General features: G+C 38.6%; 2 protein-coding genes across 4 annotated transcripts; both read left to right on the top strand.

The window, feature by feature from the left end:
• The first annotated feature begins 32543 nt into the window (after window positions 1-32543).
• ERCC4 (ERCC excision repair 4, endonuclease catalytic subunit) lies at window positions 32544-43759 on the top strand. Its single transcript, XM_053471556.1, has 11 exons — window positions 32544-32736; window positions 34037-34217; window positions 35787-35982; window positions 37436-37643; window positions 37941-38121; window positions 38644-38763; window positions 39361-39471; window positions 40713-41301; window positions 41722-41814; window positions 42718-42830; window positions 42946-43759. Exons 1-11 carry the CDS (start codon window positions 32563-32565, stop codon window positions 43677-43679), a joined length of 2700 nt encoding a protein of 899 aa, XP_053327531.1. The 5' UTR covers window positions 32544-32562; the 3' UTR covers window positions 43680-43759.
• Window positions 43760-45948: 2189 nt separating this feature from the next.
• Window positions 45949-135442, top strand: MRTFB (myocardin related transcription factor B). Of its 3 annotated transcripts, XM_053471553.1 has the most exons (18): window positions 45949-46032; window positions 56467-56576; window positions 67023-67100; window positions 77793-77979; window positions 111791-111856; window positions 113224-113279; window positions 113535-113610; window positions 116324-116485; window positions 117063-117229; window positions 119981-120103; window positions 121839-122083; window positions 122999-123146; window positions 123874-124833; window positions 125637-125792; window positions 126904-127062; window positions 128241-128384; window positions 130778-130838; window positions 134145-135442. In XM_053471553.1, exons 4-18 carry the CDS (start codon window positions 77850-77852, stop codon window positions 134669-134671), a joined length of 3180 nt encoding a protein of 1059 aa, XP_053327528.1. In that variant the 5' UTR covers window positions 45949-46032; window positions 56467-56576; window positions 67023-67100; window positions 77793-77849; the 3' UTR covers window positions 134672-135442. The 3 variants fall into 3 exon arrangements, with proteins under 3 accessions (XP_053327528.1, XP_053327529.1, XP_053327530.1); XM_053471554.1 differs by lacking the exon at window positions 56467-56576; XM_053471555.1 differs by lacking the exons at window positions 45949-46032; window positions 56467-56576; window positions 67023-67100; window positions 77793-77979 and adding an exon at window positions 102846-103138.
• The last annotated feature ends 8737 nt before the right edge of the window (window positions 135443-144179 follow it).

Genomic DNA, 144179 nt, shown 5'->3' with positions numbered 1-144179 from the left:
CTACCATGGTAACCAAAGGGGGAAAAAAAAGAAAGTGCCAGGATGCCTTAGCCTTCCTACCATGCAGGGGTAGGGGATTGTAGTGTCAAAAATTATCCCCATTTTAAAACCACTACAATAATTTTTTTTTTAAATGAGGAAAATAAAGATACAGGTGCATAAATTAAAATAAACAATAATTACATTCAGTTATTAGCTTTTATTGGAAAACCCAAGAATTATAAACTAAAAGGGCTTTGCATTCAGGAAGTGAACCATGCCAGACTAGGGTCCCTCAAATGTCACAAATGTCCCATCACGAACAAACAGGAAATGGAATTCTGTAGTATGGACATTCGCAGATGAAAGGCATGTATCGCTAGGCCATCTTTGAATTTTTGTAACTTTATTCCTTCACAGCATGCATTAGCATACAGTTATATGTAACATAAACCAATCGTCGCTTAACCCCTTTGCAGCCGGGCTGTTATTCAAATTTTGTAGCCTTTGTGACAATGGTTGTTTTAACATTTCTGCAGTGTATGTGTATAGCTGTAAGTGTACCCACACAAGTTAGATCATATCATTTATTATTAAAAAAATTGAAGAAGAAAAAAAAAAAGCACTTTCTATTAAAAAAACAAAAGCTATTGAAAAAAACGGTAGATTGCTATTTTATAAGGGTGTAAAATGTGCTATTCTTATTTTGTACTTAGGGGGCATGAAAAGTTTTTTTAAAATGTGTATTTGTAGAAGGATGGGCACAAGGTGTTTGGGCACCTATTTTTAAATTTTTTTGTGGATCACCTACTAAGTTCCTTTATCCACATGACACGCCAGACATGTCAATTGTGGTTAACTACATGTTTTTTCGTGACATGCCTGGTACATCAATTGTCGTTAAGGGATTAATATCTCATCTCTATATATGAACTACAAGCTGCTAAAAACCAAGAAAAAAATAGCAATTGTTCTTTTATACAACAAATTTTTTTAACTGCCTCATGGTGTATTTTTCTTTTTCTTTTTCTCATATTACGATTTAATTTCTCTTTTTAATTGAACATAAGGGTCACCCCAAATTAGAATGTATATACTGTGTATCTCTCAGTCATCACTATATTTAACTTGGTAATGAGATGAAGTTTCCATGGTAGCTTTAAAATTTTAGACTATATATTCAAGTGGCTATGGATCTGTGTCTTTCAAATTCTTACTAAATTAACAGTTTTTATTGTGCCTTGGTGCTTTCCTTATAGAAAGAAGCGGCCATAAGAGAAGATGGTTTTGGAGAGTGTTATAAATTATTTACATGGTTGAAAAGGTTGAAATAACAATTATAAAAAAAATCATTGAGTTCAACATTTTCAATATATTATAATATAATCCAGATGAATGCAAATAAAACCCCTTTTTAAACACATGTTAATTTTACCTAGAAGGGGAACAAATAACATCTTAACTCCAAGGCGCAAGAGAATAATCCATGAATCAAACAGGTGGCAGAAGAGGGTGGCAGAAGCAGTAAAGGCTAATTCAAAAGGGAATTTAAGAATGCATGGGACACCCATGAGGCTATCCTGAAAGTAAGACAAGACTAGATGAGACAAATGGTTCTTATCTTATTCTGTTTCTTTCTTCCTTTGTGTGAAGAATGTCCTCCTTTTTAAGAAAACCACACATGGACCTCGTACCCATCTAAAATGTATTTGTACATTGTGATAAGGTAATCACGTAGATGTCTTTGTGTTTTTTAAATACATGATAAAAGTTTGGGATCCGTATTCCAAAATGTTTACAAAATGTTTCTCAAATGATTACTCCCCCAATCTGGTCCAGCTTAGTGTGTATGTTTTACTAACCAATTTTATTACTTTAAATGTATCATTAATAAATCTCATGTGATTTCTCTGACCAGTCTACCAATTAAATTAAATCAAGCACTGTAATAAAACACACTATGGGTTGAATTGATAGCCCAACACAATTTGGTGCAAAAATAGAGATTTTACTATCAACACCCACTTCTAATATACAAATTAAAAAGCATTGGACATAGAACAGAGCCCTTTTCTCCTCCATCAACAAAACAGTTTTTAGGCCTTGTCTTCTAATTTTTAATAGAACACATTGGCATCATTTATCCATGCAAGGGATCTCTTGTTTTTACTTTTTTAAGAATAGTGAAACCTCTTTAGAATTTTATTGTAGTCAAGTTGACTACAATAAAATATTTCTTAATTCCTTCTTATTTACATTTTCATGCCAATTCCATCTTATAAAGAGTATGCCAATACTGCTGCTCTAATGGACTTTCACACAGCTGTTCTATCAGTAATATTGTAAGCTAGAAAATGTCAGTTTTCATTGCCTTGTTAAGTGAAAAAAGCAATGTTAGATTTATAAAAAATAAATAAAAGAGTCAGATTTATACAATGTCTTTACCTCAGTGGCTTTCAGCATTAAATTGCAATTAAATGAGCCTGCAGAATTTTGTGTACTTGTGATTTAGTGAAACAACAGAAGACAAACGTCACTAAGAAAGACGCTAAGCGGGTGTTAGATATTATCAACACTTTGTAGTCTGCGATGATTACAACTTGTATTTTTAAGATAAACTCTGTTATTAAACTAAACATTAAAATAGCTTGTTAGCAGAGACGATTAGGTTTGCTAAAAGAGGGGAACTCTGAATATAGTTCTTTTTGTTCCTCTTGTAATTATGTTTAATTTTTAACCTCTAGATAGACTGTACATGGACATTGTGGAGGCGAGGCTTAACTTGCTGCCTAGTGCTGCGCTCTTTTCTTATTTATCTTAAATAAAGTGAAATAAGAGCAATAAGAGAAATAGAAGCTATGAGATAAATAAAAAAAGAAAAGTGATAATGAGAAAAGGGGGGGTCAAAGAAAAAAAGATTTAAGAGAAAAGGGAGAGGTAGGGAGAAAAGGAAAAGAGAAAAAAGGATGGGGGATATACAGAAAAGGGAGAGATGGGGGAAAAAGGTGAGTATCAATGCTACCTCAGCAAAGTGTGATACACCAGAGACTACCATAGCCCCTAGTATCACGTCTGGACTGGTAACAAAGATGCATGACCCTATTCCATCTCTGGGTAAGAAGGGGCCTTCCATCAATGCTTCCCATACTGAAATGCCCTCAGTGGTGCCCTGGGTACAGGGCAGCTATGTGACCCCTGGTACATGGAAAGAGAAAGCACTGAATCATACCTTCTCATCAACTTCTTCAGCATCCAGTCCTAATTTGACCTATGATTGCACCACAGATAACCTTTCCTTTGATTGTGTTATTACCTCTAATGGCAATATAATCAGAAAGGAAGACCTGAGGATCTGTGAACAAGCTTTACCGAAAAAGAAAATGAAGAAGAAGAAATCACGTTAAGTACACTCTTCTGCTCAGTTTATTAAAGTTGTACAGATTTTGTTCAGTCTGTTCGCGTTCAGTGACCGCTCCCTGGGGAGGGGGTACTGTCAGGAACCAAATTTTCGCTGCCTGAACCATGGCTTTTTTATACCTGTGGCGTTTACATCTGCGACCACTAGTGGCCGCCCTCTGGAGCACTCAGAACTCAGGTGTGCCTTGTTACCTGGGTTGAGCCCTAGTCTACATCCAGCTGGGCCTTGTTACCTGGATTACCCTGCCTTTATGAACCTGCCCTGCCCTTCAGTCAGGGCCTTTGTATTGAAGTCTATGGACCTTCCTGCTGTGGCTCTGCACCTGTACTGTTCCTGGTTCCCTGCTTTGTGTCCTTCCAAGTGGACTCCCTGCTTTGTGTCCTTCCAAGTGGACTCCCTACTTTGTGTCCTTCCAAGTGGACTCCCTGCGTTGTGCCCTTCCAAGCGGGCTCTCTGTCTTTCGTACCCTTCCAAGTGGGCTGTGTGCCTTTCGTACCCTTCCAAGCGGGCTGTGTGCCTTTCGTACCCTTCCAAGCGGGCTGTGTGCCTTTCGTACCCTTCCAAGCGGGCTGTGTGCCTTTCGTCCCCTTCCAAGCGGGCTGTGTGCCTTTCGTGCCCTTCCAAGTGGGCTCCCTGCCAAAAGACTTATTACCGGTATTTATTTTGCCATACGTCCGGTTTCTTGCTTTGACTGTATTACCCTTATTTGCGGGTCCTGTTATATACATAAAATACACTGCATTACCTGGATTCCTGCTTGTGGTGCCTTTGTTTACATAATCATGCACCGTGGGTTACAGACTGAACCCCAAGTATCCCCTGCGCATGGGCTCCTACCCGACCTGATCACCCGAGTCCTGACAGTGAGGTAAAGAGAAAAGGGAGAGAGAATGAGGAGGAAAGAAAGAAAAATGGTAGAGAGATAAAGAGAACAAAGAAAGCTAAAGGAAAGAAGGAGATGTAAAGGAAAAATAAAAAGGAGGCGAGAAAGTGAGGAGGTTGAAAGAGAAGGGTGAGAGATAAAGAGAAAGAAGAGAAAAAAATTAAAAAGAGGGATAATGAGACATGAAAAGAAATGAAAGAGAAAAAAATGGAAAGGGAAAGAGGAGGGGAGATAAAGTCAAGAGCATTTACTGAAATAAAGAGAATTAAGAGGGGAAATAGAAAGGAGTGGTAAAGAGGAGGATATAAAATGTGCCCTGAGATAACCTTTTGTGAACTTCCACCAAAATGGAAAAACTTCTGGTGATGGCTTTGAGGATGGCGGAGAGTATGTCACCGGAAACTTAAGATAACCTTGTGTGAAACTCCAGCAAAATATTATTATTATTATTATTAATTGTTTTATATAGCGCCATCAAATTCCGTAGCGCTGTACAATGGGTAGACAGGACATAACAAGTAGTATGTAACATAAATTGACTAACAGAGACATCAGGGCCCTGCTCAAACGAGCTTACAGTCTAGAGGATATATCTAAGCTTCTAGTGACGTCCTCTCTTTCAGGCAGGAAACGGAATTTGTCTGAATCATTACGGTTACTGTTTTGAGCTTAAAGGGTATATAATGAATAAACGGTGTGCATGAGCCTGACTGAGAGGAGACCATTGTGGGTGTAATCTGGGCTAACCGCCACACCACCTCTCATCTGGTCCTCTCAACCCTTTGGCCTTTTGTGATATTCCTTTCTCTTTCCTCCTTCCTCCCTTTATCCCCAAGTGTTATTCCTGCAGTATACAGGAATATATATATATGTATATACAGTATATATATATATATATAAACAACAGGAAAAGTACTTAAATATTAAATTATTTAAGTACAATACATTACTTTTCTTAGAAATACCATATAAACAACCAATAATAGGACACAGTGGTACTGTAAAACTCTTACTAATGCCCTGCCCATGTATGTAAGTGTGTGTCATTAAAGTATATGGTACCCGTATGCATGTGTAAGCATATAGTGTTAGCATTTGAGGGATGATGTTGTCAACAGGTGTGCGTGTATGCCACTGTATGATGTGTGGGTTAGTGTGTTTGCCAGCATATGGTGTCAGAGTGTGTGTATGCTAGTGTTGGTGTTAAGCATGTGTGCCTGGGTGTTAGAGTAGGGTTGTAGTGTTTGGCAGCATATGGTATAACAGGTGTCAGAGGTGACTCTAGGGTTAGTGGTGTGAGAGAGGAGAGATAGTGTATGTATGTGTTATTGTATCATGTTAGAGTGTGTTGCTCTATGCTTAGTTGCATTTACTCTTTTGAAATCTGCCCTGGTGTCTGGGTGTGAACTGTACTTAATTAACATGGGGTCCTTAGGGGGAAGGGGTGGGTGTGCTTTTCTAAAACACTTGTGACTCTGGAAATAATTATTATTAATTTATATGGAATAAGAGTGTTTTTAAGCAAGGGGCCCGGAACAATGTCCAATTGAAATCCACATTTATTAATGCCAATTAATGCCAACTCTTCATTTGGTTGCTCCTTTTCTAGAACAGTTGAGGGTATGCAGCATCACATGCAGGTCAGCCACCAAACCCCGACCTGAACTATGATGTTAGGAGGTGTCCTGTTCATAGAATGTCCCATCTTCCACTAACCACATGTGCAATTCTCAATTTTAGTATTACAAAATTGTCAGCAATGCAAAAGATCCGGATTTTTGCCAGGACAGGCGACCATTGGGACAAGGCTAGCTGTCAAAAATGTCTACACATATTTGGTGAATGCCATGCAAATGTGGTTGTTTACATATAATTTACAGTAGACTCTAGCCAAATGGCTGAGATAATATATTTTTTAAGACAAAAATAGAAATGTACCAACTACCCAAACAGCTTTCAGTGTCAAATGCAAATAAGTTACATAGAACATGAAAAAACTTAAATTGTTTTATCCATGTAACTTAATGTTGTAGGGCTTTTCATGGATTAAGTTTTTCACTTTTGATGAATGTGTTCAAATGGATGATGCCTTTCTCAATAGCAGTAATCGACGTTCTAATCTTGTTGACTTTTTCTCAGACTGCTATTTATCACGATTACCTGTCTTGCTCTAGACATTGAGTAGTAAAGGTTGCAACAGATAGATGTACATCAAAACCTGATGGCTGCTAACAGGAAATGTATGTTTGACAAGAGCCTTAGTCATTTATCAATGTGAAAAGATATAAAAAAAATTTCCAAAATAAATATAATCCAAGTGGCACAACAAAAGGAACAAATGAAGAAATGTCAACTAAAAAGTACCTATATCGTATACATTTAAAAGAAACAAATGGAATTCTATAAACCATTTAATCTTGATTAAAAAACTACTGTCTTATAACCTGTAAGAAATCATTGTTGTACTTTTATTCTGTTCTACACACTTTAGGCCTGAATGCAACTTGAGTCCTAGGAACATATGTTATCAATTATGTGATGTAGCTTAGAGGGTCTTCTGTGGAATCCCAGTTTATCATATGACTGCTCCAATAGGATTCCTTAAATTCATATAATGGCCATATATATAGTAAGAACTTATACCCTAACTGAGGGTAAAGGGGAATAAATACTCATGGCTCCAAGGGCAAGGTATCTTTCCCCTTCATCTCACCAAGAACACTGAGCCTACAGTACCTAAAACCACCACCTGTTCATCAATCAGTATTATTATTATTATTATTATCTTTTATTTATATAGCGCCAACAATCTACGCAACACTTAATTTAATACATATATTTAAGGGGTATGACAAGACGAGAATTGACAGCCTAACACAAAACAATTAGGTGGAGAGAGCACTGCTCGCAAGCTTACAATCTTGTGTACTGTATGTATACTACTTTGTTACTGAATAAACATACTTAAGAAGACTTAGAAGCTGTGGTCATGATTGCTGTTTGGTCACTGGAAAGGTTTAGATGTTTAAGACAAAGAATATCTAACATAACCTTAGATGGTTATTTCTAATGTAATATGTATATACTGTATATTTATATATACACATATCTCTATAATAAGACAGACTTGGGTAACTTCGTGAGTAGTGCAGTATGTCATTGCATTGTTTTCAAACAGAGGAGCTAAATTAACAGGAAAACGCCCACTTACCTTAAGTATACTGTTGAATATAAACAAATACACTTTTGAATATAATCGATTGATAACCAGTGTGTTACCTCCTCCGTTGTCCCGCGGGTAGGGGAGCTGAGACGCAGCCCGCGCGTCCAGCCCCCTGCTCGTTCCGTTGGCGGGAGCCGCCGCCAGGTCCGTTCGGCGGATAGACGCGCGTCCCCGCAGAGATCACTGGATCCTGACGGATCCTAACTCATAAATATTCATGTCGCTTCTTAAAGCGACATTTATCTTTTTCCCTCCTCCCCCTAATTAGGTGGGTAGGAGGATCCTGTGATTGAGAGGGATATTTAAACCCTCAGTATGCACTTCACCTTTGCCTGTGATAGTGCCTAATAGCCTTCACTAGCGTTCCTGAATTGCTTAGTTATTTATTGGTTCTGACTCCGGCTAGTTTTTGACCTTGCTGTTTGCTGCCTGCCCAGACCTTGGCTCGTGACCCCGACTACTCTTCTGCCTGACCCCTGAATTTATTATTTTTCATTTATTATTTTCGTTCCTGAATATTTGTACTTCGCTACGCTCCTGTGTCCGTTATTCACTTTGGTGTTTCGTTGCTGAGCCCTCCATCTCCGCCAGGAGGCGCCTTCCCAATTTCTGCAGCGAGGATCCTCTGCTGTATTGCAGACGTGACACAGTGTCCCGCCCTAGAGCCAATTTTGCTAGTTAGTCATATAGATAACCAAACACGGCTGTCTTTAAACATAAAGGGTACAAGGTAACCTCCCTTGTGAACTCCCAGCTCAATCATACCTTAAAGTAAGAGAGGTCTGTGCAGCTACTGGTATCAACCTGTTCTCTAATGATTCCTGCTTGTGACACCTGCTTCTGAATACTGGCATATGTCATGTCCTGGTGCTCTTCAACAGCAGATGAGAACTGGCCCAGAAGACTGGTGGCAGTCAAGTTCAACAGCAAGAGCTAATCGGTGAGATAGTTAAAGTGTTTCACACGTTAAGCCAGGTGCAAGAACTAGGTGCAAACTCCAGGGATTATATGGGATATGATCCCAATATTTCTATATTCTATATTGTCCTCTCAATAAAAATGTCCAGTGTAGTATGATATCACCAGTATCATAATACCCTGTTACATATGCAATAGGGTCTTAGAACGTTCCATCATAAATGTTCCATGGCATGTATGGTCTACTGAAATAATTACATCTTACTCTGCTGTAGCATACCACTGTTTTTGTTTAAAAACTCCTGGCTCTCAACTTGTTTGCTTTTCACACATACCGTGGCAGTAAATCAAACCTTAACGAGAGAATGGCTGCATAACATTGGCAACCCTGGGAGATTTTACCACCTAGTAATATGATAAACAATAAGAATTCTGCTGTACCTGTTCGGTTTCAAATGTGACCTGCTGGCTGGAAAAAGAAAACGCTACGTACTGTATATTTACAGCTTACTGTTTTCTAAATATCTTTTCTTTTCTTCATGCTAAATGACTGAAATCTGGAGCAAAACAGCAAGGCAGTTCATGTTCACTTTTGTTTAACTGTCTTATTGAAAGGCAGACAAGGCAAAGTGAGTATGTTGTGGTCTCTGGGACTAAATAAGACAATACCAATGTACAATGTTTACAATCCTTTATGAGTAAGAATTTTTTTGGGGCACTATTAGGAATCTAATGGTGTAAATACCGTATTTACCCGATTATAGCCCCCCCAAAAAAAATCGGGGTTTATCACAGGGATGCGCAATTTGTATTGCCCAATGACCGGGACATGCAGTTCCGGGCGCGGGGCAGGTGTTTTTTTTCTTTTCCAGGGCTAGGATCCAGATCCCCCGCAGCGCTGCAGGGGGGTCAACAACAGAAATAAAGTAGGTAATTGGTGATTTTTGACCATTAACATCTAAGGAAAAGGGATATTTAGAAGTGGCCTATTGAATCTAGAATAGAGATTAAATGGACTAATTGTTTACACATTTTTGTACCTGGATTCAGTCTAAATTAAATCGTGGTGGGAAAGGTCTAGTGGAATATACAACAATGTGCAGGCTCATTTCAATTACACATGATTACCTTTTTCCCTGTGCAACAGACTCATTCAATGATTAAATGAAATTAAATTACATGCAATGTAAGCAACAGTATAAGGGTAACCAATGTTTCAGTGAACAATGAAGAAAATCTGAAATATAAATATTTGAAATGTGTACAGAGAGATGGAATAGCTTATATTGTAATAATCATCAGACAAGCTGTTAATTGCAGTGCTTGTTTTATTTTCAGCGTTACGAAATAAACAATTCAAAAGGTTATAGTTTCTTCAATGGACAATATATTATAAGTATTTGTGTTATACTATACTTATATACTCAACCTATTCAGCAGTGCAGAAGGATTTATAGTCAAAAGTGTGGTTCTTATATTCCACTTTTTGGTAGAAGAAAAAAATGAAAATGTTCACAGGGTTTCTTAAATATGGAGTGTTGCATTCTCTTCTACTCAGTCATTGGGCCACTTTATTGATTAGCCTCATTTCTCAATTAATTGATTGTATTAACATTGAAGAACAAATCTCCACTTCTTCCAGAAGGTTATGGGGTGTGGGTTTCCATTGCAGAGAAACCCTTGCCCAAAAGGATATTCATATGGCTTTAAGAAATCACTTTCTGTTGGCAAACATTCTTTTTAGGAGTCAAGAGCAAGCATTAAAAGTCAGGATTTTTGCTTTTCAAGCAGAATTAAATACACATATGCCAATATGGACATGTGTAAAAGATTTGCTTTGAGGATATTCATTCCTAATTTATGTGTCATCTTAATTCCACATGGACCATTTACATGGAGAATTTGACTGCCTAAGAACATCTGGATTAATTAGTGGTTCAGTCAGTCCAATTAGCCAGATACTGCTCAGACAGAAATATCCATACAACGTGAGCTGTTTCATTGTTTGCTGCCAGTCATAAACTTAGTTTAAGAATAGCTAGATACCTACATTTTACAAAAAATTCCATGTTAATTAATTGTATATCTTTAACATTCTTTTATCTTAACGCTACATCATTACTATTGGTTTTATAACAAGAACCGAGAAAATTGCAGACCCCACTTGGCACCCATGTCAATGGTAGAGGAATTCAAACTGAACAGCTGTAGCACTTCTAAATTAAATAATCACGTTAGATAACCGTTCCTATTGACGTGAATTGGGTTTTGATCACTTAACGCAGGAATGATGCACAACAATGGAGAAATAATTGACAGTAAGAATCAGGGGTGGGGCCACCAAGGAGGCAATTGTCCTAATTCTTCAAACAAGGCTGGTCCTGCTAATGGAGGCAAGAGTTCAGTGGGGTCACCTGAGACCCACTTGTGTGTTAGAGTGTGTATGATAAAGTAAGTGTGTGTAAATGTGTCCAGACCCTGATTGACCTTGTGACACACTGGGCAGATAGGTGCTAGATATACCAGGTAACATTCTACATGAGCATAAAAACATTCTTGTCATCATGTGGCAGCTGGCCTTAAAATGCCAGGGCGCCCCTTCACCCCCAGTTTGGTCCTAAATGTGTTTGTGTTAGTAAGAGGGAGATTGTGTGTGTGTGTGAGTACCGTTACTTTGTATAGAATTTTAAAGTTCTCCCTTTATATATCTATCATTACATTGAAACTATTCTACCCTGCGTTTTTCAAACCAATATACCACATTCCATCCTTAAAATCACCACCGTGTAAATAATAATACTTTTTTATACAGCTCTGTATACTTTTAGTAGCTCAGTTTGAAACCTAAACCTTGCCCAATAAAAATATATCAACAAAGACAAGAGTGACCAGTACGGAAATAAAAGAAAATGTAAAATCAAAATATTGAAAGATGCAAGGAGGCAGCAATATATTTGGCTTGTTAAATTGTTGCATCCTGCACATGATGAGATGTAGCTTGCAAATAACTTAGACAATGAGTTTATGGAATCACATCTGGCAGAGAAAAATTCAATTACATGGATATCAAACACCTAATGAAAGGAAAGAAATCAATTTTATGTAACAAAGGGCAATTTTAAAATTGTGACTTAATGAAAAAAAGCTTATATAAGTAAAATTCCACTTTCATTTCTTTTCATGAAAAAGACAAATTCATACAGGCATGTTAGAGTAATGTATTTTACAAAGTATTTTTAATATGTTGCCAAGATGTAAAATCATCTATTGCTGTAGTCACTTAGCTCCATCTAGTGGTTATATGCCTTTTTTGTTAAAATTATTTTAATTTCTTTTTTCAAACTAAGTACAAAATATAATAGTGTGCCCTACAAATTAGTAGGGGTCTATGCTTGCGTTTCGTTTTTATTATTTCTGACTGCCCCATTGCGCCATGGGTGGGGAAGGGGGCAGTGGCTATCATCACCACCTCCAGTCCTGGGGACACACATTTTTTTTCAGTTCATTTAGTTTTTATTAGTTTAATTACTTTAAGTACTTGTAGTGGGCAAGATGTTTCTTTTACTACATTTAAATGTTTCAGGTGAGGACATCTCTCAGGTGAGGAAATCTTTATATAATTTGAATGCCCTTGTGTGCAACTGGCAAAATTTAAAGTTATGGACACTCAAAAACAACTCTAGTGAATATACACATTGTTCTGCAAGTTGCTTTTATCAGGATGCAATCTTAAACCAAGTCTCATCAGTAGAGTTTCCCCTTTACGCTATATACCACCCAGGGGCGTACCTAGAGTATTTGGCACCTGGGGCGGATCCTGAATGTGGCACCCCCACACACACACTTTAAAACTGCATAGCTTCTATCGTTATATACTGGCGCAGACATTGACGGTGGTACAGCATAACTGTTATCATTATATACTGAGGCAAACATTGACGGTGGTCAAGCATAACACCTATCACTATATACTGAGGCAAAGATTGACATTGAGCCAGACATTGACAAACAGCAGCAATCTTGGAAAATGATTAACAGCAACCAGACTCCTATCATGCCCAGGCATACTCATATTCCAGCATGTACTGGCTGACTTGGCATGATAAGAGTGTGATTGCTGTTATCAATCATATATATTAATATTGTTATTGATTTCTTTGGTCCAATTTTGGTGTGTTACTTACTTTTAATAAAAGTGTGGTTAACACACCAGAATTGGACAAAAAAAATCAATAACAATATATATAAATATATATAATTGCTAACAGCAATCACACTCCTATCATGCCCAGACAGCCAGCACATGCTGGAACCTGGGCATGATAGGAGTGTGATTACAGCTATCCCCCCACACACCTACATAACACCCATCACTCTCACACATTTACTAATCCACATTTACTGATCCATTGTAACTCTCACTGAATGTTTTCCTACCTTTCCTCTGTCACTTTTCCCGCTACAGCTCCTTTTCCTCCTCCTTTCCGTTCTTCCTCTTGGCTCTGTGTCCTTCCGGTGCAGTGAGTGCAGAAGGCGTGGCTTCAGTGTTGTGCGCCAGGATATGACATCAAATCCCCATGCACAGCATTGGTTGCCGCGCGCATCGCACGGGAGCAGGATCGGAGGTCTGCATTAACAGACCTCCCGTGCCCTTGATTGGCTTTAAGCCGGTTAGAGGGAGATCCTTGATCTCCCCAAACGAGCCTGCTCCTCTAGCGGCGGACAATACTGTCCGTCTCTGGAGGGGTGCCAGTGTGGTGGCATCCCCCTGATGAGCACCACCCGGGGCGGCCCGCCCCCCGCTAGGAACGCTACTGATACCACTCAGCTTCTTAGTTAATAGACCCCACTGGGTTGGGTTTTGAGTGATCTTGAATTCACTTATGTGAACCCTAGCTAAATGCAGGATGACTCTTTACAGAATACAGAGGTATACCATAAGGCCCGTGACACTGGAATCAAAAGATACAAAAGATTTTGTTCTTGACATAAACTTAGGCTTGCCAAACACCACAACATAGATCATAGAGGGGCAGTCCCTTTTGGAATTATATGGCTTATGAGCTGGTAGTTTGTGACAAATCTGCTAGACAAACACATCAAGTTTTTATAATACTGCTTGTGGTAAATAACAGAATGTCCTAGTCATCTTATCCATTTGAATCCTCTGATTAACTAATGTCAGATGTAAAAAGCACTTGATTGGCATTGGCATAAAGAATCAGTTCAATGTAATGTTTGAGTTTGGAACATAATCTAAACATACCATGACTGCCTACAATGGCATCTGCTTCTGCAGATGAACAATCTTCATTTGAACAAGGTAAAAACAAGTTATATCCAATGCTATACTACGTTCAGGGTTACAACAATGTATTTAAAATGCATGTGTTTTTTGAGATAATTCCCCTTTAATAGATAGACAGCACAGACATTGTGAAAAGATTACTACCCCCACTAAAAACATTCTAGATTAGGATAAAATTCTTTAAATTTAAATAAAGAAGTCAGTTGATGAAATCTGTTAAGCAGACATGTTATATGGGTGTTTTGCCTATCTTTCACATTGTATCAGCTGTTTTATTGTATTCTCAACACAGTACAACGTTCTAGATGAATGATGCTAAATTACTCCAGGACTTGGAAGGACACAGCAGGCATGAAAAGACTAGACGTTATTAAGGGAATAGATTTCAAACTTTGTCAAGATAAATACTTTCATATACAAATTTCAAAATAGCTGAAGGATTATTTATATCTTGTATGTTAATATAGTTAATGCTGAACAAAAAACTATGTAATTTATGTAGCTTACACTAGTCTGATTTATGAACATTATGTGCATATTCACATTACAAAACCACCAATGAATTCACACACATAATATTATCTGCCAAGCCTGCATGATAAATCATTCTTTATCTTCCCAAACAACCAACTTAATTTTACTTTTAAATTCTTATCAAAGACTTACAGGATATTTATCATAGTTTAGGCCAGGGTCCACCAACATCAACTAGACAGTTTTGACTTATTTCCTTCTGCTTATTATGTTATATAGACTCAACTATTGATTCAAGTAGCAGTTGGCAAACTAAACTTTTCAAGAAAAAACAGATCACACTCTCAAATTAGCAAGCTATTCAACTAGTAGTACACAATTCAACAAAATAATATTCTTTATCCATTTAAATACATGTAAGCATTTTACAGGAGCATCATCTAATCACGGCCCGAGTTATAATTCTTCACCATCAAAACCAATGCACTCGGATCAAAAAAACCATGAGATGAAAGAAAAATATCAAACAGTTTAACAATGTATTAATATGTCACATATCTGTTGTGGTTACATATATATATATGCACAACGTTCTTACAACTACATTATTTAACCAAAAGTATGTTTACACCCTCATAATTGTTAAGTTTAGGAGTTTCAGTTTATGAAATTTCTGCCCTGCTAGATCTGCCCCAGTCCACTGTAAGTTCAGATATTGTGAAGTGGAAGCGACTAGGAGTAATAGTGTATATGTCATATAGTCATATAGTGTATATGTTGTGGTCATATGTATGATCATCGCAGAGTTAGCTTTCTTATAACTATAATATGTTATGTTATATGTTATAACTGTATAGTTATATTTCTAGAGATTGCCATAAAAGTAAAGTCTTACATTTTCAAACAATAATTATGTTTTTTTATTCTAAAATATGTACCAGTATTAAAATACTATGTTTTAACCTCTCTCCTAGTTGTACCTGATGTGCCAACTTTTTGTGATACAAAGAAGATGTTTATCAAAATATTTGATGGTCAACATTAAAAATGTACTAATACTCTCCACATCCAATCGCTTAGAAGTAGTGGTCCTCAATGATCCTTCCCTAACTTCAGGTTTGCTAATTGCTACTTACCTTCAATGTGTCTTAACCAAATACTTTGATGACAGTCTATGATATATATTTTCATCTAGTTGACTTGAAAACTGAAACTATAACACCTGTATATAATGACTCATTATTAAACAGGGCAGGGATTTGTAAGTATAAAACTATGCTAAGGGTGACAGATAATGCACTGTTGGTGATCCAGTATTAGAGAACACACCACTCCAGTCATTAAAGCCACCCTGTAAAATGACAGATTGTGTCTGTTATTTATATATTGTGTCTGTATTTGGATGAATGGGTGTTAGTCTCCGAAGTTTATTAGACAATAGATGTAATAGTAATTGTCATATATTTAATGTTTATTTATCAATACATTTATTTTATATAGTCATATGTAGTTAAGTGCCACTTAAAGTGTACCTTATTTGTTTCATGCACTAATGGCAGTTGTTATTCATAAAGCATTTTGTAAGAAATGTTGACCAATAAACGGAGTAATAAAGATAATATGTAAATGTGTTTTATTCAGGCAAAAACACAACAAAGCTTTCAGAAATATAAATAATGCATGATTATTTGAGTTCAAAAGAAACGTTAATGATTGATAGGTGATCTTGTGTTCTATTGAGAAACTGCCTAAAAGAACTAGCATTTCAAGTAAAATGTACAAATGCAAATAATTGATTATCGGTAAGTCTACAATCAAATGTAAATGCTGCTGAGAATGTGATTCACTACTTTAAAATGGTTAAAAGGGAACTGTCAAGTCTGATGAAAGCATAATACACACCTATCACTTGTGTTTTTATTACTGTGTTTATTTAATGCTTATTTGTAACCCCTTCGTGAAGGGAGTTTTTTTGCCATTTTTGCATACTTTTGTACACCCATGATTCCCTCTTTCCATGTTTAGTGTACCTACACAAATTATGTATCTTTTTTTTTCACGGACAAATGGGGCTTTCTCTTAACATTACTTTTTTTGTATAGTCTGTCATTTAGTATGAATTGAATGTAAAACAGCAAAAAATTAGTACCCCCCACACACACACACATTTTCTCGCAATTTTACTTAGGGTTTTTTGCATTTAGGGGATTTTCGAACCTGCCCTGCCCTTCAGTCATGGCCGTTGTATTGAAGTCTGTGGACCTTTCTGTTGTGGCTCTGCACCTGTACCGTTCCTGGTTACCTGCTTTGTGTCCTGATCAACTGGATTCCCTGCCTTTCGTGCCCTTCCAAGCGGGCGGTGTGCCTTTCGTGCCCTTCTAAGCGGGCTCTGTGACTTTTCATGCCCTTCCAAGCGGGTTCAAAAAGACTTATTACGGGTATTTATTTATCCTGCCATATGTCCGGTTTCTTGCTTACAGACTGTATTACCCTTATATGCTTGTCCTGTTATATACATACAATACATTGCGTTATCTAGATTTCTGCTTGTGGTATCTTTGTTTGTATAATCCTGCATTGTGGGTTACAGACCGAACCCCAAGTATCCCCTGCACATGGGCTCCTACATGACCTGATCGCCCGAGTCCTGACGAAGTGTGTTTATATATGTGCCAGAGTTTATGTTGGAAGGGGGCAAGGGGCAAAGCACACATAGACAAGTTGTTTGGGGCAATGATGGCACAGACCAGCTGTTGAATTTGGGAGGCCTGGGGCAATTTTCTGCACCAGGGCCCTGTGGTTTCTTTATGTTTCTAATATGTTTCTTTGTCATATAAATCCAAATAGCATAGAAACCAACTTAGAAAACAACTCCCTTTTGTAATATTTGTGAACTTAAAAACTATAATTCTAAACCCAATAAAATAAATCACTGCGAGAAACAATACAATTACATAGACCTTTGAGACTTTAATCGAAGTGTTGAAGTTCTATATTATTGTTAGCCGAGCAGGGAATTACTTTCTAGCACTCAAGCAATTATGGACAATGTTTGGAGGAGTCAGGCGCACAGATTTAATCAATATTTCAGAAATTAAAGTGGGAATATAACCTGATTTCTATTAATGCAAACTACAAATACAAATCAGGAAATCATGTAACGTACAAAGTGTGAACAACCAAACCTTTACATGCCATAGGTTTGAAATAACATGGGGATTAATGGTGTGTGAAACTTTGAGCAAAGATTATGAAGGTAATTAAGACTAAAAAAAGTCAATACCAACTTTTTTCATAAAATTCATCTTATCTGCCTTTATTTTTCTTTGGATCTATGCTATGTATTGCACCATGTAGCAGGTTAAGCACTTTGGGTACCCTGATTACACGACATATTATTAGCACTGAAGCATACTTTACACATTCTGAATTTCTTACTTTATAATGGTTTTAGAATTGAGACTAAAAAGCAATACTGGTTATAGGTCTGGACAAACTTTATACCAAGATCCGTATTGATCATAGACAGGGCCGGCCCAAGGCAAAATGACGCCTGGGGCGAATTTTAAAATGCCGCCCCCCCCTTATCTACCCTTCCTCTCCCTCCGTCCCTGCCGCCCCCTTCCCCATTATCTACCCTTCCTCTCCCTCCCTCCCTATTATCTACCCTTACCCCCCCCCCTGTACTTACCTTTCAGCAGTCCTGCGGCGAGTCTCCCTGTTCGGTCTCGGTGCCTGCTTGTAATGCTGAGCGCCGGAAATGAGGTAATCTTCCGGCACTCAGCATTACAAGCCGGCACCGAGACCGAACAGGGAGACTCGCCGCAGAGGAGAGAGAGTGGGGTACTGATAGCTTGGTAAGCGAAAACCACTCGGCGCCCCTTTCTCTCTCTTTCGCTTAAAAAAAAAAAAGGGCTTGGGGCGGCAAAGTGCCGCCCCTTCAAAAGTGCCGCCTGGAGCGGTTGCCCCACTCGGCTCCATTGTCAGGCCGGCCCTGATCATAGAATGGATATACTGTTATATACTTTTACTTTTATACCTTCACATCTTCAGTTGCCTCTGGTTTGTCTACTATTGTGGAAATGGTACTAGAAGAGGAATTATATTCTACATAAACAAATTTGGAGGTTACCATCTCTGTGTGTTCCTCCAATAAATTAAGGCTGATACATTGCACAGCTGTTTGACCATGACTTCCCACAATTATACATAAAAAGAGAGATATTAAATAGCATACTATGCATTTGAGTACAATTACCCACCCAGTCCGGGGTGATAAGGAGGAGGGAGTCACAGTCATGCACTTACTCACTGAGAGGTGGTGCTATGTAAATACCACCCACAGTAGGCAAAAGCAGAGTGTGGAGAAGAAGGCGTAGGTGGAAACGCTGAGTCTGGAAGGGTTCGCATGAAAAGGTCAGATGAAGATGGGCACTGGGATGTTGCAGCCTGCCACAAGGGGACCCAAGGAAGAAGGCACTGACTTGCCAGGGTAGGAGATGGCCTGTCGCAGCCTAACCGTGGCAGTCCGCTACTGTATATTAAAATCAACATTTTCTATCCTCTCTTTCTCTGTGACATTTTTATAAAAAAAGAAAAAAATAGGTGACACAATGTAATTTATTGCCCACAATGCAGCCGTTTCTTGCAGAATACTCTACCCATATGCCAGCTGCGTATCAAAATGAGAAACGTTAAAAGAATACAAGAGGAAAATAAGAAATCTGCTTAATTTGTACGTTGTAGTCTAGAAAATTAAAAGCGCAGAAAATGAAATGGTTAAGTACACCAACTAAGTGTCAGTTGGCAGAGGTACATGGTGCAGTTATTCTCCTGACACATACTTCAATAAATCCAATTTGTATTTGGAGGATGCATTTACTGCTTATAGCATCCAGTTGCTAAATTAGAAAATCACATGAAAAAGTCAGAGGAGGGAATTCAGGAGAGCCTTCACTATGTTGTCGTTGCCATGGAAACCACTTCCATCTGTTCAGCTTCCCCGTCTCATTTTCTCTTTATCACAAAGCACTACCATGGTATAAGAAGATATAAGAAAATAGCTCAATTTAATGTTTTGAAGCTATAGAATAAGTTATATATCTCTATAGAGGAGTGACTTCAGTAAAGTACGTCATTTGTTTAGCATACATGCCTTCTCCTTGACCTCTACTATATGTGACTTGTAGCTTTTCTTTTCATCTTACTGAAATCGTAACAAAACCAACCAGAATTACTGAATTAAAACTTAACTTTTATGAAAAATACACTAAAAATGTATTAATAAAATAAAAACAAAAAATGTAGAGCGTTAAAATAAAGCTTTCTATAAATTAAACTGTTGCCTTTAAATACTAATGTTCTTTAAGCAGAGATTTAAGTTTGAGATTTTAAATTTATCCTACTGACTCTGATTGTAAAGCGCTACGGAATCTGCTGGCACTTTATAAATTGTGTTGTTTTTTGTGTGGTTTGGAGAGGTGCCATGGGCCCCGGACACCTGTCTCTGGGAGTGTGTTCAGGTTGACACTCCTAACTGAGGGATTGTTGGAGTGTGGCGGTGAGCAGCCTGAAAGATACACTTATTTTCCTAATGAATTGTCCTGTGTGTAGGTTAAATCAATGTCCAGTGTATTGTCATTCATAAAAAGTGCTCCATACCGGTAGAACCATCCAAGAGTCTCTCAAAAACGTATCTGTCAATTAGAACACATATTAGTGTTCAACATTCCAATTATAGTGTATGGCTTTCCTATTTACTTGCTGATTATACTGATTTATAAACTTTAGATATGTTCTAGAATGTTGTTGAAGAGTTTTTGCTTGCGTCGTAAAATCATCGAAGGTAAAACAATCATGTAAGAGCCCTAAATGTTGGCCTATTAGAATCCTACATTTGAGGGGTTCTGAATGGTAACTAAAAGCTTCTAATAAGCTATTGGAGGCAGTTTCTTTGCGAAATAGTGTGGTTCTAAACTAACCCGTAGGGCTTTTCATTGCTTTCAAATCTAAAAATAGCAGCTCATCCTGACTAATTACTGGTGTATTACTCCTATATTGTTGTTATTCATTTATACAACAAATGAACAAAAAACATCCAATGGGCCATTACAGATTAGTAAAATAGTATCTATGCATCTGGTTCATTTTCTGATATGCTGGGTATATTGTGTTATATGCGGAGTAAATACTTTAGTTGCCTTCCATCACCCTAAACACAAGTTACCATAACTCGGAGCACAATTTCCCATTGCTGAGCCCTAAGGTGGAAATAGCATTTTTCATTAAATAGAAAAAAATATATGCTAATACAAATAAATAAATAGGTTAGGAATATGTTGATGAAAATCATTTGGTTTTTGATGTAGAAAATAAGATACTCTCTCAATGCCCTGATCATGAGGGATATTACTAAATATCAACATCGCTAAAAATGGTTTTTCAATATTTTTATGAATTTTTGGAGGGCGATATAAAGTTGCAGTTCTAGAGGCAACTGGCCTGATGTATTTACCTTTATAATGTATTTATCTCTCTCTTTTCTCCTTATGAAATATGGGTATGCTTCATAAATAATTGTAATAGTAAAATGATTATATGCGGCTTAAAGAAAACCTCAGATGTTGTATTGGATAAAACCAAATACTGACTTTTTTAATGAAGGGAGATGTTTGGCACAATATCAGTCAAACAGTTGTGACTTTGTATGAATTTACCCACTTATCTCGTGTTAATTGCAGGAGGAAATGATATAGGCAAGGTGAAATCATCTGAATGAAATATTTTGATTAGGAACATTCTGTCCCAAATTGAACGGTTGTTTTTATTCTAATCGTAAATAGCACTGACAATTTTATGGTTGTCTATGAAGCTGAAGTCTTAGGGTAGCTTTTTTCTATATGTATTTATATGTATATATATATATATATATATATCATTATATATATCATTATATATATATATATATATATATATATCATTTTATTTTTTAAGTTTGTTTCCTAAAAAGATTGCATTTACAAACTGTTACCAACATGAACTCAATTGCTACTCTGTGTATATATATATATATAGTTTTAAAGAAAGGCCACCTTGTCCTGAAAAATAAATAAATATAATTTGTGCACATACACTTATTTAGAAACAGGAAAATTACAGCTGAACGGAGACATAGTAAAAACATGAAAAGTGCTCTGGTCCCTAGTCCTGAATGAGTTAAGGAAGAGATATCTATGAAGAAAGTAATAAAACAGACAATGTACAGTAACTGTATCCTTTATGCCAGATAAAGGCAGATTCTTCTTGCCAATGCTACTAATTGATGAACACAAGCAGCAAGCAATCAATTAACAATCAACAAAATAAAAACCACAAATCTGGCATTATAACATATAGTGTTGATAGGAGAGAGACAAAAAGCCACACAGAACAACAATCTGAAAACCACTTGCACACAGAGCACTCACGGTATATAATAACCTGATCGTGTTGGCAACATTTTTCATATTTGGCTCTCCTATAAATGTATTTGCTTCATACGAGGATAATCACATACTGTTGTCTTGTGTGATTTTATTTTCATGATAACCCCACGGCAGTTTCAGATGTTCCAATTACATATCAGTCCACAATTCTCATAAAAAACTTAGAATGGTCAATGAGATTTGGCTTCAACACGGATGATTTTTATTACACATAAGCTTGCTTCACAGGAATGCAACATCAAGGAGTCCCATAGGCATATCAGAGTATATAATATTACGCCCTTCTTTGCACTTTATATTTTTATCTCACCAGCCCAACATTTTGGTTGGAAGGTGGTGGATATATTTCTATAATGCCAACTGTGGGTTAGGGCTTTAATAGTATTTTACTCTAAAATGGTATTGAATTTCTTTATAACAAATGTGTTTATTCAATTATTCAATTGATATAGTTTGTGTACACATTGGAAATGTCACAGTGGAACTAGGTCCCCAACCTAGTCTCAAATTGTAGCTCCTTTATGGTATAAAAAATATTCCTTTGCATTTCTGTCTAACCTCACCCACAGGGCCGGACTAGAACAAAAAAAGGCACATTTCTTTTCCAAAAAGAAACCAAGAAAACCACCACATTCCAAGAAATAACATACATACAGAACACCTAAAAAAAGCCAGGGGTCTTCCTTTCCTGCCCCACAAAGCCCTCCTCTCAATGTTCACCGTTAGAAGAATCTCAAATTTAAGGTCACATGTAAGATTCATCAACAGCAAACCTTATCTGCGGAAGGGAATCAGCATCTCTTCGTGTAATGTTGCCCTTCATGAGCTTTGTCAATAAAAAGTATGTGCAAGGATGTCTACACCTAAACTGATCTTTACTATTGAGGAGAACTCTAGACCAACCTTGTCTTGCATTTCATTCTACATGGTTTTTCCCTTTGAGAGCCGCCAGAGGTTCTATCTAAAATGAAAATGTGATACATTTCACTCAAGGATAATAGACTTTAAAATTGGAGAAAAAAATATTTGAAGAAGAGAAAGTAAATAGGAAGAGTAATTTTAAGGGAGGTAAGCAATGGGGAAAGCATAATAGAGAAAGGTTTTGGGAAAGTTAAAGGATTTTTTTAGTTTCACTGATTATTGTTTTATTTTTTTATTAATAAATGTCAATTTACCATGAGAATGTTACTTAAAAGGCTATTCTTGAAAAATAATATTCTTTTTTTTCCCATTATCTTCCCAATATAATAAAAAAACAAATGTATAAATACCTGATCCCGTATAGGTTTTTTATACCAGCATCTAAAAGTTCTTTGATTTTATTTAGCTAGAATCTTAACATTTCTGTACCATACCTCTGAATTATCATAACAATAGAAAATCTTAGTTTTAATTTACACAATTTTGCAATACAAGAGATAATATGATACAGGGAGATGTCAAACAGCTTTCCATTAGTAACCGCTACTACAAGTTAGTAAGCACTCACAAAAGAGACAGATTGGTTAAGTTAACTGGTTAAGCATGTTAGCTAATCACTTGGTATAGTTATCTTCTTAGTGGGGTAACTATGCAATGTTCTTGTTAATTAAAGTAAAAGAACAGGAAAACCTACTAAGGTTTTTCATGGGTGTCCATGTTCACTCTATGTCAGTGTTGCCTTTCTCAGATGTCACGGGGCAACACCAGCCTGCGCTAATGTCAGGCACCCAATATGCAGGGCCGGATCGTCAACAATAAAGTCATGTTTTGCAGCTTTTTGATATTAAGTGACTTGCTTATGGGGCATCGGACAACATTTGTGGCACCCATATTGTATTCGTGCGATCAGTTAATTGCTCCAATATCCAGGAAGTTGAGTAGGTGGGTACTCTATGAAGTCAAAAGTGCTAAAATAATTACTTACAGAGGTTTAGTGAAAGCATTAAGCATTTATTACTTACAAACGCAATGCTGTATAATAAATTATAGACGCTTTCCTTTAAATAAAGAAGCATGTCATTTCAGATTCTTTAGATGGATTTATTCACAGTTTCATCTTAAAGTCCATCTGTCAATACCATTATATGGAATAAAAGCATCTTGACATGAAGCAGCATACCTGTCATTATACTGTCACACATAGAACAGATTTCAGTTTTTACCTTTCGGTTTCAATCATCTGATACCCTGTCATAACATCATGTTCCGTTTGGACCAACAAATGGATTTCTGAGGTGATAATATAACAATTCTAACCTTTCACTCGCAGTGTCTCGTTCTTTCTTTCCTTTTCACACAATTATACTTAGAAATAAGCATTTCCAAATTCAATAATACGCTATTATTTTTTCAGAGTAGCCTTGTTGAAAGAGAGATTTTACATTCGCTATAATGATGTGATAATTATTACGACAAGTGCCTACAAATCCATAAATGTTCTTTGTTTCTTCTTGTTATTGGATAGACATTTCATAAATTGACTCAAGGTAGATATAAGTACAGAGAGAACAAATGAATGGCCTAGCATATTATTAAATTATTAGTATTGAAAAGATTCAAGTCTGACAAAATAAAAAATCTATTTGAAAAATGAGTTTCCTTTGAAATATGTAGACGGGGAAAAGAAACATAAACACCCCATTTCCCTGCATCTATTTTTCTTTTGCATTACCCATGACTGATAAATTGCTAGCGATGCTGGTGGCTGTCGAGTCTCGATTTAGAAATATTCTCGATTCAAAATTTCCCAGAAAAATGAAATGTTATGCATTTTTAACATAGGAAAGAAAAGGAATCCCTGATCTTTCAGTTTCCTGCAGAAAAGGATACGTTGTTCCAGTAGCAATTATTTATCTTCCCGCTGCTTTGGATTCTTGGTGCCTAAGGCAAACTGCTGTTTTGGTGCCAACGTCCCAACTTTGTTTAACAAACAATGTTGTATTAGCACAGCGCTGAGGTTGGAAATCGGCCCTGGCACGTTTAGGACAGCGACCGATAAACATACCTGGGAACCCTCCTGGTTTCCATCGGAGACCCCAGGTGAAGCTCCGCTTCACTGAGCCTCAGGGTCACAGTCTGAAATGTCTGGGCCCCAGGAGGGCCATTTAGGCACGTCGCTCTCGCCACCCATTTTGTACCCCATACAAATGTAAAGCATTTGGGGCTCGCCCTGTACCATCGGTCCCATCCACCAACACCATTGGTCCCCCTGAAGAGGGAGGTCTCCAGGGATCCGGAAAACTCATTTTACATGAAACCAAAATGAATATAAAATGCAATATAACAGCGTGTACATTTCCATTATATATATATATATATTTGCCTATTCTGTGAGATCTTTTTAGAGCACATTTAAGTGTTAAATGCTTAGTAACAATTTACTTTTCAGGCAGAGAATGACAGCTTTCTCAGCATCTGACATATATTAAACAAAGCCACTGGTTAAGCCACAGATGAGATGCAGATTACTGTAATCAACGACGGAAAAGGGAAAAAAAAGATGATCCCAAACCGCAGGAATTGTGTCATCATGATTAAGTCAATGACTAATTTATTAGGCTGTGCTATAGATAACATGCAGATTGACTCCTGTAATAAAGTATTTACATACGGTATATACAGTATATATACAGCATATACATCTCAATTGTGTTAAAATGAGATACAATAAACCATCTGCGGATTTCAACAACAGAATGTACTTACCTGTCTACCATCATTGGGAGGTAACACGGATGATGATGGTCTGCTTCAGGTTAGGTATTAAAGCAAAACATTAAAGCAATATAAATTAACCCTTGAGGGTTTTTTACATTGATTTATATCACAGAGGATATTGTATTTTTTGCAACTGTTGGTATGCAAGGACATGCAAACTTAGCCTGGGGTCAGGGGGGCATTTAATCTTAAAAAGGGCCGGTCAAAATTGGACCGGCTCTCTTGCAGAGGCGGGAACACAGGGCGGTTACATAACACAATGTTTATTATCTACTGTGAAAGTGATTTATGCTCTTAAAAAACTATTTTTTTTCAGTAATTTATCTAAAATGGTCAGTTTGTTTTTTTGCATTGGTTTTCCACAGTGTCATAATGTGTTCTTAAAATATACCTTAAAAATGCATGGTTTTCCCTATTCTTAACAAAAAAATATTGGGGCTGGGACTCAAGCCAGGAGAGGGCTGGGATCTTGGCTCAGGGAGGAACAAGTGGCCCCATATAAATAGCACACATATGTACACACACTTATACAACGTTACACACACATGCTCACACATACTTACACCAATGTACACTTACTTAAACTCATTAGCATACACTTATGCAAACACCCACTCACAACACTTACACATACACACTCCCTCTAACATGCAAACACTTACACACCCACACTAACACAAAAACACTTACACATACACATCTATGCTAACACACAAACATTTACACATACACATCAATGCCTACACACATTTACACATCCATACCAACACACAACCACATCCATGCTAACACACAAACACGTACACATTCATGCTCACACACACAAACACATGAGAGACTCCATCAAAAACACTTTTCTCATATATACATATATATATATATCTTGACTGTTGGCAATCAATAGATATAAACTAGGTAATAACAATAGTCCTTTTACACATCACATATGAAATAGCATCATTGCTTTTTTTTACAAAAAAAACCCCAACATATTTTCATTGCAGTTTGAGCTCTTTGTAGAATTGTCTGGTCTGACATTTATTTTCCCGGCACGTAACTTCCAAACACGTCTCTTGTCTTGAGAAGGACTCAGCATTAATTGCAGCACACATTTTATAGTACCAATAAAATGGGTTTTATGATAGACAGGAGGCTCATATTATTCTTAACCTTGCTTTACTCAACTTCCAGCAGCAAGCAGAAGTATACATGCGTTAGATACACACAAAGTCATATAAGTCCACCAATCAGGACATGTCCATGTTAATAAATGCAGGGATTGCCACAGGAAATCCTTTTTTCTTTGCTGCTCCCAGGAAAAAGATAATTGATGTGAATATTACATCATAATATAAATATTTTATTATTTATTAAATATTTATTAATAGTTTATTAAATATATGCCTTTATTTCTTATTATGTGTCCTAATTGGTTAAATATGTTAATACTTTCCTTACTTTTGTCTATTTTTCCTATTATTTGATTTGCTAGCTTTTTACTTATTGTTCTATGGTATTTTTATTTGTTTTTTGCTGAGTATTTGCACTATATTCACACTTTCCCATTGTTTTTTTTCCTCTTCATCCCAAGGAACATCATGGAGGACTGCAGAAGCCAGAGTGAGAATCTGCTCCAGATCCTCGGCAGGAATGATTTTTTTTTCTTTCCCTTACATTTACCTAAATATAAGTGGTAGACTCCTTTTATTTCCATATAGATCCAATTCAGCTAAAGATTCCAAACACGTTATGTTTTCATTCTCTACAACACAAAATAGTAGAGGTTCAAGAATTGTCAATACAAAAATGCAATTTGGGAATTCTCAGGTTACTTGTTATAAACTGGGGGGAAAAATAGAATTGCCCAGGAATTTTGTCTGGTATTGGGAAAGAGTTGGCATTTTTGGAATTTCTGCCTCAAGAAAGGGATTACCATTCAAGCAGGATACATTCCAGGACTTTCAAATGCTGTTGAAGACTGGAATTCAAGCTATCCTAACAGATCACAGCAACCGAAAACTACACAAAGTGCTTTTCAGATGATTTTAAGAATTTGGGAAATGTTAGGTAGATAGATCTATTTAGGTCCTCTCTGAATTGCCAATTAACAAAAGAATTAAGTACAGATCAAATATGGATGCTGCTGCGGTTGACACATTTCTTCAAGATTGGTCAATGTTAAGAAATTATGTATTCCTCCAATTTACAATGATTTATGTTTTTTTATGTATGATCAGAGCCTAGAAGAAAACAACAGTTTTCATAATAGCTTCTGGGCTGATGCCATCCAGCAACATTCAATTCCAATTGGTCTGGCAATAATTAAACTGATTAACTGACTATGCCTCTGTGACTTATCTCTTGTGAAGGAATATTAGACCCCATAGTGTTACCTTTTCTTCTAGGATGTATCAAAGCTTTCACAAGATTTGACTTTTCCCCAAAGTTTAATAATTCTTAGTTACGTGTAGTCTTTTGTCTGCAAACATATGAGGCAAAAACTTTATCTCTTACGGAACTCTTCTAACCCTCAGTTACTCATTTATTTTCTTAAACCATTTGAACCTGTATCTTCTGCACCTGTTGGGTCTGCTGGATCATGACATTAGCAGACATTGGCACTAGTTGTTCTATTAATCACCTTTCTTCTACTGTTGTTAATTAGTTGTTTATATGTATTCCATTCTCCATTTCAGCATTATATGAGCCTCCTGTCTGTAATAAAATTGGGATGTAAAACATAGATTTTTATTAAAGACAGGAGGCAAATATTATCCCACAACTTGCCCTCCTTTATTGCTTTCTTTTGTTCATGTTTCCTTCAGGGTAGTTCATCTCTGTGGATGTATGGGTCTGCTATGAAGACATTGGATTGATGGTTTCATTTTTCCTATTTCTTCTAAAGGAAAGCCGGTTGCGTTTCTCAGTTTACAAGATGGATGTTTTGCATATTTTCTACTTTTCAATGAACCAAGAGGGATCCTCTGTGGCGACCATTGCATTTATTTATATAGAAATATATTTCCTGGCAATAAATATGTTTATTTAATTAAAATGGCACTTTGTAGGTTGTGAATATAAAAGTAATAAACCGTAACCATAGTCATTGACTGCTCTTGAATTAGTGCCCATTTTTATGTCAGTTATAAGAATGAAACGAATGAAAAGTCCAAATGGGAATCTCACTGTATTTAAGTTTGCTTTCACTGCCATTCCTAACAGAGAGAAGGTGCAATCATCATCTAGCAGAGACGTGACCATAGAAAGCACTGTCATCATCCTCACAATAGGGCTTTGCTCATCTCATCCCCTGAAAGTATAATTCCTATTCCCAAAAAAAGGAGGCACAAAAGAAACAAAAGGTATGTCAGCGTCATTTACACAAAAGAGCCATGATAATACTCGCCTAATTGCGATTTCTTCCAGTGGGTGGGACATCAACTGGATTCTCCCAATAGAACTCTGACAAAGGTTCTATGTGAAGAATATAATATACCTTATCCATTTTTAAGCCCCTGTCATTAGAATGATAAGTACGCTAGAGTCTTTTTATTATTTTGCATACATACTCATTATTCTCCAGTGGATGATTAATAACATGTCAAATTGGGAAAAAAAATGTAGAAACAATTAGAGGTGAATATAACAAAATCCTTACACGTGGCTTCAAAGGTATATTTTGTTTGATAATACTGGCGGTAATTAGCAATTCCTTTTAAATCTTCTCTGACAATTAATTTAGGTTTTTATAAAGATAATTAAGGTACGCATAAAAGACTTGAAGCTATATTAAATGAAGGAAAATTTAACAAACGAGACTGGTTCTAGGAACATAGGCAACAAGGAGCCTTCTTATATATATATATATATATATATATATATATATATACTGTATATAAAATCAATGAGACCAGAGAGCCCACATTATTTTAATAATCAATGTTTCATCTCACTAATTGAGGAATTTCTCACTAATTGAGGAATTCACTAAAAGTTATCTTTGCGTTTTTTTGGTTCTTTTGGTGGAAAAGATTAATATAGGGTACATTAGTGGAAAATTACCACACTTGTTTGAGAGAAGGTAGGGAAATTTTGTACTTAACACTGTTACTTTATATAGTAACCACACATAATCATACCTGGGAACTGTCCAGGTTTCGCCCGGAGACTCCGAATAATCCGGGTTGCAGAAGCTAGGTTCTGACACATTCCCTGCCCACTTTCTTCTTAACTGGGGGTGTGTCCTGGGACATCACCGGGAATGTCTTCTGACGTCGACAGAAACGCCCACCAACATCAGCAGGACCAAGTCCTGGCCACATCCGACAAGGGGGCTGCAACCTAAAAGTCCCACTATGTGTATACCTGGGAACGCCGCAGACGTCAGTGTGCAGTCCTGGCCGCGTCCCGCAAGGGAAGGCTCCGGGTAGCCGGAGCCCAGAAGTTCCCAGGTATGCATAGTGGTCATGGCTAAATGTCGTTCCCCTGCCTGAAGAAAGAGGACACTGACCTGGAAACCCATTAGCACTTCACCGAGAGACCCCAACATGGCCCTGGCACTTTAAAGCCAGTGGCCACTAAATGATGTAATTTTGGCAGAGAGATGGTTATGACAGACTGCATGTTATGTTTCTATGCTGGTGTAGTGTCCCGGGCATATCCAGCTGATGGCCGCACACTGCAACACCCAATCTTTCCCTGAAAAGACTGAACGCGTAAGTATGTTGTCAACCAGCACCCCCAACCCCTCCCCCAGGCATTTTGTCCAGTGTGCCCAGTCTGGCATATTTATGGGACTTATATGGAGTACCTAGAGAAAGTTTACAGTTATGGATATATCACAAATAAAAATTGTAATTTTTTAATTTCGATAACTTAATCTAGCCTAAAAAATACATATTTATTGCTACCACTTTTGTTTTGTTTGCTAGAAATATTCCTCCTGGAGATTTAGCAGCGCTAGACACATTGTGATTGGTTTGCAGCAATTTATTTTTCTCACTGTATTGCTGGGTAACTAATACGATGTATGGTCAAATACTGCCCCCTACTGATTAATGTTTACCGGCAGTAAAAACTAAAATTTGTTCTGGTTAACTATAAGATGTTTCCTGCACTATACCTGTTAATCAATGTGGAATTCACACACCCACATACATTATAATGTATATACCGTATTGGCTCGAATATAGGCCGCACTTTTTTCCCCCACTTTAAGTTTTTAAAGTGGGGGTGCGGCCTATATTCGGGGTCTAGCGCCCGACGCCCGGGACATGCAGTCCCGGGCGCCGGGCAGGCAGCGGGGTTAAGATACAGATCCCCCGCAGCGGTGCAGGGGACCTGCATCCTTCTCCCCGATACGCTCAGACAGCCTCCCCTGCCGGCACTTCCCACGGGGGGGGGTGCCGGCACGGGAGGTTATCTAAGCGTTTTACCTCTGCCCACCCCCGACTTACCGGAGCAGACTCCCGGGTGTCTTGCGGGGCCGGCGGGAGACATTTACGCAATACGCAAATGCAACTTCCGGTAACGGTACCGGAAGTTGCATACGCGTATTGCGTAGATGTCCCTCGCCGGCCCTGAAGACACCCGGGAGTCTGCTCCGGTAAGTCGAGGAGGGGGGGCAGAGGAGGACAGCGGCAGCGTATCGCGGGGAGGGAGGAAAGCGGCAGCGTATCGCGGGGAGGGAGGGCAGCGGATCTCGGGGAGGGAGGGCAGCGGATCTCGGGGAGGGCAGCGGATCTCGGGGAGGGAGGGCAGCGGATCTCGGGGAGGGAGGGCAGCGGATCGCGGGGAGGGAGGACAGCGGCAGCGTATCGCGGGGAGGGAGGACAGCGGCAGCGTATCGCGGGGAGGGAGGACAGTGGCAGCGTATCTCGGGGAGGGAGGACAGTGGCAGCATATCTCGGGGGGGAGGACAGTGGCAGCATGTTTTTTTTGGTGCTTTTTTAAAGAAAAAAAACTTTTTCTTTAAAAAAGCACCAAACTTTTAGGGTGCGGCCTATATACGGGGGCGGCCTATATCCGAGCCAATACGGTATATAGTGTGTGTATATATATATATATATATATATATATATATATATATATATATATATATATATACTCTATAATGTATTTTCTGAAGTCTCCTGGCCGTCTTAATCTGTTTTTTTTTAGGATTACCCATATTTTTATATGATTTTGTCTTTATGTATATATTAAAATGTATAAAACGGTTAAAATTTTATATTCCCATTATCCTGTCATCTCTCTCAATCTAGAGCCCCCACCACAATATCCTCATTATTGCTCTGTAACTTCTGTTAACACGCTTGTTGTCAGGGTGTTATTTGGAGCTGCTAAACTTTTCATTCTACTATCTTACTTGCTATTTCTCATTTTTTGGGCTCAGACTCACACGTAACGGTATATCAATCAAAACATACCGGTAGAAAAAGCACTAATTGGGAGTCGTAGATATAACGACAGCCCTGTAGAATAGTCAGTTCCAGACGGTGTGATGCTTACAATCCGCCCCTTCATCCTGAGATTGGGGCAAAAACCCTGACAGTTGCCAGGTATGGTTATATGGGTCCAGGAGAGAGATGTATGTTATTAAAACTATATATATACATTACTATATATTACTATATATTTCCTCAAGAGCAGGGCCCTTTCCACCTAATGTATCGGTTTGTCTTAGTCTGTCAATTCTCGTCTTGTCATACCCCTTTAATTTATGTATTGTATTAAGCGCTGCGTAAACTGTTGGCGCTATATAAATAAACGATAATAATAATCATATTATATCTTAGATACATAATATATACATATATATATATATACATATATACATAATACTGTTGAGCAGTACCAAAAGCACAGCAATGGCCTCCTCTAGCACTGCAGATAAAGTAAACTGAGATAAGACCAGAGTTTTGTCAATGCTTACCTGCATTACTGTATAAAGGAGGAAAATATATTTTTCTTTCAGGGGTCTTCCCCTTTGATGACACAAAGTGTAATTACGCCGCCTGCCACTGGGGTCGCTTTAGACTATCCAAACCTAGACTCCTGTTTCGCCAATTAGTCTCCATGATTTTTACCTCTGGGGATTTAGTCTCTATGATATGTTCCGCTAGTCGCTAAACTCGTTGGTTTTAGGATGCTGTTTCCGGGTTATAGGTTTTACAGATGGCTCCTCTCCTGGAGCATGAAAACCAGATATTTTTGGATTTGTTTCACGAGGATGGGCTGGTGATCACTGCCCGAGGTCTGGGCATCGATAGGATTCTGCAGAACTTCCTCAAGCTGTACTGTGACCCGGGAAACCTGGTGCTGGTACTGAACACGAACACAGCAGAGGAGGTAGTCAGAGCTGTCACTCTGTTCTTTGTAAACATTCAGCTGTGAAGTTACTGATTAATGCATTCATTTTTTATTTAAAGCTATACAATGATTTATAAATTTACTTTCATTTCTTTATAAACTATTTTAATTTATATATTCACAGTTGCACAGCAGTTTATGTTGCCTATAGATAGCATTAAAATCTGAATATTCTTTTTCTCCCCTGCATGCTGCAGCAGTTTCTAGGTAAGGATAGGCGGGGAGAATAAATTGTCTTCCTGTGCAGAGAGGAGGAGCTGGTATTTCCTTTTGATGTGTGTTGCTTAAGAGTATCAATTATAGGCAGGCAGGTAGATAATAAAAAAAGTTCCCAAAGTATTGTAGATCACTTTCCAGATGTGCTTTAACTGCTCAGCATGTTCCCTGGCATAGGTTAATGTTGGGTGTCAGGATTGCTAAGGCTAATAGGAGTAGTAATCCATCAACAACTTGATAATTACTCTTCAGCATACTTTATTACAGTGACATGTTTTATTAGATTAGAACACTTCCTGTGTGACAGAGCATATCATTAAAATGCTAATATTATCATGTTTGCTTATATCTCAGTCTTTTGGGCAACTTTCTACTTGCCGTTTAATCGCTATTTCAGCGTGGCTTTTAAAGGGACAGGCTTTTCCACGTTTTTGTATGCTTCCAGTTGTTCCACCCATACCGCAGGGTTCCCCAGTTAACAGTGATGCAACTTGTCTACGCCAGTATGATGCTACCCTGCTTTACCGGATAATAAGCTCTTTTGGTGTGATGGTAATGTTTACATTCTCTACAGGGTTTCATAGAAACCTTTTGCCTATTCGAAAGACCAGCGCTGTCCAATTAACATAATTTAACTTTTAATAATGAAGTTTAAGCTTTACCCATATATTGTATGTTTTTTTGATTTTCAGTTTTCATCTCCTATGTTTCCCAGTGCAGGGAGATTCATTTTTCTGTAACTTGCCTACATTAGCGTGCATCAATGGGACAAAGCCTGCATGATCAGCTATTTCCCTGTGCTATTCCCATTTAGGTTTTCTTCTAGTTGCCAGAATATACCTGCATGGTTGTAAACGGCATCTAGTGGCAAAGGGTTGTGTGCTATGTGCTGAAATAACATAGAACCTTTCATACTTTTTATTTATATTGATGTTTTTTATCTGTAACAACCAACTTTTTTAGGACTATTGATCTGCGAAATTGAGGTCTACCATTGATATTGCTTCCTTATTTATATTATAAATTATATTGTGTTACAAAGGTATATTTTTTTCTTTTAAAGGAATATCTAACAGAACAGCTCCGTGCAGAAGGAGTTACCCATCTGCCGCGGATTATCACCAATGAGATTGTTAGCAGTGAACGCTATGGTGTCTATACACAAGGTGGTGTGTTGTTTGTTACCAGTCGCATTCTTGTGGTGGATTTTCTTACTGACAGAATACCCGCTAACTTAATAACTGGTAAGTAATGGTTCTGTATATTGTCTCCCAGTTTGATTTGAAGAAAAATATCTGGCAGAACACATAGAGCCGTTTATTCCAAGGCACAACTAGAGTAAATTTTTGGCAGCTAATTTTAAAAAGTATTTGTTGCAGAAATCATTGGCAAATGTATTTTGCTGGCTCCAAAATCAGCACTTTTCATTGAAATGTCATTCATTCAATGGAACAGTAATTTCAGTCTAATTTAGTCCTTAATGCAATTACATTAAGTCAGTATGTTCCTTAAGCACCTTTTAGAGGCTGTGGTGGTACCCGCCAAGAGGTGATCAGCAGCCACCAATCAACGAGAACAAAGAAAAAGACATTGCTTTACGCTTACGCTCGCCTTTGATTTCAAAATATCAGTAAAGCTATGGTGCTATGCATTCTTGGTTTTCAGTCTATATTTGCCAACAGATCAGCAAATTGTGCATTATTTTAAGTACTCTAATGTGAACCTGCACAAATGTGCTTTTTAGCTTCTGAGCCATTACAGTATTGCATTTTCCTTTATAGGGAAATAAAATCTTACCAAAGTATATTTGTTTTACGCGGACACTGTGCTCAGATTTAACCTAGACATGAGCAGTGAAGCATATGTGTTTTCTAAAATATATTCTGGTTAAACTTCGGAATAATAATTTAAGGTTAAATGCCTTTAACTGGATTTCATAATTTTACATGGATCGTAAATATGAGTCGTCATTGTGTGTAGAAATTCTATAGGCTTATTAAATGCATACGAATGTGTATACTGTGGTAATCCTCATATAACTTTTATTGTCTAGCTGTGGTTTGGGGAAAAAATTCTCAAGCTAAAGCATCACTCGTTGTGAGTGTTGGGACAGCCGCTAGATGTCAGCACCACATTGCGGGATTCTTCATTCTTAACCCCTTTGTGCACTGCTGATAGCCGGCAAATCAAATATAAAATTCCGACTGGAAAGCAAAATGGCAAGACAACTGCTGGCATGAAAACAAGGTCTCAAATTCAAATCTGAGTAATTGCTTTGGGGAGATTATTTGTGTGAAATGAGCTGTTTATTTATAATCTGTGAACTGGTACATTGTGTTTTTATGCACGATATACCCTGATTAGATGTTCGTTCTTCATGCAGTGATGCAGTCACTTTGGTGGAAGGAATGTTTTGGGGGGGATTTCTCCTGTTTCTATGTAAAACATGTATCAGTCACTCTACGTCGATGCGAAGATAAGCAAGTTGAATTGTCATCTATACTAATGGCATGAACAAGATCCACTGGGATCATAAGCGACCTTTTTTTTTTTTTTTTATATTTTATTTTCTAATCACAGAGAAACTGCCTATTGCTCGCAGACCTCCTGAGCCCAGTTTGCCTGTACAGTCTTGTCTCATTCTGAAAATGCAGGGAGCAATTAATTGCCGTGTGACAATGTCAGGGACAAGAAAAAGCTTAACTCAGTGTTTTATATTCTTAACCCTTCAGAGGAAAGGATACCAGGTCTGTTTGTTTGCTTAATATATTTCAGAGCTATACTGGAACAATAACCTTTTTTTATGATTTTAGGTATCCTTGTGTATAAAGCCCACAAAATCATAGAATCCTGTCAAGAAGCATTTATCCTGCGCTTATACAGACAGAAGAACAAGCAAGGTTTCATCAAAGCCTTCACGGACAACCCAACTGCTTTCCACACAGGCTTCTCCAAAGTGGAGAGAGTAATGAGAAACCTTTTTGTAAGAAAGCTTTATCTGTGGCCAAGGTACACACATTGCATAATGTTCATCGTGTGCTTTTAATTTTTATTTTTTACAAACCGTGAACAGGACATAGATTCTTTGAACCTTTTTTTTTAATTAAGGTTACATGTTTAAGAAAAGGTACCAGACTCGGTACTTTCACTTGAAGGTTTGTGTTTGGTATTTTATAAGGTGCCCTGTATTTACAAGTATTGTGTAGTGTTAGTTTAACATGATACAGAGACTTCTCTGCTGTCTTAATCTTTACTTCCAAAGATGTAGTTCTGGGCTGTCCAGCTCAGTCCTCGGGGACAGTCTCCTGCCAGAGCTAAGTGGAATTTCTCTAATTAATATGTAATCAAACAATTAGCCTAGTGCATCATTTAACAATGTGTTATGTATCAGTTTGAAACATATTGTGTTTGGAATCCTGGAGGACTGGAGTTGGATGGTGCATTAACTCTGTGACACAACAAAGATTTACTACATGTACTGCAACTTTATATACATTTGCAGACAAAATTTCAGGGGTCAACCCATTTTGTTTTGGACCTATAATATGATACCAGATCATATTATTTTCATATATATTACCCAATCTGGTGCCTGGGGTTTGACGAGGCTTCCCATACATTGACATGTGTTTACACACTCTGCAATGTGATATTGATCCCTAGAGCTTTGCCACAGGTGGATTTTTTCACAATGCATGACTGGCAATGCTTCCATTTTTCTCTTAATTGTATGAATGTTATTTAGTTTCTATATTTTATGTTTTATAAAATCTCCTTTTAAAGTATGGCAGATTATTTTAGCAATTTGGTTTGCAGTGTTTGTGTCTGAAATAAATAAAAATGGCTTTCTTGGCAAGTAATGCAGAAACTGTTGTAAACCTTCATACCACAAATGGATTCAGTAACTTCATTTGATTTCACTAAAGTAGTCTTTATGCCCCCTTAAAGTATGTCAACCTTAATAATGGAAATCCTTTGATCATCTGATTAGCCCGTGTTCCTCATCTTCTTTCCTGTGTACTTGAAGAATCCATGGCACAGAAAAGAACTGATGCGATGCCAGCTCGCAGTTTTTCTGGGCACTTTAGCTGTGTTTGTGCTCTGTATTACAGTAAAACTGACCAAAATTGGTGTGTGTGTGTGTGTGTGTGTATATATATATATATATATTTATTATATTTAAAAATTGAGTGATACTGCTTAAAAGCACTAAGGTAAACTATCACTTTCACTGTTCATATTAGTTTCAAAGCATAGTCTAGTTTAGTTTGGCAAACACGCTCACTCTATAGATTTGCGTAGTGATTAGTGAATCAGGAAGAGACATAATTTGCGTCTAATCAATAAATCTTCAACCATAGTAACATTAAAAACTTGAAGAATGTCTAGTGGGGTACAACTAAGAACATTTAGTGGTTTAAGGTCTAGAACAACTAGTATAAATCTATTTTTCCCTCCATAGGTTCCATGTATCTGTGAACTCTTTCTTAGAGAAGCATAAGCCGGAAGTTGTGGAATTGCATGTCTCCATGACCCCTGCGATGATTGCCATCCAAGCATCCATACTGGATATAATGAATGCTTGTCTGAAAGAACTCAAGCGTTACAACCCAGCTCTAGAGGTGGAGGATCTGTCTTTGGAAAACGCTATTGGAAAAGCGTTTGACAAGGTGCTTTTTTTTGTACCTTATATATTTTGGTCCATGCTACTTTAACTTCTTCACTGTTTGTAATGTAGCAGGTACATCACAAAAATGCTTCTTAGGCAACCAGTGCTGTACATCATGAATTAAATCAGTTTTGCACAATGATAGTGATAAACCAGTTGCCAAGACACGATTTTATCAGTTGTATCAGATACATTTCTTTTCAACCCACTCCTGGTCACTACAATCTGCAAATAATAATATATTGCTGACCTTTTCCTTTTTAAGCTTGCGGTATAAAATACTACTTTCTTTCCATAGACTATCCGACATTACCTGGATCCTCTTTGGCACCAGCTGGGAGCCAAGACGAAGTCCTTGGTGCAGGACTTGAAAATCCTTCGAACTCTTTTACAGTATCTTTCCCAATACGACTGTGTAACTTTTTTGAACCTGCTAGAGTCAATGAGGGCAAGCGAGAAGGCATTTGGACAGAATTCAGGTAAACATGTGAATTTCACTTATTATTATTCTCTTTTATTTATATAGCGCCAACAATTTACGCAGCGCTTACTTAAAATCGTTGTCAGTTGTGTACTTAACTTTCATATTAGAATCTCTATCCAACTTGGGCCAAAACATTACAAACCTATGACAATGTAAAAAATACTTTGAGAAGTCTTGTATTAAAAAATAATTAATCACCATCAAAGTAGCATTTATTTAATTCGGATCTGTCCCTTTTTTTCCAAATGCATTTTACATTTCTTTACACTCTTAAACCTAAAAGTGTTTATAAATTAAAATATTAGATACAGAATTTGTGTGCCTATTCCTCTCCTCATTTCTTCAAGATATTTTTAAGTTGGTTGGTTCAGACAGCCTGTGTAGGGTTGGGTTATGAGAAGCGAGAGCGCATCGGGAAAGGAAATTGGTTTGATACTAAAGATCAAAAAAATTGCACTCTGTGATTTTCAGAAACGTACATTTATTTTAGGTTAAGACATCTGGTATTTTGTTTTAGGCTGGCTGTTTCTTGACTCAAGTACATCAATGTTTGTCCATGCTCGAGGCAGAGTTTACCGTATTCCAGATTCTAAAGAAACCAAGAAGACAAAAATGTCTGATTCCACTGGTAACCAAGGTACAGTTTAAGTAATTTAAGTTGACTGTACCAGGTTTCTCAAGAAAAACTGGCACTGAGACTGTGGTGGGCAGATTACCTGTTGTCCCCGAGTTCCTTCAATGTGGCCCTTGGGATCGTAGAAGGACTAAAATGTGCTAAAATGATTTGGGGAAGAAATACATCTATGTATAGGACACAAAATGGGAGCTTGAAGGAAAGGTTTTAACTAGAACTTTCCAGGATCCAGCACATATTCTCTAGTCCTTTTTTTTTAAGGTGTTTATCACTGTTTTATGTTGCTTGTTGCTGTTGATTTGGCTCTGGTAGCCTTTGTAAGTCTTGAGGAAAAGGGGTATAATTTTAAAAGAATATCAAAATATTTTTGGAAACCTATTTTTAATCCAATGCTAGTAATAGAAAGGGAAACTCTTACCTTTTTTGTTTTTAATTCTAAACTTTGGTTAGATCGGGTTCACATTTATACCCTGTAATACATGAAAAAAAATAGTTCATAAAACTTCTTAAAATAGTTCTTGTAATCAAATGCAGTCTTGCTTGATGTTCGATCAACTGGAAAAATAAATTTAAATGACATTTTGCTATTTTTTATGTTAGATGGGAAAAAAGAATTGGTGCTAGAAAGCAATCCTAAGTGGGAAGCGTTGAGTGAAGTTCTGAAGGAGATTGAAACCGAGAACAAGAACTGTGATGATCTTGGAGGTCCAGGTGAGAGCCTTGGTGTTTGCGCTGTAAACCTTATCACATCGGTAAATCCTTCCTTGACGTATACTTAGAAGACTCTGTTGGACTTTCGGTATCTAGGGTTTCTAGTGGTGTTTATGTGAAATACCCCACATCTTACAGAAAGAAATTAAACTTTGTTTCATCGATGACTGAAGATTGGCCAAAACTGCCCTTTTAAGTGGAGATGATAATGCTGTTTATTCGCTAACAGTGGTTTCTAAGTTTCCTTTTTGGCTTCTTTTGTAGCTGCGATTTTCTTAGTTTATTTTAGAAAAAAAAACCCTGTTAAAGTTTATCTCTAAAATGTGTGACATCTGGCACCCACAAGCTGTTAAATGAGAAGATGTATTTTTAGCATTAACCTGACAGTGTTAGAAGATCAAATTCCAGCCTCTTACGGGCTCGCTTTCAAGAGGAGTTTTGTATTGTTTGTGTGAACATCACTTATCAGGCTATGATTGAGGTTAAACAAAGACTTTATGTAATTACACTGTAAGGATTACTTCAGTGATGTTAAAATAAAGCCATGAAAAACGCAATATCAATTGGACACATTTTGTACTGGGATATTGCGTTCTTAAAAAGTGAGGTGTTTTTTTGGGGGGGAGGGGTTGTAATCTTGTGTATTAATGCCTGGAACAAGATCCACAAGTCAGGGAAAAACATTACTCATCCCAAAAGGAGAACCAGTCCTCCTACAAAATATTATTTATATTGCTACAAAATTACATGCATATACTGTAGATTCCTTTTGGATTTTAGGATTGTCAAGTCAGTGAGAACATAAGCAGAGTAGAGATCCATCACTCGTATAAAGAGCCTGATACATATAAACTGCATGCGTTACTAATAACGCTCACAAAAAGCGATCCCACCTTACTCCACTATATGCTTCTGTTCGTATGGGTCCACAGATTGTTTTAAAATACTCATATTGGTGAATAGAAGTTTTTTTTTGGGGGGGGGTTATATAATAGAATTTTTATCCTTTTAGGGATATTTAAACATTAACCTCGGTTAAATGGAAATCTGTAGCAGAACCTAAAATGTCACTGCTAGATAGACGTGTTTCCAAAGCTGGAACAAGACTGCACATCCACTGGGCACCATAGAACTTTAGACCTAATCACTGCTTTACGCAGGCCAACCTCTTTAGTTATACTTATGATTTTAGAAAGAGAATGAGGTGGTTTTACTAACCTGCCATTGTTTTGGTGTTCCAGGCCGCGTGCTGATTTGTGCCAGTGATGACAGAACTTGTGCACAGCTGAGGGAATACATAGCGGTTGGAGCAGAGGCCCTGTTGATGAGGCTTTACAACAAAACCTTTGGGAAAGATGAAAAGGCTGCTGAAGCGTGGATGAAGACCAGAAAAGCGACCAAATCCAAAGAAGACACCAAGAGTGGGAAAACTCATCGGCCCACGAGGATGAAAGGAGGCACTGCTAAACAGAAGAAAAGTAACAAAAAAAATGAACTCACGTTAACCCAAATGATAGGAAAGGGAGAAAGTGAAGATTTAGGAAAAGAGGATGAACAAGACAAATCTAAAGAAGAAAGTGTTAGTTATGAAAGCAGCATTGAGGAACCCAAATATGAAGACCTCCAGCTAAATTTGCCTTCTGATTCTTATTATGGCATCTTGAAAGAACCCCTTACTGTTATACACCCATTGCAAGGTTGTAGTGACCCCTATGGGCTAACAAGGGTACTGCACGAGGTGGAACCCAGATATGTAGTTCTGTATGACGCAGAACTCAGCTTTGTTCGCCAGTTAGAAATTTACAGAGCAAGTAAACAGAAACCGTTAAGGTAGGTGATTTGTAGTTAATATATGATAAAAAAAAAATACCTGTTTATGAATGTACGTGTGCAACAGATACACAGGTAAATCTGACAGCTGGTATAAAACTATTATGTCTGTCACGTTCTGATTGCCTATATATGTATTTTTGTACATTTTTATAACTCATTGCATAACTTCTGCAGAGTTCAAGGAGAGGAGACAGGCTGGAAGTGTACTTAAATGCGCTAAATTTGACCATCCTATCCATAATATATGGTCGTATAAACAATTTTATTTATGCATTTACTGTAAATACGGCTACAGTAATTAATAACAAGACCAGGTCAAACACTCCTGTTCTGATTGCCAAAACATGTCTACAAGTACGTATTTTAAGGCATTTGTTTTCTACAATAACTACAGCTTTCTACCTTTTTGCGTTTTAGAGTGTATTTTCTTATATATGGAGGGTCCACTGAGGAGCAGCGATATCTCACTGCCCTGAGAAAGGAAAAGGAAGCATTTGAGCAACTCATTAGGTAAAACCAACTAAAATGGATATTTCTCTCGGTTTTTACTAGTTGTCTTATTCAAACTAAACCGATAATTTATTCAGTCCTATTTCTCCCAAATAGCATTTAGGAAGTGCTACCACACCCTTGCTTGTTAAGTACCTTTCCATCTTAATAACGTTTGTACCGTAAACATTTTAAATAAGTAAAACCTTAAAACAGGACTACTGAGGCAGGGATAATTGCTTTCCCTTAACAAGCCGCTACATTTTATAGAAGCAAAGGTTACTTTTTAAGTATCTAATGGAATTTTTTTAAATTAACTTTTGCTTTTCAAGTCATTATTTCCTTTCCAGACCTTGAACTCTTCAAATCCTAAAGTGACCCTGGCTTTCCATCTCCGTTGACCTAGATAATCAATTAGGTCTTCTGTATCACTGTGGGGTGATCATTAGCGAGGCAGCATGTGACTTTTATTTGAAGAGGAAGCCCCATGGAAAAAAGGATGGTTTTATTTCATTTTTCCTACAAACCTCTTATATCTGCAGGGCTGGAGTCTGCTATTGTTTGGGTCACTTCCCCTGCTTACCACACTGAGCTGATTCTCTATGGCAATGTCAATGAAGTCTGTTCCTCCACGCACTTTCAATATTCCAGCTCGGCTTATAAAACTGAGCCATTCTATTGCTTTCAACAATCCAATTGAATTGTGGGATAGCACCCCTGTCACATAAAACAACTAGTAATCCCCTACTCCCTGCCTTGGATTGAGTGTCTGTCTCCATGTACTTGTATGGTATCCAAATTGCACAACTCGGTTTAACTACATGACAATTGTCCTTAGCAATTGAAATTGTTACTTAACGTGCACTTTGATAGGTAGCATTCATTGATGATCATTGATATGCTTTTGCTCTTAACCGTTTTCAGAGAGAAGGCCAGCATGGTCATTCCCGAAGAAAGAGAAGGACGAGATGATACAAATCTAGATCTTCAGAGAGATGTAACCCCTGTTTCAGCTGCAACTGATACAAGGAAAGCAGGTAAAAACTTACTCCTACTTACCAAAAACTTTGAATATTTTACCAACCCATTGATGACGTCTTCTACATGGCTTTCAGTAACAAATGCTAAATTAAACAACTCTATTTTGTTTAGGTGGCCAGAAATCAAATAATGTCCAGCACAATATCATTGTCGACATGCGTGAGTTTCGGAGTGAGCTCCCATCTCTTGTTCATCGGCGCGGCATTGACATAGAACCGGTTACTTTAGAAGTGGGAGATTACATCCTGACCCCAGATATGTGTGTCGAGCGAAAGAGTGTAAGCGACTTAATTGGCTCGCTGAACAACGGACGTCTCTACACCCAGTGCGTATCAATGTGTCGTTATTACAAGAGGCCCATTCTACTAATTGAATTTGACCCCAACAAGCCATTTTCTCTGACATCAAGGAATTCAATTCACCAAGAAATTTCAGTGAATGACATCACATCAAAACTTGCCCTCCTCACTCTTCACTTTCCAAGGCTGCGTATCCTTTGGTGCGCTTCCCCACACGCAACGGCTGAACTGTTTGAGGAGCTTAAGCAAAACCGTCCCCAGCCTGATGCTGCAACAGCAATGGCGATTACTGCTGATTCTGACACGATCCCAGAATCTGAGAAGTATAATCCAGGCCCTCAAGACTTTCTTCTAAAAATGCCAGGAGTCAATGCCAAAAATTGCAGAGCCATCATGAATCATGTAAAGAGCATTGCAGAGCTGACAACTTTATCTCAAGAGAAACTGTCTGAAATTCTCGGAAATTCTAATAATGCAAAGCAACTTTATGATTTTATTCACACATCTTATACGGAGGTTGTGTCTCAGGGGAAAGCAAAAAGGTGATATATTCTAATGTATTTATTTATCCCCATATGAAATATTTTATAAATTTTGTGCTTGTAAAAACACATTGCAACAATAAACTTTAAGTGTAAAGTAAACTAAGTATCTTAAACTGGTTACCAAGTGTCTCTCGTAAGTGACTGCAATGAAAGATCCCCCCCCCCTACCTTTTGGGGGGTCCTAATCCCCATTCATGTTAGGTGCTACATGGGAGAGGGGTGCCTGGGGACCATTCTACCACCTTCCAGGGTCCTTGGGCTGACCTCTGTGTTACCTCGGCTTGCTTTTTTTTTTTGTGTGTGTGTTTTTGCAAGAGCACTCCAGCCATGTGCCTAGAGCAGTGACGGCTATGGGGTCTTGCTCCAAGTCTGGCCATGGTGAGAGTGTACTGGTCGTCTTCATCATACACCATGCATGGTAGTGCTGAAGCACAGGATAAACAGGTTGTTTTCATGGGAGGTCTCCAATTTCCCCAACCAGCCAATTGAGAGCTGCAGCGAACAAATAAGGCTGATCACGTAGTAGGCTAATTGGTCCCAAATACCCAACAGTCCCCAGCAGGTCTTCCTGGTTCCCCCCGTACAGTAAACTCATTGTCATGTTCAAGAAACCAGTTTGAGATGATGTGAGCTTTGACATGGCTACTTCCATCAGAAGATGGGTACATCATTAGCAACAATACTCAAGTAGGCTGCTGCATTGAAACAATGCTCAATTGGTGCTAAGGGGCCCAAAGTGTGCCAAGAAAATGCCCCCCACACCATTACACCACTGTTGCCTTTCTGTCATCTCAAACCAGTCTGCCCATTCTCCTCTGAGATCAACAAGGCATTTTCATCTACACAGCTGCTGCTCACTGGATATTTTCTCTTTTTTGGACTATTCTCTGTAAACTCTAGAGATGGTTGTGCATGAAAATCCCAGTAGATCAGCAGTTTCTGAAATACTCAGACGAGCCCATCTGGCACCAACAACCATGCCACGTTCAAAGTCCCCTTCTTACCCATTCTGATGCTCGGTTTGAACTTCATCAAGTGTGGGCATATGCATTGCAGGGGTAGGCACCAGTATGCAGTGCTGGCACTTTGCGGTCTGTAACTTGGTACAATACGGTCCTCAACATTCCCGGAACACGCAAAAAATAAAATATAGCTAGGTACTGTATATAAAAAGAGAGCATTTAAAAATGTCTTTTTAATGTCAATCTTCAACATTCTCCGGTGTGCAAAAGAGACCATGGGAAAGATAGTCTAGGTATAGATTTTATATAAGGAAGCTTTATTTTACTGAGAGGGTAGTAAATAAATGGAACAGCCTCTTGTCAGGCATATCGAGAGTGTAAGACAAGGACTGGTTAGGATCTGAGTGTTTAAAGTAGCAGACTAGATGGGCGCGGATGGTTCTTTTTCTTTTTTCCTCCTATCTCTTCAGTCTCCTATCTCCCTTTCCTCTGTTGTTGACGAAACCCTTTTAAATTAATGCCTTTCTGAATTATAGACCTACGTGACGATCACTTTGTATTTATATGAGTGTGAATGCGCAGGGTGAAACGTTACATAGTAGTTGGTGCCATATAGGTAACGGGTAATAAAAATTGTAATAGTACAGGGAAAATGAAGTTATTACGCGGAACCTTATCTTCAGGCTTACATCAGGAGCTACTTCATCACCCTGCTTGTCTTTTCAATTCTTTGGTGGGAATATTTTTTTCGTTCAGACCCTTTTATGTCAAAACAGACTTTGGATGTCTGGGAACTGAGACTCATGGTTTGACCTGAAGAAATTACATTAAGGGTATATATTAAATGTTTAAATTAAAGCTTATATGTAACTTTCTTTTAATTAAATTATGTAAACAATACAAAACTGTTTATAAACATGTGCATGTTTTAGAACTTGTCATTTTTCTGTTATTTAGTTCTGCTTTGGATTCCTTTTTCTAACTACTTATTTTAAGAGTATTGCTACATATCTGTCTGCATAACCGGCAAAGATTAGACATCTGGGTGATCTGATCTGACACACCGTGTAAGCGCATTACAACGCTGGCCATCCTATTATGTGAATGAGGTGATGTCATTGCCCCCATGTGCCTGAGCCGGCTGATACCTTTTGTGAGTGCAGGCCAAACATAACTCACCCGCGGTGCGTTTTGTGACCGCTGGCAGCGCTGTTTCGCGCGGCTGGGATCGAACCCAGGGAAGATTATTTTCGTCCGGCTGGTGCAGAGCCCGCCTTCTGCCTGTGCGCTTAGAACCTGGCTGGAGGGCGGGGTCTGCGGTCACTGCGCATGGCAGAGTGGGTTGAGGCAGTGGAAAAAAAGGAGGAAGAGAGCCCGACCACTGACAATCAGGTAATAATTTAGAGAATGGGACGGAACAGCAGCGATCAGCCTGACCCTATATCACGCGGGCATTAAAGAGCGCCTATAGCATATACCCTTTAATGTATAGGTAATGCTCGCGGCAGCCGGCCATCTGTGTACATTACAATCAAAGTTCACAAAGAGCACAAGCTGCTGTTTGTTTACCGGCTCTGGGAATTCCATTTTAACTGCTGCTCGCAGAAGATGGGATAGGGAATGGTGGGGACGATAATGCCAGGAGAAGCCCCCTGCCCGGGACACTGTATGAAGGCTCATTGATGTGGGAAATCATTTAGTGACATGCTGTAGTTGTGGCCTCAGCCATGTTGCTAATGCTAAGAACAGATTTGCTGGTTGATATGATTATGGGATTTGCTGTCAGATGAATTATTATGTTAGAGTTTATATCTGTTTCTTCAACTATCAGAGAGCCCATTGATGAACAGCGCAAATGGCTGTGATCTATGTCTGTGTATGATAGTGGGTATACCTTATGCCGAATGGGCCATCATCATCTTTAATTATTCTGTGTTTCATTGTCCTATATTTTATTCTTGGTTCCTTTTGGAGTTACGGGGTCACCTACTGACTCTGTAAACATACAAAAACCCCCTCTACGGAGCCCTGTGAGCATACTTGCTGCAAACTGTACTGATTGGCAAAGAATGACAACATTACTTTAGTTTGGTACTCCATGGCGTGTGAGCATGAATGCTTATGAGTTCCCGGGTTAGTTTAGTCTGTTGGGTCTTATGGATAATGGTGTCAACAACTCAAGAAGCAGCCGGTATCTCTGGCGGTGTTTACATTAGAGGGGTATAGCAGCATGGATGGCAGAACGCATGCCGTAAAGCTGTAAAGTTTGCTGCGCGAGACAGTTTAGCAGTAACTGGATCTTTCGTTCGGGATTTTGGTTTTGATGGAAAACATGAAGGAATGATGGGTTCTAGGATCTGCTCTGTTAAAAGTAGCATCCGAGAACAATGATGGAGATCAGTGTTCTTACCCAACAACCCTGTAGATCTGTAACAGCATCCCACCATGATGTATCTTTTGGTGGATATCTTTTAGTTTGGAGTAAGGCGAGGACAGCAGTCTTCCAACCATAGGGTGTTCCTCTAAGAATATCAGGCTGGAGTCTGTGGACTGCTTTGGGATGGATGTGAATTCCTGATTCAGGGTTACCTTGGCACCAAGACTGATCTGACCGTCTTTCAACTTGCCCACAGCTATGTAAGGTGTGTAGAAAATGTTGTGTGGTCAATGTGGAGGACCAGGTGCCATAGAGGAAGGATCTTTTTACATTTTCTTTCATAGAGGAGTTGATGAAGGACTTGGCAAGTGGTGGAATTCTCGTAGTCACACGGCTTGCATCTGTTTCTTCGTGTGGTTTGTCACGCTGTTGGAAGATGAGGGTGTTGGGTATGGGAAAGCGATGAGCCCGTGGCATGTGGATGTCCTGCGGAGTTGTTTAAATGATGCTATGGGTTATTATGTATGTAATGTAATTTGGAGGAGGGAAAGTTGTGAAAGCCAACATAAATATTTAGAAGAGCTGGTGGCGGAACAAAATCTCTTAATTTTGAAATAGGAACTATGTAACTGCTTTCAAGAGACACAATTAGTGTATTGTATACAACGCAGAGTATCCTGTTTACTGTGCATATGCCATAAATTTCCAATGGGGCAATCTACTGCCGCAAACAGCCTTACCAACGATAAACGCATATTAAAACTTTTAGTACTACAGCCGCGAGAAAAAAAGCAAGACCCCTCTGATGATGCAGCAGCAGCGTGCCCTCCGCTCTGTGTGATTTTGGTTGCCGGAAGCTGCCGATCACTGGCAGGAAAGCTCTCCGATTGAAATCAATGGGAACCCTTCCTGCGTATGTGCGTGGGGGACCTCAGATGCCCCGGGTCTCTCATGTGGGTCGGCCAAACACGTCTCCTGCAAGCCAAAAGCTGTGAAGAGGCAAACGCATAAGAGTTTTTTTTTATACCCTAGAATCCCTCCATGCGTTCCCATTAATGACCATACAAAAATATAAAGGGATTAAAGTGCATCTGATGGCAGAAGTGTCCCTTTTTAATTTGTCCGGAACAAGAGGAATTTATATTTTTAATAATAATAATAAAAAAACTTGCATGTAAATTCTATAATGGTTTTTTATACCTTTTTTGCATAAACAGAATTAAGTTCTATTGCTAACTGTACTGATAAATCCAGTGCAAGCGATATGGGGCACTAGATAATTCTCTCCAATATCAATTAACAATATAATATTTATTATTATTATTATTTCTGCATTAATGCGTCTGTTTTCCATACTTGTCCTTGGCTGTGAATTTCATCTTCTTTCTCTGATCTGTTGAGTAAACAGAAAAAAAACACTTGTACAGAAAACTATATTGCAAAATCCATTTGCTTACAATCCTTTGCATGTTTCATTATTTACTTTTCTAGTGTATGCAGTCAGCGAGGAGACTTAGTGGGGGGGGACTAAACATGATAGACTCATACATACACATGCATGTCTACATTACATATATAATTACATATATATACATAATTACATATATATATATAATATACACATGCAGACATTCCATGACTTCTTAGACGCTGTTAGTTTATTAAGCAACTTGTGTATATTAAATAGTTCAAAAGATGCAAGTCCCATGGAAAAGATTTTCCTCCTTGAGCATGAAATATAGTGTTTATATATAGTATTGTAGCTTAGCACTCGCAAAAATCAGGTTTTTATCTAATTTTTTTTCCAATAAACTCCCTTTATCTGCAGACTTGGAGGCCGCCATTGTTGTCAGTCATGCAATGTTTTGGGTGACTTTCCCAGCTCAAGCGCCACACTGAGCTGATGCTTTATGGCAATTCTAATGAAGTCCTTCCTCCATAGACTCTCATAAGTCAGACTGGGTGATTAACAAAGAGACATTTTTATTGTTTTCCACAAGGCAGTATGATAAGGAGTCGGGGTGTTTGTCTTGTAGGCTGGCCTCAGATAACAGAGAGAGAACTCGTACAAATGGCTGACATGCAGCTGTCAGAAAACATATTATGAACATCTAGAAATGTTTTAAAAAAGAAAATGACACAATATTTTTAATATACAAATTTTTATCTGATGCTAGGGCTAAACGGTTGGCGTTACCCTTTCATCTTCTAATCCTTTGTGACATTCAAGTATTGGAATTCTACCTATAAAATATCCTAGTCCTATAGTTATCATTTCAAGGACCGCATTGCATTGAAACATAGCATTAAACAGCAGTGGGGGCCGTCTGGTCTGCCCATTCTTCCTGCTGTGAAGACCTTCGCCATACGCCTACGCCATGCATGTTTCGCTTTACTGTCATTTTAAAGACATAGTCTTCATACACATGCCCAGTATACGTATCCGTTATGAGCTGAATGCCGATATCTGCCCCGTTACCTGCCCCGCACACCTTCTATTACATTACATTAAACTTTCCTCTGACGTCCAGGGATGTTAATGTTGCCTGTATTTCAGACTGTTGTGAGATTTGGTAAAACGCGTCATTTATCATTACTGTCTATACATTTCTGATAGGACGTTACGCAAAAGGCTAATCCAAGCATCGTTCTCGTGCTATTAAATCAGGCGCCATATATGTGCCCGTAAACGCAGCCCGTCACTAGGCGTCTGGAAGCATAACACTTACCAATGGTTGCTATGGGATTTACCGAGTGAAGTCAAATTAAAACTTACAGCATGAAATAAAGCATGTTTTGATCCATGGAAACTGGAGTCTTGACTTGCGCATGATGAGAGCTAGTCATAACAGTTCTTACCACGTACTACATAATGGTGAGACTATATGGGATGCTGGCGTGTCCCTTAAAAAAAAAAAGTCACTTTAATGCATATGACAGCGATCCGGTCCCTTTAAATTTCCTTTTTGTCCCTTTTGCAAATGCAAAGAGTCCCCTGTATGCATTTGACTCTTTATCCACCGCTCACTTAGGTGTTTTCATGGAAAACAAGGACATTTCCACCTGTAACATAAATGCAGTTTTCTAATGATCAATTTGCCTTTTAAACTTTTTTTTTGAATTAGCAAACACAGCGTGCCATTGGAACACAGGAGTGATGGGCGTGATAAAGCCCCTATGAAGATATTCCATGAAAAATCAGCTCTTTCCAGTTACAATAGTTATTCACAGCATTTTATATTTTAAGTTATTTAAATAGACAAACTTTGCTCCTTTGCCAAAAAAGTGAAATTTCTAAGTGACCCCAAACTTTTGAATTGATGCACTGACCACAAGTCGGTTCCAGTGCTGGATAAATGGGCCCTGTGTGCATGCAGGGAAAACATTGCCATTGATTTCAAATGGAGTGCTTTCCAGCCACTGATTGGCTATTTGAATTAACCAATCAGCATCAAGAATATTTTGACTACAGAGGAAGATGGCAGCTTCTACCTCGGGTAAGTGGCCCCCAGTTTTTGAAGGCTGCTTTTGAAATAATTTCACTCACATTTGTGACTTTGTGTAGCGTTATTACTGGTGTTTGTTATCTGCGTACAGATTGTCAGACGCTTACGAGATGAAGTAGTAGAGTAGAAAGTGAAATGTTTTGTTGCCTTAACTACGCATGATGTGAAGCCGGGAGACGTTCACCAAGGCCGATCCTTCTTAAAGCAATTTTTAGTTGGCAGCAAGAAAATGTGACGTTTGTAACGGCGTAATATGGAGCGTAATACGTACCGTTTCTAGGTTAAACATCGCTGTGGGTATATCTATGGAGAAAGATTGTCACGCCCCGAGATAAGATTACATATCGAGTTCATGTGGTTATGCCGTAGCTGAAAAGGGTAAGGCAAAGCTCTCTTTAGAACCTCACATTGGGTAATATTTCATACAAAATCCTGGCAAAAGTATTTAAAAAAAGCTTTAATATACCGTACAGAAGGGAAGTGTGCTTCAGAGGAGAAATGTTACTACAAGAGGCCATTGTCTAGAACGTAAGGGCCGGAGGTTTGGATGAAATATTAGATTTTTTTTTACGGAGACTGTGGTAGATTAACGGGACAATCTCCCATCGGAGGTGGTAGAGGTATTACCACAAGGGAATTGAAACATGCATGGGATGGACCTAAAGCTATCCTAAACCTAAATCTATCCTGATTAAGGTCTGAGACTTTACATCGGCAGACTAGACGGGCTGTATGATTCTTATCTGCCGTAACATTCTTGTTTCTTATATGATCGCATTGCGCTGTAATTTAATTTATGAATCATATTTAATATATGAAGCTTTAAGTTACATTTTTTGGGCCATTCCAGAATAATTGCATTCATTGCAAATGAAACGTCGCAGGTAAAGAATTCAAGATACAAAATATTATGATTTATTTGTAAATGTATGTAAATAGTATTTTTATTATTATTAATATTAATAATAATATATTAGTATTATTACTGGAACCTAGATTCGTCAATTGTCTGCCGAGTGTATTTGAGTAAGAGGTCAATGAATATTATTTTTGGTATGCTAGCACAAATGGGACCCAGACAGGTGGCAACTAATTTTATCTCGAGCTGTGTGTTGATGGCACTCGGCTCCTCCTTGTCCCAGAATATTTGCAAACGTAATAATCTCAGCCAGATAAAAACTGAACAAAAGGACATCATTGAGCGCCTATGTCAATATAAGTTTATTTGAACTATCAAATTTCCCCTAACTCCGCAAGTGTTTTGGCTGCTCCCTGACAACACCCTTCTGTAAGGTGCTTGGGAGTTAATGGATCACTTGGGTTTTGTGTGCGCAGTAAGGCGTACCTGGCACTCGTGTAGTTATTGTTCTTTGTCAACACAACTCCTGTATTCCACCAGCGCGGCACATACCGCAGGCGTGTTTTGCTGTAATGTCTGTAAAGAAACCGGTCCGCTTGGAACGGCGGTCCCAAAAACACTTTGACATTGCTATTGCCCCCTATACTTTTCTCGTAGCCCTCACTCACATTTTCTCCAGGTCCTCAAACACGATATCCAAGTTAATTCTATAGACCTTGGATAATTTCTTTAGCGCACCAACATGAGCCCAGCAAGGTAGACACCCAAAACAAGTATTTAGGAGTCATCGGTATAATGCTTCGGTGGGCTGACACCTTGCAGGGCTTAGGTGTCCGTGTCCAGCCATCAATTATTTTGCACACTTTGAGCGTTGCGTCAATAGGATCAGAAATGGGGGGGGTTATCTGTGTTCTGGTCCCATCGCTCTAAAAAGATCATTTGTCTGCACAGTGCTCCTGATGCTGGGGTGTTAAGAGAAGAGTTCACTTGATTACTTTATAAACTTCGTTATTTGATGGCAGGGTATAACCTCGTATTTCTTTAAGACACGCTGAAGACAGTAAGAGTGTTCCGTGAGTGCTTTAGACTCTCATTCATATTATTTTCCGCTGCCACTCCTTACTGAACTCTGACCGGGCCTCCTCCTCCTAATGCCTGCTGAGTAATATGAGTGCAGGCTGCGCATGGGGCCAGCGTCTCAACTCAAACTAAACATAACCTCTTTATTTATAGAAACGGCTCATAATATGTGTAACAAACGTAGTGCATTTGCCGTAATCACAGATAAAACACAATTCCCAATCAGAATTCCTGTTCAAGCTTATTCAACTGGTATAAAACCCAATACCGGTCTGACACTAACACAAAAATAAGTGTTATATTAAATCCTTTTTTCAATTAATATCTTATTTTAAATCTTTTTGAACCAACGTGTGTTAAGCATGTGTTAGTTTCTTTTCACACTCATACCTAGGAGGATGTGTGTGTACAGTAAAAGCCAACGCTCAAATGATATATTGCGCTAATGTAATGCAATGGGACGGGAAAGAGTGCGCTAGCGAATGAATGATACATTATCGTTTCAATAAATGCCCAATATATTTCATCTTTAGAGTGTTACTAGACAGCATTTTAGTGACCCGATGACCTATAAAATATTGGGCTTCTTTCTTCCTAATGATGGACCAGCTTTATGTATAGCTACATCAATGAGGTATCCATAAAATAGGCCTTTAATAATATGTAAATAATTCTATGATGATCTCAAGTCTCCTACGCCTCAAACTATAGTGTTTTTGCTAGGTGCACAAAAAAATTCCAAAAGAACAGATGTGCGAAAATGAATAATGTGCATAGAGTAAGATTGTTTAATCCACTCCAAAAGAGATGGAGAATTTATCCCAGCTGGGACTATTTGAGGAATTACCAAAAAATGGTCCAAAAGTTATTGCGTCGTGGGGGGGGGGGATTGGGGTTGTCAACGTGTGTTGCTATAGCTCCAGACAGAATATAAAAATGATATGTTATTGTACTTTTATATCTGAACCAGATTTTTTTGCCTTTAGAGAATACCGTTTTTATTTTCTTCATATGAACAATGGCATGTTAATTTAATTCTTTGGTGTCCACAGGGAACTTCAGAACAACCTGAGTATTGAGCGTTTTGTACAATTTATACAATTTATATTGTTTTGCACATAATCCTAAAGGCATTGTTTGATATTGGTCAGAGAGTGAACTACAGTTCACATGCAGTTTTTTATTTATATTTTTGCATTTAAATTATTTAATACAAAATAGTCTCCCACAAACTTTTCTGCATAGTATTGCTGATAAGGGATAGGAAGGACCCACGCTGGAGAGTAGGTTGGAGAACCAATCAGGACGCACGCTGTGTCACTCGCTCTCCCAGTTTCTCCAGAGCCCATCTACCACAGAGGAGGACCAGGGCACAGATACCGTCGGGCGGAGGACCACTCCGGTGCCTGATCATACATGTTTGGTGGCAGTGGTCGGTGAAGCCTCCTGCCTGAAATGACCATGACTGCGTAGGGGGGAATCTCAGGTTTTTAGCTCACTTGTGCAATGAACCGAAATTTCCTCTGCACAAGGAAACCAACAAACCTAGATTTATGTTTAAGCCTCCATGTCCATCTAGGCACAAGTGACCAAGGAGGTCCACATCTAACCTCACCTTTACACTTAACGTGGATCACAATAGGCAAGAAAGGTTGAGGCGGAAGTAGACAAAGCAGAGGACATGAGTTAGAGGAACAGGGGAATCTGGTAGGTGCATCTTTGGAGATAATTGAGGAGTTTTATGCTTTGAAGGGCTTTTTAAGTTAAATAGAGTTTAGCGGTCAATAAAGAGGTCAAAAGAGTTATCTTAGGTTTTTCTTCCTTACCCTTCACTTTACTGACAGCAGCATTCTTCATAGATTTGTAAGGGGACAACTAGTAGCAGTAGCCCATATGGGAGAAAATATATTTTCTGGTTTCACTGTCTGCAGCAAAGGGTGCATGATATGGTTCAATTCAAACCATTCTTCAAGTAACCACTAACACCCCTGGTTTCTATATATATAAATATATTACTATTCACTCTCAGTGGGGTAATCCTTAAGTCCCAGACCATTGGTTGTCTTTCCAGAATGTTTAGAAAACCACAGACATACTGGAATTCTAGAGAAGTGGTGAAATAAGCATTTCCTTAAATACATATCGGGGGAAAATAATCTATAAAGTTCTTGGAATGCTTCACTACCTACTATTTATACTCTGGGGAGAGTTTGAACTCTTTTGTCGTCGATCATTGCTGTGTTTCCTCTGACTGTAAGCACTGCACTAATCTTTGTTGGAACTTCTTACTTCATGGGATATATATAGTACAGGGTCACGACAGGCAGCCTTTGTTTTAACAGTATGCTTCACACCGGCAGAATGTGTTCAGGATCGAGCAAGGTCTGTCTTCTCTACAGAGAATACAAATAAATAGTACAGGGTGCTATGGCTGTATTTTGGTAAAAGGACGCTCTATTTCCCCCCTGAATGTGAATCGTTTATATTGTAGGTAGGGTATTGAAGCAGAAGAGCAAGAACACATAACATAAATGTTTACATAAGTATGTTGCATACCGTGCCACATGCACACCTGGGAACTCTCTGGGTTTTGCCGGGAGAAGCTCAGTTTCTCCGGGTTGCCACCAGAAAACTCTGGCATGTGGGAGAGGCATTCTCGCACTCCCCACTTCTTGCCCATTTGCCCCTTAAACACCGGGGTCAGCGGGATTTCCTGTCTTTATTACCAGGAGCCCAACCCCTTACGAGATAAAGTGACAGGTTCTGATCTCCAGAGGCTTCCAAGTTGGGACAGCTAGCTTCACAAATACAGGGTCATGAGGTCTTATCTGAAAACTAGGAAGAAAGAATAAAGTTACTATTAGTGAGACTTTTTGTGACAAATATTAAGTTTATATTCCCTGCAATCATAGGACAGTAACTCCAAAGACATAGAAGAACGGTGGGAGTTCCTCATTAACATATTAAAATAATTGCTTTACCAAAGTAAGTGTTTAATACCTTGAAAGAGTTTTTTCTCATTTGTAATTTCCATACTATAATTCCATTTGATATAAATGCCTCAGTCTTGTACCTGCATGATACAAGCCTCAAAAAGAATTGTTGTCTGAGACCGATTATCGTGTAGAAGTGCTTTATCATGATTACCGTTTCAGTTTCCTGTTGTGAATATTCCAAGATAAAAAGAAAAGTTGCTGGTTTGTGTCATTCTCTTAAGAGCAAACCATGAGTATTCTAAGGGCTTTCCAAGGGTCCAGTATATACGAATACAACACAGACATGCAACACGGATATCATCAGATGTTTAGATTTCTGGTTTGAAAAACAAATTTATTTAATATGAAAAGAAAACTTTTTATTCTATATTTAAAGTGTTGTCACTTTAGCACCAACTGTAGATCTTGTTGGTGGCTGACATTTTGCAACTTTTCCGGCTACCGAGAGCTCTCCTTCTTCTGAAGGGGCGGCTTCCCAAGGGGCGGGGATAGCTATAGACAAGGGTGGGGCTAGTGGCGGATAACATTAAATTGGTTGGAAGTAGGAGGGGCATTGGGCAGGTAGTGGGTGTGGCTAAACACCACTCCCCTGCCCTGGATAAACAAGAAGGTGACCCAGAGAAGCGTTGCTTCAGCCGGAGACTCCAAGTCAAACACATGTTTGGGTGTAAGACCTGCAGATTGGTTATGTCGCTCATGTGCTTACGTGGGCTCATTTGCATATGTGGCTATTGTTTTATACATGGCTCTTAAGTTATAAATATAATTGTGTGCTTATAGGTATCAAATGGCTTTTACACATGAACAGATAGGAGCTGAGTAAACCTTATTTATGTTTTTAGCCTTGCAAAGTATGAATAGAGGTTAGTTGGCTATAGTACATAATGCCTGTCCTTCTCACTGTGAATATATAATATATATATATATATATATATATATATATATATATATATATATCACCTAAAAGGTTAATCGTTTGCAATTACAAACATTTTCCTTTTTCTACAGCTCTCTTTTTGGCCAGTATTGTGTATAAGGCCAGTAAAGCTGGTGCATTTATACTGTTGGAAGACATTGACTCGAGGGGATCTCCAATCAAGAACTTGGAGCAAAAAAAGGTAAACATGTACTACTTTTAGAAATGTGAACTGGAAAGCACATTTTGGGCTGGCCCCGCTGCGTTTTAGTACATGCATTCTTTCTTATTATACCTAGAAAATGAGATTTCTGCCTTATTTTACTCTTACTCTTTCCTCTGCCTGCATGTACTAAAGCAGGAAGCATACTTAAGTACACTTCCTCCACATGTCCTGTAGCTCTTATTGTAAAAGCTTTTATTAGTACTTTTATTGTAGGTTTTATTAGCCACAATTATTCAGACATATATGATTTATTCCGCTCACATCTTGTTTTGATCCAAGTTCACCTGCGCGAACATGTCAGCATAAGCCTGGCAGCACTAAACAGTACTTCTAATTATTATAATTATCTCTCATCTATCAATTACTACCCTTTCCCCTTTGCAAATCACATTCCGATTACCTAATGCGCTATAACTTTCTTGTGAGCACTTAGATGAAGCTTCACTAAGTAATGAACCCATCGTGTCACGCTGCCGATTAACCCCCTGTACATTAAGAACTGTTTCAAATTCATGTGTTTTTGTATAAGATTGATTGTTTTTCCAAGTTACCAGTGACAAAAGATCCTTTTTTTGTGTTTTTTTGGGGGGGGAGGGGGGTCTATAGTGGTTTTTTGTTTTTTTTTAATAAAATCTGCTTTTTATTTTTTTCCCCCATTTTTTAATGAAAACAATGTGCTTAAAAGTGTACCCATTAATCATAACTGGTAATCAACACTTCGAATACTGAGATGTTGTTGACTATAAAATGTAAATAAATTAAACGAAACACTAGTAATGAAGTTTATTACTTAGTAAGTACAAAAAAGATTGTAAATGCAACTTGGGCAGTCAGCAGAAATGAAAAGGACATATATATATATATATATATATATATATATATATATATATATATTACTAAATAATAAAAAGATTTTGAGAGATGCAAGTCTACTATCTACAATTGCTTTATTAAAGAACTGATGTATTTTTAAAAATAACCATTCTTTAGAGTACAATAATCTGTTTATACATTAACAGATTACTAATATATATTATAATATGGAAAATAGGAAACTTAATTGCCTTTCCAACCTCTCCCAGTTCTACATATACTTTCCATGCTGTTCTCCGGAATTCTATATTGTACTTGGTCTGTTGTGGCTCCTTACACTCCCTTAGCGGTGTGGTAATGGTGACTTCATGTCTCTTTTCTTTTTACATTGATCCAAGGAGGCTTGTTTTAAGCATGGTCTACTTCTATATACAACCTATATGTAACTATATTAATGGATGTTTAGAATGTAGCAAGACGGCACTGGGTAGTAGTTGATATGGCAATTTCCCATTAAAAAAAATAAAAGCCATACCTTAATAGTTTATAGGGTCCACGTTCTAATATGAACAGAGTGCTTCACATTCCTTGTACTGCGGATCAAGGCAAACATGTAGCATAAGTGGAATTCCAAAGGGATTTTCTTTGGTAATTACCTTTGAAATTGGCAATAGAGCTTGGTAACATTTTTAAAATTTGGTCTTATGGGAAGTAGTGTGGAAAAAAATTGCTTTTTTTTGGCTATCACAGTAACTCACATGATAAAGATCACGTAAAGTGTGTAGAAACCACTAGTTTCTTTTACGCTGCACGCAAAGCTTCAAGTGTTCGGTATGACGTATATCCGGGCAAAATCAGATATGGGAACAGTGTGTAGAAAATGCAACTTTTTGGAGGTGATTAAATGTTTTCGAACTGGTCATCAGTTTATCCGTTTCAGATTTTTCTTCTTCTTTATAGATTAAATAAACTGTTTTTGTAATTTTGTAAATTTAGTATAGTCCTGCATATTTAAATGTATTTTGTTTTTTTTTGTCTGTCATTTCCAAGTGCCTTCTCTAGTCTTGTATACCAATTCAGTGTGCGCCACGACCCTGAACGCTGTACTTTTATGTTTTAATAAAATTTATCTTGACAGCTGCTGGTAATGTGTGTCCTGGTGAAGGGATAGTACCTGCTAACTAAAGACTGAACAGCATCCAAAACCCTCCCTTTATTTTAATAGCCCTCCAGTCATCTGGTTGTAAATTCGTTATCCTTAATCCACCCTGCCGTTAAGGATTCAGATTTGGCGCTGGGTTACCGCACTCCGAGAACCCGTTAAGGAATGCAGAGAACGTGTAACGCTGCTAAACACCAATTCATTAGACGTGGAACTTAACCGCGTGTTAAACTGTGAAACCTCTGCGTTCACTTTTAATCTGGATTATATATACTGTATGATTATCCTGGTTTTCTGGACTTCTTCATAGTAAAAATGAATATTTTTTGAAAATGTCTAGTTGAAAAGATAACCTCCTGAAGATGAGATCTGCGTTTCATAGCGGGAGGATCAGCATTAATTAATTGGCAATTAATAATGTCCTGACGTTCTTCTCCCCTACCCTTACGGACTGGCTGAACCAACCAAGGACAATCAGCAACTTAAACATAATAGGGGAGAGATAACTTAATTGGCAGTGAGGCAGATCCTCCAAAAGGGGAGGTATATACATGTGTGTGTGTGTGTGTGTGTGTGTGTGTGTGTGTGTGTGTATGTGTGTAGGTATATATATATTATATTATATATAATGGGTTTTTGGTTAGCGTATTAAAATGTAGAATTTGGCAGTGGCTTTTAAGGTCCACTTTGTTGTTTCTGTATAAAACTTCCAAGGATTTCTACAGAGGTCACAGGGTGTATTTATAACCAATGGGTCATAATTAAACCTTCTTACATTGTGCGAGTATTTTAGCTAAACCACTGAGACCGAGAATATGCTCATTCAAACAGAAATCGCATAGTAGGCAATTGTTGCGTTCTGTAGAAAGTCTTTATTTTGTAAATAGTGGAATGGCTTTTGTAACTAAAGGCTGGTATGACTTCAACTTGTTTCTGCCTTGGCACTTAGAGTTTTAAAAAAAATTATAAAATTATATGTAGTTTAGTCCTGCATATTTAAATGCAATCTCCCGTGTGAACTTGGAAGTTCTCCATAAGAATAACGGGGTATTTTGCTTGCTTTGTAACCTTTCTGAAAATGTGTTATGGAGCTCTCGGCAGTCAGGCCACCAGGATAAATGGGAATTGTTTCCTGGCACATTGGCCGTCACCCAACAAATACCCTAATCAGCTCTATAGAGAGCAGTTTTTTCCTTTTTGTATGTGTCTGGATGAAGAAGTGATGGTCCCTCGGCCAGAGGAGTGGTCTCTTTGGGTGTGTGGATGGTTATATTATTTAATGGCTCCTATGTTCTAGGGCCAGGTATAAAGCCAATTTGATACACCCTGATGTGTGAGACCTTTAAATAGTTATTCTTTATTGATTTATATGGTGCCATCATATTCTACATCACTGTAAATGGGGTTTATCAGATTTGAAGACTACTGTGTAGTTAATCCTTCTGTTTTTTTTGTAGGTATGTTATAATGAATACAAAAAATTCTTGTTTATTTCACCGCCGAAGATGGGAAAAGCCACTTATATCAAAATGCAAGCCGAACGAGAGACTGTAGCGTCTCCCGTCTCTTCTGATTGTGTTGGCATGCAACGCTTTTTTGCAGTAAGCAAAGTCATTAGTAGAAAAAGATGCAAACGATTGTATGTATCTTGGGATGAGGCTTGTAAACATGGAGGATTGTACATTTGTCAGCACACATATGTACGGCGGTTAATAAGCAACGCTCCCTTGAGCCAACGTCGGCACGGTTGCTCTGGTGGAATCTCGTTAAATTATGATTTATTAATTTTTTTCTAATTCTTTAAAATACGGTCAGTTTTCTTTGGCTGAGTAAAAGCACAGTCTTACTTTTTTTTGGATTATTTATTAGAACCAATTTTATAAGCAAGTCCTGTCACTCCCTCGTGCCGTTTGTATAAACCTTGTATTTAAGCTTGCTACACACCGAATGTTCTCTTTATTTAAATAAAACTACGGGTCTCTCGAATTTCAGAAACAGACCGCAAAGCAAATATTATTTGCCCGTACATTTAAAAATTTATGGATCGATACAAAATTGTTTCCCAACAGCCACAAATACATCATCGGTTATATTTCAGTAAGCTCCCAAAAGGAAGAATTTTATCGTAATTCATCCCGTTGTTTGTTTCTCAGCTGTTTTTGTAGGGACTCTGTATTTTTGCAGTATAATTTCTATTGTACAACTTCGTATAATAAGCTTTATCGTTGTTTACAGCTCTGCTCAGATAATTATTGCTTTGGCCTGGGATCAAAGGGAACAATGGAGATTTATTTCTCGTAAGGAGAAAATCTGTGTATAATTCTTGCGTGTTTGGAATAAGGACGTAATGTAATCTAGATGATTCATTACCTTTTTAAGGAAAATGTTAAAAGGACAATTAATACAACACGAATAATTTTTGGAGCACAATTTGAATGTGACTCTATTTAACGCATTATGTTTCATTGGTATGGGATTGTAATTTAACCAAGAACACAAATTCTCTTATTGTGCGGGCCGCTTAATTTTAACACAAAAAATATTTTGTTGTTAGGAAATGGGGTTTTATTGTGTTCATTTCTCCTCCATGCCCGGTCTTTTTCTCTTCCATGCCCGGTGTTTTTCTCTTCCATGCCCGGTCTTTTTCTCCTCCATGCCCTGTCTTTTTCTCTTCCATGCACGGTGTTTTTCTCTTCCATGCCCGGTCTTTTTCTCCTCCATGCCCTGTCTTTTTCTCCTCCATGCCCTGTCTCATTCTCCTCCATGCCCTGTCTCATTCTCCTCCATGCCCTGTCTCATTCTCCTCCATGCCGTGTCTCTTTCTCCTCCATGCCCGGTCTTTTTCTCCTGCATGCCCGGTCTTTTTCTCCTGCATGCCCGGTCTTTTTCTCCTCCATGCCCTGTCTTTTTCTCCTCCATGCCCTGTCTTTTTCTCCTCCATGCCCGGTCTTTTTCTCCTCCATGCCCGGCCTTTTTCTCCTCCATGCCTGGTCTTTTTCTCCTCCATGCCCTGTCTTTTTCTCCTCCATGCCCGGTCTTTTTCTCCATGCCCATTCAAGTTCCATCGGGCCTGACTATGACATATGTTTACTATAACGCTACATAGAGAAGCCAGATGTTCTTTTTAAAGGTGTGGTTCCACTTGTGTGCAAACACTAATTGCACTCCCTAGTGTGTTACGCAAACAAACCTTAGCAGTCCTAAGAATTCTGTTCTTTCCTCTTAATCAATTAAAAACAACCCAGAAATGTTTAAGACTTGTTTCATAGCAACAACCTATATGTGTTCCTGGAAAAAACATTTTTTTTACACGATTCAGGAACTATTTATGGGAACAGCTAGAATATTTAGGAGCAGTGGAAATTGTTTCTAATGGTACATTACAAAAGTATTCATTTCTGCACCTTTTCTGGAAAAATTTTAAAAAAATCACTTTTTCTTCTTTTTTGGTTGAAAAATGTAACCCTAATTAGTCTTCAGAGCCACCATTTTAAAAATAACGAAAGTGGTATTATACAAAGTATTAAATACAAGTAGTCATTTAAATGGTTGTGTTTTCCTAAGAACCACTTCTTTCCTAAATATTCTTTCTATATTTTAATGCGGAGGCGTTTGATATAGAAGAACATCCAGGCAGGTTCTAATTTTGGTTGGCAAGACAACTGCTTATGTGGGGGGGGGAACTAAAATCAGAGCGACTCTGTCATGTCAGACCTGTATGATTGCTGATGCTCTTCTGTGTCTGCAAAGGCATTATAGGTTGTCAGAAGGGCTTGCGGAGAAGAACAAATAAACCCGGCTTGTTCCGCTTGTTCTCGCTGAGGGATGTATTGGGTCCCCCGGCTGTGCTTGTTTTCTCTATTGCTGAAGACAAAGCAGTGTTTGACGTTAATAACGATTTCAATGACAAGAATGACGTCTGCCGATTATGCTGCAGTTTCCGCCGCATCCAGAAGCTTTTAATGAAGTGTGAGTGGCGTCGGCCAGCCGCCCACGTCTAAAAAGAGCTTTTCAGAGCCTACTTACGGATGTGTTATTGATTGCAGGTCTCCATTGCTAATAAAGCAAACGTTATATGTTAATAGACCTTTATATGGTCCTTTCGTATCTATTCCGTTTTTTCTTTTAACTTTACTTTTTGTTTTTAATTCTATCCTGAAGTTTCCAAAGGTTCTTGCTGCACTTTCCTACCTACAGTTCTGGTCATCGCGGTAAGGATAAGGCTCCCAGATATTTATTAAAATAACTTAGTTATGTCGGGTGGATAATTGGCATGTAGTGCTGCCGATGGAACATATTTGTGACACAATGATGTCATAGATAGAAAAGAAAATAGCTTCATGTGCGTGTATTTTAGAGTATAGTGCTCTTAATGTCCAGAATGATTGTATAATTATACATTATACAGGGACCTTGTTGCAGTAGAATCTCCTGGGGATCTTCTTTGTAATGTATAGTGGGTATATAACCCTAATTACTCAGATTTTCCCAGCTATGCATCTAATGACATACTTAGGCAAGCAAAAAAACCATCAGCGATCGATATGATACCATTAGAGATGATCATCAGCTTTGATTTAGTCTCATGGATTTTTCCTGCACTATACGTGCCGGCAGATGTAGACTCTGTATGGAAACAACCGGTGCCGAGATCTATAATTCTTTCCCATTCGGTGGCTCCAAAGCTGTCTTCACCTATTAATAATTGAGTGATAGGATGAGCCTGGCGGACGGCGGTGTATATGGAAGGCTTAGGACTGACGATTGTCGAAATTTTGTGTTGAATTTGCCCATATTTCAAAGTGTGTTTTAATTTAATGACAGTTGATTCATTTTGTGATCTTTTTGACTTGACAGAGAACTTACCAAATAACTCGCTGCTTATTTAAAAGTTAAAAACTGCTTTCGCAGGCATTTTGCTGGCATTGATGCGGTTCATCGCTAGAGGGAATCTCAACTAGATCCCTTCTACAGTCCGTGAGCCAACCGCAGGAGCAGCGAAAAAAGATCCAGAGGGCCTGTGTATATTCATAAGCACAGGATAACGGGACTTATGTGTAGTATTTTGCCCAATAAGCATCGTAATGCACTTGGTTTTTAAGGGATATGTGCATATAGATATTGATTATGAAGAATAATTTTGCTTTTAGCTATATTCTGTCTGTTATATATATATATATATATATATATATATATATATATATATATATATATATATATATATATATATATATATATCACACACCTCCCCCATCATCATATTCACCATTCATATGCTGCTTAACTTATATTGACTATAATTAATTTTTTTTTATCTTTTTTGTGCTTTAATCTGTACCACAAATCAAACTTCTTTTGCAACGAGCAGCAAGTTATTCATCGCTTATCAACGCACGATTCTGGCTTTTTGACTGGTATAATCTTGTCTGTGGACTGTGATTAAATCATATTCGTCACGAAACCAGTCGGTAGTTACTTGAGTTGAACTTCTGACTTTATCTGCAGTTGAACCAGACGGCGCGGTGGTTTAGATTTAATGACGTTGGTGGGTGTCCGTGAGTAATAAACGTGTTGGCGTGCGAGGTTTTGGTGCGCACGTAAGATCCTTAAATAGTGCGCACTCATTACTGACCAGGGATAAAGTTAAGCATGTTTGAAAACGTCAAAAAACTGATACGTCTATGAGTAAAAAAGAAATCAGCAATGAAAATTATAATAATTATAAAAATTCATCAACATCTCAAAAAATGAGAAAAAAGTAAAACATTTAAAAAAAAATACTGTATGTGTGTCAGATTTTTCTTATTCAGGATTTCTTAAATCTACGAAATAACTTATATAACGGCTCCAAGCTTCTATGTACTCTAAGCCCTATTATCCTAGCCATTCAATGGTTGGCTTGCCATACAAAAGACAATATATTCAGTCATTCAGGGTCTTTGTCAAGGCAGCTGAAGCCCCAGTTTGCCACCTTGCACAACACATATACACAGACTCACATTCACACACACCTGGATACTCACACTAACACACATGTACACAGACAAATACTTACCTATGCACATACCGGAACACTCGCACTAACACGCTCACACACAATGACACTAATACGCTCATCCAGAGACTCATACTCACACACCCAGTCACCCAACACAACCAGGCACTCAACTCTAACATACCCGGACACGCTAACATCCACAGACACTCACTGATACCTACACACCCATGAAGAGAAGAGCTCCAGCTTCTCCCTAAAGTTACCTTGTTTTCTTAACCATTTTCTTTTGTATACTTGCAAAGTGTTTAATATGCATTCCTTTTTGGTGAGGCTGTCAGGGACGTTATGCTGTCCATTTAAGTCTTTGCTGGTGGCGGATTTGTTCAGGCTTCCTCTGTAAAGATAACATCAGGGCAGAAAATAAATTCACACGCTAGTTCTGCCACGGGGCTCAGCTTGAGAAGGTATACGAGTCCATTACATTTTTAATCACACTTATCTAATTGGACTAAATGAAAGCCTGTAGGTAGCATTAATCAAACCGTTTAGTTCTGCTGAATTCTGTGAAGGTGACCTTGCGAAATTCTACATATAAATGAGGATAAGGAAAGTAATGTCAGATGCAGCTTCTTCCACTCTCATAAATTGTTTATCCTTTTATCGCTAATTCCTTATTTTTTCTGCAGCTTCCTCCTGGCGGTGGGAAAGTCTCTCCATGATTTAAGTTTTTAGAGTTTTTTTCATTAGCACTTTAATTTGAGAACATAACCAGCTGAATCATTGATCACTGAGACCAATCCATCCTATGTTCACTTAAATATATCCTTGAACCTGTTAAATGTACTTGGCCTTTGCGTAATGGGAAGCGCTTCATGCCAATGTTAAGTGCAGGAAAGGAGTTCCCGTTATATCAGCGCCATCAAAGGGCTTGACTTTATCCTGTGATTTTGCTTCAGGAACAGTCTACAGAACTATTTTTTTCTGTTTTGTTCTAACTCCTGTAATAATAGATGAGATGCCAATAGTGAGAAATAGCCCTAAAGAATAATCTCATTTTTGGGAATTAGTTTGTTGATATTTTAATAGTTTTATTCCTTTTGGTTCAATAAACAGTCGTGTTTCATTGGAGTACTGATATGTTCTTGTGTAGGGGTGAAACACAGGCAGGTTAGTAGAGGGGAGTAGTTAATATGGAGGGTTGTATTTACCCCTCTGGGGTTTTCGTATGCCCCTAGCCTGCCTGGGAAGCACATGGTAAACATTGTATTGCATCACAGATTCCATAGTGTCAGCTGTCTGGGCTGTGATTCTGTAGAGTATTCAGCCCACATAATCTAAAGAGCTGGTCCGTAAGAAGCTCTTGGCACCAGACAGTGGTGTAATTTAAGGGGAGAAGTGGCTGGAGTTGAGTGGACACTGGGTCCATGTGTCTCTATACGCACCACAAACTCATTCCAGCAGTAGGACATGTCTATCTTCCCTCTCAATGAGGCATGCAAACTATACATGCATTATATATGTTAATAACATATGTTATATACAATACAACATTTCCTCTAATGCCGCTAATGTACATACCAATACTGTTTTTTCTCGTATCCCGCGCATTACTCGTACGTCAGTGAGGTCTTCTTGTGGCAGCCAAAACTATTCTCAGTGAGCTCTTACAGTAAAGTGATGTAACCTAGAGCTTAACCGGCAAAAACTCTCAGAACACATGAATTATTAGCACTTAATCAGCACACGCAGTCCGTTCATCAGAAAATATTGATTTTTGTCCGCTTTCAGCCAGTTTCACGGGTAATTAACGACTTCGTTTTTGACCTTTAACGTTGTGTGTAGGTATTACTGCTAGGACACCGACCTTGAAGGGTAACACTGCAGTGTGTTTAAAAGTTATAAAGAAACATATATATATATATATATATATATATATATACATACACAGAAGATATTTAAAGTAAGATTGTTACAATTCGAAATAGGATCATGAGAGTCATCTTAACTGCTTCCGCTCTGCAGGTGTGCACAGATACTGGGCTTACTTTTCGGTCTAAGCTTTTGGGGTTTTCCTCTTATGTTATAAAGGTAGACCTACGGACCGAACTCCCGAGACACGGATAGTTATTCCATTTAACGTTTCTATTTTTACATTGACCGACCGTTTTAATGGGATATTCCAATGACCCATGCAGCTCCACTAAAGAAGAATATTAAATAACCTTGTAGGTAGGTACGCTCGGCCCTCACATGCATTAAAGTGCGAATGATGGGTTAAGTAAGCGTATGTCGTCATATTCATTATAAGCCCTCTGCTTCTTTATTGCTCAGCCTGTCCAGTTCTTAAATGGAGGACCTGTTATTTTTAAGTGTAATCTTTTCAAACCAACAACAAATCAAAAATCAAATTTTGGAGTTTCTTTTTTATATCTGATTTTCTTTATTTTAGGATTTATGTGCACATTGCAGCAGATAAGAATGTGAGTAACAGCCCGTGTCAATTCACTGAGCTTCCAGATAAAGAAAGGTTTGTTTTATACATTTTCAGCCCTATGATCGTATAATATCATGTCGCGTAATATACCTGTAATGAAAACGACTTTTACAAGCAAATCTCCAGAATTGTTCCATGTCTGTACTTGGTAGCTAATTCCAATTATACATCCCTTCTTCTGATTTTGGAATTCAATTTGGCAACATGACGGGTCCTTTCATATTCAGTAACTGGCGTGTATGTGTAAGTCTTGTAGCTGGGAGCACACGATGTGAAATCCTGATTTCATGCAGAGATAAAGTGGCAGACGTACAAGAAAGGAACAGCTATCCCGCCTGGAACGAGAGCATAACAAATCTATCTTGAAAACTCTGATCGCATAACATTTATAACAATGGTGATGTACATATCATATCACAACAATTAGGTACCTAAAAAAAAAATTATGAGATAATCCTAGAGTAACATATTAATTAAGCTTTGAAAAAGGTCCATCAAGGTCCATCAAGTTCAAGCTTGCTGGGGATCCAGAAGAAGGCAAAAAGCCCTCATTGAAGTGATTTCCAATTGTGCCTCAAAAGGGGGAAAAAATTCCTTTTTGACCTCAAAAATCTGATTTCTCACTGGATTAACTATAACGAATCCTGGCCTTATAGCCAATTATATTCCTCTATATTATTCTTAGCTAAAAAGTTATCTAGCCAAATTTTATTTCTGTTTATTGAATAAAGTCTGTGAAAGTCTACGTTTCTATTGTTCTTACTGTAAAGAACCCTTTCCGCTGCTCTGAGTGAAAATCCCTTTCTTCACGTCTGAATAGATGACATCTTGTTCCCCGCACAGTCCTTTCGATGAACAGGTTGGTGTCGTTCCTGTGTTAGTGTCTTTTTTTTGGGATGGCACATTGTTTAAGGATCAGTGGTAGGCAGGGTATGTCCCCTGGCAGCGACAGTCTGCCCGGGACAAATATATCAAATTTTACTTTGAGGCAATTTTTACTTATTTGTTGCTACACAGATAATAAATTTTTTGTTAAATATATATTCTAGGAAGTGCTCAGGCAGCAAAACAATCTGAACCGTTATATAATTAGTCTGTTTACTAAATTAACAAAACTGTAGTCTGATTTTTGCGAAGAACTGGATTCTGTGAAAAACCCAAAGGGCGTTGCTGCATCCAAATTCCTCCTAATGCTTGAAAAGGGTGTTTAGCTTCCCCTAATCCTGGTTACTTACCTGGAAATTACATTGTTTTGATCATGAGTTCTGTAAATATAAGTACTGTTGACAGTACGGATGATGAATATCTTTTGTTACTTGGAGTCCAATTGCTACATACTTGAGAGATAATATCAATTAGCCCAGGTCTATAGTGAGCGAAGCATTGTCCCGACTCTTCTCCTGTTCTCAGGTCGCTGCCTTGACTTCTAATGAAGAGGGCGGTGAAGAGTGGTAGAAGTAAATCTCGAGCCGGGTTGGGTTTCTTTAGTAAATACGTTGCTTGCTTCAATGGCCACAACAACTATTTCTATAAGCCGCTGCTAGGTAAGACTCTTAAAGGGAGGTAATATGCAATCTTCAACTTCAGCCTTACTTTTAGGAGAAGTTGCAGCTCCTGCAAGGCAAGTAGGTGGGGGGTCGGAGAAAGAGGCAAATATGTATTGTGGAATTCTGCAGAATCTCCCAATGCAGTTACAACGGGGGGAGGGGACAAATGAAAATTTAAGGGGACAACACAGCTATCCTGTGCGTTGAACTGGATAAGATGGATGGAGAGTCCCTTTAAGTTGCAATGTAAAAAAGTAGTCTTGCCTCTCGAGATACTTTCACTAAATTAATGAACGTTAATTGGCTGCATTAGCAATGTTAATGACTCATTTGAATAGAGATGAACTGCATTAAATGCCTCCTATTTCAATAAATACTCGAGGGTTTATAATTGGGAATAATTGGGTTCTTATCATAGGATATGCATAAAATGTAATTGTAATTGAAACAACGCCACACATTGAACAGCTATTAAAGTGCAAGTTGCCATGACAACTGTTGAAACCTGCAGAAACGAAAAGGAAAAACAAATGTTATCACCGTATTAATATATATAAAAAAATGCTTCCATTGACTCTCTTTATAAACATAAACATACAGTTTGAAAAGTTGCCATTAGTGTACATGTAGCCTTTATGGGTGCTAAATGTAACAGTGATACAATAGATGAACAGCTTACCAATTCCCTTATGTTACACGATTATAAATTGTACATTGAAAATCCATTTTTTTTTAAACCCTAAAATTGAACCAGTTATTTGAAGATGATATTGGTTTTATTTCGGCAGAATTCAATTAAGAATAATTTAGAAATAAAACGGTGTTCTGAGTCTCTAGCTTCGGTGGAGCTCACAGATCTTAAAACTGACGCGTAAAACAATATTCTGTATGTCACCCGGGGTATTGCAGTATGCATGTTTTGTGCATCCAGCTCCCCACCAATCTTATTCAAAGTAGTTGTAAAAAAAGACATTTAAATAAGATGCTTTTCCATCACACTTTGCATTTGTTTCCCAGGATATGTCCAACAGCAGAAACGAGCACCGATTTGTGTGATGAGTAGGTTTGACTTGGTTTGGGGTAGCTATGGGACCCAAATTGGAACATGAACTTTTAAATAAAATGTAGACGGGGACAGTATAGGGTTTCCATTGTTAGTTTAGGAGAGGGGTACGGGCTGGTACAAGTGTGTAATGTCATTACTGTAGGGGTTTTGCTTATAGAGTGCTCATAGGACACTGAACTTCATGTTGTCTTTCTACTCCTGCTGTGCCATCCTCTCATAGTACTTGCAGCAACCTCTGTCATTTATCACACTGTGCAACGGAACCTCGGTGACATCCCAGAAAAGGACGTTTGGGTATTTAAAAGCCCTGAAAGTGCTCACTTTGAGTGCGGTCACATTCAATTGCTCAGCTTGGGTCCTCGGCTAGCAGAGGGAACGCCGGGCTTTCTCTCAATGCTTAAAGCAGCATGACCTAATAGTATACCTTCCAGAATTTTATATTGCCTCCTTCATCGAGAAGGGGGTCAACCTCTACGCCAGTGCGATTAGATCTGCTGCCATGTTTTTACAAGGAAGATGTTCCACTGCGTATATGTAGATGCACAACGTGACAACCTTTAAAAGTCTTCAGGTTGGGTCTTTGGCAAATGTTTCTTCTTCTCTCTTTCCCTGCTGTAGGTCTCTCTCTCTCTAGTACCTCATCTAGAACAAAATGAACTTGTGCTTGTATATACTTTGTACTTTTTTTTTTTATTAGTATTTTTTAATTCCTTCCCTAAGTGTATTTTTCCACCTGGACTTGGTTACCGCTGCCTCTCTTTTAAGTCATTAACAGTAGCGGTAAATGGAACTATTTATTGAAGAAAAAGAACGTAGCATTTTTCCGACCAAGCACTGCATACACTTCAGTCCAAAATCCATTTTGCACGCGTATTTCAGTATGCGTCGCTAACGCTTTTAAATAGTGCCAGATTTAATTCCCTTTTATTTTAACAGTCTCGTCCGTTTCTTAAGCCTGCTTACCGAGATAATGTGTGTTTAATCAAATATCCCTTTTTTCAATAATCACATTTGGAATGCGTGCAGCGTTAACTAGTAGAAAGACTTTAAACCGATCGCGTTTCACTGTGTGTTAAAGTGGTAAGGATATGTCAGTGTGTGACTGGTGAGCTGATTGGCGTCCATAAATGAGGAGTTGGCATTTCGTGCTGTAGCAGATTGTACCCGCTGCAACGGGAACAGACGAGGCGGCAAAATCCCAACAACTAACTTTGGGCAAATTGGCGACGGCGGCTTTTGACTTATTACTCGGTGGAAGTAGGACATCTTTATTTAAGTTCTTTCTCTGGCACATTTGAATATATGTAGCATTGCGTACAGAGAGAGTGACCCCGAAGCATTAGAACGTTGGTATCATCTTCTTGTATCTTTGCGGGTTCTGGCAGCCGATTAAAAGATTTGTCCCACCTCTTGTGCATTTGCCGTTCCACTGCGGAGGCAATTTAATAATAGCTCTTGATACTTTGTTGTAGGAGGTGGCTCTAGATTCTAGAAGTTCTGTTGAAGGCCTAATTGAAAATTATGGAACACAAAGGCAGCAGGTGCTTGTCATTTAACACAACAATTTAATTTCCCGATATCGGAATTGTTCGCTTTTTTTTTCTCGCGCACTGTTTAGCCTTAACTCTCTGTGTGCTAGTGGGGTCCGCTCCCACCCCTGGTGCTAAACGAATGATCTAATTCGGTTGCTCAGAAAAGATTTGATTCTATAAATTGCTATGGGCTTAAAATGTAATGGCAGAAGACGGATGAACAGGCAGGTCCAGCACCTCTTCTTATAAGCAAATGTAGTTTTGACGCCATGTGCTGTGTCTTGTAGGCTTGGTTTACATATCGAGAAATGTGCCTGATCCTGAGTTTTATTGTATGTTAAAGTAGACGCCGTTTGTAAACGGTCAGTATTGATGCTGTAGTGGCAGCTTATGGATTTCCTCTGCCGTTTCTTGTGAGGATAAGTAGCTTTTCAGTCTCGCAGGACACTTTGACAGCTCCTTCTGTTTATTCAGTGGATTCAGATGTGTTGAAAGATGTTAGTGCTAGGACAACTATTGTTGGTTTTATTGGTGCTTTTGGGGAAATTGCACAATAAGATCTGTTATGAACAAAGCTGTCTTGCTGAGTGATAAGACTTTCCTATAAAGATTTCGTTTGAGGAGGCCGATTATCACTGAGAAATAAGACATTTAAGGCAAGCTTTTAGCTTTGTCTTAGGTTTTGTTAAGTGCCATTATATTCTGTAGCATTATAAAGTGGGATGAGATAAGTTCACCATGCAAGACTGGAAGTGACTAGTTTGAGCAATAACTGATTAGTAATTATTAGTAAATGTTTGGTTTATGAATAATTGCGCAGAAATTCTTCAGTTTGAGTCAGGTTTGCCATGTATCTAGCCTGACGATGGGATATCTAGCCATAGGGTGGAAATTAAGTCATACAAGTGCCAAACTGATGGTCAAATGGAATCCGGGTATGCTGGGGCGTTCGTAATAAGGGAAGCAGTACCTTTCTTACATTTACAGTCTATCCGTGTATTTCCTTCCTTAAAGATAATTCTAGGCTTTCCTTGTTTGGGTCTGTTGTACGAGTGAACAGCTTCTAATACAAATACAGTACCCGATAAAAAAATGGCTCTTAATTTTAGACGTGAAGCTTCGGCCTGCAACCTACGAGGTTGTGCGAGTGGTAGAGAAAGAGAAGCGTCCCAGCACTTCTCTTTCTCTGAGCCTCTGTCTGCATTATTCTGGTCTCCTGGAGTGCTTCAAGAGGCCAGGAAAACACAGCGAAACACCGCGAGAAGCGACTCACCAAAGAGTAATGAAGCGGAGAACGAGACAAGAACAAGATTTTTTTTTTCACGTTTGTTTTATTTGACTAAAATAACTTTATTTAGCATTCGGTTTGACCCCCTTGACATGATTTCATTATCTTTTGTGTTCGTACATTCACAGACAATCCGTGCTATGTAAACACTAGGCCAGTGCAATCAAAACCAGCTGCCTCTCAATGTTGCCAAGCTCTCTGTCAGAGATTAAGTTATTGACTCATCCCAGACTCTTTGGCTCACAATCTCAGCATGTTGTTTACTTAAGATTGCCTATGACCCCGTCACCCCCAAAAACTCACTATTCGTTCGTGAGTCGGACAAGCTCATCGCTGATGAGTCCACTTTATTTTGTTTACTAATCTCGCAATGAAGAATATGTGAAATGGCGTCCATATGGCCCTTGAGCTTAATTTTTTTATTTAGAAAGACATTTTAAGATTGTGTGAAATAAAATTGGATGAATCCAGATATACCAGCCAAGCTTGCCGTAAAGTTTTTTTTTATCTATGTTGGATGTTTTGCCTGCTGGTTACTGGGGTAGGCTGAGAATCTGACATTTGCAAGGAGCACCACACTAGAAGAAGCCTGCTACGGATACCCTTATAACATGTTCTCAAACCACTCTTCTGGTTTGATTATTATAGTTTGTTTATGAAGTGGCAACAATTTACACAGCACTTCTTACAGTATATGTATTCAATGCCTATGGCAAAACTAGAATTACAATGTAGAGGGAATAGAGTGAAGAGAAACATAAGGTATGGAAAAAGGAGAGGTTGTTTGATGGTAAATGCGGATTGGAGGTTAATTCACCCCTTGTAGCTTCTCCCACCCTGTGTGTAGCTAGCCCTACTCCTTCAAGAAGCCACTCTCACAGAAGAACCAGAGCTCAGGTATGATTCTGTATTATAAAGGACCAGCCTAGAACTTCTGACATGGCAGGATAACTGAGGTTGGCCATTCTTTAATGCATCGCGATATCAGGGAGCTGAAACATTGACATCGGACACATTTGGTGCCGAGAGAAGGAAAAAAGCTAAAAAGTAAAACATCTGATACTAGACAAAGAAGCGTACAAATTGTCACCTTGTCTTTTAAAAGGCATTAGTAGTTCAAGGGACAAAGAATGAATTTTGTGTGGACCACACCATGCTTATATTCAGTGTGCTTCCCGCAGTATGCTTCATTCTGTGCCCTCACATAAAGCATAGTTTGTGTGTTGAGACGAAGATCATGAAATCTCATTGCGTTAGCTGGATGTAGGGTCAGAAAGAGACGTTGACTGGGATTGGCTTGCTTTTGTGAGAGAGAAAAAACTAAAGTATGAGTTTGGAGTTTTGGAGATTCAACGTTATGAAGGATTATAACAGAAGATGATTTCCAAGAAAAGGACCATTCAGCCATTCAAACTTCAGTGTCCAAGTACATTCCATATTGTAACTTAAATGTTAAGTTGTGCTTATATTTTAATGTTTTGTGAATTAAAAAAAAATTATATATATATATTTCTGTATTAAAATGGTTTCTCAAGAGAACAGGCCAGTTGTTAAGCTTATTGTAACTTGAGCTCTAAGCAGGGGGCAGTCATGGGTTACAACTTTCTCAGTGATTTAAACAAACTCAGTCAAGATATGATGACTCATGTGGGGAAAACTGCATTTGGCCAACATATTTTAGCTCTGTGTTGTCTGCAGTGACTTGTATATTTTTGTTTAGCATGCAGTTGTGTGTTCTGCTTCATTGCATCATCTGTTTAGAACGAGTGAACTGTTATGGGCTCAAATAGATGCCTGGCTTGACCAGTTCTTTGAAATGCAAGAGAGTCGAAGCTGAGTTTTTGTTGGGTTGGTTCAGTTTTGCCTTCTTGGACATCCCTTAAGATGCTGAATTTGATTTTATGAAGATATACCTTTAGTACCCCCTGGCAGCAGCCATGGTGGGACATATTTTGAGAGTCTGCAGGATTCATTAAAACGCACACAGACTGAGTGGGTACCAAGATCTCACTTGTCCCTGACCCCATAGGACTTCTTCTGATGGACCTTGTTATAATTCTTATACTGTAGCTGTAAGGTTAATGCTTACATGACGATTTAAAAAAGCTGAATGATTAGATATGAAATGCTCTTGTAGGCCCTAAAATCTTGTTCAAAACTTACACAAAATGTGATCCCATAATACATTTGTTCATTAAAAACAGTTTGTCTTTTAATTCTAAAAAGAACCTTATACACATCCCAGCGATACAAGGTGAAATGTAACAAATTTGGTGTTTATGATTCATGTTTAGAACAGAGTGTTCAATGAAGCATTTCAATGCAATTTTAACACAATAAGTGAGGCAATCAAGAGATTTTTTTCCTGTACCTTTTCTATGTTCTGTATAGAACAGTGTAGTTATGGTAACCTTAGATTTTCAGTTCGAAGGACTGTGTGGGAGTTTGTAGAATAAGCACCGGCATGGGTACAAAAGACAGAATATTCTTTATATATATAAATATTCTGTCTTTTGTACCCATGCCAGTGCTTATTCTACCAACTCCCACATATATACATACATTTACACACACACACACACAAGTACTGGGACACCTGACCAGGTGTCTGTGGGAATTTTTGCCCATTCACCCAGTGGAGCATTTGATGATGTTGGATGAGACGCCTAATTCGCAATCCCAGTTCCAGTTCATCCCAAAATTGTTCGATGGGGTTGAGGTCAGGGCTCTATGCAGCTCAGTCAAATTCTTCCACACCAAACTCATCCAGACATGTCTTTATGGACCTTGCTTTGTGCGCTGGGGCTCAGTCATGCTGTAATAGAAAAGGGTCTTTCCCAAACTGTTCCCACAAAGTTGGAAGCAAAGCATTGTCCAGAATGCCTCGGTATGAAGAATGGGACACACCAAGACATTTTGAGGAGCTGAAATACGGAACAGGTTCCTGCCGCAATATACCTGTTGATGGCTGTTTGTGTGCCCTGGGTAAAGCATAGAACACTGGGTTGTTGATTAATCCAAACGTTCCTTAGCAATTCATACTGTATTATTGATTTTGATAGTTTGTAAAGTGCGATCAGACTATACAATGCTTATCTTAGGCTTACTTTTTACTGTTTGACATACATCTTCAAGCCTGAGAACAATTCGTTTGGTAACTCTAGATAAGTGCTAATACCTGGAAGTTTCCCAGTCCTGATTTCTGGAGCCAGTTAACACTTTAACTTCCAGCAGTCCTTGCTGTGTTTTGTAATATTGAGAATGGAGGTGGTATTTGTGTCTCTGACCGTATCCAACAAAGAGCTTCTTTCGGCTTAATGTCCTTGCTCCAGGGCATTGTCTTTTTGCAACTGTTATGTGATTACTTGGAGTATGGGATATCTTGTATGGGATTTAATTAAACTTTTAGTTGTATTCTTCGTAATAATTTCCCATACCTAGTAAATTAGACAGCAGAAGATCAGTGCCTTTTAATCATGATGCCATGAAGTGTATACCCCATACCACTAGTGTTTTTTTTGTTTGTTTTTTGTGGTTGGAGGCATATAAGTAAGATTTTGGTCAAATGTAAATTAAAATGCAAGCTGTTGAAACGACCATGGACATGAAAACATCATTTAGACTCTGCAACTACAATGAGCCAACATAGCATTTCGCTGTCTCACGTCTGTTAATTTCAGAAATAAGCATTCTTGTCCTTGACGGTCATTTAAATCTGCTTTGGGATGTTCTCAAGGTGGAGCACATTGAAAGTGATGCTAATTCTATGGAGAGCTAGTTTTGAAAGTGATTGATCCATCCATTTACTGAAGATCTTTGTATCCTCATAAACGAATATGATAGTGTTGTGTATTTTTAAGGAAGACGTTTACAACTTGGCTTACTAAGGGGTCATTATCGAAAGCAATTAAATACTTGGGACTTGGGAGTTCATCTTTGTGTTCTCTATACATGTAAAAAACAAATCTACTTTGGAAAAATATTGTATTTCTTTCTCCAAAGCAACAACTTGGACAGCCAAAAGAACCGATTCCAGAACATGACACTTTGAGGCTCTGAAGTATGTTCAGTTTGATATAGTTCAAAAATGTTTAGGCACTGGGGCTTATTTTTCTCCTGAGAGTCTGTCGAAACTCTAGAACTGAAGGTATTTCATCAGAGGCAGTGCTCTCAGGACAAACTCCTGCAGTACATTAAACACAGTCAGAATCTTAACCGTTCCACATAAAAATCCATCAGATTAAAATGAAACCAGCAGTATACATTCGTGTTGGCTATCCGCTAATTTAACATTTTCTAGCTTATGGCAAACTTTGTACTCCGTCCTGCGGTACACCGTATCTCCTTTCAAGTACGCAATGTACATTTGCTCAAATTTCTTTTCAAAATATAAAACATAAGTGCCTTTTAGCAATAGAATTGGTATATGTTTTTGTTGGCGTTTTGTCTACCAAGCGCGCCCAATTGATTCCTTATTGAAGCAAGGGACCCTTTTTTCTCTTCACTCTTTTTTTTTTCTTTCTTAAAGAACAGTTATGTACAAAAATATAACTTTTTTTTTTGTCTTTTACATTTAATCCAAAATCCATCAACTCTCCCTTTTTGATCAGAAACGACATACAAATACCATAACCCCCTACCCCTTTCTGATGTCCTTACCTGATCCTTTATAACATTAGGTCTCTCAAACTGTCTATTTGGAACTGGTCCTAGATAGAGGTAATGTAATAAAGTCTGGGACATTATGGTGCAGCTCAGATAAAAGTTATTAATTTATACAAATTAAATTGTATTGCATTTTAAGTGCTGATTTAAGTGCATTTTAAGTGATGTTTAACCTCCTAAAAATGTTACATCAAATAAAGAATCATTATAGAATTACTAATAAGTAATGTAACTTTCTAGATCATGGGGAAATACTTGAATGTCACACTGTTGATAAATCTGGTATTCATTTCCCTTAAACGTGCGGACATAATGTTCTTGGGTTTTTTTGTGATTTTGTTGAATGGAATCTGGCTTTTTGTAAATTTTATGTTTTAGTAGTAGTATATTATCAATACATACAGTATCATATAGTGTAAGGTATTATAGCGCAGTTTGATTAAGATATGTATGCGGCCAGTGCCTGCGCATGCATTTAGAGGCAACTACAAAGAGATCTCAGCAGTTTCTATCATCATCTCAGAGAAGAGACTGAAGAATGTTAATTAAAATGTGGTTATTTTACATATATGTATATATTTTTGAATTCATCTTTTCCTGTCTAAATTACCTTTTTTTCCCCTTCAGTATCTTTTTGTGAATTTGAAGTCCACTTCTGCTGTACATCCCTTTCCCTGAATCATCATGGAGGATGAGTCTGGGTCGTTGGTTAACCTGGCTCCGAGCCCCCAAAGTGAAGCAGTAGCTCATGATCTTCAGGAATTATCCTTGCAGTCTGTCCAGCAATTACCCCCTCTGAAGGAAAGGAAGAATGGTGAGTAACCCAGATCTCTACCATTCTAACCATGAAGCGCCAATACGGTTTACTTTATTTGACCATCCCTGTCTATGAAGAGGAACTAGACTCAACTCATGCTCTGTGGCATGTGCCTGTCATCAAGCTTAGTTGAGTGAAGCATTGAGTGAAGGAAGGTTAACTTTGATATCCAAGTATATACAGAACCTACAATGTACATACGTTTTAGGAATAGTTTTGTGTTTTGTTTCTTTTGGATTAGTTGACACTGTTTTGCGGAGCCAATAATGAAAGAATTTACATGCCTTTCCCCTCCTGGTTATTTTTGATCTGTATGATATAAATTCTTATTCTATTTGTCTGAAAAGACACAACAATCCTAATGAGATCCAGTAATTGAACACACGGCTACACCAAATGCTTTAGTTTAAAATGTACAGCGATGTATACATTGTGGCACATTAGATAACTACGTAATTTTCTTGTAATACGTTTCTAAAACTGGCCCAGAAACATCTTGCATGAATTTTAGTCGTTATAATGTTTTAATTTATGTTTCAATGCTGGTTCAGTATCTTCATCCAAAACTGTGATGAACAAACCTTTCTGCCCATCTGCTAAAACGCAATGTACAATCCAACGTCTCCTTTGTAATTATACGGCGAGGGATTTTTGTGAATGGTTCTTCACCCATGACATGACTTTTAGTTTAGCTTTTGATATTTATTAACAAAGTTGCCCGTATAACTTTACCCAACAACCAGCTCTCATTTGCTCTCTCTGTCTCCTTTAAATAGAATGAAAAAAGTAGCTGTGAAAACCAAAGGCCCTACTGAATCTTAGTAATACTTTATTTTTAGTGTTCGATATGTTTTTCTGTCGGCTCTGACAGAGCGCATGTATTTATATTTTTGCACTATGTCTGTTATTGCTATAAAAAGCTTCTAGCTTTGCCCTGGTAGGAACGAGAAAGCGGCTATTTCCATTAGCCTTTATTTTTTTATTATTTGTATATGTATGTATATGTTATAGTATTACGTATGTAGTATAGATATCGAGATATAGTCTTCGATTTGTTACAATTCCAATTCCGGTAAACGAGCCACATCTTTACTTTTATTTTCACCTCACAATCGCACTTTTCTCTGTTTGTGTTCATGTGTAGGATGGTTGTTGGGAGAACAGCTGGAGGACGTATTATTAGAGCCTCAATTATGGGGGATGATAAACACGGAAGTAAATGTAATCAAATAAGGCGAGCATCCCACCCAAATGCTTTCATTTTTGTTTGTCATAAGATACATTTGCTGAGCAGGAAGAAAACATTTTGTATTCGTCTGACAAACAGGGTTCCATTTCCCAAATCCCTGTTAGTTGTGTGCGCAGAGCATGTCTACTGCTGACCGAGCGTTTAGTATCTGTATACTTAACCCTACGCCAGCGGCCGCTATATGTGTTTCTAATCTAACGTAATAATTATCCGAGACACATTTCATATTTTGTATCTCCTTTTATCCATGGAGACCGGGCAGGCTTGTTGACTTTATTTTGTTGCCATGCTTGTTAACATCCCTCCGTGAGCGGCATAGCCTGGGACTGCCTTTAAGTTCTTTAGCATTTAATCATGTATAGGAAGCACACGCATGTTAACATTTGTAGTCATTTACAGAGGAACCGTAAACTGCCAAAAGGCAAAACAGCTTCTGCTTCCTGTTTTGCAAGTTTTTCCCTCATATTTTTTGTCTTTATCCAAGCTAAAAAACTTAAGCCTCTAACCGGGTAAAACCAGAAAGCACACCTCTCGTGAGAGAGAGAACGAAAACCATAGCGTTTCCAGCTCTGACCCTGAGGGTTTCCAGAGTTTTAGGAAGGGTCTAACACGTAATTGAACAAGAACCAAAGTGTGTCAATGAATCGTTTAGCTCCCTGATTTAATGATTCTGTGTTCCTCAAGAAAAGAAATGGACATCTCGTCTTGCCACGAAACTGATTTGATGAGTGTAAAGGTTGCATGGTTGGGTTTGGAGCAAATAACATATTCTGTACATTCTTATTGAATCTGCTCTGGAATATTAAACAATCATACATTTTCACCTTCTTCCTAACTTTCTACCACGGGGCTGACAAAAAGAGACAGGTTTTATGGGTTGTAATTCACTGGGAATATAATGCCGCCAGGGAACTGGTAGATTCTGCCTAAAAGACAAATAACTATTGCACCTGTAACCTGTTGAACTACATTTTATGAGCATATGCTGTGGGAACTTGGCGGGATAAGAAATGTCTCCTTACGGACGTTATGTCTTAAGTGCAAATCCTCCACGTCCCAAAAATACGTGTTTTATGATGTGCGGGAAATGTACTTTGGACTAGTATGTAAAAGTAAAAATAAAAAATAAAGTAAAAGTTCGTATTGTGGTCTTGCAGTTAGTCATGAAATAATAGCCCAGGACTTAACGCTGTAATCCTAGGTCAAAGCTCATGTTTTATCGACAAAAGCCTAGCTTATTCTGCAGCACCGTACAGTTTTGGAGACTAATTTTGTTTCCAAAACTAAAACAGAATTTACTAAGCGTTGAAAAACCGACGTCAAAGTTTGTTGGAAAAAAGTTAAGATTTGAATGAAGAAACATAGAATTTCCCAGCAGATAATGGAGTTTAGCTTTAGTGAGTTTGTTTTAGCGTATTTACAGAAGCGTTTACTCAAGGTCGGCTGAAAAGATTTATACATAACGGGAAATCGTATCGGCAGATTAAGGTGATGGGACAACAGACAGAGGAAAGATGGATGGCCCAGAGCAGACTGTATAACTCAGCACAGCGAGAGCCGCCTTATCTGTCCTCCCCCACGTGTTCATCTCTACAGAACTCAGGGGGCACGAGGCAAGAATCCAACTCACAATACATCACAAATCCGTTTATCTACTCTCATTACATGCAATGTATATAGGGTTGGCATAGATTGCATTCCATGACTACGAATGAAAAGCAGTGCCACGTTTCTAATTAGCCGGGTCCTGTTCATCGTGGGGTGATTAATCTGGAAATATTGAAAAGGTCTTAATAAATGAGTTCCATTAACACAGGTGTGCTCCAGAGTCTGATTCCTGCCTGCTACCTGAATAGAGTTCTGTGCCGTATACCAGAGGTTGGTTAATATTTATATGATCTTGGATGTCCCGCGCACGCACGCAGGGTCAGTGCCCATTCATTCTCACCTAGAATTTCAAACTGTATGCTAGTGTACAAAAAGGCCACCAACCTTTTCAGACTGTTTACTATAGAAACTCTCTGCAAAGAGTACAGAGAAAGTAAATGCAACAGCAATATAAACGGTTTAACCTAGCCGTACTCTACTATAATTGACCATTTTTACCGTCCCTACAATTCTTTCTGATGTATAACTCAAATAATTTGATTAAGGGGGTCTGACGCATTTGTTGATATAAGTGGTAATCTGGCTACTGGGAATGTGACAACACTTTGAGCTGATTGTGTTGCTTTTTTGAGCTCAGAGGGTTAAAAAAAACCCTAAAAACAAATATGTTCTAGAGACGTAATATGCCCTCAGCATATTCTCCGCGTTATCTAGAAGGGATCAAGTGAGAGAGATTTCCCATGATGTATGGCTTGGGATTGGTACTGCCAGTTCCCACAGTCTTTAAATTCCCTGTGCATCAGTCAGTGTCGAGGAGGAACCGTCTTGAAGCCGGAAAGCATGTGAAAAAAGCACTACAGCCAAAACCCTTCTCTCCAGGGACTGCGACCTCTGCGGTGGACCATGCGCTGACATTTTCGCGAGAACTTTGGGGGAATTCTGAAAAGGACTGATCCTGTCTGCTGTCACAGCTTGATGCCATTTTCTGTCCCGATTAAACGTCCAGGTCCTTGTATGTTTTTCCTTTCGGCTATTTTTCCCCCCCTGGTTTGTGTAAAAATAGCCACTTTAAAAACGCACTTTTTTCAGATTTCGTTTTTATTGTCGTTCGATCTATCCCATGAGCTACTTCCAAACAGCCAAAGGATACTGAATGACTTTCAGACTTCAGTGGTGTTTGATGAGGATGAGTAGCTATTGGGGTAAGTTTGACTCGTATGGAAAATAATTAAGAAACCCGGGTTTCATTATGTCAAATGGCAGGTTTAGATGCTGATGGTATCTTTGTTAGTGTTTTGAATGTAAGGCCGTTATGATGAGCCCAGAATGTAATATAAATATGGATTGGCCATAGCTGGATTCCCCACACTGAAGAATAATCACCAAATGAAGCATTACATGTTTTACGCATAGCCGCTGACGGTACGGTACAATCCATTATTATTGAAGTTGATGTCAGTGCATGTTCAGCGGCCGACTGGGGCGTTCCACGTGAGCAGTGCTAACTCTCCCAATGATTGTTAAGACTGCTTGCCGCCGTGGCCTTATTTTCAGGACGGTACTCGAAAAGGTAGGACTGCTGGCAGCTATGCGTGCATGTATGCAAAATGCTGGTTTGCGTTTCAGTAACTTAGCGATATGAAATAGATTCATTCTTTGTACCTCAATGAGACGACAACCATTGCAGCTCTAAACAGCTGGTGGTCCTCACACGGACGGAACGTCCTGCTCTGTTATTAAATGAGGTCACTCCATGACACATGTCCTTAAGAACTTTCTCCAAGTTCCTTTATGCGCTCATGCATTTGTAGCATATGAGAAGAGATTTTTGTTTTGTTTTACGTTGCCTTATGGTCATAAACGGGGTCAATGTGGTCATCCCAGTAAACTTTGAAAATACTGTGGTTTAATGGAGGGAAAAACAATGATGCCAAGTTGACAAACAACTTGATTACGTATCTTACAGCCTTTTGGTAAACGATATAATGTCTCAGTTTTCGTTACTAACGAAGACAAATGGAGGTCTATGGAGGAAAGGACTTTATTAGATAAACAGGACTTCATTAGCATTGCCATAAAGAATCAACTTGTGTGGTGAGCAGGGAAAGTCACTTAAATTAGCAAACATATTTTCGCAAATGCTAAAGTTTTACTGTATTTACTGTATTTCATTCACAAAAAAAAAACATTTTTTTAACAAGTGTTCCCTATTTGGTTATTTTAAGCTCTTTCCCGCATGTATAATGCGTTTCCACGCCTCGAATATGCCTTCTCAAGATAGGAAGACTTTCCTTTGACAGATTTCTGTCAATGGCATGTTAATGTTTTGTTTTTCGCTTGCTCGAAACTAGTAGAGCAACGTGGAACCCACATGAAATTTGCTGCATTTTAATGTGAATAGATTTTAACAAAAGATAATTCATGTTTGATACATGAAAATTCAACTATATAGACATGAGCGGTGCTAATGAACCTCCGCCATGTCTCCCAGCAGTACATTAGGTACCTATCTGGGTAATTATAGAATCTTCTGTAAGCAGCTGGAAAGCGATGTAAAAGCTGCTTTTTCTGTCTAATGTGTCTGGCTTAGGCTAGTTTAGTCAAGACACGTGCAGGATACAACGTGATTAATCTTGATTTCAGTGATATATGCGATTTAAAAAAAAAATCTGGATGTTTGTAGATGGTGCTGGGAACGGCTATATAGAATCGTATAAGTATTACTGTACTCGATGGGTTTTATGAATCCCTGAGGGCACAGAAGGCACGTTTTTCCATGTTTGCCGTGGACAAAATGTACTTGGCCTGATGTTATTCTCTCCCTAAACTAATCAACGGCCTGGTATAGCAATTTTATCCCAAGCTAAACTATTGTGAAATCTAAATGTGCTTTAATAGAGCGGGTAGATATCTTAAAGAGTTAAAGAGCTTTCAAATATCCAGTGTTCTTTATACTTTGATACCTTTAAGGACAATATTGTTGACGGCACTTTCAAGACTGGCGCGCTTTCTGGGGTTAAGCTACATCTTTCTTCACCCCCCATTTCTCTCTCATTTAGTTTACCATTGTAACTGTTTTTATAGTTCAGGACAGGCTGGGTAGGAATGCAGTTTTTTTATTTATTCACTTTTTTTCTAATTTTTTTTTAGTTCAAACAGTGAGAAACATCCCCCTTTGTTTCATTCTGATCTCCCTGTCTCCACGTATTAATATGGAAGGTGGGCATCACCAGAGGATCCAACAGAAGGGCCTCTGCCATACTGCCAAATACGTTCTGTTACACCACAAACGTCCATAATTCAAATACCCTTATTGTGACATTATTGCACACCAAGGCTGTTACATTGTATCTGTCAACTCTGCGCTCTTGCCATATTTATCGCCTAACCTAGGGGAACACCACCAGCCACCGCCTCTCCGCACCGCCATCCTTACTGGCTTATTAAAGCTATGGAGGACTGTGCCGAGCGCCTTTAAAAGACGGAGTAATGAGATATGACTTAATACCCCGGCGCTCCGCCTTTTAAATGTGCTCGACACAGTCCTCCGTAGTGTTAATAAGCCATTTAGAGAGATCAGCGATCAGAACAGCCAACATTTGCCAATTCCATGAAAATTTCATGGAATGAAATTGAAGTGTTCCATGAATTTAAATGAAACGGGAGTTACGGATTCCCAAATGAAATACTGTAAATAAAATATTGGCCTAGGTAGTAGATGAGTTAATGTTGGCACATGTTATATGTTAGGGATAATAGTACCAAGTATAACGTGTGCTTTACGATGTATTGAAATCCAGTTCCTCTTTGAACGCAGTAATGGGGTTTAAGTGACGCCGATGTTCACTCAGATACCCCTTTCTCGCTGTGTATGATAAAGACGTGCAGATGTACAACAAAGTGGTTGCAGATGCTGTAAAAGTTCTCTGTGAAATGTTAGTTTGATCATTAAAGAAAAGGAAAACATTCCTGACGTTAAAGGGAAAAAAAAAAAGGTGCTTGGATCTTTTAAGGGTTGGTGAAAGGGGCAATAACACCTAAATAGTTTCCCAAGGCTCTATGAGCTCTGTGTATAAGAGGATCAGCGTTTTACCAAATGTCATAGGCGTTTTCAATGTTATTTTTATTAAAAAAAATAATACCGGTAATAAAAAATAAATAAAATAAAATAAAAATACCCATAACGGCCTCTTTTAAAGGAACCTTCTATGACTGCGTGATTTATTCATTGCGTTACAAAGTACAGCCTTCTGCTGGAATTCTCTGAGCTCTCCCACCCTTCAAAATGAAACATTTCTGCAAAAAAAAAAATCAATTGACTCTTGTCTGTGTTTTTTTTCCCCCCTTAGCTAAAAAATACACCTAAGATTTGCGGGGCCATTTATTTTCTAGTTATACAAATAAATGCTTATATTATACAATGATATATGTTATGAATATAGTATTTTGTAAAATAAAAACTTTTTTATTAATATTAATCTGTGTTTTAACATAGCGATCTGAAGCAAGTCAGCAAGAAAGAAAACAACATTATTCATTTATAGTTACTTGCCTTGCAACTATACGTTTTAGTTTATGCGCGTGTCTTTGTGCATCTATTTTGGGATACTTATGGGAATTAAGTTCCGTGCCAGCGCCGATGACAGCCCTTAGTAGCTGAATCTGAGTATTGGAACTCAAAAGGTCAGATCGCGTCTTCTGAGCTCCTGGGGCATTGTCAGGGGTATAACAAAGAGAAGGAGGGATACACCAGGATTTTAAACCCATCAGCCATCAGGTGAAAGCCAGAAGATAGAATAGCAAATGCGTTGGGGAGTCTTATCGTAACATGTTATCACTTAAAACGTGTTCTGTGATCTAGTTAGGTTGTAAAAAATGCAGCATTATGGGAAATAACCCCTGAGATGAGCGTTGAGTATAAACACCAACATTTTTGGTTTATCTGTCTGGAAGAATAAATATTTCTAGTAGACAGTGTTTGGTCCTCTAGTGCTGAAGGTTGTTTATGGACTTGATGTTCCTCTCTACAGCTCTCTGACCTCTTCTGGCCAGGGGACAGTGAAAAATGTATGATGTGGCAGCAAGATTGCGGCCCTCACAAACAACAGAAAAATACATGTCAATGGGAAAAACATTGTGTTGATGATATGGAATGTGCTAATTCCACTTTAATCTAAGATGATGCATTGAATCTACAAAAAACATCTACATTATAGTCTATTACCTGCTAGGGTGTCTAATATACACATATTATCCTATCAGTAGTTGTTATTGTACTTACACATCTGATTTTCACACAACTGAACATTGATGGAAATTCTTAATGGTTTTTATAACTAATATTTGTTGCAGAGAAAGTTTGTAAGATTTCAACATTAAATCCATTATTATATAGTTGCTATTGGCTTCATGTAAATACCATCCTTTGTTATTATGAATGTACATAACGGTGCAATTACCAAAAGCATAAACATTGTGGATTCCATCACACTATATAGCCATATATTGCTTAGCCCGACACTACGTCAAGGTACCCCAAGTTTGGCGAGTCCCATCTCATTTTTCATGGCCGAGTTACAATTCATATTGTGCATTTAGCATGTTGGAAGGAAAGAAAGAACACACTGGCGTATTCTCTATACATTTATTTTGCAATATCGCCGAGTGCACATGATATATTGAAACAAGCAGTGACAGGTATTCCTTTGTCGCATATTTCTTTGGTATTTTTTTTTTACGGATGAGTTTCCAAATCATTCCAACTTAAGCAACTGTGTTGCAATGCGTCATTAATTTTAGTGTTATATATCAACCGGTGGAAGTAGATTTTAGGATAGTTTTGTTTTCCCGGCGCAACATGTATGCCTGAGTTTGGGGAAATCAAACATTAAAGGTAAAAATGTCGGGGCAAGCATGTTCACGAAACAAGGTGGGGAGGGGGGGTCGTGAATGCATCTGCATGTGTCTTTCAGTGCCAGCAAATATTTATGTGTAAATGCTGGGGCTTGTTCATCAGAAAACTGGTTATTGGAAAAAACACGGTGCTGGTTATAGAAGCATAGTTAATATTTAAAGTAAAACGCTACCCAGTGGAACCCGTGGTTTCGTAAAATATAATATATAGAACTCTTAGTTCCTCTACAGATTGTGATAACCATGGATTAAAGGCATGTAAAATGTTAAAACAAAAGCCAGGGACGTAATTTTTGTGGGACAAGAGGGAGCGGTTGCCTCAGGTGCCGCAAAGTATCTTGGGAGTTGAAATCTGCTACATTGTAAATGCTGATGTTTACCTGTACGCTAAATGTCCCACCTTATTTAGAATGAATAAAAATGTAAAGGGAAAAAATTATAAAAACAGTATTGTTTGTAGCCACCGAAAGCAGATAGCGCCATATAAATACATTTATATAATAATATATAGATTTGGAAATCTCAACAGTTTTTTTTTTTTTCTCTAAAACACCAATTTAATGCATTACTTAGCAGTAAACCCACAAAACCATCCTCCGTTCCATGCATGAAACAAACACTACCCTGCCCAAAAATACTATAAAAAACTGTAACATAAAAAGATGGGACTATTTTGAATTGTTACATTTTTGTATATTTGATTTTTGGTTGTTTTTCTTACTTTCGGTAGAAAGAGGAAAGAAAAACAAAAACAAAAAAAAAAACAGAACAACCCCGGTTATTCCACTAAATTATTAAACATCAAATCCCAAATGAAAATGTAGCGACAAGGCTGACCACTATAAAGCTATCTTTCTGTGTTCCTCCCTGCTCCACGGTCCGTCCGTGTAAGACATGGAGATGGTCAGAGCAGCAGACAAAGCTAGTGTTTGTAAACAATGGATTTGTCATGTGAACTCGATTGGTCACCACAGTGATCATGTGATCGGAGGAGAAAAGTTCAGTCCCCCATGGACTGCCTGCGTTGTCAGGCATTTCTCCGTAGTGGGAAACACAGACCACCATGTGCCGAGGTGAGGTTTAGACACGATGTTTTATTGCTTAGAAGTGGATACATTTATAACCTATTTTTGATCTCTCAATTTTTTATTTTTTTAAGGCAGCTGGTTGGAGGAAATATTTTCGGAGCCCATATTTATGCCAAACCAAAAGGTGACGTTAACATGGCCGCCCCACAGAACTACCATTTACTTAGACCAAGGATTCCGTGGTGTTGATACACCCAGATGTCTTATTTTGCGTCTGTTTTGCAAACTAATGTCATATTGGCTGGGAAAAAATCACCCAGTCCTGACTTCATCTGGGAACATAAGACAAGGTCATGTTAACTAAAGGATTCCCATCATTTGATCCCTTACGTCTACTAAGTTCTTCAAACTGATTGTTCCCAGACAAGTTTCTTGTGAGGGCACGTGGGAGGAAACATCTGCTGTGTTTGGAGGGCCTGGAGTAACATTCTAAGTGACACAACTGTGTACTGAACTCCAGGCAAAAGCCTTTTGGCAAATAGATTTAATTTAATATCTTCAAACACTTTAATTTCACTTAATGGGCTTATGCACCATTGTTTGCCTCGGAGGAAAATAAATCAGCTCTCATTTGCAGATTGGAGTTATTTATTTCTACTTTGGGGAAAAATATCTTGCTTACAGATTTTTGTCTTGAAAGACTAATGATTTCTGAGGCCTGTGAACTGGTGGTAATTAGTTCTGATTTATGTCCAAGGATTGCATACTTGACTTTTGAGCTAGAATGTTTGATAACAGCAAGTATAAGCAAAGCAAATTTTGTTAAAACAAGGCACTAAGGTGTCAGGAGCCAAAAGGTTTTAACGTCTGTTCCCCAGTATCGGGTCATTAATATGTTTGCCAACTACTTACTGGCTGGGTTGAACCTTGGAGGAATTGAGTCAGGTTTTTTCCAACTTCAGTTATGGACCACCATTTTTAGGATCATTTAAACAGCCAGTCTTGTCATCCATCAACAGTTCACTCCACCATTGCTGAATGAGTTATCAACGCACCTGGTAATGCTGGTCGGAGCTCTCGCTCTTCTGAAGGGGGCAGCTTTGCAAGTGGACAGGGCTAAGCATGTGAGGAATGGTTAATTGGGCAAGGGGACAGGGCTAAGCATGTGAGGAATGGTTAATCGGGCAAGGGGACAGGGCTGCTGTGACAAGGACAACCACCAGAGAGCATTACTTTGGGTGGAAGTAGAGGGGAAAACACCACCCTCCTTCCCTGAGAAAGAAGAGCGTAGTCCAGAGCAAAACCCAGCTGTAATATGCAAAGCTCCCACTATCTGGCCTGACACACATATGATTACTAGAAACTATAAATAAGGTTTTAGCAAGGCTGCTTCCACTATATAAGCACTAGATGTCTTCTTGGTGCTGAGATGGCCGCAGAGGCCTCCATGAAGTTTTCCTATGCAGTCCGGAGGCTTAGTTTGCTGGCGACGTGCTTCAAAACAACTCAACTTCCATTAATTATGTGTAATTTTTTTCCCTTTTTACTGGACACTTCTACCTTCTCCACCCTTTTGCAAAGTAAAACTATTGATATTAGTTTTTAAAATTGAGAAACCAAAGATACATAAGCGAGCGAACGCATTCATAGAATAAGACAAAGTGTCATCTAAGCTGTTACTTTATATCATTGTGTAATTTATTAGATTTAGGCAGAATTTTTATTTTACGTCTCTGCGTTGCTCTTCTCGTCTTCTTGATCCTTCTCGACAGGTTTTTGTTTCCACCCCGATTTATAGCGCTGAACAATAGTGGGCAGTGATATCACTGGTGAACCTGGGGGGGTCTGAAGAGATCGTGAAATATTACATTGTCAAAGCCATATAGTCACACCTGAAATATATATTTAACTAGCAAGTGTATAGATGACGTGACAGGCTTTAACTTAGCTTTTTTAAACTATTTTGTTAATTGGAAAGAATAAAGCATTATATTTTGTATGAATGTGCTGTCATTGGAAACTAAATGCTTGTTAAATACTGTGCACTCACTCCAATCTATACGTGTGTTATATTGTAGACTACACTATAGCTGCTGTTAAGCACTGTTTATGTAGACTTGCAATGAGTGGGATGAAGATTATGTACCAACTGATGGGTTTAGAGTGAAGCTAACCTATACAATCGCTGTTAGACTTGTCCAAGTCCTTTTATCACTTGGGTAAAACACATATGAGTCTTGTTTTAAGCAAACATTGGCCATATGATGGCTTGCGTAACATGAAAGCAATGTCCCCTCCTCCAAACTCTGTTGAGAAGGGGTACCAACGCGTTCGTCTATTCTGCATTCATGTAATCTGCCATAGCTTTGATGTTTAATTTTGCTTTTTTTTCTCCATTTTTCATTTAAAAAAAAATAAATGATGGGATTCTTTTTTTAATAGTACCGTCAGGGTTAACAAAAGGGTTGTTTGCTTTTGGCTTGTCGGTTATTTTTTTTTTCAAACTACTTATAGCTGCCCTGCCCTTATGAACACATGCAATGTTTTTTTTTTTTTGTTTTGTTTTTTTTTTTAAATATACCTTTCTGTAACTTATTCACAACGCCGCACTGCTGTTTAGTTACGGAGTGATCTGTCATATTATAGAATATGTATGTATGTAAAGCATTTGTGTATAGGTGAGCCTGTGCCTCTATGAAGCAGCCAGGGGGCGTAGGCAACGCATGGGGTCTACAAACCTCCTTCTGATCAACCCTGTCTTTCAGTTTTAATGAATGTTAAGCATTCAGAATGTGTTTTTCTTTAGCTTGTTTTCTTTAGCTCCATAAACCTACACACATGCAGAATGCTCCGAATGTTTCTGATGCCTACCAAAGTGAAGGAATTTATCGAGAAACAATGTTGCTGTAACCTATTTCTGTGAAAATTCCAAATTGTATTTATATGCTGTGTATTTATTATTCTGTATAAGTTTAAATTTACGCTGTTGCCTTGGTAGTGTGTGAAGCGTTGACAGATGTATAGAAATACATCGCACAAGTATATTTGAAACAGAAACCATGTAGATGCGGATGTAAATGAATTAGCTTCAATCAGGAATACAGAATGTGCCTGAAGATATATATAGGAGGGAGCGGTTATTCTATAAACCTTTACTCGTTATGATGCCTTTGCTTGCAATCCTGTTTTCATAGTCTCCTCCGTTTGTTCCATAAACCTGTAATAAAAACTTTCTGGAAAAAATATAACTTTCTTTTGGCGTGGGGCTAGCAATCAGTCTTGGAATACATACTTATAAGAAGCCTTGTGTTTGATCAAATGGCTAGGGACTGGGGTGGAAGGGATAATGCTACTAATGATGTTGGTGGCTGATCGGCTTCTCCTGTACCAAAGAACCCAATTTATTTTAAAAAAAGATTCAAATATATCTATATCTCTCAGTGAGAGAGATGACTATTGGACTATTGGAGTCATAACTCGCAAAGTGTGGGTGCGCACAATGGGTTGATTTGTGTTGTTTAGAATAATTCAGAATATAACGTCTATCGTATGTCTAGTCGGCATGATGTTATGTACCGCCGCCGGTACTTACATTGTAAGTGATTAATGTTGCAAATACACAGATAACACGCAGCATTCTCTATCAACCCCTTTGCTGTTTGGTTGGAACTGTATTCCCAGCAGCCTTATACATATACTACATTTTTTAACCCCTTTGTACGGGCTCAAAATGCATTGTTTTCAATGGGTTTAGGGACCGCCCATTGTCCTTAAGGGGTTAAGCAAAATATCGAGATTGTATACATAATAAGGTATAGGAAGGGGAAAGGCCAAGTCATTGGGGGTTTTATTAGTGACACTTCAGCCTACTGCAGGATGGGTTATGACTTGTATTTCACGTCTGGCCGTTAAAGTCTTTTACTGCAGTTCTTCAGCAGATTGTTTGCTTCCCGATTAAACATCTGATTTTCGGTTCCCCAAATAAGTCATAACTTTTTAATTTGAAAAAAGTTTAGCCGTGTGTGCGTTTCTTTCAGAATAGGCGATCCTATATGCCACCACCATAAATGTAGTTACTTGTATGAGCCTTGTGTATTTTTATGTAGCAGTTGCCTAGCGACACAAAAAACTTTGAAAACTGCAGGAGTCAAGAACACGATTTGGATCAGAAAGTGAATGCTAGCGATAGTCTGACAGGAGTGCAGCACTCAAACAGGGTTTAGGGTGTCTGCCTTCAAAAGATCTTCCATAACTTTACTGGTGTTTTTGACGTTGCCGTGAAAGCTCGGCTCGGATCACCACAGTAATATGTGGCAGCTTCGACATGGAATGTCAGCATACAAGCCGGGTACATAAGTCACCGCTCAAAAAACGTTCTCCGCTCTGCAACCACAAAATGTAAAGTCTTTTTTTTTCTAGTCCCCCTTTTCCTCTGTAAATTGCTCTACATGACATTGACACTACGGTTATTTGTGAGCCCCCCCACCCGGTTTTGCTCACCTATCATGCGGATGGGAGAAGCTCGTACCTTAGTTGCTGTTCTGGCACGGTAGATCCTGTCTGGGGAGTCATGGAGAAGATCAGTAACGCCAACACGTGCCGGCAGCTTTCTTTATTTGTTGCCTGATTTTTAGGGCAGGTGGCTGGTGTTTTTCTATATAAACTCAATGCGCATCGTGTTCCTGTGCCGGCCATTTTCACTGCTCTAGTAAACCCATCTGGGGCTGTTTTGACTGCAATACTTCAGCGATCTCACGCTCTCCTTAGCACAGCGGGGACGTGCCCAGAGTATTTGGCACCCGGGCCGATCGTATCAAAAAAAGGAACTTTTGCATGAATATTTATTGCACAAATTTGTCCCAGCATTTATTCTTGTGATCTAGTGGGCTGTTTTTATGAGTGGACTCACAATGACACTCTCCAGAGTCCAGCTTGCTTGCGGTGCGCTTGCAGGACATGCTGAGCGCCGGTATGTGACGTCTGCGCTCCGTGCGCTACCCAGGATGCTCCGCGCTCGCTCCTCTGCCACACTGACTCCGTTCTTGTTAATAGCGAGTAAATGGCCGTTACCTATGTGCGGAAGTATTTAATGTCAATTTTATCAATCTTTATGTTAGCACAGTGTCGCCTTATAATTTGTTCTTCCACATGCAGACAGATTCATCAGAATCTTATTGTACAGCGCTGCAGAATATGATGCCGCTATATAAAACAATAAGTAATCCTCTCTGCGCGTTTGCTCGGTTTCCTTACCCTTCAGCTATTTGCCTTGCAGTCGTTGTGATTCATCAGACGCCTGTCCTGCTCCGTAGTGCACATTCATACATTCTCACCACCAGCACTGGATCAAACCGGAATTCCACGGTACAGTTGGCATTCCGTTGATTTCATTTTCGGTGCTTACCTGACAGTGATTACCTGCTTCTAGGTTAGAGAGGAGGGAGCGGTACTCTACAGCTCTATCACAACTATTGTCTTCTATCACCAGTGCCGAGAGTCCATTCCCTTGAAGAATAAGTCTTCTTGTTCTTGTACTTCTGTTCCTGTTAAGTAAGCTTTTGTATTTTGTTAACTGTTTGCATATGTGTATCCCTTCCCACCTCTTATTTTTTCCTCTTGTAAAAGGAAAAGTCTGACTTAATAATTGGGTAGAATTATTATGGACAGGGCTGGATTTACATCACAGGCAGCATAAGACTAGTGATTCCGCCTCCTCTCCCCTAAAAATAGAAGGAAATTGGCGGAAGCTGTGGAGACATATACAAGACTGGGGGCATCAACAGACCCTTCACCCTCCGTCATCCATAGTGGTCCTAGAACAGAAGTGCTGTATACACCTGCCTTACAGAGAATGCAGTGTCTGATGATGGGCATATTATCATTCATACACTTGCATAGGTACCGTCGGATTATGTGTAATTATGATAACAGAAAGATAAAAGGGGCAAGGCGGTGTGATATATATACAGTATATATGATTTGCACACATACTATATTCTAAAGTAACCCTTCTGGCTACAGATCACAATAATCCCTTAATTGAAGGAGTTGGGATTTCCAGGAATGTCCTATTTATTTTCTAAGAGTTCTTTTTAATTTTTCCCTTAGCATGTGCATTTATCTCTTTCATGTACACATAGTTTACTACAGATGTATCTGCGTTATAAAAAGTGCCACATGGCCACATCAATAAGTTATTAATCCCATCTGTCATGCGGCTCCTGTTTGCCTGGACAGTCTTTACTTACAGTTTTGTGCCCCCCATTATCAGGCGCAGGTGACCGATACGCAATTCAGGCACTTGCTAAAGAGTCAGGTGGCTCACGTGCCTTTGGATGTCTTGGGAATGGGGAGACAGTTATCGCTGGGTGTATCAGAGTAGTGGTGGGCAGTCTGTTGTGAGTTAAGACTTGAGCCTCCATGGTTTGCTGTCCTACTTGGCTACACATTGCAAAGCCCGGGAAAGATTTTCCTCCAGCATGCCTCCTAACAGGTCAGGTACTCAAAACAAGATGTGTTTCATCAGAGGGGATACTCCGATCTCCCCAACCAGCCCACAATCCCTACAGACCTCCGTGTAACAGTGCCCCAAAAAATCAGGACCTGACAAACTAGGTATGTGCCCAAGGCTCAGTGGTTCTTTGGGGTGCTGAGGTGTAAAAAGAGGGTCTATGCATTAGGACTGCCCAGTCCATAAAGTGCTGGGGCTAAGAAAAGGACTAAGAGGGAATCTTACATCAATACCCCCATCAGCGCTTTGATTCTCTTGTAGGTTATAGTGTGTATGTGAATTTAATGTGTGTCACAAATGTTTAAAACACTAAGTCCAAGACTAAACTCACAATAAAGTTATGAAGTCTTGTAAAGAACAGCCTGTTGTGATAAACTGTGCCTGTTTCACATCGTTTGAGCGTTCAAGAATTGTGTATCCTCAGGCATAGTTTTTACCCCACAGTAGGCGGGACTCTTCGGGTTCTCGTCTCCACGAGCTGTCTGGGGTTAGTAAGATCGAGCAGTGTTTGTTTGGATTTGGACTGAAGTGCTATGGGAAATGAAAGAAGAAGTCTTTGCTGCATAGAGGGAGACACGGACTATATGTACAGTAAGATCTTACTTTTTATACATGCCTTCAGCCACAGAGCGTTAGTGAGAACACACCTACAAGTATAGTAAATCCATTTAAATGTAGGCGAAAGGGAGATCGCTGTGCGTCTGCCGGCAAGGGAACAGCCTATGTGTTCTACACACTACACACACATATATATATATCATCCACATTTCTTAAGTACTTTTGTTTGTTTTGTTTTTTTTCGTGAACCACTTTGTTCCTGTAAATATTTAACTTTTTAAGTAATCTGCGTTCTATATTTTCAGAAAAACTGGATTTTTGGGGGGTTTTTTTGCTCAGATATTTGAAATATGCATTGACAGTTGTTGCTTGTTTTTGTTGTTATGTCTTATCCTTATACCCAGATCACCTTTCTCAAAGGTTTGCATTTTCGTATGTATGTTATACTTGTATATAAGTATGTGTGTCTGTTTATTCTTGTTATGTGTATATATATATAGAACTTGTATCTTGTTTTTCCCAACTTGATTTACCGTATTTAACGTGTGCTTTTCCGCAGAACGTTTCATTTTTTTATTTGTATGTTGCGTACATGAATGTGCCATCTGTAAGGAGGCATTGTGCGCATGTGTTTACAATTGCCTTTCAGTTTAAAGCGTGATTCCTTGTTGTTCCTTAGATTTGGGCTCCTGCTGACAGCATTGATAAGGGAACATGCTTCGCATTCCAGGGCTGCAGAGACTTGCAGAAGGGCCGTGCTTTGTTTAGATGTTTTAATTACCCAAAGTCTTAGATGCCTTGCGCTGATAATTGTCACTTGTGGCAGTGCTGGAGACTTTGTGAAAAGGAACACCAGGGTCTGCGAATGTAAACATTGCAGCCCTTCCCTGCAGCGCGGTGGCCTGGAAGCCATAGTATTATGTTATGGATATATACGCCTTAAAATGTTACTTTCATAATGAGCCGTTATTTCCAGGCTACCGTCTATACTTTTACTCGTATAGCACCAGCTGATTCTGTAGAGCAGTACAGTAAGTTATATGATGGGTTCCGACGATAGGCGGACAGAAAGCGCAGAGGCTCCTGCTCGGTACCGCGGATGTAGGAACCGGATACCGCACCAGGTGCTTTTTGTTTTGCAGCCAGCGTAGTTCATGTAGAGATATTTGATTAAACCCGTTCGGACACATCAGGATGCTTTGTGCTGTCATTCGTTTCATGTTGCATTACATCCGTCTGACATCATGTGACGTCTTGATTTAAAGTAATCCTGCAGATACGGCGGGGTTCTGGTTCAGGTCTGATCTTTATCTGTACTATAATCTGTGTATGTATATATCATTTGTTTTGATCTCCTTTTCTTACAGTATTTTTTATACTTGTTTTAGGAACAAGTCAATATACTGCAGTCCTGATAATAATCTCAAAACAGGAAACTAACATTATAAGTATAACCAACTAGATGAATACCAAATAACTTAAAAACATATCAATATCCTGAAAACAAAGATAATAGAGTAACAGCGATATAACGAAAACACCCACATATTAACAGGACTGTTTACTGTAACTGAGGCCGGGCCCACATTTTAGGAAGAACATTTTATATGGCTTTTTATATAATTTATTTTAATGAAAATGTTTCTTTTTTTTAAAAGCAAGTTGGCGTCCATTTTGCACTCCAGTGTATTTTTACCTGGTATCAACCTGGTGCATGCATTTAAAAATATATATATATTTTTATTAAAAATGAGATTTTGGTCTGGTTTAGGAACTTCCCTGGTTGCCTCAACTGAAACCAAGACATAGAAGGTGTCCATTCTGTATCACTATAGACACCTATTTCAAACTCCAAATCATCTATATTATATTATTATATGCAGCCACTGATGTGTCCCTTTATCAATGCTAAAGCAATACTCGGGCGAGTTATATTTCCAGTATTTGTTCCTTCTCCTGAATATATGTGTGTGTGTATGTATATATATGTGTATATATATATATATATATATATATATATATATATATATATATATATATATATATATATATATCTATATATATATATATATACATATATATATATATATATATATATATATATACATACATACATACATACATACATACATATACCGTATTTGCTCGATTATAAGACGACCCTGATTATAAGACGACCCCCCCAAATCTTAATATTAATTTAGGAAAAAAAGAAAAAGCCTGAATATAAGACGACCCTATAGGAAACAAGTTTTACCAGTAAATGTTAATTCATGTAAACTATTTTTTTTAATAAAAGCTATGATTGAGAAAAAATATTTTGGTTTTATTTCCTTCTATTTTCCAACCTGCCCCCCAGTTATGCACATCTGCCCCAGAAATGCCTTATACCCCCTATATGCCACTGTGCCCCATGATATGCCTTTTAACCCTCTAAATGCCACTGTGCCCCATGATATGCCTTTTAACCCTATATGCCACTGTGCCCCATGATATGCCTTTTGACCCCCTATGTGCCACTCTGCCTCCAGAAATGCCTTATACCCCTATATGCCACTCTGGCATTTAGAGGGTTAAAAGGCATATTATGGGGAAGAGTGGCATATAGGGAGGTTTAAGGCATTTCAGGAGGCATAGTGGCGTATAGAGGGTCAAAAAGGCATTTCTGGAGGCAGAGTGGCATTAAGGGGGTTAAAAGGCATTTCACAGAGCACCCTGCCTCCAGAAATGCCTTATGCCCCCCATTTAACACTCAGCCCCCCCCCCACTTACCGGTACTTCTGAGTCTCTTGTCATGTAGCTGGGGCAGTGTGTAGACTCACGCTGCAGCCGGAATGAGGTGTGGCTATCAGCGGGGGTTGTCTGCGTGCATCTCGCAGTCCTTCCCCGGCTGTCAGAGATCAGAGTTCCCCGCGCCGGTGCTGCATCGGTGCGGGGAACTCTGATCTCTGACAGCCGGGGAAGGTCTGCGCGATGCACGCAGACAACCCCCCCCGCTGCTAGCCACACCTCCGTCCGGCTGCAGCGGAAGTTGTCTACGAGAATCGCGTAGACATCTTCACGCTGCCCCAGCTGCACAGCGGGGACTCGGAAGTACCGGTAAGTGGGGCAGGGGGGGAAGAGACAGGAGGATCCAGGTCCCCTGCAGCAGCGGGAGATCTGGATCTTAGTCGTCTCATAGTCAGACCTATTTGAGGTCTGATTATAAGATGACCCCGATTATAAGACGAGGGGTATTTTTCAGAGCATTTGCTCTGAAAAAAACCTTGTCTTATAATCGAGCAAATACGGTACATATATATACATAAAGTGTCCCAGGTAATCAAGATTTAAGATTATACCCACAATATATATATATATATATATATATAAATAATTCATTTTAAATAGCCAACTAAAGCTTATAATATGAAATAGGATGAAAGGTGAGCCGAGTCCATTCATTTCGGACACTCAGTGGTCAAAAAAAGACTTGTCGATCCATCATGGCCCGTGTGTAACGTTACAGAATAACACGTATAATCACCCAAAATACTCTATTAGCCTCTCTGTAATGTTACATAATCTTCTCCAGGTTTTTGTATTATTCATTCTGTTTTTTTTTTTAATTTTATTTCCCATCTTAGAAAATATTTTCCCACGGAGATGAGAATGTGGGGGTGTGTATAAGCAAACGAGTAGAAAAAAAGAAACGCATCAGATAAAACCGTTTATAATAACAGTAGCAGACGGAGGTCTGCAATCCATGATCGTACCCTCTTGGAACATCCATCACCAGATATGTACAGAGAACTTGGGCGTTATCAGCCTGTCCTGTCCATTTACTGTCATCCATCATTCCATCAAAAAATAAATAAACCTGGACTGGTACTAAGGAAAAATGGTGCCCATTCTTACCCACGGTGATCGTAACCTAAAACTAGAGCGTCAGAAGCTTAGATGTAATGTAAGGAAGTTCTTCAGTTTTGGGTTACTGAGAAGGTGGTGTTTAAGTGGAACAGCTCCCCTGCAGAAGTGGTAGATACTAAAACAGATAACCAATGTAGACATTCATTGCATAGGGTTTGCAGGACAAAAAGGGGGGACTTGATGAAGCGAATGTTTCTTATCCCCAACCAAATTCAATGTTTCTATCTCATATAGTTTTACATTTGTCATCCTCCCCCATATCCTCTTACAACAGGAAGTTGTATATTATGCCCCTAAAGTACCTTATAGACTCTTAAAGGGACTCTGTCACAGTCCGCTTACAGTGTGTGTGTGTGTGTGTATATACAGTATATATATATATATATGTGTGTGTCTGTGTATATATGTATATGTGTGTAATGTAATATATATAATATAAATGGGTGTGTGTATATGAGAGAGTTTTGAATTTGTTTTGGCCCGTATTACGACCTCACCATGAGTCACTTTGTTAAAGACGGTGGAAAGTAAAGTGGAATTCATGGTGATCTTTCTTTAGCAATAAACCTTTAGTAGATAAAAATGTTGGCAAAGCTAATTTCTCACAAGGTCTGGGAGAAGCCCGGTATCTGCTTCAGTGGGTCGTGTTAAGCCTGTGGTGGCTCCCGATGTAAATAAACAAAACCGTAAGACTTTTACATAACAATGAAGCCAAATATACAACAATAATAAAAACAAATGTTAATGGCAACTCAGATAATGTACTCCCATTTTGACTGTCTGTATTTGGGCGTCATAGAGCTCCCTCTCTTAAAGGAACAGTTTAGTCCCAGAGATTGTATTTTTGTTTAATGCAGATCAGTGCAATGATCATTCTTGTTATTAATAATGAGATATCTCGTTAGTCTTCACCTGGCTTCCTCTATTGAAACCTGGAAGCATTAGTATCTTGCACATGCTCAGTAGAACTCACGTTGAAGTCACTGAAGCAGTAGCCAATCACAATCATGCTAGCAAAACATCACTGTTTATCTAGAATACATGTGATAGGCTTCTCCTCTGCTTATCCCATTGACAAGAATGGGAGTTCCACTGAGCATGTGCAAGAAGCATACTGCAGTATGCTCCCTGCTTTCAGTAGCGGCAATTGGGGGAGGAGTTAAACGAGACAGAATAACTAAAGAGTGCTGGCTTCTATGTGCATGCATTAAGATGCACCGGAGTCGATGCCCGATGGTCTCTAATACACGTTTAATATAAAAATAGGGCTGAGGCTTCTTTAGGAAGATACAACAAGCATGGACACAAGCAAACAAAACAGCCTTTTGTAAACACACAGCTCATCAACACATCATACGTTCTGCCTGCGTGTGGACCGTGGTGCATTTCTAAATGTTACAAAATAACCCTTTCATTCTGAAGACACTGGTGTTTCTATTTGATGTACCTTTTCTGAGAGGAACCTCTTCCTGGTGTAGTAGAACTCAGATGGGGAACGTAAAAGACTTTTTATTTGGTTTTATTTGGAATCAACAACTGAAATCTATGTTAGACCGACGTTTTATTTGTTTTAACAACTGCTAACCTTGGCGTGGCCCTCTTGAGTCACAGTTTTTAAGGAGCTCGCTTATTAAGGCCCTATATTTAACCCTTTAGTAGCTGTGTGTTGCAGATGGCTCCTTGCATTCAAATGGTTAATTAATAGGAGTTCTGGGGGTTTTGAGAATTTGACATTGGAGGCTCGGTTCTTCTAATTCATTCGAAAGGGGCGTATGTTGCAATACACTTCCTTTCTGTAAAGTTTCACGCAAGACTGTGCTGCCAAAACACTTTCATGATTAGTTGATGTCTCTGCATCAGCTTCTTTTTTTTTGTCTTCCTGTCGTGTGCGGTAAGTGCTCAGCGTACATGATGTTTCTTTTTTCACCTAATTTGTGTCAATTTTGTTGTTCTGTTTTACTTTTGTTACACTTGCAATTTATTTGTAAGACTTTGATCCGGGCGTTACCTTTGTTTCCCTGGGTTATATTGGCAGGTAATACATATGTGTACCCATTGTACAGCACTGCGGAGTATGATGGCGCTATATATTTATAATATGTGCCTGTGTGTAGTGGTGCACCGTCGTACTGTAGGTTTGCTCTCTATACGCAAACTACTGTATCTTGGATAAATTGTCTAAATGTATGTTTAAAAAGTTTTAACTGAAAAGTTACAGGAAAAAAGGAGTATGAATGCTTTGTGTTAAAGGTGCAGTCGAGCGCTTTAATGTATATGATGTCTGAGTGACACTCCCTCCACAGGAGAATACATATGAAAGCGCTCTGTGAGTACTGGACAGATCCGTGCCCGGAGCCAGGGCTGGGACTCGGTAAATCGTTCAGCTGAACACATCTCCTGCAGTACAGATAGCTGGGGGTTGGCAAAGGGGCAAAAGCATATATGAAGTTCTGCAGAATACCCCCCCATGCATTAAATTGCGTATGATGGCTGGAGTATCCCTTTAAAGGTGTTTTTTGTGTGTAAATGCATAGAAGGATTCAAGAAATCCCTCTACTCTTTGCTTTGCAGGAGATACATTCCATTAAATGTATCTCCGGCTTAGCAGTGTACATGCGCAAGTACTCTCTGCCAGCCTGCTCATGTTCTTATTTATTTCAGTGAAATTGCTTGGGGGGGATTGCAAATGGCAATCCCCCCCAGGCAGGGGTAGGTTGGCCTCTCCCTGAGCTTAGAAATAATATATTTACGAAGTTCTGCAGCAGCCATTCGTCGCTGGCAAGGCTCTTTGGGTTGGGGCAGTAGACGGTCCTTTTAACATTCCTTGAGGACAAGATAATCGCTGAAGGCCACTTCGTAACTGGATTCCATGATGCAAAACACCCAAAGTACTTACTTGTCAATTTGAATATGAAGTTGTGTTGAGTTTATGCATTGTGTGTGAATTTGCTGTGTTGCAAGCAGCCCGTCTTCACTTACGGAATGAAATTAACGTATGAATTTCGTTCTGGATGAAGGATTTCATAGATAGGATCTAGATGATCAGAAGTAGCCATTTATTGCCTTTTCTGCCAAGATTGCTAACTAGATCAATTGGTGATTTTGGGCCAAAAATTTCACGCACAGCTGCTTTGTATCATTTTGTGCATTCTTTATATATAGATATAATTATATATAATGTTAAATTCTTGCATAGGTAGTGGCTGAGATTCCACTAGCCGTCACTGCTAGTCCAAAGCAGGTAAATCTAGTTTGATTCCGGTGTTCTATTTTTGTAACCTTAGGCCAGACACTTTATCTCCATGTGCCTTAAAATGACATGAAATGCACTTAAAGGGACACTGTAGCCATCACAGGCACCTTAGTGCGTACAATACTGTGCGAGCCCTTTAAATGTTTTGTGTTTTCCAAATGGAACATTGTGCAGAATCCCCACATATGCATTTGCTATATTCCACGTATATCCATACATCCCTCAGTGCACGGGGTGCTTTTATATGCATTCTTCTATAAGCAGGGGCTCAGGTACATTAAACTGTCCCTTTAAGCTGTGAATAGAATCTTGAAGGGAAATAAAAGGCATTGTTTTAGCTATCAGTACTTCTAAATGATTCCATACCTTTTTAATACATGCTGTTAATTCCAAATTATACTTTGAATAAATGCACTGAAAAAAAATAAAAAAAATATATTCATGTTAATGCATTTTTGGAAGTGCGCTAGATGTACAGATTTTAATATGTTTTATGTTTTTTTCTTTAAGCGCTGCATATTGCGGGTCTGTGTAAGAGTTAACATGTTGGGCTTTTATTTTTATTACACAGGAAGTTGTGTTTAACGATATAACGCAACATGTTTGTCGCTTTGCTAATCATACCGCAAGCAGCACTTCCTATGTGTTTAGACCCAGCAGAGGGCTGCTGGGCTTCTGATTAACTCGGGAGTCCGCGCTGCTCAGATGTGATCATTATTCTGTGAACACAGTAACACAAAACTCAAAGGAAGTCAGGGCTGCGGGTGGGTGGAGATCTGCTGTAGAAAGGGGTTGGCTTCGGCTCGGCTGGATCTGCTTCCCTGTCTGGGGGAATCTAGTGTATGAACAAGCCTGATTTGAAAGGGAGCGCTCATCATGGCTTTTCTCACCGGCTCAGATGTGTAATTGTCGGTGTACCGGAGAAGGATTTGTGTCGGGCTTCTTGCTGTTCGTTTGCCTCCCGAAACCTTTTGTCCGTGTTGGATATTTGTAAAGGAATCTCACCATGATCGATAGCAGCAAGAAACAGCAGCAGTGCTTTGCTGAGATTATACCTGCCGGGGATTTTGATCCGCTGAAAGACAAGGAATGTCTCGATCCAAACAACCAGAAAAGTCTGAAGGAAGGTCAGTAGGCTTGCGGCGTGGGGGAAATGCGTTGCGATGCAGACATGATCTCAGCATGTTCAGATGAGTGCAGTCCCGATGTGTCTGCAGTATCTGCATTCACAACACCATACATCTGTTTTCTGCATTAAGCGTGTTAAATTGACCGGCCTGTCTGTGCGTATATCTCCGGCCTCCTGTCGCTGTACAGTATCACAGGACCTGCACACACCCAGAGAAATAGCATGCGTACTTAAGATGATTAAGGATTTTCCTTTGATGTGTTGTAATGGATGCACAAGGAGTTTGAATTGATTTGCATTTTGGCCATGCTGTTGCTGCTCCCAGCGCCAGCCCCTCCGTTAGTCTCAGACACAGCCTTTTCTGCCACTGACAAAGGAAAGCTTCCCCTGACTTCCCCTCATCAGCATTTTACATTCACCAACTTCAGCACTCTTTCATTAGTTTCCATTTGTAGCTCCCAGGTACGCCAAGCACAACAATGTGTCGAAACGTGGCCATCCCTTTAAAACGTATCGCGTCCGCGCGATTTAATAAAGAATAGACGTAATGTACCCAGATTAATTTGCTATTATTTGTATATACATATGCAAGCACTGTCTATCGTTAACAAGAAGGAAACAGGAACTTAACCCACTTGTGTGTCATGTTCTAAGGGTTAATTTTATAGCCCGTTTTGGGGAATTTAGATATTCTGATTAAGTAGGGATATTTTACATAAGAATTTGAGAAAGAAGCGCATGCACCCCTTCCTTTTTACTAAACAATACTCCTGGATTACATCATCTTCAATTTGTCTTGTGCCGATGGGAATGTATGATCTCACACATACTGCGGCTCAAGGTTTAAAGCGTAAATCATTACCTTTTGCCTGCAGCGGAAGAGACAATAAAACAACTCTACTTAAATCTCATATTTCAGTTTATCGCACCTTTTACATTTTGCTCTGTCTGCGACGCTTTGGGTTTATATGGGTGTATTGTTTTATTTTACGATATATGGAAGTTTGCTGCAGCGTATTAACTCATAACGCTAAAGCTGTGAGGTGTATGAAATATTGTGCATTGATGTTGCACTGAGAGGGTTAAAGAGAATGTGGGTCCTCCTTTTTTATTTTCAATTTGTGGTGTATTAATAATCTTAATTTAAGGCCATACCGTATTATTACCGCAGTGTTGTAGGCTTAGATATTTCCTTTAGCGGGCAGTGCCATGCCTTTACAAACTGCGCAGACCTACGTTGGTACTTGATTCATGGAGCTAGCCAACCAGGGTGACCATGGTGCGGGCCGAGTATGAGGACACGCTTGTCTGCGGCATGGTGGATGATACTAATTGCTATGTACAATGCAGTCATATTATCTGTTCACTGGTTCTTAGTGGTTCTGTGCGAACACCGATGATCCCTATTAAAATCTGTAATACTGGCACATAATGACATGGCAGGACTTTATACCGGGCAACTCAGACCGTGTTCTTGTGCTTAGAAAATGCAGTAAAGTCAGTTACAGCCGTAATCTGGAAACGGGTAAGAGCGATGCCATTGTCTGCTGCCAGGAGCTATGTCCTTTATCCTGAACATTGAGAATTGTTTAGTGGTTTGGGGTAGAACACAATTAGTGTGGCTATGATTCTCCAACATGAAGTACTGGTTGTACAGTGGAATGCATGAACTCATGTTTTATATTACAATACTTCAGATTTGAAGAAATTCCCGTTATGTCGAGACTCAGTATAGACAATAGCCGGCCGGTGATCTGCTGCCGTGTGCAGATTTGTCGTAGACCGCGGCGGCCTTTTCATACCTGGTATAAAACATTATAACACTTTTTTTTGTCCATCTGAAAGTGATACTTTGCATCCAGCGGAAGTGCTGGGAAATCCTTCATACATGAAATGCTCATTAGTGGTATCGCAACACGTGGGAACTGGCCCATGTTGCGCCAGTCAGTGCTCACTTTGGAGTTCTCACAAGAAGAGGTGAAAAAGCCAATTTTATTCTAGGTAAATTCCATCTCTACATACTTAACAGCCTCCTACCTCATCTGCTGGAAGCTATTCAATGTATCTACCTTAGCCAGCCATGTTTATTGATGCTGGTAATTCTTGTATTTTCCCCGATTGCAATTGTGCTGTATAAGTAAAATGTAATAACTTTTTCTCTCTTATCACCTACGTAGCCAGTCCCACATGGTATTGCTCAAACAGTCATTATTTTTTTTGTACTCCGCAACTTATATTATCTTCTCTTATGAAATCTAGGAAGCCGCTTCCCTCTGTGGACCTCTCGTTACTATATCAAAGCCGATTTCTCCTAAACTGTGTTGCCAATACGGTGTTCATAGCTTCTTGTGGTCTATTCTGTTCTCTCAAGAATAGCCCAGAATGAGTTGACAGGTAGATGGTTTGAGCAGAAAAGGGAGGTAATTTGGAGTGATAATAACTAATAACTTTGTAATTTTCTCACATCTCCCGTTGTATCTTCTCCTTCCTTGTGACCTTTATCATAATTACGTTTATAGCACATATGCATACGTATTTATGATAAATATATAATTTCACAAATTGGACATGTGCCTATTGCAGTCTTATATTGTAAGTCATCTTTTTTTATTTTATTTCATGCTCTCCAGGACTACATAGTGTTGGATTTCATTAAGTGGGTATTTGAACTATGCTAGAGAGCGGAGATGCCATAATATTTAATTTTCTTTTTAAATGCTAAAATACGCTTCACATTCTCTCAGCAATTGGAGCCAAAACTGGCTCTAACATTGAGATTGAATGCGTACTATAACAGGGAGAGCTGTGTACCCTTTATGTTGGATCATGAAGTTGGCCGGTATTTCTTATTGTTAGCCCAGAATGTTTAGATCCTGTGTGTTGAGTGCAACCATTGTTACTGGATGTGCTGTTTACGTACTGTGCCAAAGTTTGCCATGTTCTGGTTTCATTCCAGGCAGGAAATCATGTTGAAAAGTATTGTATCTCCAATCTGTTCAGATAGCATTGTCCCTGCATTTGACACTGAGCAGAACCGGCAGCGAGTACAATCCACCATTCCATTTTCTGAACACATAATCACAGTTTGTAACACGTGGTTATCCGCAGAAATGTTTCCATGGCAAAGGCGAAAATCACAGCGATCAGGACATCCTCTCCCCTACCCCTAGCTCTGCTCCTTCGCTGCACCCGTCATCATCATTATTAGTTAATTCCAGTATCTTTTAAAATCCATAATTTTAGACTCGTGCTGAACCCCAAGTAACCTTAGCTAAATCATACTGCAACCTCTGTTGGCTTAAGGCACCTATCGAACGATTGCCAAGTGCTCAAAAACTGAGCCACAGTTAAAAAAATGCTGACTCTGCAAATCGGGTGCATAAAAAAGGGCATTTTCAGCAAAGTTACAAGGGAGTAACATCTGTTTTTTAGCCCTCAAAGAAATGCCTTCTATTTTATGTACGTTCACTTTTTCTTGGGAATTCTTGCTGCTCCTGTTTACAAGGTAATACTTGTGATATCTCTTGAATGTGAATAGCAAAGTAGATAGTAATTTTCTTTACATTTCTCCAGTTAATGAATTGATTCATTATCAATATGTAGGTAGACCAATGGCAGTTTTTTGGTTTTTATTGCAGTCTTCAGATGGCCTTCACTTGTTAAAACATGAATTGAAGTGAGATTATCATTGACTAGCGAGTTCCTCCTGCGGGAATAACCAAGTTGACCCTGTGTAGTTTATATGTAAGATGATCTAGTCCGTTTACTGTACACAATGCTGGTCAGTCAGCCCTACTCACATTAGAGATCTCGCCGTGGCCGGCCTATACCACTTATGCTGGGAGTATTTAAACATGCATGGCATGGGTATAAAGCTATCCTGAATCGAAGGTCAGCCGAGTCTTTACGTCAGTAAAATGGGCAGATGAGATGGCCAAGTGGTTCTGATCTGCGGTCGCATTCTGTTTCATTTTGCATCAATTTATCTACAGCTTATGATCTAACGAATAAAGGGCTCACAGGGACTCCGAGGAAGGGGTTGGATTGTACGATTGTTTCGGTGTGTGGTGACTCACCTCTCACCTGGGCCACCGCGCTTCCTGTTTTCAGGCAGTACTTCCTGTTTATCTCGGTATTGTTGAAATAGAAGCGAGTAGGTTTATTCCGGCTGTCCTTCAAATAGATTTAGAGATTTGAAAGCAAATCAAAGAACGTTTTTTATTTTTATTCCTTTAGAAGCGACAACATGTTTGTAAAAAGGATACCATGAGTATACACAGTAGTTTAAATAGTAGCATTGCAAAACTATTCAGACCCCAATTCCCTTATATTACTGAATTAAAAATGGCACATTATAATTTAATTCTGTTTGTTTTATGTTAAATCTTAAACTCATGTTTCTATGTTTTATTTTGGTAAAGGCTTATAAAGAAAAATACCAGTAATACACGCATTGTCGGGGTGATTTTGTCCAGTTCTCCTCAGCAGATTTGCTCCAGGTTCTTAATGTTGGATGTGTAGCTGGACAGGTGTCTCTCTAGGACATAACGCTTTTGGTCTTGTGGTGGGAATAATGTCTATGGAACTAGTTTTGTTCAGGCTTTGCAGATGAGAAGCACCCCTACGGCATGATGCTACCACCACCGCGCTTCCCTGTAGAGGTGGGGTGTTAAGGCATGGGCAGTGCTAGGTTGGTGCCGCACATGGCTCTTTAACTTTTTGTAATTTCCCAAATTACACCCCTGATTATTAATTAGGCATGCTAGTTATCAAAACACATGAATATTATTTGTATTCCTTTAACTATAGCTTCTGTAGAATGCTCTGTGGTGCTCATTTTCCTCATTCAGGTAGAGGCCCGATTGCTTTTGCAAGACACCTATCTATCTATCTATCTATCTATCTATCTATCTATCATGGTGTATTGTGTGGTAACAGCTATTGTAAGCAGAGGGAGAGGAGCAGAGGACATAGCCACAGGAAAATTAAATGCTGATTATGCCACATTTTGCCAATCCTCGACCAGAAAAAAAAGCACATGTTTTTGGTAGTAGTTTGTTATTAAATGCATTTTAGTTATGCTAACTGCTGTGAAGCAGAACAGAGGGGCAGACATATCAAATACACTTGAGTCAATACGGGCGTCTAAAAACAACCATGCTAAGAATTCAACCAAGTGCAAAGTTTGCAGGGCACTTTAAGAATTCCTGGCAGGGACATGCAGATATAGACACAAGGTATGCAACTTTTTGATTTTCTTATCCACTGTACATATTTACTTGTATACACGCGCACACACAAACGCTCATATGGGTTTTTTTTTAAAAAAACAATCCTCTTGTTTTTCACTTCCTGTTTCACATTAACAACATATTTGCCAGGAACTAAATGCACAATAATTAGGAAAAAACAATTGGGTAAAAGAAATCCTTCTGTGTTCCCTATAGCGGTGGCACTTTTCCTTCCTTCCTCCCTCCCAATTAGCACATTCTTGTGTCAGGCCTCCCTTTCTTTTCATCTCTCCCAAGGAGTCGGTGAGGAGGCTGCGCTCTGCGAACCAGGATGTCGCTCGAGTGACTCGGCGTAAGGAAGCAATTCCAGTAAAGTGTACAGACAGACAGTAAATATGAGAGAAAGCAATCACAAATACATGGATTTAAGGATTCTCCAACTGCAGACATTTCAGTGACGGTGCAATCTCGTCTGCCCAGTGAAATATTTACTTTTTGATATTCATTTTGTTCTTTTAAACTAGATATGTAGATTTAGACAGATAATATGGGGCCCAAAAGCCTTTGTCTTTCCTCCCCTGATTTCCCTCTTTTCTAGGAGCTCAGAATGTTTGCATCCCAGTATTCTACAGCCCTAAACGTCACTATAATGTAAACAGCAGTAAATGTGCTTAGAAATGAAGTTACGTAGATTAAAATATATTCTTCTAAGTAGCTTTCTCTGTTACCCTGCTATCAAAATCCCACAAAGTCACATAAAAGGTCTTGTGAAAGCTCTGTTCGCTAGTCATGCCTCAGAGAGCCTGTAAAAACAAAACATCCCATTTAGACAATTTCAAGTGTTGGGAGGTATGCTGAACCATCAAAGTATCCCACCAGAGCAAATGGCAGCTGATTTTTAGGCTATCTCATGGTTGTTTTCCTGTAGTAAAAGATAAATATACATCTGTTGATCATGATGAATTATGAGGCCTTGTTTGCGTTGGTGTCACTCGTTGTGTACGTGATCCAACAACCATACACTACAAGCTGTAAAGGCTGCCAAATACACAACACCCACCGGGGTACTTTACAGTTTAAATGATGTTTAAATGCAGTGTAGGTCTGTCATTCTCATTTTTATTATTTGGGATCTACAAAATATAATTTTCCATCAGTGGCCTATGAGAGGTTTTGTGCTAGTAATGTATGTTAAGTAATAATGACATACTGAATGATGAGTCGATGAATCATGGTTAATGAAGTAATGACCGGTATCACCGTGGTAACTGAATATGCCAGGTGCATTTTTTTTAAGACATGGCGTTGGATAGGAGGAGTATGTGTCATCTCTGTGGCATTTAATCTGTTGAACAAAAACACAGGTGATATATTGTGTAAACACCTGATGATAAAGTGATTCAGCTGTTTTCAATATATTTGTTAAAACAGGTTGGCCCCATTACCTGCCTCAAGCTTAGAACATACTGTTTCCAACCACACACCTGATCTCATCTTCCTAACTGGCCTACTCATTTGGCACTTTTTCCTTAACCTTTTGGAAATATCGAGAGATTCCACCTAAAGGATGCCCTGTCTCGGCATGTACAATGTTTGAATTGGGCTTTGCACGTGCTACCTATGTAGGAGTCTCAAGAATCTCTGGACATTAACTGGGACATAAGCCCAGAAGATGTGAGTATCTACAGATACACAAAGAGATCAGTCTACCTCAGCACTTATGCGGCCTGCCCTCTGGTGAATACCCTCTTGGGAAGGTCTCACATTTTAGCGTATTTATGCCTTTACAGAGGAAATATCTTGATCACTATAACAGACAAATCATATAATATGTAGTATTCCTAAACTACATAGAAGTACAATGCCGGATAATGCATAGTCTGAAGACAAGAAGTTTAATGAAAAACGTGACAAATGGCAATTCCAAGCAAAACATTGCAGTGATTACGTATCTCATCTCCATACCTGGGTCAAATCAGAGATTGCCAGGTGAAGCACAGGTTCTCCGGGTCAAGACCCAAATCCTCCGGGTCGCGGGAGCAGTGACACGCACTGCTCCCCGCCCATTTTCCCTTTAAATGGGGGGTTTTCCCGCTGACATCAGCAGGAACGCCCCCGGCGTCAGTGGGCAGTCCTGGCCGCGTCCCACAGGGGAAGGCTAGCTGGAGCCCAAAAGTTCCCAGGTATGCTAATCACCTTCTGCTAGTATTTGTTTTGATTCCACTATTACTTCACACTCGTGTTCTAATTAGTTTTGCGGTACTCCATCATGTCATATATTTCACTCTGAAATAAATATATTATATTCATTCACGTATTTTGGCAGTAGGAATATTAGGTTAGGTTCTTTCAGTATGTCCGGTAAGGAAAATCAATATGGCTGTGTTGTGGTTTACAGAGTAATACTAGATGTTAAATGGTAAAATACTTTTAGTGTACCCAGTGAACATACAGTCTAATAGTTCTAGCAGTTCATTAATCTTTTGCCTCCCGATATCAGAGACCCGCTGACCGGCAGGCCAAGGCATCTCACGGCTTGTGTCCTGTAGGAATGTCATTGTCAGGTTACCATGGAGATACATCCTCTCTATGGTGTATTCTTGTGTATGTATTTTCACTGCAGATAGACCCTATCTAGGGGTTCTTCTCAGTGATGTCTGTTTTTTCTCTCCTTTATATTAGTTATAAACCTTCACAAGTCGTATCCATGGAAATATTGTAAACCTCACCCCTCAGTAACCTCCAACAGCACAGAGCTCAGTTTGTATCTTAATTCTGTCGTTGACAGCTTTTGAATAAAGTGACATTCTGGGAAATCTAAGCCCCTATAGAGGGGCACATTACAAGGAGAAGAGAAAACGATCTCTATTCCTTAAAGAAAAAAAATAGTAGTTGTCTAAATAACTTAAAAATAGGACGTTTAACATAAAAATAACAAAGTGTTGTTAGTGGTTTTGATGCAGGATTCAGTTATAGTTTATTTCAGTGACTATTCCTTTAAACTAAGTCTTTTGTCCATAGCCTTGATGAATAAACTCAACGGGCTGTTCATTTTTGTGTTTAATGATATTTTGGTGCTTGGTTGACCTCACCATGTAATTAATTAAAGGTCAGATCAGTAGTCTGGATGTGGATTAGGATGTGATACCATGAGAGCCACATGGATCGTGTCCCCTTTGACACCTTTTATGTTTGATAAAGGTGTAACAATCCATCTGGTCTTACTAGGAGATGACGGGAAAGCTTAAACTTTAGTGAGATGTTGGTGATGCTCTCTCTCCTTGTGGTTCTCAAACTCTATTGTTTCACTGTGTGTTGAAAACATGTGGCGTTCTATATCTTCAGTAATGCATTTCTAAATCACAGAATGGCTGCATGGCAAACTGTTTATAATATCTGTATTTCTCTTCCTCCTTTAGTACTTCAGCTACGTCTGCAGCAGAGGCGCACAAGAGAACAACTTGTGGATCAAGGCATCATGCCACGTAAGTCACTCAAACCCGTCTACGCATGGCTCTACCATTTGGATGATTGCTTTATTATTTATTGAAATTTGGAGGAACAGTCCCTATTTTAAAACAAAAGTTCTAATTTGGCTTTACAGCCTTTTCACTTTGGTGAAGTCACTGGTTCCCTGCTGGTCTTACAGGTGAAGTGAAATATATTGGTGACAAACACTAAAATGTGTATTTTCCTATTTAAACACACATGCTCTTTTAATTCTGAGAACCGTAATGGAGGTTCTAGAGAAAGACAATTGATGAGCTGAGTGATGAATCCGCAGTTTGTCATGCAAATTAGGGCCAAGTCTGTAAATATAAAAAGCATTGGTTTGTTCCACCTTTTATTTGTTAATTTTGCATAATCTAGATGTGTTCTTCTGAATCAATTACAGGCCTTTGTTCTAAAATGTCTAGACATTCCAATCCACCATTCATGACCAGACAGGCTTTTGTTGTTACCTAATTGTGACCTTTCCAACATGCTGAATTAGTGAAGCACGTTATACGCATTCCATGTGGAAAATATGACTTCTAGTGACCTGAAAAACTCAGCTTTTCATCATGATATTTTAGGGAAAGCAAGACAAAACACTCTGTGCCCCTTTCATCTGTATGGACCCAAAAGGTGCAAACGCATTAGCCATGATAGTTCCTGAGATTACACACGATATATATATATATATATATATTTCCATATTTTAGAAAGCTTGGAGGTGAAAAGATTGGAATTGCTCAAAATAATATGTAGTTTATCTGTGACTTTAGTTCAGTTGTTGATTGTTTCTACTTTTTTGGGGCAGCAGCAGGGTTCACGCTCTAAACTATGAGTTGAGATGATGCATTTCATTATATATATATATATATATATATATATATATATATATATATATATAAACACACATCATCAAGAGCATTCCAGTGAAAAGGGCTGCGCTGTCTCTGGAGAATGCATATCTCATAGGTATTATGTCGTACCAGCTCCCATGGTACTGCAGGTAATCTCTCCGGAGTTAGGCCATTCATAATGCACGCTGAATCACAGCTCAAAGTTCACTGAATAACCCCCATTTTTCCCTTTGAAGCTTAGTGTATATGAATTGTGTATCGCTTTACCCAATCAATCAGTGATTATTTTTAAAGGGTCACCATTCTGTCTGAAAAGATAGCAGGCAGATTGTTTTCTACCGCCATACATGGTACTTGAAGAGACACGGATAAAGTATACAATATTTATGGATTTGAGTCTTCGGTGTCTCCTTAAGTACAAACGTTAACTGATGATGTCATTGGAATTGCCATCTGTAAATGTAAAATGTTCTGGAAATTAACTGTTGTTTCTTTATTTTCAGCATTAAAAAGCCCTGCTGCATTTCACGAGCAGATTAAAAGCTTGGAGCGTGCCAGGGTAAGGGAAGAATGCCTCTGGTACAACAAAAATACAAAAAATACATAAACTGGAATGCATTGTCTAGAAGCACAAAATACTCATAATATATTACAGATACCAGCAGTCAGAACAAGCTTAATGTTGACATAGATACGTCCCCTTTTTATATGCATGTGTGTGTGTGTGTATATATATATATATATATATATATATATATATATATTATATGTTACCCAGGCACATTATAATTTATTATTTTTTTCTAATCTATAGACTGAAAATTTCCTGAAACACAAGATTCGCAGTCGGCCAGAACGCTCAGAGCTTGTAAGGATGCATATTTTAGAAGGTAAGCAGCGCTGTTGATATCGTGTGAATGCATTATGCAAAGAGATTATATTATGTAAAAAGCAAGTCCTACCTGTAGCTATAATCTAAACCTACTTTTGTACAGCGGTAAAGTGACAGCCCTTAAGTATGCCCTTAACACAACTCATTCATTTTTCGGATCTACCTGCTCTCAATTGTTTTAATCCAAGAGTAGTCTGGAGTGAATAAGAGAAACATAGAAAGTGACGGCAGATAAGAACCAGTAAGCCCATCCAGTCTGCCCAACCTCTGAGTACTTTCCATCAGTATTTGCCTTTATCCTATATCTAGCTTGGCCTTATGCCTATCCCATGCTTGCTTAAATGACTTTACTGTATTAACATCTACCACTTCTGCTGGAAGGCTATTCCATGCGTCCACTACACTTTCCGTAAAGTAATATTTTCTGATGTTACCAGAGATGGATGCAGCAGTACTGTTGAATGCCCAATCCCTTCCTGGAAATAATCGGTTAACCGTGGAAAAGTTTGCCTCGTTTATAATGCTTGACAAGAACATTTAATAATAATAATAATAATAACAATAATAACCAACCAGACTGAAATTATTATTATTCGTGTAGATTTCAACTACTCATTTTTTTGTGCAGAAAGCTCTTTTTTCAGTTTGTGTATATTGTATAGAAGTAATGGGGTTAGTGGGAACACCAGTGTTTTAATTATTAATCCCATAATTTGTTCCTGGAACGCAAGTGAATTCCGCCTGCGAAACAGCCATTTTTTTTTCTATTTCAGTGGGGTTTTTTTAATTAATGCCAGGAATGATAATTTCAATGTGCACTTAGAACGTAACTAAGCATGAAGAATAACTTTATAACAGATTACAGAAACAGGTGCTTTGGCACCTAATCTTCTGAATTTAATTGTCATGTGACACAAAAGCCGGCACTGATAGGTCGTTACCATACAAACTGAAAAAGCTTTGTCAAAGTGTCTATTTATAAACTTTCAGATGCATAACATAATAGAGAGTTTGATATTTGTGGGGAAAACTTGTAAATATTCATACTTACTGTTTTTGTATCATTGTATACATTTGTAAACACCCTGACAGGTACTCGAAATAGAACATGCCATTTTTTAGCTGGCGATGAGGCACATTTTCCATTGCACTGTTTTTATTTCACGCTGGCCTCCTGCCAATAAATACACAGGAAGTTCATTAGCTTTACAGGAAGTACAGAGAAGCCAAACTTCCTCAATCTCAGTTTGAAAATAGTAATGTTTTTTCAGCCCCTTTTGCCAAATTTGTTTTTGACAAATACTTCATAATTTCTTTAACTCCAAATATCATTCATGGTATGTCGCATACCGCCTTAAGGAAAGGAGTAGGTGAAAAACTGTTACATTTACTCAAAAAGACCTAAAAAATTGTTTACCTCAGCTTAGAAATGAATGGGAAAAATACATTTTGTCTCAGATCTTGGAATATGTTGATTTTTTTAAAATCTGAGTTTACAAAATTGTACAATATTTGAGCGAACGTATTCATTACAAAGTTTCTAGCATTATAGCTTGGGAGAAAACAGTGTCATTATGAACCAGAATATCAGGTCAGATGAGTTCGGTACAAAAATTACAGATGCTACAACAATAACGCCATACACAAAATTGCCAAATTGTTGTTTGACCGCCCGAAACACTATGGAGCTTTGTTAATTCAGATTGCAAATACAGCATGTTTAAGTCTTAACAAATGTGTGTGTCAAAGGCATTGATCTCACCAATAAAATATAGAGATAGTATATGTCTATATATAGGTTAGTTGGTTGAAGTTATTAAATATTCTCTACCCTCTATAGTGTCTAATGCATTTTTAGTCTGAATAATCTGGGGTTGAATGAGCGATATCTGCAAACCCAATGATCCCAACACAGTATCTTGCATAACCTCATGGTCTGACGTTGTCAGAAAGAATTTGTCTTTATCACATCCACTCGTAAACCTTCTTTGGTTTTAATCTTGCAGATTGTGAAATTTCTCATGTGTCTCATGTGGCCCCAACTAGGGCTGCACCTATTATTTTCATAATCGATTAGTTGGCTGATTATTTTTTCGATTAATCAGATTAAAAAAAAAAATTGAATTAACAAACTGGGTGTTGAAAACAGCAGAATAAAAAAAAACAGGCTTGCCACTCTGCCTCTCCCCAGATATGCCTTTATATCTCCATAAATGCCACTGTGCCCTATTATATGCCTTATACCCAGGTATGCCACATGCCCCCCTGATATGCCACTGTGCCCACCCCCCATGCTCCAGACTCCCTGTGTCTAGTGGGGGCAGCCGGTGGACGTCTGCTTGATGCGCGTAGACAAACGCTGCTGCTGGACAGCACTGAGCACCAGAAGGTCATGTGACTCCGGCGCTCCATCATAGAAGCCCCAGCGGAGGTGGAGGGCAGTAGCGGAGATTGTCTGCATCCATCGCACAGGCGCCCACCGGCTGAGTGACAATGAATATCGTTTCCGAATGTAAAATGCCATCCGATTTTCGTCCAAACAGAAACACCAGGAAATAAATTTCGTAGCCCGAGAAAGAATGGACCAAAAAGGAAACTGTCGGTGGACAATTGTCAATCATTTTTGGTCCATTTGCACAAGTTTATATGATGGCATATGATAATAAAAGTTCCATGTTTTTGGTGCTGAGTTTTTTCCTCCTTCTCTGCAGAGACACTGGCTGAGCCCTCTTTGCAGGCTACACAGATGAAACTTAAGCGAGCGAGACTAGCAGATGACCTCAATGAAAAGATCGCCCAGAGGCCTGGTCCGATGGAGCTGGTACAAAAGAACATCCTTCCAGTTGATTCGAGTGTTAAAGAAGCCATTACAGGCAAGTGCATCACATTTCACATGGCTTACGGCAAATGAGATTTGTACGATATTCATTTGAACTCTGATCTGCAGGGATTGTGAACAAAGGGGTTATGGTTTGAAGGATGTTGCTGGCCAGTGAAAAAAATGTAGATCCTACAGTATGGTGGCTGTGTGCCTCCTTTAAGCATATAGAAAATACGTATTGCAGACGTGCAATTAAGATCAGGCTGCTGTGCCTCACAATTCTTTGCCAAGTGACAACTACACCAGTAGCTTTATGTTAAAAGTGCATTGAAAGTGCTGTGAATCTGCATAATGTTATCCCGATGAACTAATAGCTCTTCAGAGATGGCTGTAATAGTTGAGACAGGGGATTGTTTCATTCAGATACAAACCTTTTCAATGTGGTGCACAATGTTGGTCTACATTTACAAAGCCAGATAACGTGTTGTTAGCCAATTGTGATTTGGAGCCCCCTCCAAATCTATAGTGAATCATATAGTTTGGGATTTAAGGAAATACATTAATTCCACTTTATGGAAGGGGTGGCCCTCTATATGTCAGCCTGACTTCTTTTGCCCTCCTGTCCTCAGATGAAACGTACCCAGAAACTCCGGATGCGTTCTCATTTGATGAAGACAGCAGCGATGCTTTATCCCCAGAGCAGCCGGCAAGCCAAGAATCTCAAAGCTCCGCAGCATCTCCAGGAGAGATTAAAGCCAGTGACTCCTCTTCTCCGATGTCGAACACTACCATTCAGGTACACATTGGGGGCATGGAAGTGTTTTTTATCTTATAATACGGATGGCAAATGATATTCCAAAGGATTTAGAAGAGTTAGGGTTAAACAAATTGGAATCATCATGCCTGGAAAAAATAATATCACAGGACAGTTTGTGAGTAAGTAAGAGACTCTGTGAGGCAAAACAGCACCAGGTTTACATTCAATCCCAAAATGGGACTCTTATTCCTCCCCATGCAGTCAGTGGTGACATTTTCCTTTGCATACAGGCAGCGACAATAACTGCATTAAGTCAAACCTCACATTGAAGGAGATATAGTATTAAGGAACAGTCTTATGGTATAAATGTGTAGCATTTAAGTGTGTTACGCATGTTTTTTTCTTTGGATACTGTAAAAAGTCTCTCCTGGCAGCAAGTTAGTAATAAAGCAGGCAGGGTAGCACTTAACACTTCTGGAAAGACTGTGAATATCCGAGTTACCTCATCACATTCTTGTTAATATGACCCGTACTAAACTACTGCTTATAGATATTATAGCCCCCTCCTTAATGTAATTAAAACAATACGTTTGCTGGGTTGACAAAGAAGAAATATAATAGCATACCTTTTAGCACTCTTATATCGCTGAGACAGAGGACAAGAAAAACTCCAGACACATTAATAAGTATACAACTCCAAATACCAATACTTATATGGATACACAAAGAGTTCCAGGAAAGAGCATTGATTGAAAGCGCTAGCTTACCATTCATAACTTAATAAAACAATTGACCTTGTTTTTCCTTGGAAAGATTAAGCCTTTTTTTTAACGCTGTATGAAGCGATCAAGACGTCATAGTTGCGACTACTCATCTTCTTTCGAGTGTCTGCTGTTTGTCAAGTGTTTTACCAGCCCTCCCCCGCTTTCCTGCGTACACAGAGTAGGCACTTTCTCCGCGTTATCACAACTTAGAATATAACATTAACTGCAGTTCTGAACGTCTGAACGTTCTTACTTCTAGTAATGGCAGCCATCTGCTCCGTTGCTTTTATGTTGCAGTCAGTGATCGTGTCGCGGGAATCTAGCCCTGTTACTAAATGATCGTCAGCCTGCGATTAGGAGTCTTTCATTTTCCCATCACAGCCAATTACATTAACAAATACTTAAAATCATCTGTGCTTAGTTTAAGGGAATCTTCAATCAACGAGGGAATCTTCAACAAGCCACTTTTTGTGCTTTCTTTGCCTTTAGAAATGAATAGGTAGCGGTGAGCTCTGGGGGATTAATTACGAAAGTAATGAAGCAATACAGCCTATTCTGTAATTATATCTTGGAATGTCTATAAAATAAACTGCATTTACAGCACAACTCTATTTATCCCAGTATCCCCAGCGACCGCAAACAATAGAGATGAGTGTATGGCAAAACACGCAATGGGTTACTACTCCTTGAGCTAGTAAAGTAGCTGCCCGGAAGGCCCCCTTTTTGTTTTGACTAAAATAAGCCAGTAACAAATGTTTTTATTTCATTTGAATTCTGTATACTTTGTTTAATCCTGTGCATAAGGCTGAGGATTGCAAGACAGGAATGGGTTAACAGTACTCTGTCCAAACAGACAGCCATTTTGTCCAAAGCCAATATACCATGTCTTAAAATGTAAAAACCAAGGTGTGGTGATTGATGGATGAATGACAAGTGACTGGCACAAGATGTCCAGTGACGTAAACTTACAAGGCATGGTTCTGTGCAATTTCCCTGCATTCAGAGGAGACGGTGATGTTCCTATCATGTGCGTCTTGCTGCAGCGCACGCTCCTGGCAGACCTCCATGTTAGTTCTGTGAATTTCTGGCAAAGATTCCGACTTTCCTTCAACAAAAAGATGGCCTGCAGCCAGTTCGCCAGGAGAGTTTATTCTTCCAGCTTCTAGAACCCCCTGGTGCTTCCAAAAGATCTCTTTTCATGCTTGGAACACTGCGTTGACAACCTGATACCAGATCCTTTTGTTTTCATTTGAGGATTAGTGCAGGAACATTAAAAAGATGTGGTCTTAATTAATGCTCTACACCAACGACTGTTAAACCTATCTGTTCCATATCCCTGCCACGGCTAACTTATGTGAATATGCGGTGCCTATATGCTTGCCGTTTCTGTGGTCAAATATGATGCCGTAAGCAATTTTATCGTACAATGAATACATGAAATGTATCCACTGCGTGTATTGATCTTAAATGGAAGAGCTGTGTGTGTTGAAGATGTACATCAAATGCCAGGCGTTAGTTGCAATCTGCTATTTCATATATACGTTTCAAGTATATTTTTTAATATGTTTGATTTCTTTTCACCTAAATATGTAATTTCAGGGTATGCCCCTAGTGTCTCCTGTCTGACTTCATCAGTCCTCAGATGCGAGACATGGAGGTGTTACTAAACTTTAGAATTAGAATTTTAATTTATAAACCAAAAGCATCCTCGATGGGTCAGCCATTTTGTTTATTGAATCTCCCGCCCCGGTTATTACAGTGAAACTGGAGCCATACTGGGGCAAAGTGCTGTATTTGGAGCACTTGCTGTAGAAACCCATTTCTTGTATCTGCCGATTTCTTTAAATACCTGCATTTATCAGGACAGGCATACTGAAATTACACGAGATACACCAATCTGGGTCCTCTAAGTGACTACAAGGGAGGTTGGGGGTCATGGTTATAAAATAATGTGCATAAGTGCGTGTTGTTTTTCATTATTGTTATTGTTGCATTCTCATTGCGAATGTCGCATTGTTCTTTGCAGTGCCAAACAGTTCACTCGCCTCTCCCGGAGTTCTTTAAACCACCACCAACTCCCGCTCCTGAACTTTGTCTTCGTTCACCGGTTACCACCACACTCCCAAAGCCGGGGCCGACTCTGGTAAAGGTAAATACACAATCACGCCACCGGGCTTCTTTTGTTCACGTAGTAAGATATAAACCCGCACTGCATTGTTTGTAGAGCTGTGTGACGTTGCAGTGTGGAGAACATTTAGTCAGCCAGGCAGGATTGGTTTTAGGAGCCCTCAACAAAAAAGGCCGTTACTGACGTGTAAACATCTGTTCGTTACCACAACCCTATCATTGCAATTAATTTATACAGGTTCACAGCTCACATGTAATTGTAAAAGTGTGTGTTTTTAATTAATATGCCGCCCCGTGACGCAGATTACGTGACTGTGTAGCATGTTTCAAATTACTGGAAAGCAACATCTCAGCTTGGTTAGAAAGGTCAGGCATTGTGTTAAGCTGTAATTAATGGGTTATGGTGGTGATATCAACATCTACGCCACTGAAATAACATGCCAAAAAAATGATGAGCTGTTAAGAGGAGTGGTCACGGCTTTTGCCGTAACACTGGTTCATATTGGCGTGAATATAAGTATTGTGCTTGGGTGGTGCATGGGCGGAAGTAAAGAAGTCTAGTAAAGTGGTGATTCTGGAAATAGTTAAAGGATGGGCTTTTAGATGCGGCGAATGGGTTTTATGAATCAAACTGGCTTCTGTATTTTGTCAAATGTATCATTTCAGTGGATATGTAGGCAGCTCTGTGATTGCAGATATAATAGAGCAGCTTAACCATGAAAGGCCTCCTCTGCCGTTTATTGTGTTAAAACATGATCGTCAGGATCGGTCCTGGAAATGTACGTCACGGCCGTCCTTCATACCTTTTATTATATTTTCGCAAGTAGTTTGGAATGGCTATTGTTGTAGACTTGGTGGATGAAGACGTGTCTGCTGAGCTCCATACTACTTCCTGTGCTTCTGAAAAGCCGTAATGTCCTTGAATTGAAATTACCGAGAACAGAAGTAAGAGCTGACTTTGTGCTAGACAGGAAGTAGCAGCATTTCAGCAGAACAAACGTATGATTAGAATAGGAAGTATATATTTATTCTTTCCCCAGCACTTTGGATTAAGCTGATAAAAATGTTTAGTCATTACAACAATAGTGTTTTCTTTTTTGGGGGGAAATTGGATATGTTGGCTCAAAAAAATATTGATTATTCCAGATGTATGCCCAGGTGAGCTTGCAAAAAAGCAAGATCTCTTATTTCCAGTTGGCACTGTATTCGTGTTAATAGGGAACCTGGTCTTCTAAATGTAAAGAAGCATTGCATAAGGATTTATGTTTTGAAGTTATGATTTTTGTTGCTTTTGGTTAAAACGGCAACTGGGATCTTTCAGATGGCGTTATAAACTAGAGGTTTGAATCTGGAAATTGGAAGAGGAACCTCACCTTTTTATATTAGCATTAAAATGCATATGAGATTGGGCTGAGATAAGGTTGAGCACTTTGTACACCAATAAAGCAAGTCTGGTGTGAAAACAATGAATTTCGTAATAATAAACTGGATTTATTGAGCTAGATTTCACTTCTAAGCTTACATGTGACCTGCAGCATCTGATGGGAACAGAAACCTGTACCTGCCTTAACTATTGTGCCAGACATATGCTTGCCAAAATAATCCATATTGTAAATGGAAACCCATGGATCTTAGTGGAGTACATGCCACCTGTGCGTTTATATTTGTTGGTTTATAAATCTGAGGGTTCTACAAACATTGCTTGGAATGGAAACCCTTTATATACCTTTTGGGGTTTTTGTCCTCTCTCTAAATAGCAAAGCCAGCCGAAGAGTACAAGCGACAAGCCTCGTAAAAAGTCCAAAGAACCAAAACCACGGGTAAAAAAGTTAAAATACCACCAGTATATACCACCAGACCAGAAAGGAGAGAAGATCGAGCCAGAGATGGACTCCAATTATGCCCGTCTCCTGCAACAACAGCAACTATTCCTTCAGCTGCAGATCCTGAGCCAACAGCAACAACACTACAACTACCATACGATCCTGCCTGCACCGCTCAAGTACGTCATGATTTGTGCCGACTGCAGTCTTTTATGTATTTCTAGAATAGGGTTCGCCGTCATAAGGCATAGCCAACTTCCAGACAAGGAGCTGTGTTTTTTGTGTTTCCCTGGAACATTCTTGTACGAAGATGCAGACACATATCACTGTGTATAGAAATGAATAGTCATAGCTCGTCGATAAAATATGGACACAATAGATACTAATCAAGGGTTAGTTTAGGGTCATGGAAGCCTGGGTGCAGGATATTTGGGCACCTCATGTAAATTTGTGCGGTCAAATGATTAGCCCCAACCTTTTCCTAACCCTCCTTTTCAGATGCATATTAAATTATACTCCCTCCCCTGTGCTCTTTGACTTCTTAACATAGTTTAATGTTTGTTTGCATGTTTTTTAATTGGAACGGGCTACGGGTAGCAACATCCTATGCCTGTCTAGATTACCTATGGGGTAGGGCCAGTTATGCCACCTTCAGTTTGCATAGAAAAGGACCTCTTTATGGGATGTGGAATGTCGCCTTTTTGTTTATTCATGTGCCATACACATTTAGTTACACACTCTGTTTCCAAAAACATTTTTACAAAAGACATTGAAGGTATTAGTGGTGACTTTCGGCAACATTAAATTAACATTAAATTCTTCAAATATTACAAAATAATTAGAAGAAAAATTGATATTTAGTTTAGACACACATTCCCCTTAGTTACCTAGGTACTATTGCCGCATAAATATTTAATCTCTCTCTCTGTACTTAATACCATTTAATTCACAGTAATATTTTTCTCTATCGGTTCGGTTTGACTTAAGTATATATTCCTCTGTTTCTAAATACACATTGACTTTTGCAGGTTTCCTTTTTATATAATAATATGAATGCTGATTAGTTATGTTGTACTTTTTATTCCATTTTTAAGGTCACGTAATGACAAGCAAACCAGCAGCAGTGTAATCACCAACAATATGAATAACAGCGTGACCTCAGTAACCCCCATCATGAACAGACAGAACAGTATTCCATTTAAAAAAGCGGGTCCGTTGCCGTCTAACTTGGATGATATGAAGGTGAGATAAGAGTAATAGTTTACCTTCCTATTACTGTTGTGGTTACCACTTTAAGAAAGCGCAGCATAGAAGCAAATGATCAATCCAGGTATGTTGTTGTTTTTGCCGTTTCCATTGCTTGTGAATAAGCTATATTTAAGAGGAGTAGACTTGGAGTAAAAAAGTTGATATTCTAGGTTTCAGTCCCGGTAATTCCTCACTTTGTATTATACTATTATACCTTTTCTTTTTTTTTATATTTTTTGTAGAAATGTAACTTGTCCCTTTTCATTAGTTGGTTTCTCGATCCCTGAAACATTGTTTTTTAAGCTTTGTAGAGATGTTCTGTTATGTTTAACACATCAATATTTTAATCTAGTTTATACGAATTTTAATCTGTTTAGCCGGTTAAGATCAATGTGTAGGCTTTATTCACTTGAAGGGACACTCCAACTATCATATGGACTTTAATGATATGTGTGTGTGGTCCCTTTTAATTTTCGCATGGTCTGTTTTGCAAATACATGGGGGGATTCTAGAGAATCCCCCAAATGCGTTTGCCCCTTTTCCCTCCCCATCTAAGTGCCCTGCAGGCGTTTCTTTCTTTCTTTTGCATCTCCCGTTGACATCTTTTCATTGTATGAAAGATAGATAATATATTTTAGTATAAAAATGATACATGATTATTGGAAATAACCAATTACACTCATAGCTTTGTATACTCATTATGTTTAACTGAACTTTGCAGGTTGCAGAACTTAAAATGGAATTGAAGCTGAGAGGTTTACCAGTATCTGGAACAAAAACCGATCTTATTGAGCGTCTGAAACCATATCAGGATTTTAACAACAATGGAGTGGTAACAAACAATATAACCGTGGCCTCCATCACCCCTGCTGTCACTAGTACTACAGAAGAGGTTACGACTACATTAAGTAACTCGGTCAGCACAACATCCAGCTTCTCTCCTGATGTTTCTTCCACCACAGCTGGTAGTACCCAAGCACACACGGATGGCATGAGCTCTCCATTGCCCATGTCGCCTGCCCCTTCAGAACAATCCAACTTTAGCACAGAAGACACTAATATGACAGACACCTTTGCAGAAATCATGACCATGATGTCACCATCCCAGTTCATGAATACATCCCCCATTAAAGTTGGTGTAAATGAGGAAAGTGGAACTACAGCAAGCATGGATTTAGATTCTGCTGAAAAAGACCGTAAGCTCCAGGAAAAGGAAAAGCAAATTGAAGAGCTGAAGAGAAAGTTAGAACAGGAGCAAAAACTTGTTGAAGTGCTTAAGATGCAGCTGGAGGTGGAGAAACGAGGACAATCTTGTTCTAATCTTATGCTGAATGTGGATCAGAAGAATTTTACTGCTAATATTAAACAAGAGAACACTGTGCTAGACTGTCAGAATTCTAAACCATCAGTTGTAACAAGTGGTCATCTACTGGGACATACGACCGTATCTTCCAGTGGCCCAAGCATCATTGCCAATAATGCTGTAGTCATCAAGCAAGAAGTACCTTTAGCCAAACCTGAGCATCAGAACATTATCCAGCAGTTTTATGTTGCTTCTCCGAGGCAGTCTCAAACTGCGGTGATGACCCAGTCGCAGGCATTGCTAACCACATCAACAGCTCAGATCCTGCTCCCGGTATCAATCAAAACTACCAATGGGATGCAACTGTCTATGGTTCAGGTGTGTAATATATGTGTTATATCAGCCTAAAAACTATGAGCATATAGCGGTAGAACTCCCACTTTTGCATGTCAGCATCCTTACTACGCATACACAATGAATGTGTGCAGAATCAGAGTTCCCTTAGTCCATATAATCATATTCGTGAATCAAAAATGGGAAAAATACATATATGAACTTGGTTTAATCCAGTGTTCACCAGCAGATATGGAATATAGCGGGTGTCATGTATCAAACACCGCTCTACTCTATATGGGTTGTAGGAAAAGTCTCCTTGACCACATAAAGACCATAAACAAAACCGAAGCATCCTTTATAACACAGCCCAGCAATGTATCGGTGCCATGCTAACCCCCAAATAGCCTGCCTGTGCCATCTTTGCTCTTAGCTTGTCAGTGCCCCCCAAACAGCTTATCTGTACAATATTTGCCCCCAAACAGATTGTGTCACCCTTGCCCCCCTCCGACACACTGTGGCATACATATGTAAGCACACTTATACAAATTGACACATGGAATCACACACTTACTCATACTCTCTAACACTCAGGCACACACTCATCCTAACACATTCTCCCTCTCACACCACTCGTGCTAACACACACTCAAACCACATACACATTCATGCTCACACACATTCACCCTTACATACTTATACATAAAACATCCATAATCACACATACACACACACACTTATATATATACATACTACTATATATTTTAGACTAATTTACTCGTGTATATCTACTGTGTCTTCCACTGATGGAAAATGTTGGTTGATTGTGTGTATTTATGTACATTAAGGCTACAGCAGCTGCACCTAGTCCTGCAAAGACGCAGGTCTCCTCCGCAGTTTCGTCAGCTGTCGTCCAGGCTCCAACTGTTCAGAAGCAGCCAGTTTCATTGAAACAAGACATATTTACAGCACAGACACTGAACCAAAACCAGCAAACGAGAAAGGTTTGTAATTTGAAAAGCTGGATATACTTGTATTTATATGTAAAGTGATTTTGAGTAACATCATTTTTGCATAAATCGGCCGTGCTCATTGTTCACATTGTAAACAATTTGGTTTTTGAATCTCGCATACACTCCTCCGTTATTTTGGTTTCTGGATATCCTGAATCAGGTAGACTTGGCATCCTGTTGGTAATGGTGAGTAACTCTGGTGTCATGATGATCTTCTGGGTTGCCATCCTTTCTTTTTTGTATATTCAAACAGATAAAAAAAAATGTATTTTTTCATTTAAAATATAGCTATTATTTATAAATATCCAAATATACTTTGCGTGGATAGGTTTACCTGGAATATGTTGACATTTTTCATTTTTGGCAAGCTTTATGTGTACATAAAACCACGTGCTTTGTGAAGCTAAACTTAGTCCCTCTATAATGTAGATTTTAGGGTGTAACAATTACAAATTAAAACGGCCGCCACAACATTCTTAGTATTCATTCAGTGAAGTATTGGAGGTTCCTGAAATGGGTAATAATTCTTAAAGATGGGCTAAACCCAATGATGCTTTCCATACGGTCTTATATTCTGGTTTAACATTAACAACTTGCTAGAAGGAAACATACACATTATTTTGTGAGTAAGGCTTTCAGGTGTGTTTACACCTGTATGTATTGTCATACAATTACATATAATAGTGGAAAAATCACTGTAAATGTCCAGTCTAATATATGGCCCGTTAAATTTATACACTCGCATAACACACAAGAGATCCTGATATCGGAATCCTAACAAGCCCTTCAGGTCCCACAGAAACAGCGGCCTCCAGAGTGCTGTAATGTAATAATTTGGCCAGTAGAGGGCAATGGTGTACTTAACTTTGCATTGATCATTGGAATTCAAAGTATATTTAGTTTTTTAACTGAGAATATTGTGTTTGTGTAATTGTTGCACTACATGTAATGGTTACACTGTTTTTATGTTTGTGTATTTGATTCACATAATGAATACACAGACCTATACATACATGAGAATAATATATATATATATGTGTAAAAATCTAATGTTATCCCTCTATGTACATATGTGAAATTGTTCCTGATCTATGTTTCACAGGTTTGCCCTCCTGCTACATCAAACAATATTTTTTCCTACCCACAAACCCCAGTCACTGCTGCTCCCCAACCATTCAGCAACGCTGCATCACCTAGTTCCCAGCAACCAAGAACGAAGCAGCCTGCCCCAGTGCAGAATGGACCCGCTGCTTTGCCGGAGGTCAGACTTTTTTTCTTGTAAAATAGTATTGTATTGCCTGGAGTCCTAGAAAGGGCTATAAGGCATTCATGACTTTACTGTAAATATCTTGTCTTTTTTATACTAATAGCCAAGCCTGCATGTTAGCATAAACATTAAAGACAAATACCTGCATGTCTGAAGATTACCTGCCTTTCAGGTATTTGGAGGCCCTAGGCCAATACAATTTTACTGGGCCCCATCTATAATATAGGAAGTAAAAATAATAATAATTATATAATAGACAATATTTCTGACAACAAATGTATTTTTTTTTTATAAAACTACATTACAGAGATGTTACTTTAAATGATTCTGTATCACTTTTATTCAACCTGTAAAGGGCCCCTGGGATCTGCTTGTAGCACCAGCACCCCATCTCTCGGGGTGTTGAGGCACATCGATTGCGAGGTTTATTGGATATTTTTTGCAATGTCTTTCTTTCTTTATCTCACCTATTGGTGTCATTGTAGGTTCAAACTGAAAAGAGGAGTTTCTGCTGAGTGTGTGTTATTTTTCAATACTTTGCTCTATTTTCCTTTCTTTTTTTCAATTTAAAGCATGAAACATTTGTTAAGGAAAGCATTACAACAAATAATTTATTAGAGAGCGAGGCTCTATCCCTTGCTGGCAATTTGGTGGTTTAGAGAAGCTACATTAACGTTAAAGGGCAGCCAGATTCCATATTTTTTAAGGATTTATTGTAAAATAAATGTTTTTTTTTCTTTGGAAATGATTAGGAATGCTTTGTTTCCTGAAGGGGATTTAGTTGTCATTGGCCATTTGTGTGCAAATACCAGGCATTGTTCCATATAACGGCAGGGCCTTATGTAAAAGTAACTACACGCCGGGAGGCATAGGCTGGGATGGGCCAGATACCAAACTAACTAATACAATATATGTTTTATATGTTTTGTAGACAGGCCGGGGGCTATACAGAAACCCACTTGTTAAACTGTATTTTTACTCCATGTTACATTATTTGAACCATGAGTAAAGAGAATCACGTATAAGCCAAAAAAATATTTTCCTATCGATGTTATTTGATGGCGTTGCGTTGCACTTATAGTGAACACATAAAACCGTAACCAACAAATTGTTTTAAGTAAATATTGAATTGTTGCAACTGTGCACCAAAAACACTCTTTTTCTCTTTTCAGCAGTCCAACGCGTCCTCCCCTCCCCAAACATATATTGTACGCCAACCATTGTTCAACAACAACTCCACAACCAAAGCTAAAGATCCTCCGCGGTATGAAGAGGCCATAAAACAAGCCCGTAACATCCAGGGATCCAATAGCGAGGTGGGTTTTACTTTCCACATTATAGGGTATTTTTGTAAATGAGGGTTTTAATGGTGCCACGATGGAAACAAGTTATGCATTTATTTTTTTTAGAATTGCCAAATGGGATCCTTGTGCATGCGCTCACTAATACTAATGTTGTGTTCCACCAAGTAGATACTGTGTTCATATCCTCACCAAGGAATAAGCGTGGATGCCATAGAATGTGGCGCCAGTTATTTTCTATTAAGTCATTGTGACAGAAATGGGAGTGTTGCAGTCAGGGGGTGAGATTAACATCCCTGCAGCTAAAACACACACAGGTTTACACATACACACACACTATCCCTCTCCTTCCCTTCCCTTGCACCACTAACACTAGTTTCACCCCTGATGCTGGCTCATGCTCGTAGCATACACTAGAACCCACACTGACACAAAATACTTACACACATACTCATGCTAACACCATACGCTAACGCGCATGCCCGTTCCAACCCCAAATACAAGCACATGCACACTCATGCCAACATTATATACTAACATACATACACACTCTTAACACCATATGCTGACACACATTTTAACTGCATATACTCACACACACTAATACCATATGCTCAAACACAACTATGCTCACACATACACATGCTTACAACATCTACTAAGTATTGCACACTCTACCACCATACAGTAACGCTCCACTGACGAGCCAGACTGAGCCAGCTGTACCAGCCATAAGGTGATAGGTGCTTTGGAGAGTAAATATTCACGGGTGCTTGTATGCACAAGACCTTGCTCAACAAAATGGAATGGGTCCATCCACTTAACTTCTGAGAGCATATATTATAAGTGGTACGATAGATTTATGAGAATACTGCTTAGGACCTTACTAGGATGAGGACTGTTGTCATTGCTTGTAACCGTCTATTATGTTATAGGGACACTTATTATTTAATGCTTTAGTTCCCTTATGTAAAGATTTCAGAAGCATGTCTTAAGAATATAGTGGTTTCTAGACTATTTGTTTCGTCAATTACTTTCCACATTATTAATTAATACAGTTGTAGGAAATATACCAAAGTATATTTACCTTGGGTTTTTTTTTTATGATGACATTCAAACATTGATATCCTAGCATCAGTGAGGAGCGTGTATGACAGTGACCCTGAATAGCAAATAAGCAGGATGAGTTTGTAAATGCGGTTTCCGCTGTTTCTGTAAAGTAGTATTGTGACTTTTAAGGCTGAAGAACATAGTGATTCACTCATACCAAGCATAGACTCTGAGGTCCTAGAAAAGGGGAGGAACGGGGATTTGCAACTAAAAGTAACCTATTAAAGACACTTTTAATATTTGTAAAATGAGTCTTTTGTATCTTACAGAAGCTTAAGCTAACTGCCTGATCAGCGACAGAGAAATCTGTTTTGTTATTAGAAACATCTGGCATCTAGCTGCAAAAGCATTGAGTGATTTCACAAAGATCTGACTAAAAAAGGAGGAAATTTTAGTGAAGCAAACAGCCCGGAATAAAATAGTTTTCATAGCCCCTACATGTAGTAACGTTGGCATTTAAACACACTGAGTGCCAGCGGGATGGAGAAACATAAAAAAAAAGTTGATTTACAGACCACGAACATGCCAGAGCAAATACTAGCTCTCTTTGCGGTAACATGACTGTGAATTTCCAAGATGCTCAAAAAGCCACCAAGGGCAGCGGGATGATGTCCACCATCCTGTTGTTAGCTCTATATAACCATTTATTTGGCTGGGGGCCTGTGTGGTCTATAAAAGGAAAGCAGTCATAAACACTTAAAGCCTAGCCTGGCGTAGCGGCAGTACACACTGGGTCTTGTTAAGTGTTAGACCATTCGAGTCAGTGCTATTCTGTAAAGCTACCAGGTGAAGTCTGCCTCTGCCTTCACACAGAGATTCCCAACAGGGCAGAATGTGGCTTTCGCTCTGAAGAGCTTCAGAAAGATAGCCCACCAGCATCTGTGCCGTTTATCTTGGCTGATGGTCTTCAAAAATGTGTGAAAGGACGATATTTCAAGGAAAACATTTACCACATTTTATAAATGGAAATGCACAGGTTTCTTTTTTTTAAGTTTTAAGATTTACACAATTTATCAATGTAACTGTAAGCGCAGTTCTCGACATCCCTCTGCCATTCTTCTCTAGTAGCTCTACATTTTCTTTGTCTATCATAGTGCTTTACAGCTCTTAAAATATAAATCAATTTTACATACATAGTATTTTTGTATTTCATTTATCAAGCAATGACTTAACTCTGTGACATATAAAGCCGGTCATCATCAGCAGGTTATGAGCAGCGGTACTATTGTCTGTGCCAAATCTTCTATAAGGTAAAAGTATAAAATACGTTTGGGGTAATTGTTTTTACATCTCTTTAGGTTCCCAATGCACACAGCCAACAGATGGATGATCTGTTCGATATCCTAATTAAAAGTGGAGGTAAGATTTGTTTTTGTTTGTTTTTCCTTTGTGACTTAAGGAATATTTCACATTTATTATTGCAATCATCTTTAATTTTTTTTGTGAATAGGCATGAAATACACAGCTTTTTATATAAATGAACTCCTTAATTAAAATCAGGGATACCTTGTGCTTTTCGTTGTTTGCTCAGTATATTTATTTTGGTGGTATTTATAATTTAAAGGAAGACTATACTGCCCCAGTCAGCAGCATCCACACTGAATATATGTTAAAGCATGTTTGATATAAACAACAAAAGTTTACCTATTGCAAAGTATTCTTCCTCTGCGCCCCTTGTAGCTGCTAGAAGGACTCCCTGAAATCAGTGGGGGTGCTTTCTGTGCTAGGACATGGGGGGGGGGTCTTATTAGACTCCCTGGAAACCTCACATGAGCCAGCAACTGAACCTAAACCTAAGGCCATTATCTGCCTATATTTTATATTGTCCCCACACTGGCTGTTGGTAAATCAACCAGTTACTTAGCTCAAAATTGTGTTGTATCATAACCTTCAGACTTTGAGTGTCAACTCTTTCACTTTTTATTTATACCAATTTCACTGGAATAACTTTTATTTGAGACTATATAATGTAAATGATGCAGTTATCAGATAATGTTACGGTAGTAATAAGCCACGCACTGGATGAATGTGCACAGCATCTCTCATCCCTCCGTAACATTCTGATTTTCTAGCTGATCTCAGTCAGATCTTTTTTTTCACCGATACTTTGAGTTTATTCTCAAACAATAAATGAAGTTTTGCTTGAACCGCGTTTGTGCAGAGCTGACTATTCCTTACTATGCAGTGAAGAAAATGCATAGTGAAAGCCTGGAAAGGAACCTTTACTTCTCTGCAATCATTCTCATGAAGTAACATTGTTGATAGGAGAATGACAGACTTATGTTACAGGCATTTGGCCGCTGACTAGGAGTCCAAAGCCAAATTTAAATAAACAACAGCTGAAGGAAAATTAAACCATGAATTGAGTAGGCAAGCGCAGCCTTCTCTCCTATGTATAAACCCGATCATTATAACTCTCTTGTTAACCCTTTTCTTTATTTTTAGAGGCCTACAACATATTTTATGCACTTTAACTCTAGGTTATAGTAAATAAAAAATGTATCTGCCTCAGAAGGTCTAATGTGGGATTTCTGACTTTCCTTTTTAAAGATAAAAATGTTTTTTTTAAAAAATATAAGGTTTAATAACAGGAATGTTATACTTATTTTAATCAGATTTTCTAAATCTGTAATATTTATTTTTCTACGACTAGGCCATGTTAACCCCTTAAGGACAATGGGTGGTCCGTAAACCCATTAAAAACAATGCATTCTGAGCCCGTGCATGTACGGGCTTTGTCGTTAAGGGGTTAAACCTAAAAGGACAGTGTCTGTTTACGGCTTGTATGATAAAAACAGTTCATACCTATAAAATTACAATATTTGGTGAATACCTACATTGAGTTCTGGTTTGGACATGGCAATACGATGCATTAAAAAAAACGACACAGGCTACACCACTGCCTATGATAAACATTACAAAACCTATAAGTGAATATGCAAAGCTACAATGCCGAGAATAACCTTAACCTGCATAAAAGGCTTATAAAATATTTTGTAAAGAAACAGAAGCTTTACAGGTGTGACTGCCCAGGTGTGGATGGAGCAACTGTTGCCTAGCTTTATATCCAGCATCACCAGAAATAATGCAATGATCGGCTAAAGTTTGCCATGTGTTAATAAAAAATATTTTATGAAATTTTGATTGAAATCATTCATAAAATAACACGTAAGACCTGCATCAAGAACACCCATCAGAATACTTGGTAGGGAAAGTGCAGGCTGATTAGTTTTATGGCAAATGGTCAGTGCTCTGTTTCATTTTGCTGTCAAAGAATAATGACGTTAATGACAGTGTTAAGATTTAAACATTTCATAGCTGGCTGCCGAGTTTGAGTTTCAACCACATCCTTTAGTATTACATGTTTTTGACTTTCAAAATAAAGTCACGGAGAAAATAACCACAGCTAAAGAGAAATGATCAAACTTCAAACACTTGTAACTGTAAAATGTAATAAATATCAGACATCGAGACAGCATTGCCATAATAAATACGTGATCTAAGAGGTGCGCAAAACAGCTTCATTGAGTCAAGCTTTATTGAAACATTTTTCCATTATATTTATTTTTTTGCAAAGATGGCGTCTCATTTAGGTGAACGAGAGTTGACTCTAAATGTTGTCGTCTTTTTATTATCGATGTTATCGTGTTGTGCTCATTTGGCCATTAGAAGAGTTAAACAAGATGATTCCCGACTTCCAAATGTCCATCAACCATAGAAGTTATACAGCTCCGCTCGCTGGCAAAAACCCAATTAGGATTCAAGAGACATTCTTTAAAGATAAAGATTATATATATATATATATATATATATATATATATATATATATATATATATATATATATATAACAGATCATCTTTAATGAGAAAAGTAAGAGGCAAATGTCTCTTGAATCCTTTTGCCACTAGATAGATAGATAGATAGATAGATAGATATAGTGGCAAACGTGTGTTTTACTTTGTCATTAATTCCTTTATAATTAAAAATAATGTAATTCATGTAATGCAATACTGTAGAACCTATTACTATGTGTTTGGAACATTAATGAGCATTTAAAATGCCTTCTATACATATGCTTTTTAGGAACGCATTGATTGTGTTTATTATCTTTCTTGCCACCTTGTATTTGGCTTACGTGGGTTTACCTTATATTTGGTGCCGTATTTGATTTTTCTCTGTAAAGTAAGGAAAGATTTTGCAGAACATTTCAAAGATGTTTGCAGGAAATCTAAAAAACATGGTGACTTTGGTAACTTTCCAGGTTGCTTTAAATTATGTGAGTTTTAGGAAATGGGCACAAATTAGGCCAACAGCTACAGTGGTTTCCGTTTTATATTTAACTCAGATTTGTCAAGTCAGCTGTGGAAGGAGTTTTGTCAGCTTAGTAGAAACCGTTAGAATACCTGCTTCCTTGTAACAATGTTTAATTTTTAGAGTTCAGGTTTGATTCTGATGCATTGCATGCATTGGCTAATGAAAACTCCAGTCTTAACATAAAAAAATCTATATTGTTTATGTTGCCTGTCATTGAAAAACTACCAGACTGGTGACTGTGTATGAGAAATACAGGACATAAAGACAGGAATTCACTAATTAACGGTCAATTTATTAGTAATATTGATGTTTTACGTCATTGATATGTTTGAATATTCTTTGTTATTCAGAAATCTCCCCGCTGATAAAAGAAGAACCTTCTCCTATATCAAAGCGGAGACCCGTTACTGCCAATGTAACCACCATGCCGGTGAACACTGCTGTGTCAAGGCCACCGCCGCAGGTACACGTAGCGCCGCCTCTGTGTTTGGAACCAACATATAGCTTGTCGGTAAGCTTAGAAAGTCAATTAGAAGCGTTTTTGGATGGAACATTACCAGCAGGAAACAACATTCCCCATCTGGAAAGCCAAGGTGATGACAGAGAGACTTTTTCTCTAATTGATGACCTAAACAATGATCTCCTTCAACACCATAGCATACTGGATCAGGACTCTACACCCATGGATACCACTGAAACACCCTTTACAGCAACCGGTTGCTTATCGCTAGATATTCATGACACAAGTCTGGACAACATGGAATGGCTGGATATCACTATGCCCAACTCTGCATCTTCTCTCACCCCTCTAAGCTCTACTCTCCCAAGTATGTTTTCAACTGACTTTTTGGACTCTAATGATTTGCAGTGGGAGTAAGCTTTGACAATGGGGCTTCATTATAATAACCTAGGCTGGAAGTATGGTTGTGATTTAACTAATTACGCCATAGAACATAACAGAGATAGATCTGCAGCTATTTCACTGCATTGGATTTCCAAATCTTTGGGCTCCTGGAGAGAGACACTACATTGTACATCAAAACAGGTAACTGATGACATGTTAGAAATCAGGAAAATGAAATGACAGATCATCTAAAAAAGTGAATGGGCAACGGGATTAGTGAGTGTATTATTTGTACAGACAATTTGGGGAATACCTGTTCTGAAATATAGGGAAGGGAATAGACCTTTTTAAGTTTTTATTTTTAATATTTTTTTTTTTCCGTTTTTTGTACATTTTTTTGACAAAACTGCACTTGACTGTTCCTGTGAACAGGCTGAGCCAATGTGCATTCTGCAATTCATGACAAACATCGCTGACTGGTTCAGTGTAGACTTAAACATGGTATAAAAATTCACTAGCACGCAGCTCAGAGCATGTGTTATACTTGGCAATTCTATTGTAGATCTTTAAGTGATAGCAGGCAATATCTTTAAAAGTATTGTTTTCACTGATTGTTTTGATTTTTAGAAACAGAAGTGCATTGATTTTTTTTTTCTTTTGTTTCTGGAACAAATGCCACTAAAGAATTCTCACAGCAACCTCCCCAGTCCGTGCTGTAATATATTGTAAAAAAATTATTACATTTGTGTATACGGGGGACTTTTTTAACTCTATAAACCCAATGCATGAACACACCAAAACAAAGATTTTTTCCCCCCATTGAAATCATATTATTGAACCACAACTCGGTAATAGAACTGAACATAAGTTTTAAAAAATGTTCTAAAAACATTTTCGCAAAACTAAAAAGAAAAAAAGAAAATGTAGGCAGATGAGGGCTTGATGACTTTAGCCTACAACTTCTTCCTTCACTACTATTTAGACACCCCTGAGAGAAGCTACGCAAAGGCGGTACTCCAAGTAATGTAAATAGGTAAAACACATACCACTAATACTAAGAAGATTCTATGATGTCTGCTCTTGAAATAGACCCTAAAATATAATTTTGAAGTCTGGTTTTCATAGCCATGCCTATTTGTCTGATTGGCTAATCCTTTAGTAAAAAAAAATTATTTCAACTAAATAAAAATAATTCCTTTTTTAAAATTTCTGATAAGGTGGCACATTTTGTAGAGCAAGTTTCACCTATTCTTTGTTTCTAGCCAAGTTACTAGCAGATTTATAGATAAAATATAACTAGCAGTAATGGGCTGTGCACGTCTATAATGTTCTCTAGGTGTCAGAGAATTCAGTGCTTTCGCTCACAGAGGTTATCCCACTGGAGAGCCAGCCATTAAAATGTGTTTATTCATATGCTAGAAACATAACTATTCATAAATATACTCGATCCCTTTTACACCAGGCTCTGCTATTCAACCCTGCTTTGTTCACCTAATCCATTAACAAAGTACTGCTTTAATGCGGCTTTAGGAAACCTATCCGGGGGCTCGAACTTCCATCATCTTCACCCAAGTGAGGACGATCGAGTCGTCAACAACTGCCGTAATCTAGGTTTTCTGTACCGTCTTTAAGGTTGATTACTAATATAAAGCCATTTGTATTATACGGGAATGTCTCCGTAAACTTAAAACCAGCGGGAGACTGTGAGGCAAGGCTTTCCAATTTAAACACAGTTTCTTAAATACCAAGCGTCAGCCTTAATGTTTCACAGGCTTGTGTGGAACCAAAATTGTCACCGGTTTCGTTTTGACTTTAGGGATTGGGTTAACAATAGTTATTTTGTGTCTTGATTAACTTTTTTTTTTAGCTCTGTTTTTTTTTTAGCTCTGTAGATAAATTTGTTAAATACTTTTGTAGCCTGACAGAACTTGGAGAGGAATTTGGTTCACTTAGCTAATGGGCAAATTATAAATGTTTCAGCGCACAAGAGATTATTATCCAGTTTAAATCTATGTTTTAAGAACTTGCACATTGCATCAACATGTACATTTCAATGGCCAGGGGGTTCTGTTTTTTAAATCCTTTTATTGCTCTTTTTCATCGTGCATGTAAAAACAAGGGGTTTTGTAAATATATATGTATATTTTTCTGTTGAATTTCAAAGACAAAAAGGATTGGTCGTGTGCAATTTAGACAATTTTAATGATTTGGCCTTTCCTCAAATTTTCACAATTTCTAATCAGTTAAACCCAGGTTATTTTTTTATCATGCATTTTTGGATAGTAGCATCTGAAAAGTTTCTCCCAATTATTTTCTTGACCTAAACTGGATTAGTAATCTCTGAGTACAAAGCAATGTCATTTCTGAAAAAGATATACCCAAATTAAAAAAATATAAAGAAATATAAAGAAAATATTAAATTATAAAAACCCAGTGTGCAGGCACTGTGTGCCCCAGTAAAAAGATAAACTGTAATTTAAAAATACATATATACATATATATTAATAAAGTTGTAATTATAATGTTCGACCAGCCATATTATTTTGACATGGGCAAGGTAGAACTAATAGCCACTTGCAGCATATACTGTATCTGTGGTTTACTGAAAATACATTTATAAAGCAAGCTTGTTTTGACTAATTATAGCTTCATATTGAGTTGTGATGTCACTACGCATTGCTTCTAATGCTGGTTTGTTGGGATAAAATTACTCTTCAGTTGTGCTCTTTGTCATCTGTCATCCTAGGCTTGCCATCTCTTGGTAGTATATAACATCATGAAATGGAGAGAATAAATGGAAAAAAAAAAGTTTTCAAGACATTTCTTAAGAATATGAGCAGACTATTTAAAACAAAAAATAAGTAAGGTACAAGTGCCACCTTATCTAAAGTGTCTTTGTTACAGGAGGTGTCAGTACTAACGTGTAGTACCATATATTTCAGACCGTTTAGGCAGGGGTCAGGGTGAAAGTGCTTTTCCGTTGGCTGGAAAGACACACATGTTCCAGTAATGACCCAGAATATTTTTTTTCTTTGAGATCACGAACTCGGTTTGTAAATAAGGTGTGACAAATTTTAAAGGGAAGCTATCTTTGAAAAGAAAGTTTAAAAAAAAAAAAAAATCTCACGAGGGTTATTTTTTGACCTGTACTGATAATCTTGACAGTGACGTGGCACTGTTGGTTTATTCTTAAGCATGTTTGGCTGTTTGGAATCTTTATCTATCACCACTCTGCCATGTGATTTTCTGCTTTCCGCTTTGAGCACTAGATTGCAAGGCCAAAGTGATATAATCCTTGATAAACTGTTAAGAGAACCTTTATGGTTCTTCTTTTGTAATCTGTATGGAAGCAGCTAAAACTATTGGCATTAGTGATCATGCCTACACTGACATGACTGCTTATGCACATTTTAAATTCACTCTAATTTCCAAAGCATCGCATCCTTTTTTCCTGCAGGGCCTTTAACTTAATTTGCAATGAGTTGATAAATTCCTTTTAAACTATTGGCAACAGTAGAAACTCCCAAGCTGCACAAAAGGTAGCAGGAAATACTTCTCCCAACAACCAAACGCATTGCTAGATACGTTGCCAAAGAAGGCACTCTGAAAGGAAATGAAATATTCTTAAAAGATTCTAAAAGGGTTATAGTTTTATGCAGTAGGGTGTTGATTGTCCATTGTTGTTTTTATATTTTTATGACAATCTGGCACCCAAAATGACTTTGACGAACGCATCATTCTCGTGTATTGCTTGCAGAACAGATGCTGTGATGTCAGTGGTTCTTTCTAGTTATGTTAATAGTTAAATGGTGTATTATCATCTCGCGTTAAGAGGACAAAAAAGTACCCGAGTGTGTATCAGTCTGAACAATATAGCACTAGCTTGTTGCCTTCTTCTTCACTGTTAAGGCTGCAAGGATTAGCCTTCATGCAATTGGAGAAGGCAAGAAAATGGGATTGCAAACGTGAATACATTCAGGGGTTAATTCTTGCATTGCCTTTCTATGAGAAGTTTGGATGCCTTTTGTATTTGCAGTTTGCACCCTTGCAATCGATTCCATATCATGATGTTCGAATGCCATATGTTTTGCACATTGTATATATGTAATGCATACTGTATTTTTATATCTGTAGCACATCTATCATTGGATATTTTGTACATACTGGCAATGTTGTAGCTACTGATAAATTGTTAAATAGAAGCATCATTTTTTTCCTGCATTTTTTGTGTTCCAAAAAAAAAAAAAAGATATATAAATAAATATCAATTACTTTTTGAACTGGTGTCTTGGTTGAAATTATTTTCCTGTTAAGATATTGTATGGCTAACATGGTTCTACGTGAAGCATCAAAGTATTTTCACTTAATCGTTTATTTACATTTGTGTCATGCACATCCAGTTGTTCCCAATTTATGTACTTCATTCACTTCCACAACACACTGGCTACAATTGCCAGCCTTTTCACAATCTTAATGTTATATGGTGTCATCCATCATTTTTTATAAATCGTTTTTCTCAATCTAATTAAATTTACAACATCTGTAACTTTAGACAATAAGTTTTTGTAATTGCAACAGACGAGCCATGAATTTCTCAAGACATGCAACTTAAAACTATGTTTTAGAGACTTTACCATATAGGGTGAGGGGCTGTCATCTGGCCTTTGGTGATATCAGAGATTTGCCTCAAAACTGGCCCATTTACACTGTAGAGGTCTGTGCAGGCCTCTATGTATTTTCTGTGACAGCTAAGGCAAAGTACGTGGATGTAAATTAATATCCTGACGATCTGCATGACAAGGAAGCCTAGCAGAGGAGATGGAACCCCTCGGCATGGTAGGGCAAGGGGTGTGGACCACGTCGAGGCTAAATACACCACTGGTTCTAACTGCCTGTCTCTGCCCTCTCTTGTTACAGTCACAGTGCGTCCTGGGGTGGGATTTCAGTGATGCCGTTTAAGCTTCGGAGGCAATCGTTGATCACCTCCTAAGTTCTTTTAAATGAGGCATCCGTCACCATACAATATAGGGCAGATGTTGATGTGTGGGGGAGGGGCCACACAGGGTCCCCTCTGTCGATCTCGATGTTGCTGAATGCCTCGACATTGAACCATTAAAGCAACACAGTTTGAGTGAAGACAGAGATTGTAGCCATCAATGGGTTGAATAACACATTAGAACCTGTGTACCCATTTTAATAAATGCATGATTGTTACATGTCCTTGCATGAGCCTTTTTTTAGGAACCAGTCTGGACCCATGGTGATGGAAGTCCGAGAGGAAATGTTGCCTAGATTGAATTCCTGCCACATGAAGGTGAAAGGTACATTTATCACAGCTGGTCAAGTGTTTCTCAAGAACAGAAGAAGAGGAATGAACAGATGAAATGCCATGTTTAAAAGCAATATAATTGACCAAACACCACTAGACTACACATAGTGTGCATTATTATGCCCATAGTAATGGCACCTGAAGAGGCATAATTAATGTAGTCAATTGTGAGTTTTAAAAGGGAAGTCCTGTGGAAAAGAAACCTATTTCTTTGAGCAATAAATGTCCTGCCGTATACAAGGGTAGCACTTAAAAAGAGTTGGCTCTGTTACATTTTGTTCTTCGGAACTTGCTTTACCGGTAGATCTGGTAATTATTGTTGGTAATCATGATATTTTGGTGCCATTCTCTACTTGAACACCACATTAAACGGATTGCGTATGACCGTGTTAATGAACTCTAACTTATTCTATGACGTCCTTTCCAACAACAAGCTTTCTCAATTGCGAAGTCCCACTGGGTTGAAGATATTCTATTGTTTAACATCGGGCAAAGCACGTACGGATAGCCGATATGCAAATGAAACTGAAAATCACACATAGGCGTTTACTGGTTATAAAAACTATGCTAGAAGTTTCCACTTTAAAGACTTATTTGAAGAACTCGTGGATTCAGCTTACGAAAAAGGTACTGTAAATGACCTAAAAGTGAAAAAAATGAACTGCTAAAAATGGTTAATAATTTAGTTGCATTTATAAGCATACATGAATGTATAAATACATGACTATGATTTTGTCAGATAAGATACTATATTTGCTGCAGTATCCCTTTAAGTTTTTGCTGCCACGTTTCAGATGTCATAATTACAATGCAATAACGTACCCCACTTTTAAGACCAATAAAGTTGGTGCCAAAACACTGTTACACAATACCCAAGTGAGAAGGAAATGCTGGCTGTGTGCAAATGTGTTGGAACCTTTGTCCATAAATGTCATCATGTAACCATGAAATGGTTTTGGTGTGCGAGATGCATACTGCATTAATGGCCAGCTTAGAAAGCGTGAAGTTGTTTGTAGAAGAGGGCGAGAGAAACCCTTGAAACTGCTTTGCTTCCCACATTGGATTTGTGTCATGCCTCTGTTTTGAAATTTTGTCATTCCAAGTGGCGGAGTACAAACTGACTGCTCCTTTCACAAGTTAATGAAATCGGTCTTTATTTGGCTCAAGCAACGAGAAAATGGATTTTGCTGGAAATCGAACAGTGTGTTTTTGTTTAACTAGGTTTAGGGATAATTTCCTTGAATGTGTCCTGTAGGAAAGTTTGTTGGCATAAGGAGTCTCTGATTTAATGTAATATTTCTCTTCTAACTAGGAGCTATTATATCCTCTGCTTTAAAAGTTAGGATCGCTAGCATTTTTTGTACATATTCTTATTTCCCTCATAAGAAATATTATTTATCTAAAGACACTTTTTGACAATCTTGGGAACTAAAATGTATTACTTCCAGGAACAGTTTAAACAGTATAAAAAGTATACGGTTAGAAGGTTTGAGGGAGGTGGAGACAAAAAGTGCTCTCTTATGATGCAGCTCAATGTTAATTGTAATGGAGATGCCATGTACATCATTGTAAAAGACTGCACCTAGTAGAAATTTCACTATTTTCTTGTGTGCAAGGGGTCATCAGCATACCAGCAAATGCTCTATGTTTGACGGAAGTCGCTGATTTTAGTATTGTTTCTGTGGGTCTCCAAGGAAGTGGTCAGGGAGAGTGAGGAGAGCATGCCAACTCCCTGCCCAATTCTCACACTACTGACCCATTTAATGGTACTTTGGGCTAGCCACACACCCCACCCCCACCCCCAGAGCTAGGCTGGCCCTTGTGCATGACTACCCCTCTTAAAGCGGCTCCCTCAAAAAAAAAGAAAGCTCCAGGTAGCCTGTGTGGAAGTCTTTTTAACCTTGTGTGAAATCTCTAATAAGACTGCTCTGTTTCTCTCACAGGGTGTTACATTATGTTTGGATCCTGGTGCGTGTAACCCTGTGAATATGGCATGCATGTTTTTTCACTGAAATAAACCCATCTTCAACTATTAATGACATTGGCACAATCTAAACACGAGCAAAAAGAATTTACCCCTAGGCGAAGATGTCAGCACCTGGAATCCCTTATTTCCAACAGCCTGTAACCTCCATTTCCTAGGAATGGCTATAAGAGACCCCAACAGGGCCTCTACTATAGCAACTGATGCTTCTGGTGGTGTTACCATTTACACTGGTGAAAGGCTACGCCTGATATTCTATTTTGGCATTCTAAACGTGTCGGTGTACCAGCGCTCGTACTGCGTGTGTCAGCTCTTAGCTAGATGGACAGGGCTGGATGAATTTATACAGAATTCACAAGCGAGACAGATTAATTTAAGAGCAAAGAGACTCAATACCGCAGAAATGTTGGTGCCAAATGTAAAGATCTAGACACAGTGGCTACCTGGCTCCAGTGATTTGTCCAGCACCGGGTATGATGTTATTCTACTCATTTAAAACTGAAAAACAGCAGATGTGCAATTATAATAATTTTAAAAAATAAGAATCATTTTATCGTTTACTGTATCTTAAACGAACAGATTGTTTAAGTAAATAATGTGGAATGTATTACTATACAATAAATGTGATGAAATGACCACAAAACTCGGAAGGTCTGTAGACAGAATATAAAATCACACACAAAGGAATGTATTCCTTGCCTGCTACGGAAACAAGAAGACCACTTTAATTTAAACAAGCTGCTCCTGCGACATCTTAAATTATGTAGAAAATAGTGTATAAATTAGAGTTTAATATTCAGTTGGGAACCACATTTTGTATTGTGCAGAACAGAATACGGTTAAAAACTGCTCCTATAAAAAAAAAAATACTTCCTTCAAATGTTTTTTTAAACTTAAAAGCAGTTTAAAAAGACATGAAAAAAACAATATCTCTTCAAAGGTGGTATCTTCATCATGGTTAGGGGAGGTACACTGTAGGCCAAATGCAAACCTAGGGGGGACGGGGACACTTACCCAATGACATGAATGGGGTGCCATTGAGTTTATTACTAAATGCAGCTCCAAACCGGAAGAGTACTAAGAGAGTTTTAATGCATGTTTCCAGTTCCTATGCACACACATGATGAGTAGAAACATAGTACTTCTGACAGCAACTGGGCTAATAAGGGAAAAGCACACAGTCCTCTGTCTTCTTGTTTCTCTCTCTTATTTCTCCCCTCAGCAGCCCTCTCTTTTCTTTCTCATTGTATATCTCTTTTTTTCTATTTGAACTCTCCCTGCTGTGTGATTTGTTTCTCTTTTTAAATTTAAAACTAAAACATATTATTAAAGTATTTATGCCTGTGTTTTGTTTTTGCTTTCAAATGTAGGAGAGATAAATATAAAAGTCAGCCTTCTATTGCCGTCAGCTTTCTCATGTGTTATGCTGCATTAGAAAGCAGCATGTCTGACTGGTTCCGAAAACTTAATCTCTCTTCTGAACCTTTATATTAGAGCCCTGCGCGGGACTGCTTTTTTAATCCCGCTCCCGCTGTTTTTAATCCCGCAATATGGGTGTTTCGCTCCCGACACATTTGCGGCCAATCCCGCCCGCTCCCGACACATTTGCGGCCAATCCCGCCCGCCTCCTTACCTGATTTCCCACGCAGTCCCGCAAGGCTGCCCTCGAGTTGTTCCCTCACAGCGTCTCTTCTCTTGCTCTGCCCAGGAACAAGGCGGAGTCACAGGAAGTGACGTCACGTCACGTGACTCCGTTTTGTTCCTGGGCAGAGCAAGATAGGAGACATTGTAATGGAGCAGCGAGAAGGCAGCCTTGCTGACTGCGCGGGATTACCGGGACCCGCAGGTACAGTGCCTGACCGCCCGCAGCTCCAACAAGACCGCCCGCAAGTTTTTTGGCGGGACCTGCCTCCCAATGCAGTCCTCTACTTTATATCCCCTCCCTTCAATGTGGACGTTCATTGAGAGTTTCACTTAATGTCACTGTTGCATTCATCATCCCTACCTCACATGGTCATTGCCTCTCATTCGCCACATTCTTCAGAGAAGCCCATCAACTTAAAGGTTAGCTACTGATGTACAACAGCCTCACCAACCTAAACTGACTATTACTGTTGGGAGTTTTCCACCATACCTTCTTTTTCTTCAGCTAGTCTCTATATCTATTCTCTATATCTCGTAATATCATTTATTTAGCCCCGGGTGTGAAAGCTATGTATGCAAAGCCA

The sequence above is a fragment of the Spea bombifrons genome, chromosome 7 (genome assembly GCF_027358695.1).
Source record: "Spea bombifrons isolate aSpeBom1 chromosome 7, aSpeBom1.2.pri, whole genome shotgun sequence".
Taxonomy (NCBI): Eukaryota; Metazoa; Chordata; class Amphibia; order Anura; family Pelobatidae; genus Spea; species Spea bombifrons.
This window is presented reverse-complemented; position numbering and strand designations above follow the sequence as displayed.

Excerpts from the sequence above, each read along its gene's own strand:
- ERCC4 (XM_053471556.1), top strand. The coding sequence starts at position 32,563 with ATGGCTCCTCTCCTGGAGCATGAAAACCAGATATTTTTGGATTTGTTT. Across the intron at positions 38,764-39,360 it reads TGATTCCACTGGTAACCAAG|ATGGGAAAAAAGAATTGGTG; the intron begins GTACAGTTTAAG and ends TTTTTATGTTAG. Across the intron at positions 39,472-40,712 it reads TGATGATCTTGGAGGTCCAG|GCCGCGTGCTGATTTGTGCC; the intron begins GTGAGAGCCTTG and ends TTGGTGTTCCAG.
- MRTFB (XM_053471554.1), top strand. The coding sequence starts at position 77,850 with ATGGAGGATGAGTCTGGGTCGTTGGTTAACCTGGCTCCGAGCCCCCAA. Across the intron at positions 124,834-125,636 it reads TGCAACTGTCTATGGTTCAG|GCTACAGCAGCTGCACCTAG; the intron begins GTGTGTAATATA and ends ATGTACATTAAG. Across the intron at positions 128,385-130,777 it reads TCCAGGGATCCAATAGCGAG|GTTCCCAATGCACACAGCCA; the intron begins GTGGGTTTTACT and ends ACATCTCTTTAG.